The following is a 108050-nucleotide window of genomic DNA, read 5'->3' as shown; positions in this document are numbered from 1 at the left end:
GGTGTTGATTAGGGAGTGCGACGAAAAGGGGAAATTGGTTCAACCTATTGATCCAGTTGAGAAAAATCGTTTGAGGAAGGAATGCCTAAAACATGCCACTAGTCCTGATAGGATGATCAATTGGGATATTTATTATGACGGTTTATTCGGGGAGGAGCTGTTTAGCGATTTATCTAGTGAATCTAGCGCTAATTCGGGTAGTGATAGTGACTGTGTGTTCTTGTCTGCCACTTCAGGGGCGAATCGTAAGGAGGACGAGTGCCAGGAGATTCGTCCATTTCAGATTCCTTTAGGGTTGGTTGGAGACGAACACTCTTCTAGGTTAGCAGAAATGGCCCTATTCGCCGAGGAAGTGCGGTTGGAAGAGTCACTGTATGTTGATGTCTCTGCCCTGGACTCCTTTCGGAGTAAGTTCGATATCTCGGCGACTGGGCGGGAGGAGGACGTAGTATTGTTGTTCTGCGACCCTCACGAACGTGCTTGTGACCAAGAGATGGCGGGCGAGGGCGACGAATCCTACTTTGTCTATACCGCGGTTTTGGAAGAGTTTGGCATGAAAATTCCTTTCACGCCCTTTGAGATGGATGTCTTGAGGCTCTTTAATGTGGCGCCCACTCAAATACGCCCTAACAGTTGGGCGTTTATTCGCGGTTTCGAGATTCTATGCAAGTCCCTGGGTCTCGAGCCTGCTGTTGGCGTGTTCTTCCATTTCTATGGGACCAAGGATGTTAACAATGGTACATGGATTTCTATTTCGGCCCATTCTGGGAAAAGGCTTTTTCCCACTTATGCATGCAACTTTAAGAAGGAATGGCGAGACACCTTTGTTAGGGTACAGGGGGCACCGGAATGTTCTACATCCTCTGTGTTGGTGAAAGGCGTACCAAAGTTTCCACTCAGATGGACAAGCACCCCTTTGGCGGTTAAATGTTATGATCGTGACGCAATGTCGCCTTATGAGCGTACGCTTGTGAACTTCTTGGAGGAGGCTCCATTAACCAATATTCATGAGCTGTTAAATAGGGAAGGCGATGTCGTTCGTCTGAATGCTTATTTACGTGAGTGTTCTCTTATTTGTTTGTGTTGAATTTCGTTTGAGAATTATCATACATTTTTACTAACTGGTTGCACTTGGCTTTTTTCAGAGGAGATGTTGCCCCTTACTGGAGCAGAGATGAGGAAGTATATCGCCGAGCTTGAGAAGAGCAAGAATCCTGACGGTTATGTGTCCAGCAGCTCGGCGGGTGTTTCCCTAAGGAAGCTAAAACGCAAAGAGCCTTCTGGAAAGGGCGAGGCTGGGGTTATTAAGCTGGAGGATCTAGAGGGGCGGGAGGGGGACACACCCTTGTTTCCGTCGATTCTCCGTCATCCAAAAAGTCGAGATCAGCCCGGGGGGCTAAGGGTGTTGGAGGTCGCCCCCCGTCAGGAAAAGAGGTTAGTGGACCGTCGCTGAATGATGAGGCTATGGAGTCTTTCTGGCACTCGGAGTTCGACTTTCTTCGGTAAGTGTTTTTGGTTGCCTTCCAGTTGATTTACTTTATTTGTTTTGAACGAGAGCTGATTCATTGTGACATTATGGTCTGGCATCTTGTAGGTACATGAAAGAACAGGTGCCATTTGCGAAGGTTGATGTCGAGGCTGGGGTGAAAGCCAAGTGTAGTGACTTGGTGGCTGACGCTGGTACTGCTGCTTTGAGGATCTTGTTGATGAGTCACTGTCTGGAGGTAAAACATGATCTAGTGGAGAAGAAGTATAATGACGCTGCGGAGGATGTTGAGAAGTGGAAACATAAGTCTACCGGGCTAGATGGTCGCCTGAAGGAGGCGTTGAAGGACAAAAAGGCTGCAGAAGATGCCCTAGAAGAGATGAAAAAAGCCAAAGAGGTGGCAGAGGCGGAGAGGGATGAGACTAAGTCTGCGTTGGAGAAGTCAGAGGCGGCGGTGGATGAGGGAAGGCGAGCTTTGGTGTTATATTTTGAGAACGGATTTAGGCGTGCTAAGGAGCAGGTGCTTTTGTTCAACCCTGACGCCAAGGTGGAGGAGCTTGATCCCTTTAAGGTGATCATTGATGGAGAGCTTGTTAACGATGAATGATTTATGTTTGTTCGATAATTTTATGGTCTGTAACTTAACTATGGCGACTTAATGAAGCGCCTTCGTGAACAATTTTATGTTTTTTGCTTTTCTCCTAATCTTTTTTGAACATGTATGGGAACTTTTCAGTTTTTAACTTATGATGCATTTTGATCGTATGATCGCTACTCGTATGAGCCTGTTGTTTGTTTTATTTTGTTGACTTTACGTTGCGTGGACGCCCTTTTGATGACGATTTATTCTAGGTCTTTCGAGGCTCGAGACTGTCAAGATTTATCAGAACCTTTCTAAGGTTAACGTAATTTCAGTCGAACCCCGCCAGAGCCCTTCCAGGGTTGGCGTTGCGGGCGAGCATCAGAGCCCTTCCAGGATTGATGTAATTTCAGTCGAACCCCGCCAGAGCCCTTACAGGGTTGGCGTTTTGGGCGAGCATCAGAGCCCTTCCAGGGTTGATGTAATTTCCAGTCGAACCCCGCCAGAGCCCTCACAGGGTTGGCGTTTTGGGCGAGCATCAGAGCCCTTCCAGGGTTGATGTAATTGTGACGCCTGCATTTACAAATTTGATAAAGATATTTGATGCAATGATAAAGACGAAAGTTTTTGACAAAAGGAGAGGGTGCCTCGTTAAAAACCCCTGCCCTTGCAGGGGAAAAGAGTGCTGCCCTTTCCTCGATATTATTTAATAATTCAAAGAAGTAACAATAGTCATAGTGGTCGTCCTATGCCATCCTTATTTGAAAATAATAAACTATGAAAGTAAATAACAAGCAGGGAATCAACTGTAGTAATGGCGCAAATTAGCTATGTTCCAGGTGCGGGGAACAGTTTCTCCGCTTAGTTCTTCCAACTTGTAAGCTCCATGCGAACACCTTTCTCGAATTGTATACGGGCTTTCCCAGTTAGGGAACAACTTTTCTATCCTTGTGGGGGAGACTACCTGCTTTAGTACTAGGTCGCCTTCCTTCATTTCCCTTGGAGTCACCTTAGAGTTGTAGCGGCGGACGGCTCTTTGTTTGGCGGAAAATTCTCTGATGTGAGCTTGTTCTCTCACCTCGTCAATCACATCCATGCTAACCGCAAATCCTACTTCATTTGCTTTGGAAAGAAATGACTTATGAATTTCGTGTTTCATAAATGAGTAAAAAATAAAGGAGTTTCCCTGCATGCATAAAGCGTTAGTTACAAATAACGAAAGGTGATACCTTCTTTAGAAAATGTATCTCGTCGCCAAGTGGGGGTATCTATTTCGACTGGGAGCATAGCGTCTGCGCCGTAGACCATAGTGAATGGTGTTTCCTTGGTGGTAGAGTGAAGAGTAGTGTGGTAGGACCATAGCACCTGTACTTACATTGACCGATACGGCGTTCATATAGAGTATAACAGTTTGATATTAATTTGGCGACTATTTAGTTTTGAAGCAATGGGGTTAATCTGAAACATATTTAATTTGGAGGAAAGGAATAAATTCGACAATCAAAACTTACCTCGTGGAGTTGTTCTGCCCATAAGCTTTTGGCGGCTTCTAGTTTCTTCTTGATTCCATTAAGAATAACCTTGTTGGCTGATTCGGCTTGCCCATTGGCTTGTGGATGTATTACGGAAACGAACGTTGTTTGTATCCCCAGGTGTTTGCAGAAATCTACCACTGCTGAGCTTGCAAATTGAGTTCCATTATCTGAGACTATACATTTCGGGAGACCAAAACGGCAGATGATTTTCTTCCAGTAAAACTTTTTAACCCTTTCAGCCATTATCTTGGCGACTGCCTCTGCTTCGATCCACTTGGTGAAGTAATCAACTCCTACTATGAGAAACTTCAATTGTCCTGGGGCGAGAGGGAAAGGTCCAACAATATCGACTGTCCATTTGTGGAAAGGCCAGGGAGAATACACAGAGGTCAATTCCTGGGCTGGGGCGTGCTTCTTATCGGAGAACCTTTGACACTTATCACACTTTTTGACGAAGTTTGAACTATCTTGGAGCATGGTGGGCCAGTAATACCCTGCACGAAGGAGCTTTGCAACCAGAGCCCGCTCTCCGATGTGGCTTCCGCACACGCCTTCGTGAACTTCAAGCAGTACCAGGTGAGTTTCATTCTCAGCTAAACAGCGCAACAGGGGACTTGTTCGACCTCGTTTATAGAGTTTACCCGAGATGATGACGAATTTTGAAGCTCTCTTTCTAACTATCTGTTCTTCGTCTTTGTTATTGGGGGTAAAGGAACCACTTAAGTATCTAAGTAAAGGCTCCATCCCTCCGGATTTTTCTTCGGCGATGTGGTGAACCGTTTCAATGGTGATACTGGGCGTCGAGATTACCTCTTCGATGACGGTTCTGTTGTTGCCCGGTCGTTTGGTGCTGGCGAGTTTTGCAAGTAAATCGGCTCTGGAATTCTGTTCTCGTGGTACGTATATTGCTTCAAAGAAAGAAAAAAAACCTCTTGGTGAGGGCGTCCACCTTTCCCAGGTATTTGACGAGTTGGGCGTCCTTTGTCTGGTACTCACCAGAGATCTGGCTTGTTACCAGCTGAGAGTCACTTTTTGCTCTTAAATTTTCAGCTCCCATTTCCTGTGCCAATGTCATACCGGCTATGAATGCCTCGTACTCTGCTTGATTGTTGCTTGCTTTGAATTCAAATCTGAGGGATTGTTCTATGAGGATATCATATGGCCCTTCCAAGATAATGCCTGCGCCACTTCCTTTTAGGTTGGAGGAGCCGTTGACGGACAAAAGCCACACGAAAGGAGTTGCTTCCTGGGCTGGAGAAGTGAGTTCCACGACGAAATCCGCTAGGACCTGGGATTTGATGCATCCCCTTGGTACAAATTGGACGTCGTATTCTGAAAGTTCTATGGACCAGGCGACCATCCTACCCGCCAAGTCAGGCTTTCCAAGGACTTGCCTGATGGGATAGTCACTTTTCACCACAATTTTGTGACTTTGAAAATACGGACGAAGCTTCCTTGTTGTTATGACTACGGCCAGCGCCAGGCGTTCTATCTTTTGGTATCGAAGTTCGGCGCCTTTGAATACTCTGCTGACAAAATAGATCGGTTTCTCTCCTCCCTCCGAATCTTCCACCAGTACAGTGCTCATGGCGTTCTCAGAAACCGCCAGGTACAAGAAGAGGATGGAAAGCGGGCTTGGTCGCTGGAGAACGGGCGGGCTAGATAAATTTTTTTCACCTGCTGGAAGGCGTCTTCACACTCCGGCGTCCATTCAAATTTTTCTTTTTTCCTGATGGAAGCAAAAAAGGAGAAGGCTTTGTCGCCAGCACAGGATAAGAAACGAGATAAGGCGGTCAATCTTCCCATCAGTTGCTGGACTTCCTTGATGCTGGAGGGGCTTCTCATGTTGATAATCGCCTGACATTTATCTGGATTTCCTTCAATACCCCGCCTTGTTAAGAGGAAACCTAAAAATTTTCTGGCCTGCACTCCGAAGGAACACTTTGTTCGGTTCAAACGAATTCTATACTTTCTTACTTGACCTAAGATTTCTTCTAGATCATCTGTATGGTGATGCCCTCCTTTGTTTTTGCTACCAGATCATCAATATATACCTCCAAGTTTCGTCCTATCTGACGGGCGAAGGCTGTGTCCATAGATCGTTGAAAACTGGCCCCGACGTTTTTGAGGCCAAAAGACATGACCTCATAGTGATAATTTTTGGTATTAGTCACAAAGGCCGTTTTGGGAGCATCTAAAGGGTCCATCCGTATTTGGTTGTAACTAGAATAGGCGTCCATGAAACTGAAAGTGTTGTATCCTGAGGCGCTATCAATTAGATGATCAATATTCGGGAGTGGATAAGGATCCTTTGGGCATGCCAAGTTCAGGTCCGTGTAATCCACCCACATCCTCCATTTTCCGTTTGCTTTCTTCACCAGAACAGTGTTGGCCAGCCATGTAAGGTATTTTATTTCACTAATGAAGTGGGCGTCGACCAATCTTTTCACTTCTTCATCCACGGCTTTCCTTCTTTCCTCGCCCATCTTCCTCTTTCGTTGTACTACCGGTTTTACTCCAGGTTTGATTGATAAGTGGTGGAAGGCAATGTCAGGATCCATTCCTGGCATTTCTGATGGATGCCAGGCGAAGAGATCCAAATTTCTTTGTAGTAGGTTCACTAGGGCGACCTCTTCTTCAGGAGATAGGGATGTACCGATCTTAGTCGTTTGATGGGCTTCTGGACCAATGGACACTTCTTTCAAGTCTTCAATAGGCTCGAGGCGTTCTTGCCGGAAGTCCTCCCTAGGATCAAGGTCTATCAGGTTGACTTCATGTGTTTTCTCGTCAATGGTTTTCTTCTTAGTTTTTTGCAATCTTAGGCTGTTGTGGTAGCATTCTCTGGCGAGTTTCTGGTCGCCTCGAATAGTTCCTATCCTTTCTTTGTCTAAGGGATACTTCATGATTACAAATTTAGTGGACAGGAAACCCCCCAAGAGGTTGGAGGCGGGGCGACCGATGATAATGTTGTATGAGCTTGGCAAGTTTACGACGAGATACCTCACCCTAATAGTTTTTGCGTGAGAGCCGCTCCCAAAAGTTGTTCTGAGCGTGATGTAGCCCCTCACATGTACCTGCTCGCCTGTGAATCCGGCCAGGGTTCCTTTGAAAGGTTGCAACTGTTCTGGATCCAGACCCATCCGATCGAACGTGTCGTAGTATAAGATGTCCGCCGAGCTTCCTGGATCGATCAGTACCCTCTTCACATCCCACTTGAATATTTGCAGAGTGATAACCATGGGGTCATCGTCGTGTGGTATGACGTCCCGGAAATCCTTAGCAGTGAAAGAAATATCGAGTTCATGCTCAGAAGCTGGTGTCTCATATTCTTGGCATAGCATTACCTGGCGGACGTATTTCTTTCGCGATGAATTGGACTCGCCTCCTCCTGAGAATCCACCTGAGATAGTGTTGAGTGTGTGTCTCTTTTCTTCGTTGCCCTCATCCTTCCTGATTTCTACCTTTTGTCCGCTCTCGCCTCTCCTGTCCTGAGCGTATCCTCTCAGTTTCCCACTCTGTATCAGCTTCTCAATTTATTGTCGTAAATGTATGCATGAGTCAGTGTCATGTCCCCGAATTCTGTGATACTTGTACCACTTGTTTTTGTCTTTTCCCATGATCTCGTATCGCGGCGCAGGTGGATCTGGGATTAATTTGGCTTCGTAGACTTCTTTCAAAATGCGCTCTGGTTTCGTGTTAAGAGGGGTGAACTCCTCTGGGCGCGAATAAGGCCTGTAATTTGTTTTCCTGTAGGGAGCTCGGTCTCTGTTCGCCGATGGTTGATAAGGTCGCCGATCCGTGTTATTAGACGTTCGCTCCTTAGCATCTATGGCCCTCTACCCGGCGTTGCTTTCTTCTCCTTTTATATAACAGTCCGCCCTGGCGATTATCTCCTCCATGGAATCGGCGGGTTTCTGAGCTAATGATTCGTTGAACTGTCCCGCCTTCAAACCGTTCTGGAAGGCGCCTACGAATACCTCCTGGTTGGGGTTGATTACCTTTATAGTTGTGTCGTTAAACCTTGCCAGATAGTCTCGCAGGGACTCATTGTGTCCCTGGCGAACGTTGAAAAGGCTGGTTGCAGGAACTTTGCGATGACGACTGGCGGAGAACTGTTGGATGAGTTTCCTTGTCATGTCTGGGTAGCTGACAATAGAGAAACGTGGAAGATTCATGTACCAACGCATGGCAGCTTCTGAAAGAGTGCCCGCCAATAGCTTGCACTTGAGGGAGTCTGGGGCTCCGACTACGGACATGCGAGTGTTGAAAGCTGTAACATGTTCCATGGGGTCGCTCTTTCCATCGAAGACGGAAAGATGAGGCGGTTTGAAGTTTTCTGGTACTGGCGCTCCCCAGATTTCGGCGGACAATGGTTGTGGTTCTGGGTCGTCCATCTCACTGTGGTTTGACCCCACTCTCTCTTCCTGTTGTTTCTGTTGCATAGTTTCCATCGAAGCGTGCAGGGCATCGTTGTGCTCCTTCAGCTGAGCGAGTTGGGTTCGCATAGACTCCAGCTCTTCTTGTGTTGCCATGATGGGAGGCTTTTCTCTAGATCGTACGTAAGGTGCGATCTAGGTTGGTGAAAAAGGGGTAGGGTTTCCAAATCGCAAAAGGCTTTTACGGTTTGGATGCTTTGCGGTTCAAGGTCTCAGAATCGCGATTTGCGATCCAGAGAGATCATGGTCAAGGTTAGTTTTACCTCTTCCCACAGACGGCGCCAACTGTACTTGCAAAAAGTATGGTAAGGATTCTAGGGTTAGGAATCGTATATTAGGGTTTAGACTAAGGATTAGATGCCTTGGGAATGCTCCCAAGAATGGTATTTATAGCCTACCATGGGCTTCGGTTACTTGGTTTCCAAGCAACAGGGGCATTTACGTATTTATGGTAGTTCTAGGCTGTTTCTAGATGCCCAATAAGTCGGTGCCTTTAGTAGGGCGCGCCAGGGGCTGGGGAACCCTTCTGGAGGCCTTAGACCTCTTAAGGAGATCTTGGAGCCCTTCTGGAGGTCGCCTAAGACTTTAGGAATATTATGACGGTCCATGACCATTGGTAACGAAAATTGTGTCATAAAAGGGAATCTAGATTCAATAGAGTTTATGTAACACCCTTGAACCCCACCATTAATATTTAATATAAATACAACAATTAATTCATATTAAGGTCAAGGTGCCACGTCATTAAAACTCAAAACATGCATATTACATTTTTCGTCAAAGTTTCACAACTGAATAAATAACAATCTCCAAAAATCATCTCAAGGTCTCAGCATCATAATTCAATCTCAGAATACATTAAACAAAAACAAGGTCTCCATATAAATCCAACATAGAATATAAATAAAATAACTCCCAAAAGATCCTAATTAGAGCATAGACTAGACTCCAAAAGCAAAGAAAATGAGGAAGCCTCAAGCTAATCCTCGGTACTCACACCGTCTCAAGCGTCCTCAACCTGCACGTCTACACTATTTTACAATGGCAAGGCGACAAAAGTCACTGGAGGATAATTTTACATGCAAAATTAAGAAACTACGAATTCAAGTATAGTATAATAGGATTTCAAATTTTACATATACATTTATCCATAAATCAACAACATTAATCAATAAAGAGTGATCATACTCAAATAAACATCAAGAGTTTCTTTCATCATTCTCCATCTATCATAAATCGTCAAATTGCACTAGCATCATCATTTGAAAGTATAATCATATACTCATCTCCACTTATATTCACATAAAGCACATAATCCACGTAATGCATATAATTCACATAGTAAACATAACCCACATACATCGCATTATTCACCAAAATCAAGTATGAGACATTATACATAGATTCATATGCATGAAATGCTCTAGACACAACTCTACATGCATGCAGTACCATTCTTTGGATGTCGTCGTTATTAAATATTAATGTATTGTTTTTATAGCATAGGAGGCTATAGTCAAATTTTATCGTTCCCTCTTTAGGTTTTAATTTTGTCTTTTAGTGCATGAAATTATATTTTTTTTCTAAGCGAAGTGAGAGCCTAGTCCCACACACTAGGACTGACAATAAGATCCACCAAATCCATATTCATCCAATCCATCCACCATAAAATTCATCTAATCATTCCACCAAACAAAGAGTTTGCTAATGTATTAGTTTGGATCCATCCATTTGAAAATATGGATGGATTAGATTCATCCATCTTATTTTAAAACTCCAATGGATCATATTTTTTAAATAAACAAATCCAATGGATCATTTCAAATAATAAAACACATTAAATTGATAAAAAAAATAATTATAAAAATAATTTATTAAAAAATTGAATGAAAAAAAAAAGCAAAAAAAATAATAATAAATTTTTATTTTTTAATTATTTAAGATTAATTTTTTTAGGGGATAATAATATTAAAATATTTTTAATATAATTTATTATTAAATTTAATAGTATTTTATTATTTACGGTGGTTAACGCCAGAGCTCCACAACCGACTACCGTGCGTCGCAACAAAAGTCACAAGAGATCCGCCTTCGACTATCGTGACTCGTCGGATCGTCGTTGTGGTCAACGCCTGTCAACAGTTTTCAACGGTGGTGGCCATAGTTCAGCACATATGCACCACCACCTATTAGTATGTATTTAATTTTGTAGTGTGTGTGTGTGTGTGTGTGTGTATATATATATATTTAATTTTAAAATATGTTTTGAGCTTGATAAAATTATCTATTTTGGGCTTATATTTGGTTGAATATTATAAATTTTTGCACTGATCTATTAACAAAATAATATGCAAAACAAATTATAAAAAAAAACACACATTTTATCAGATGGATCGGATGAATATCCATCTATTAAAATCTAATAATTGATGGATATTATACTTAATGGTTGGATTGGATAGTTTTTTTTTCTCAATAAAAAAATAATGGATTGTAATGGACTAATGAATTATTTTGATCCAAATTCATATTCATCTCATCCATCCATTTACCACCCCTACCACGCTACGTGGGACCATCTCTAAATTTGACACCATATGAAAATACATTGTTTATAAATATTGCTTGATTTTTGTTTTTTGTTACTGTTTATAAATATTGTTTGGCCAATGTATTTATAACATTTCTATTTTATTATAATAGATTTTTAATTATGATATTAACGTTATATTGAAATTGATAATCTATTGAAATTATTGAATAACTGGAGCAAATCCAGGCTCCAAATAAAGTGTTATCACCCACAAATAAAGAGGCGCAGGACCATATGCAAATATGTGCAGTTCTATTAGTAGAGTAAATCTCTTTATTTGTTAACGATACATAAAGTTCTTACATAACAATATCATACATATACCCACACACATTCATATATAATATATTGTTTTTCAAATCCAAACCTAAATGGAAAGGAAGACAGATGGAGCAAATTTATTTAAGTAGTAGATGCATGATCATGCATGGATGGTTTTTGTTGGACATATTAAGTGGAAACTTCTGAGGGCATCTTCAAAGATAGGTTTTGGAATTCAGAGTTAAGGGCATTCCTGAATGCAGCTTGTGCATGAGAGCCAGAGACAAAACACCAGCCATATTTAATATCTGCGTTTGGATTACGAGCGCAAAAGCTTCCACTTCCTTTCTTCTTGCAGTCGGCATGAGACTGGCATAAGTTAGGATCTTCCTCCATCTTCTTCATCATATCATGTTTAGATCCGTAATCTCTGCAAAATCCATTCAGAAATGTTGAGGGGTGGCAGTAACAATTCGGTTCAGGATCTGACCCACTGTAACATACATCATCCGATTGCCATGCCCAACAAATATGACTATCACAAGCTTCTACCTTCTTCATCGGAAACACCGCAACTATATGTGATGGAAAAATGTTAATTCAAACATATATACTTAATTCGAACATAAATAGATAAATTGTGAGGCATAGTTAGTCTTTAAAGAATTGTGGATAATTTATTCAATACCTTATGAAAATCAACCACATGAGTAAATTTGTAAGTGTTCCCATTAATTAATTTTTAATCCACTTGATATTTACCAACATGTACCCTAAAGATATAATTTCTCTTGAAATTGATTTCTATTTTTAGATAACTTAACATGTTTGCCAAAAACACATATTATAAGAATTATTAATATACATGTTTGCAATATTATACATACAGAATGTGGCAAGCAAGAAAAGGGCCAAAAGAGGGAGTTTAGCATAAGCCATATTGCTTGAATGAATAGAAAGAAGCAGCTACGAACAGTTATAAAGCTAGCTTGGTGTTTTGTTCTGATTGCATTAGTTCATTCTTGCATGAAGTTATTTATAGACAACCAAATGCTTTTGTATCTCCTATTCACATTCAGTTTGTCATGCCATATTTTCCACCACACATTCAATCGCCAATAATTAAGTTATCTTCTTTGTAATTATATGTTGGAGGTTTGTTGTTGGGACGAGGAATCTAGAATTGTATAATAGGGCTGGACGGCTGTTGTTTGGGTTGCTGCTACTTCTGGGCCTGCTGTTTTTGTTGTATCTTATGGTCTTATGTGCATTTCAATATAGTTTCATTTATATTTAGATAAAGAAAATAAAATAATTGTGGCTTGTTACATTTATAACACTACTAAAGCAAGGGACGCGAGCTTAATAAAATAATGAGAAATGCTAACAATTGATAGTTTTTAATAACCTTTAATAGTAAGTTTGTATGAAAATTTGCACTGTGTGATTTCTAATACTTGACATTATGAAGAAAAATTTCTAAATTTAAGTTCCTTAAAGAGTATTACAGGGCACTCATTAGCAACACCCTAAAACAAAATAGGCTTAAATGTGTCATTGGTCCCTGCACTTTCACCATTTTTTGGTTTTGGTCCCTGCACTTTTTTTTGTTTGGCTTCAGTCCTTGCAGTTTGTAAAAAATTTGTCATTGGTCCTTCCGTTAACTTTCAGTTAAAAAAATGTTAAAACTAACGGTGTGCCACGTGGACCAGTTATTTCTCGCCACGTGGCACACTAAAAGACAAATTTTTTATAATTAGAATAAATAAAATAATATAATTGATTTTTAACCGTTTTTATATTACTATTATTAATTAATTAGAAATAAAAAGTTAAAATGAAAAAAAGATATAAAGAAACAAAGAAGAAAAGAAACGCAGAAACGCAGAAGCTCTGATCAAATGGGGAAAACGGCTTTGTACGGTTTCAACCGGAACCAATTTGATCCGTTGCCTTGCCTTACCTTTCAATTTCGACCTCCATCATCATTTATCAGATAGATTTTGCATTCTCGTTTTAGTTTCTGTTCGCATTTTCATTGAATTTCTATTCACTATGAGCTGCGTTTTTTCGATGGAAGCCTTTGTTTTCGTTTTGAGGTGGTTCAAGTTGAAATTGTAAAAGCCATTTTTCCCTTTTCACGAAGCTTCAGCGTTTCATTTCTTTCCTTCTTTCTACGTCTCCCCCCCTTTAATTTCTTTCTTTCTCAAAGCCTTTCGCTTCATTTCTTTCTTTTCTTTCTATATAATAAAAACTATTTAAAAATCAATTATTTTATTTTATTTATTCTAATTATAAAATTTTTGTCTTTTAGTGTGCCACGTGGCGAGAAATAACTGGTCCACGTGGCACACCGTTAGTTTTAACATTTTTTTTAACTGAAAGTTAATGGAAGGACCAATGACAAATTGTTTACAAACTGCAAGGACTAAAGCCAAACAAAAAAAAGTGCAGGGACCAAAGCCAAAAATTGGTGAAAGTGCAGGGACCAATATCATATTTAAACCAACAAAATATAATAATACATGCATCAACTAGTGACTTCATAGCATGGTTGGTACTTAGATTAGGTGCATGCCATGGTAAAAAAAATGGTATCCTCTCTTGTCAAAAAAATAAGTAAATCATCTCTAGTAAAAAAAAAAAAGGAATAGTTTTCTTTTTTAGATTTTAGCATTACTATAGTTGTTATTCAATAATATTTTGTATTAAATAAAATATATGTGAACAATAACAATTTGTTCAAATTATGCTATGCTACAGTGCCTCTATAGTTGTTTCACCCCTCCGAATTGTTTTTCCTTCTATCTTAATTGAATAAGTGATTTCACATATTTTTTATTTTCTTTCGTTTGTTTTTGTGATTTCGTCGTCTCTGAACGACTCTGTTTGTTTTGATTTCCCGTCTTTGTGTGGTGACTTTTTGATTTCCCTTCTTAGTGTGGTGTTTATTTGATTCAGGTTGAAAGATTACCTTTGAGCAAGTACAGATCCGATCAATGACAATGACTTCGGCGTCGTCAACGTTGCAGATCCGGAGACATGAGTATTCCGGAGACTTGGATATAGTCATATTAGTCATATTTGTAGACATAGATACTTTGCCGTTTTATGCTATTAACATGGATGTTGTGAGTTTGTTCACAGATTTATCCTTTTTGTTTTTAGCGAATATGAATTTGTATTGTATCGATGTACTCTATCAATTTGAATGAATGAATACTGGTTACTTTTCTCAAAAAAAAAAGTTGTATCCCCCTCCCATGGGAAGATTTGTGTAAGGAACGGTGTGGCTATTGCCACTCCAAAATTTCCCCATTTTTTTTCTTCATGTTATACCTTATGGTTCATAGTTTAGAATTTACAGATATTTTAAGTGTAGCTCTACAAAAGAGTAAACAAGAAGGAGAAGAGAATGTTGTTGCTGATTTTGTGGAAACATCCTGATCTCATTGTTTGTGGATATGTCTCTAAAAGAGGAAAGAAGAAGAAGATGAATAGTGTTTGTTGGTGAAAGAGGCAAAGCAGCCAAGTATAAAATGAAGAATTCTGCTCTTTACCCAACACATTTTGCTTGCGCTCAGCTGAATTTCCAAATATACCCCAGTGTGAGTTAAGTCTCGCAGCGTGACTTAACTCACGCACCTTATAGCTCTACGTGCCTTAAGTCACGCACCACTGGCTTGTGCATGAGTTAACTCACCAGGTTGGCCGGTTGGTCAGAGCTCAAGAACACAAGTTTTTTGGACTTTGGTCAGCTTTTCAACCTTCAATCTACACGTTTTTTACAACTCTTGTAACACCCATACTAAACGTATCTAGAAAGTTTAGCATGTGTGTTATCATTAGTACTGGATATATTAAAATTTACATCATTAAAACTTCGAATGAATAACTTATACAACAATATGTGTTCGTACAAAGATAATGCAACTAAACTTTTCTAAAGTATAATAAGTACATCCTTGATTATCCATAACATCCGGCTACAGGTACGAACGATCACTTGTTGGAACATCCATTCAGCTACTAGCTTGCCATCCGTCCTGTTTATTTGAAACAAATAAGGATTGGGATGAGACATAATGTCTCGGTGTGTTCCCCTAAATCCTAGGCTATAGGGAACCTCAGGGGAAACCTATGGTCACCACGTGTCTACAATACAACCTGACGGTTGATTATATGTGTGTGGTCATGCTTCCTAGACGGTAGTGCATGCAGGACCCGTCATAGGTTCATCTTAACATGTTATAGGCTTTACTTCTTATACGTGTCATGGCGGTCAAGGGGAAACTAAAACCGCATTGCCAAGAATACGCTCTACGTATCGAGGCATAAGCATAACGTAATCATGACACGATTCTAGCCGGACGATTAGGAGAAACCTAAGATCGTCATCGGCATAACATTCTTTACTTGTTCTATTCATATCTTGCACTCGTCTAATAGCATCTCGTGCTCTTGTTCTTAAACATAATCGTACATGAGTTCATTCATGATCATAATCATAGTCATATCATACATAATCGCACATATGTTCATTCATTATGTTAGCGTTGAACAAACATTCATTATCTTGATTTATTTTACGAAAAGCCCCGGGTGGAGTAACCCCGAGTACAATCTAAACATGACCGATGAAAACCTAGCTAAGGCACATCGGACTCCCTCGGTGTCGTGCGGGTCCTTTACGGCTTGAATCGTTCTCCTTGGAGAACCTCTCGTATCCCTCTGATGTGGATAACAAGAGACACGAACACCTACATCTTGATTACTCAGTGATATGTGGGTCCCTTGCGGCTTGAATCGTTCTCATCATGAGAACCCCTTGTATCCCCCTGGCGTGGATAGCAAGAGACATGCCACCTACATTATATTAGTCATGGTCTTGTCGTTCATGAAGGTTAAACTTATTCATGCTTGCGTGTTTACCTCGGAACCTTGATCGATCCGATTAGCGGTAAATTTCATACTTTTTCATTCAGGTACATTCTTAAACATGGTGGAGAGAAATAACTTATCAATCCACGGCTTAACATACTTGCTTAGCCATTCTATCTCATGTGCGCAGAGATTGCACTTCGCGTCTTAATATACTTAACACCCTAGTACATTTACTAGTCATACTTAGGGATTCTTATTATCATTCTATTTCTCGACTAGCTATGTCAAGGCTCTATATTCTTTCCCTTGCTTAATAATCAACTTGCTACCTCAATTTATATGATAACATTTCTCATTTTTCATGCTTTACTAGCTTTGTCAAATACTTGCTTCATTCATAAGAAAGCAGTGCAAAAGATTATCATTTAGGACCTTGGTTTGAGGGGTTTATTTTATAAAAAGACTGCTCGAAGAAAACTTGAGCCGAACATGCCAACAACACGCGAAACGAGCCAACAGTGCACTGTGCACTGTCCACTCGCCTCGCGAGTAAGCTTGCTCGCCGTGGCGAGTAGCTGCTCGCTGTGGCGAGTTCAGGGGCGAGCAACACCCCAGTTTTGTGTTCCTGCTCGCCTCGCGAGCTACCTGCTCGCTGTGGCTAGTAATGACAGACCAGCACCTGCAAAATTGGTATTTTTGACCCAAAACCTCAAACCCAAGTGTCCTTAACCATTTTTAAACATATTTGATCATAGAATACTTGTAAAACACTCATATGGAAAGTATTAACAAGTTTAGCAAGCATGACAAAAGAAGGGGCAACTAGTTCAAGCATAAACCCTAGCATTCATTACTTTTCTTACATGTTAATTCACATGTGGGTAATCTATCAATGGAACTCACCTAAACAAGTTCTTGTGACAGCTCCAAGTTCCAAGCTCAAACAAGCCAAAACCCTAGCTCTTGGTCAAATTACTTCCTTTGCTCAAAACATTCAATCTTGATGTTTTCTTGCAATTTAAGACATCATGATCCCTTGTTGTTCAACAATCTTTAAGTTTATATCCCAACTCAAAGCTTCTTCACCAAAACCCTAATCTCAAGAGAATCTCTTTGTGAGGAAGAATAGTGATATCATTCCATTCCAAGCTTCATATTAGTTCTTTGATCAAGGTAAAACCATAACATATACAAGCTCTAGCTTCAAACATAACCTCCACTTTACACCCATCAAACCCTAACTTCTTGAATCCATTCTTGAGAGGAGGAATAGAGAAATCAAACAAAACCCAAGCTTCCTTAAGCTTAAAAGATCAAGAGGGAACAAGGTCTAAAAGCTAATCATGAAAAGATGAAGATTTAGGAAAGGATTAGTGGAGAAGAAGAGAGGGATTGGCCTGAATGAAGAAGAGAGAAGGAGGAGAAAAATCTTTGCCAAGTACTAGAGAGAGAAAGAATGAGTGAAATGAGATATTTTGGGACAAACATCAAATAAATATCATGTTTGCATGGAATTACCAATTTGCCCTTGCCTTAAACGTGTTTAATTCGACACTGATACTTTATCTGTGTTAGGCTGACATCACATAGTAAATATTTTCCATTACACTTACCTTCCATGAACTTTAATCCTCCGGCACGATCGACTGGTAATATTCCGATACTGACAGGCTGGATATTTCAACTCTACACGTTTTTTTGACTACATTTATGGTAGTTATAACCTATGTTACCATTCACACCTATAAATACCCCACCAAACTTCCTCATTTCCTCACACCATCTCACATTCTCACTATCCTCCTCACTATCTCCCCTTATGAATTTCTTTCTTTCCTTTCCTTTTTTTAGTCTTTATTTTGGTGTAAATTTCTTCTTTTTTTAGTCTTTATTTAGGTTATCTTGGGGTAAAGAATGATTGGTGAGCAGTCTTCTTGGGGTAAAATGAAGCAGATTTAGTTTTACCCCAAAGGTGAAACTAAATGTGCAGATTTAGTTTTATCCCAGGAAGACAGGTTTTCTTGTGGATTTCTTTTAGTTTTACCACAGGAAGCTAGGTTTTCTGGTGTTTTTTTTTTTTTTAGTTTTATCCTAGGTAGGTAGGTTTTCTGGTGTTTTTTTTCCGCAGATTTTGTTTTACCCCAATGTAAATGTAATAAGAATTATATTAATAAAATGATATTTTATATTATTATTTTTGTTAATTTTTTCATTTATTTTATGATTGCGTATTTAATAAATAAATTCGAATAAAGTGAATAAATAAATTAGAATAAAGTGAATAAATAAATTCGAATAAAGTAAATAAATTAATTTGAATAATGTGAATAAATAAATTAGAATAAAGTAAATAAATTAATTAGAATAACATAAATAAATAAATTAGAATAACATAAATAAATAAATAGGTTAAGTATGTGTTTGGTCCCTATAAAATTGGGAACTTATAAGTTTAGTCCTTACTTAATTTTAATAGGTTTTTTAGTCCTTACAAAAAAAATTACTTCTAATTTTATTCCCTGTTAAAACAAAGTTTGTTTAATTATCCATAAACTCTTAAATTTTTGAACAATTTTTTTAAGACAAGTTTAGAACACTATGAAAGGTTCATTTACAAAAAAATTAGATTTTTTTTAACATGAAAAAAATTAAATATGAATTTTTTAAAACAGCCAAAGTTAAAGATAAAATTTATAAAATCTGGACGTAGAAATCAAATTTTGCGACAATTTTTTGCAGAGGAACTTTTAGTAATGTTCTTAACACGTCTGCAAAAAACTGTTTAAAAACTCAAGAGTTTAAACATAAATTAAACAAATTTGAATTGAGGATGGATGAATACTGAGTGCAGAAATTTTATTTAAGGACTAAAAAAACTATTAAAATTAAGTAAGGACTAAACTTAAAAGGTCGCAATTTTATAGGGACCAAAAACATATTTAACCCTAAATAAATAAGAATAGAGTAAATAAATAAAGGGTTAAATATGTTTTTGGTCCCTATAAAATTGCGACCTTCTAAGTTTAGTCCTTACTTAATTTTAATAGCTTTTTTAATCCCTACAAAAAAAATTTACTTATAATTTTAGCCCTGCTAAAATAAATTTTGGTTAATTATCCTTAAACTCTTAAATTTTTTAACGATTCTTTTTATACAAGTTTAGAACACCATGAAAGGTTCATTTACTAAAATCTATAATTTTTTAACATGAAATAAATTAAATATGAATTTTTTAAAACGACAAAAGTTTAAGATATAAGTAACAAAAATATTGACGTAGAAATCAAATTTTTGCGATATTTTTTTCGGAGGACCTTTTAATAACGTTCTTAACACGCCTGTAAAAAATTGTTGAAAAACTTAAGAGTTTAAGCATAAATTAAACAAATTTGGATTGAGTAAGGACTAATATTGAGTGCAGAAATTTTTTGTAGGGATTGAAAAAGCTATTAAAATTAAGTAAGGACTAAACTTACAAGGTCGCAATTTTGTAGGGACCAAAAACATAATTAACCCATAAATAAATTGGAATAACGTAAATAAATAAATTTGAATAACGTAAATAAATTAATTTGAATAACGTGAATAAATAGATTAGAAAAACTCTGCGCAACTTAACTCACGCTACGTAAGTTAAAGTGCGCAGATTTTAACACTTGCGTTAGTTAAGTAATGCAGGGGTATTTTTGGCATTTCAGTTGGGCGTGAGCAAAATATATTGGGAGAAGAGCAGAATTCTAAAATGAATGTTAGGGCTTTGTGTATATTGAGCATGAAAATGGGCTATTTTATGCCCAATTTATTAGTTTGAGGGAAGTTTTACCCGATAACCCTACATTTATACCTTCACCCTAACGTTTCATATGAACTGCCTATTTTACCCTCATATATAAACCTATAAACCTAGAAACTATTTTTTTTCATTTGTCTAAAAAAATTCAAGTGTAAATGTGTTTTCCTGTGCTTTCTTTGCCATAAATCATCAAGAGTAAACGGATCTATTGTTGATTCAGATTTATTAACATGGTGCATTTTCTAGAAACAGTTTTTGAAATTTATGAGTGTTCTGCCGTGGTTCTCAATTCATATCTGTTGTTGGAAAATAGTAATTTTTGGAATGGTATGATTTTCGGTTTGTATTGTGCATTGGAAGTTTATGATTTTTCTGGAAATCAAACAAACCAAAATCGTTTTCAACCTCATGGATTATGGTTAACATGAATAATATGCGATTCAATAAAAAAAAAGACCATAATTGTATGAGATTCAATTCAACCGTTACAATATCATTTTGAATTTCTTATTATTGCAGGCAAGAGAACTTATTTGAAAGTTAACTGAGCTAAGGGATTCTCTTATTGAGCAAAATAAAAGGCGTCAAACCAAGTTGTTTGGGCTCCAGTGGCAAGGAGCTTCTTCCAAGTACGTACCCGGGAAATACCGGCTTCGATTCCTAGGGGTAACAACGTTTGACCAGTGTGCATGCTTCTACGCATGAGTCGGATTAGTCGCCCACCTTTGGTGGGTCAGAAACCGGTGCGAAAGCCAAAAAAAATAAAAATAAAATAAAAGGCTTCAACAAGAGCTGGTATGTCATTTATTCTGTAGATATCTTTTAAGCATACACCATCGTGTACATTTATAACCAATGGTTCTCTTATAAAATTATTGATCGATTGGATCTTGTTATTCATAGAATCTTTTGAGGCGTGAGGCCAAAGGCGACTGTGATGTACATTCGACATGTTGATGAAGGCTATATCATGGTCATGAGGAATGAGACATAGTATCACATGGAAGGAGTACCTGGATTTTACTCTTGAAGCTACCAACTATAACTAACTAGAGATCAAATTTCTGTGCTATTTTTTAGAAGGAAAAAAGTCATGTTTACTAATAGGATAAAGTTGTTTCATCTGAGTAGAATATTTCAAAGCCTAAATATGCCAAGTCTCTATAAAATTATGAATTATGAATTTTGGTTTCTAATTAAAGCTCATTTTACTGCTCCTAGCTGCTTTTTCTTGCTTATTTGCTATCAAAATCTTAGAACCAAACAGCAAAGAATTGGATCAACTATTAATCTCACAAAAACAAATAATTGATGTAGAAACAATAACATTAAGCTAACTATATTTTAAACATTATAAAAAGTACATATCAGAAAATTGTAAGGCAAAAAAAAAAAAAGAAACTTTGAACTACATTAAAATTAAAACTTAAAAGCTTGAATTATATATTAAAAAAAGCACATCAGAAATTTAACTTATCCACATTAATATAAACAGAATTATAGCTTGAACTGGAGGCACATTGAGCCAAATAATATTTGAAAGTTGCACTAGCATTGACGTGCCTTTACAATCAAAAGTTGGTATTATAATATAGAGACTAACTGATTACTTTGTAAACAAAAGATCATATCTTATGTTCTCCCTAAAAAAAAAGATCATATTTTATGTTTAGAACACGTTATTATAATTTGTAGGCTAATTAAGGCTTAATTGTGATTTTGACCCTCTAACTTTTTCTTTCTGGCAAATTCTATGTAACCCGTATACATCTCCAAATTGTGAAATTCAAACACAAAAATTTGACGTGTATAAACAACCCCATATGTTGAGTTATCTACTATTCTTTTTTTCTATTTTTTAAGGGCGTAATCCACTAGTGTTATCCATTATAATCCATACTTTTTTACAAAAAGACAATCACCCACTAAAGGCGAGTCACTTTTACTTTAATCAAGGTTCTCGTTCGAATCCAACCTTAGACATGCAGTAGCGTTAAAACTCTAGGTAGAGTTTGCCGCCTATTTGGATCCCATAAGGCTAGAGCGATTATTCTACGTACTTGCGCGGGCGGAGGACCAGGGGTGTTCCCCGTGCGGTTTGGATCGGTTGTATACCATAAAGAAATATGTGATATTTGAAATCCTATTATACCATACTTGAATTCGTAGTTTCTTTATGGATAAATGAATATGACCGCACTTTTACATTCAACATTAAGAAACTACGAATTCAAGTATGGTATAATAGGATTTCAAATCACATATACATTTATCCATAAATCAACAACATTAATCAATAAAGAGCGATCATACTCAAATAAACATCAAGAGTTTCTTTCATCATTTGTCCATCTATCATAAATCATCAAATTGCACTAGCATCATCATTTGGAAGTATAATCATATACTCATTTCCACTTATATTCACATAAAGCACATAATCCACATAATGCATATAATTCACATAGTAAACATAACTCACATACATCACATTATTACACATAGATTTTGCATGCAATGCTCTAGACACAACTCTACATGCATGTGGTACCATTTTTTAGATGTCGGAGTTATTTTACCGATTGATCTTATCACCACTTGGACTTTGAAATATCCTAAATCACCACATGGATAAAATTATCCTATCACCACTTGGATATAGAAATATCCTAACACCAACACTCATGAATGCAAACATATTACTCACCATTTTATATACATGTATTCATCACCATTATATACATATAAATATACACACACCATCACGAATTATCATCATCAATAAATCATCTTCACCAAAATCATCAACACCATAATCATCATCAAGATAATGCATTTTGCATTTAAAGAGGATTAAGCATAATTTGCATTTAAAGATGATTAAGCATTTTCACCTAGTTAATCAGTTCATCTTGTGCATATCAATCGCTAATTCAATCATAATTCATCATATTATCATGAGAAAAAAATCATTTGCAAGCTATCATGCCATAATTCATCATTTCACCAAAGTTCATCTATATTTACAAAGTTCTTCTATTTTTACATATTTCAACAAAAACCAAATTTCACAATCATATACATTCTTGTCCTCCCTACATACTTCTTCTATGTTTATTATCACAGTAGTTTAAGCCTAACATTATCATTTCATTCGATAAAACATTACTTCATTTTAACTCATGCTTATGTTCAAGTTCTTAATCAAAGTTCGTCTCAAAACCCAAAAATTCAGTCCATTTCAAGAAATCATGGTTACATAACTTTAATTCATCAAAACATCACATAAGGAGTACTCAAGGATGTCCAGAAACACCCCCGAAGGATCGAAACGCACAAAACAGCTAGTCTTGTTCTGCACAGCTCGCCATGGCGAGCCACAGGGTCGCCCATCGAGCCCTCTATTCCTGGGAACCTATAAAATGTGTTTCCCTCTCGGCATCCCTCCCAAAAATAACCAAAATCCCTTTTTTTTTATCCCATGCATCCCAAAATCGTTGTATAAACATTACCCATGGTTAATACAATTCAAATGAGCGCTTATAAAACATTAAAACACAGATTCCACTTATAAATTTATGATTCTTCACCCAATTTTCCAAAACTAAAAAACTTCACATAATCACTTTTAAACCATGAAATTATCACTTAATTTCCACACAAACAACACCCACACTTACCCAATCATTTGTCAAGAACATACATCATGAATTCAACAACATCTTACAATAACATCATGATTTTCACACATTTAATCTAAAATATCAATAACAACTTATTCTATATCATCAAAGATGAGTTTAAGCACATAAACAACTTAATTTCACAAAGTTCATCACACCCATAATTAGCATAATCAATTAGCACGAAAATCAACTTAACACAACACCAATTTCATGAAAGTCATCAAAACAAACATGACCAATAACCATTCTATCACTTATAATCTCTAAATGGTAAATATTAACTTTCTTTTTACCTTAACCTTTCAAAACTAAGTTTTAATCTTGAATCTACTCTCCCTCTTGAGTCCTCCAAGCTAGATCTTCTTTTCTCTTGAAATTCTTCTTTCTTTCTGTTTTTCTCTCTTCTCCCAACTTTGCCTCTTTTCTCTAAAATGTCACAAATGAGCTCTTGACCTAAGATTACAAAGACTACTTCTCTTATATACTATTGGGCTTAGTCACACTGACTAATTGACTTAGTAACTTTCTACCACTCACAAGATGTTACTACACAATTACTTCATTAAAATCTTCACTATTACTCATACACCGCTATTCTATTCATTACCCCAAGTTACTACTAATTTCCTTAAATGCTCTTCATACCCAAAATTGCTAAAATACCCTTCACACTAAAATGACTAAATTACCCTTATTCCTCAGATTACCAGAATACCCTTAATTACTCAAAAACTCAATTATCAACAAATATAACACACCAAACAATTAAATACTACCTCCGTCCCTAATTATAGGACCCTTTTGAAAAAATAACGGGAATTAAGATAGTGGATATTTGTATTAAATATGTTTGTAATTACTATTGTTTTTACAATTTTATCCTTTAAGAGAGAGGGTTGGTTTATGTTTTCAACATGTTATTTATTGTTGATTGAAGAAAAAGATGTATAATAAATAGGGGCATGTATGTAAAGAAATAATTAATGTAGTTGGAAATAGCAAAGGGGTCTTATAAAAAGGGACAAAAAAAATTCTCAAAAGGGTCTTATAATTAGGGACGGAGGTAGTAATTAATAAAGCAGTTAAATAAATAAAATCCTAAAATTGGGTTGTTACAGTTTCCATTAATGGGATTTGTAACCATAGGTGTTATTGGAAAACTCATTGGTGGTGGCATAGATGCCATATGGTTAGAATGTGCTGAGGCTGCCATTGTCGAAACGAATGTAGGAGCAGTTACCCCAATAATCGTCGAAACTGTCATAGGAGAAGTTACTCTCATAGCATTTGACACATTAGCGCCACTAACTGGCACTTGGGTTGATTGTTCTTGTGTTCTTTGAACGTTACTCTGTGTGTTGGATGTAAAAGCGTTATTGGTGTTTGAACGAGCCATTTCAGGAGGGTTTTACAACTTCTTAAGCGCATACACACGTGAATCTTTAAGAAAAACTTATGCAATGAACAAACACCAACAAATTGGAAAACTTTCTAAGAAATGAATTTACTTAAAATTTTGAACAAAAAGGGTCCCACTGGGCGTGCAAATTTGTTTACAGGTGTTTATGGTGAACAATTACTAGTTTTAAATTAATTACTTGCAGGTTCAAACTAGTAAATCCTAAGATATATTTGTGCAATATTTCTTAGAAAACGCTTGAATGTTCATCATGTTCATAGTTTTTAAATGTAAAAAGATGAACTTTACTAACTATTTCGACTAGGTCGAAATTTGTTCAGGATCAAAAGTAAAATTTAAAATTAAATGCAAACAACTTATTTCTTAAAAAGCATTTGATTAAATAAATGAAGAAAAACGAATCATACATACATTTGCCTAAGACTCATTTCTCGTTGTAACAACCCTTCGTTAACCGTTAATTTTCACTCATTCGACCCAACCCCTCGTTAACCGTGAATTTATCTTATTTAAATCTTTAATTAAAAATATGTATGGCAAATCATTATAATAGGAACAATGCCAATAAAATAGGATTCCTTAAAAAAAAGTCAATAAAATAGGTACAATATTTTATTTTTTAAATGGATTATAATATATGTTTAAATCTGTATCTAATTGTACTATATTTAAATATAAGAACCCAAAAGGAGGGAATCAAAAAACAAAAAATTACGTGTATACAAAATCCCATGTTTGAGTTGAGTTATCCACTTCTATTTTTGGAGGGGGTAATCCAATAGTCTTATCCACCGTAATCCATACTCTTTTGACAAAACCATAATCACCAAGGCTTACAATCATTGAATATAAATAACAACAAAGTGTTTTCTTTTCTTTTGTGAAAAAAATGGGACAAACGGTTTCAGCTGCTTCATCTGATTACTATGACCTTGAAAAATGTGAAATTACAGAACAGAGTGATCCAAGTCTTACCCCATTTTATGGAAATTATGAAAAAATGAAATCACAAGAAGAAGATAGTTTCTGTCTCCAGATAGATCCTCAAGAGATACACTTTCCATGTAATTAATTTATTAAGCCTCTTCATTTCCTAAAAAAAAAAAAAAAAGTTTCCTTTTCTAATTATTTGTTTTCTCTCTTTTGCTTTTGTGAAACAGTTGAATTGAAGAAGAACATATCTTGCTCTTTGCAGTTGTTTAACCGGTTAGATAATGATGTGTATTTCCAGGTAATGATGTTTCTTCTCTCACTCAGTTTTCTTTGAGTTTGTAAATTTATGTGTGTGTTCTGAATCTTATTTGGAGTGAAATTGATGGTGTTGGTTCAGGTTAAACCAAAAAGTACAGATCCAAAGAAGTATTATGTTTCGCCTGCTTTTGGAGTTGTGTTGCCTAGGTCTACTCGTCGTATCATAGGTTTTCTTCTCTCTCTCACACACACTTTCTACATACTTTACTCTCCCTCTTGCACACAAAAGCACAAACACAAAAACATGCAAAGAGGAATCAATACTAGAGAGAAACACTTTTTTTTTTTTACAAACCAGAGAGAAACACTTAGTTGGGCACAATCCCGAATCAAAAATCAATACTATTGTGCGAGTGAAATATTTTTAATATTTTGCAGTTATAGTCTCCCTATTTTGTCATTTTCTAGGTTTTAGTCACTTTATTTCTAAGATCACAATTTTACTCCTTTGACACAATGTAATTTTAGAAAATATAATTTTTAGAAAAAATAATTTACAACGAGATATTTATGAGAAATTCTACTATACACTCGTAAATTTAGGTGCACATGTGCTTTTATTTATAAAATCTATAAATTAGCAATAATTTTAATGAAATAAATAGCTATTTATCGGCTTTTATATTTGTAAAAATATCGTTTCATTGTTTATAAGAATCATACTAATTTTTTTTCAGTTTATTGTAAAAAATAATTAATATTCTCTCTTATGAATAATAAAATCTAAAAAAATATAATATTTCGCTGTTTATGAGTCTACTAAGATTTGGTGTTCTGATGCACTCGAATTTTTGAGTCTACCATATAATTTGCCGATATTCAATTATCACCCAACAAATAATTTAGCGCCTCATAACAATCAAAGAGACTTGGTGAGGACCACCTCATAACCAACATTGTCCGCCAACTAACCGCTTTTTGAGTGTCATTATTTTCACCAACACCATTCTGATGTGCAACATTGGCACGACAATTAGAATCATAATTGTAAAAATCGCGATCAAAATTGCAAAATCCTACGATGAACTGCCACATGCAAATAAGTGAAACCTCAACCGGAAACCCTAGCAAAAACAAAATGCACACATGCATGTTTCCTTATTCAACGTAAAGCAAACATTATACATTTTAGATAAGCAAAGTCTTTAAATATTGTACTTTCTTCAGCCTATGTACTAACTAGGATTTGGCTATCCATAAGTAAGCAATTCTCAACAATCTCTTTGTGATTCCTTATTTGACCCTCTAAAGTGGTTTGTTCGCTTTAGTAGAGCTAAATCCGTGCATAAGTGAGGATATGCAGTTTCTTTTCAAATATCATTACATGGTATTCGTTGTATAATTTCATTATGTTCTCTTATCCTCACTTTCTTCGGTTGTTTGTGTCATATTTACATTTTCACATTGTAGTTACAATGCGATCCCAAAATGAGGCACCTCATGACATGGAATGCAAAGATATCATTCTCCTTCAATGCATAAAAATGGTAACCACAAATAAATTGTTTCTTGCCAGAAATTAAAGAATCGCAATATCTTATACATAGATACCTTGCTTATTTTAATTGTTTCCTTTTCTCATTGTATGTAGGTTAATAAAGAGTACAGCAATGAGATTGAAGAGCATAAATTGAGAATTGTCTATGTTGCTCCTCCTCAACCACCATTGCTAATTCGAGAAGGTACTGATAAAGATTTGAAAGCTTCCAATGAACAGGTTGGAAAGCAGGATACTTCATTTCAGGTAACATATTTTATATACATATGTCACATATTTTCTGCCATAAAGAAAATATCTTCTGAGATATAAAAGATTGTGATCGTTCTATTTTAGTTTAAGGAGGTCGGAATCACCTTCCGATGGTATTTGAAAATTTAAATACACAATTTTTCAAGTTTTATGATTTCATGTACTGATTTATATTACTGAACTGGTCTGTGATTTTCTTTTCCATTCCGCAGCAGACCATATTCATGTCTAGATTGCTCTTAGTAAGATTTGAGTTCGAAAAAATTGGTGCTCATTTTGAGTTTCTTATTATGTCAGGCCAAAGCGCTTATTTCAAAGTTAACTGAGGAGAGGAATTCACTTATTGAGCAAAACAAACGGCTTCGACAAGAATTGGTATTGCATTTATTCCATCAACTTTCTTTTGAATTGGTATTGCTATCATATCATCCTATTTTCATTTTTTAAATAGTGACCTCCAAAGTGGATTTCATAATGAAGTTTTCTTTAATCACTTCTAATTTTTTCATTTGTTATGTTATTTTTTAATAACAAATATATGTTCATTCAACTATTTAAATGAACTGAATTTCATAACTGTCTTAATTTACGATTTAGGAAAGATAAGATCATCTTAGTCATCTGTTATCTTAAAAGTTTTTTCTGATTCCATCTTAGTCCTTGCTAGTGAAGTTTGTGTTGCTGTAAGGTCACTTGTTGTATAAGTCGTTGCATTTGCATCCTTTTCTCTTTAGTTATTTCATTCTCCCAAATTACCCATTAAGCCAATTTAAAACAATACAATGTAGCATACATCATTATTTCCTTCTCCCGTATTTCCTTTTTTGTATGGCGACTTCCATACTCGGCCATATTATTTACAGCTTTAACAGAAAAAGGAAATATTCTTCCATGTTTCTTTATTACGATGGACACTAAATCTCTTTCCTACAAAAACTTCAGTTGAAGCCTTGGTGATAGTTGTTGGCTTAGGAATATTGAGCCCTTGGTGACCCAAAATCACACTTCTTTTTATCCAAAGTGTTTTATTGCAGCATTTTAAAAACCCTCCTCAACTGATTTACATGGCTATTCTCGTCAAAGAATACTAGTACAGACTTTCTCATGTATGGTTTGAGTACCTCATTCATTAAGGCTTGGACGGGAATCGTATCCTCTCCTGTTGTGTCTGGTTGATGTAACGTACCAACGTTTTATGATTACATTAGTTCTTTGTGATTCATCTTTATCATTTTCCTTGTCAAAATTGTTAAACACTTAGATTAGAAGTTAATAATTGCGCCAATATGTACATTTTATAACCAATGATTCTCTTGGAAAATTATTGATTGGTTGAATCTTGTCATCCACAGAATCGTTTGACACGTTGAAGAAATTTATATCATGGTCGTGAGGCGTGAGACACTGAAGCCGCCAATTAACTACGGATCAGACTTTTATGTTATCTTTATTGGAGAAAACTAATGCTTACTAATAGAAGAAAGTACTTTTATCAGTTCTACTTTTAGTCACGTATCATCGGTAGAATGTTGCTTATTCCAACCGTACTAATGTTTAAATTGCTTTGTTTTCTAGATAATCTAGACAATAGTATATACCTCTATCATCAGTGTATATAAATTTTTATCTATATCTTATCTATATCTCTTTCATTGAACATTGTTGTGGCATTTGAATTCTTTGTTACCAAAACAAATTCAAAACATTTCCTTTGGTATTCGGCAAGTCCAGTATAGAAATATGCAAGCAAACAAGTAACATTCAAGCAAGAAACATTTGATGAAGGATACTGAGATGGAACCAAGCAACCACCAGAAGACATGAGCATTGAAAATGAGATTTGGAGATGACGAAGATCCCATGCAATTAGGTTATTAAAAGAAATTCACATCTGATTTCTATGCAACACAGACTATTGCTTAATTAGGTTATTGACCAGTTGATCTGTCACAACCACATCGATACGATTCATGATCAATCTAATTTAATTTTTAAAAGAAATTCACATCTGATTTTTATGCAACGCAGACTATTGCATAATTATGTTATTGACCCGTTGATCTGTCAAAACCACATCGTTATGATTCATGATGATTCTAATTTAGTTTTATGATTTCCGACTTAAGAAATATATTTGAAAATTGAAGTGCTTCATTTTCCAGGTTTTATGAGTTTATGTAATGATTTATATCACTGTACTAGACTTCGTTTTATGATTTTCTTTTCAATTTAGGCATGTTCTTTGGGAATGTGAATGTCCGCCAAATAAGTTGTTTGAAGTTTAGTAAGAAAAACTACTAATAGACTTGATTGCGAAGTATGGGTTGCTCTTGTTAAGATGTGAATTCTGAAAAATTGGTGCTCAATTTAGAATTTCTTATTATTTCAGGCAAGAGCGCTTATTTCAAAGTTAACCGAGGAGAGAAATTCTGTTATTGAGCAAAATATATGGCTTCAGCAAGAACTGGTATGTCATTCATTCCGTAAAATTCTTTTAAGGATACACCATAGTGTACATTTTATAAGCAATGCTTCTGCTAAAACATTATTGATCGATTGAATCTTGTCACGAGTAGAATCTTTTGAAGCGTGAGGCCAACGACGACTGTCATACACAGTAGACATGTTGATGAAAGCTATATCATGGTCATGAGCAATGAGACATAGTATCAGATGGAAGGAGTTCCTGGACAAAAAGTCATGTTTACTAATAGGATAAAGTTGTTTCATCTGTTTTATACTTTTAGGCACGTATGAGCTGAATATTTGTTTATTCCAACAGTACTTTCTTTAGTTTTGCAGCCTAAGTGCTGGTATCTCTCACCTTGCTCCTCATTGTTATTGGTTATCTTAATGTCTATTTGTGACATTATAAAAGTGTCTAGTAATACTATCCAGGAGCTATACAATTTATTTGTGGTGACAATATTATTTTTGCAATTAAAGCCTAAGTATGTTACTTCATTATAAAATTATGAATTATAAATTTTGATTTCGAAGTTAACATTAACTTTCATGCACTAAATGTGTAAATTTTTTTCGCACATGCATTCAGTCAAATCTCACTAAGTTTTAGTTTGTTATTAATTCATAATCATGTTTAGTAGAGTTAGTTGTGATTAGTTTTACATTTAGATAATTTTGTTAGTTAGTTACATGAAGACTTGTTCTCTAAGTCATGCATATAAATACCATGTAAACTCTCTATTCATCAATCAATGAAATCATAACAACTTTCCAATACTCTCTTCTCTCTCCATAACAAACTCTAATTACTCTCTTCTTCTTCCTCCATAATTCCTTCATAACCTAGCTTTGCTTACAATGCAAGAAACACAAGTTGCACTAATAATTAGCATCTAGAGACTTTGGTTCTGATTCTGGGAAACACGAGTGAAATTGTGAGGGGTGAATCTCTAGGAAACACGAGTGAAGTGTGTGAAAATGCAGACTTTCTCACGTATGGTTTGAGTACCTCGTTCATTAAGGCTTGGACGGGAATCGTATCCTCTCCTGTTGTGTCTGGTTGAAGCAACGTACCAATGTTTTATGATTACATTAGTTCTTTCGTGATTCATCTTTATCATTTTCCTTGTCAAAATTGTTAAACACTTGGATTAGAAGTTAATAATTGCGCCGTAATGTACATTTTATAACCAGTGGTTCTGTTGGAAAATTATTGATTGATTGAATCTTGTATTCCACAGAATCTTTTGACACGTTGATGAAATTTATATCTTGGTCGTGAGGCGTGAGACACTGAAGCCGCCAATTAACTACAAATCAGACTTTTATGTTATCTTTATTGGAGAAAACTAATGCTTACTAATAGAAGAAAGTACTTTTATCAGTTCTACTTTTAGTCACGTATCATCAGTAGAATGTTGCTTATTCCAACCGTACTAATGTTTAAATTGCTTTGTTTTCTAGATAATCTAGACAATAGTATACCTCTATCAGAAGTGTATATGTATTTTTATCTATATCTTATCTATATCTCTTTCATTGAACATTGTTGTGGCATTTGAATTCTTTGTTACCAAAACAAATTCAAAACATTTCCTTTGGTATTCGGCAAGGTCGAGTATAGAAATATGCAAGCAAACAAGTAACATTCAAGCAAGAAACATTTGATGAAGGATACTGAGATGGAACCAAGCAACCACCAGAAGACATGAGCATTGAAAATGGGATATGGAGATGACGAAGATCCCATGGACGACAACCAACAAAAAATTTAGGTTTATAATTAATAAATTTCTCAATAAAGCAAAAAAAATTCTAGAGTTTATTGCGAATTTAAAGATTTTGGTTTTTAAGTTTAGAAGAGTGAACATAGCACTAAGATTTGTACTATTTAAAGGTGTATTTTTATTTTTATTTTGTTACAAGAGCAAACAATAGAAAAACGGAGAAAAAAAGAAAGACGGAAAAACAAAGAAACTACTCTCTATGATAGAAAGTTCTAGCTTCGTCCATTCTAAGGAGATTCAAGAGATCAGCTGGAGGGGAGGCATGGTAGAGAAACTCATTATCCAACGAGGCTCCAAGATTGGCCAAAAAAATTCGCGCAATGATTACTCTCTCTAAGAGTGTGACTAACAATTACATTACTGTACTCAATCAAATCCTTCACATCTTGGATCAAAATTGCATAAACATGAAACCTCATTGCTTGACCTTTGAGGAGGTTGATACAATGCAAGGAGTCAGTGTAGCAAACAAGCTCAATGATATATAAGGTTTTTGCCAAGATAAGACCCTGGTAGATAGTGCAAAGCTCAGCATACAAGATGTCAGATGTATCATTTATAAAACCTGAAAAACTGGATAAATAAAGTCCTGCATTGTTTCGAATGATTCCACAAAAACCAGCTCTCGCGGGGTGCCCAAAAAACTACCATCACCATTGAGGATAGCACAAGAGTGGCTATCATTATTCCACTTAATGAATCTATCAAAATGCTCACATGTATATTATTTCCAAAGCAAGTGTTGAAAGAATCCGTCATTGTTAAAGGAGAGGCGACTAAGGGGCCAGATCTCGTTGCCTAAATACATAAGATTACGGTGACGCCAAGCCCACCAAACACTAGCTGCAAAAATGTATTTGAGTAGACATAGTTGATTTTGTTTAAGGAAAATATTAAAAAAATTATTGGTTTCTTTATTTTTAATAAAAAATTAAAAAAAAATTATCATGTGTCTTGCAAGCGTGGTTTTGAAATTATTTTAAAATAAACAAGAATTAGTGTACCCATTTTAAAAGATCAAAGACTTAAACGAAAGGAAAAAAAAAGTAATGAACTTTTCTTTACGGAAAAATAATATACTTTTTTTAATAAAGAAAAAATAATATACTTAAAATCTTACTTATAAATAAAACAAAAATTCATAAATTCCTTCAAAAAAAAACAAAAATTTATACAAACAATAAATGAATTTTTCCGGTCAAAAAATAAAAGAAAAAACAGCTACCCTTTGATTTACCCAGCTTTCATCAAAACTTTCAAAATAGCAGTTTTGACCTACAACTATAGTTCATTTTGTAAAAATGATGCCCACTTGATTTTGTCCGGTGTTAGGGGCCAAAATCGATGGTTTCTAGAAATTGAGAGGTCAAAAGTCCAATTTAGCTAAGTATTAAAATACACATGTGTTATCTAACTCATTAAATTTGATGTCCAAGTATGTGTTGCCTCAATTACAATCAATGGAAACAATACTTTTGCAAAAAAGGTTAAAGTTGAGGGCCAATAGTGTTATTTAGTTTTAGGCCAAACTCAGTTTTTGTAAAGTTTGTGATCAAAAGTGCAATTTAGTTTTAAACAAAAAAAAAAAAAAAACAGTGTTTGACACGTAGTTATGCCCTAACCCTATAAAGTAAGATTAACAGAGTTGTTGTACGGTGTACCGAGTAGTGAATACACAGCGTGAGCGTGATCATCATGTTTCCGGGCAACAAAGTGGAAGTGAGCATCAACCACGGCAGCGGCATATATGGCTCATGGTTCCCCGCCACCATCATCAGGTGGTTCTCCTCCGACTTATTACTGGTCCAATATGATGACATGGATGTGAAGCCAACAGTTGTCGGTCTTCATCAGCTCCGACCAGTTCCCACGCCAGAGAGCGATGATTGGGAAGTGAAGATCGGCGACAAGGTGGAGGCTTTCCAAAAACACCGGTGGTGGGAAGGCCGTATTAGTGCAGATTTAGGGAATGGAAGGTTTCGTGTGTGTCTTAACTCGGAAGAAATGGTGTTTCCAAAAGAGCTTCTTAGGGTTCATCGCCGGTGGATTAATCACAATTGGGTTCCCCCAATCACACACCATCAAATCAAAAACCATAAGGTAAGGTTGTTTATTTTTAAGATTATAATAACAGTAACAATAATTTGTTGGAAAAGGTTATTTAATTAATGGAACAAATATAATTCTCACTTAAATTTAGTCTCTAATTCTCATACATAAATACTTATATTATCAATGTTAAGGCTTTAAATATTTATACAAGTTGTTTATCCAACCAGGAACTTCATACGGAACTGAAGAGACAGTCACAGAAAAATAGAAGAAATAGGATTTGTGAGTTGCCGGACTGCATATTGCTCCACATATTGAGTTTTCTTGAAGCACGAGATGCTGTTCGGACATGCATCTTTTCTAAACGGTGGAAGGATCTTTGCAAATGCCTCACTACTCTCACATATACTCCGTCTCCTACATCTTTGACTGATAGTTTTAAGAAATTTATGTCTTGGGTTCTGTCCAGTAGAGATCACTCATGTTCACTACTTAATCTTACTATTGATGCTTGGATCGAGGGAGGGGAAGAAGACCTATATAAACTCATTAAAATAAACCCACTTCTCTCTTTGAAAATTTTTGGGTATGCAAAGTGTTCAAAATCTGAGTTACTCCCTTTAATCTTTGGCTCTCGCTCGTTGACATTTCTTGACCTTTCATATCGTAGCGATAACGGGTATGCAAAGTGTCCGAAATCTCTTCACTTACCTGCGTTAAGAACCTTGAATCTTCGATTTTTCAACTTTGTTGCAACTCACAATCACTGTGCTGACCCCTTTCCAAACTGTCACTTGTTGAATACTTTGGTTCTCCGTGGTTGTTCTGTGATTGAGGATGCACAAGTCCTCCGCATATCTAATCAGACACTATCCAATTTGACTATAAGAACCGTATCAGCTGACCAATATTCACTTTCTACTCCAAATCTGAGTTCTTTTACTGTCGATAATTGTCCTATTTTTCAGAAATCCTTATCCTCCACATGCAATCTTTCTTTTCTTCGACAAGTAGATATATATGGCTTTTCCAATAACGGGGAAGCTTCAATCTTCTTAAGATGGCTGCAAGTGCTTGCCAATGTCAAGATTTTGGAATTTGGTTATGCTATAATTGAGAAAATACTAAATGTAAGTGACTTTAGTGTATTTCACATCTATATTTCGATAACACAATCATTTGGGTCCTTGAATATGTTAGTCAGTGTCAGTTGTCGTTGAATGTATTAAAACATATCTGAACTTGTCATTTTCTTATCAACTTGGTCCTCTAATAATGTCCATTTAATAATGACTGCTATTCATTTGAATTGTGCAGGAATTCCGCTTAAATCCCATTTCGAAGAAAGTGCAACCTCCACGCTTTGTTAGATTGGAGTTGCTTATAGTGCACGCATATGAAGATACGGAACAAGAAATAATGGAAGTAGTGGAACACTTGCTTCAAAACACTGCTTCAATGCCTAGAGTTGTTCGAGTCGGACATAGGTTTTGTTTTTCATTATTTTGAGGTTGATGCCTCAACCTTTTTTCTGTTGTTGGTTTTGATCCCAAACAATTTGTTGATTTTGACGATCTCGTACAATTTGTGATCTCAGAACCATTCTCAGCTTTGCTTTGTTAATTTACTTCTATTTGTTAGTGTTTTTGATGCTATTTACTCTTTACTTACTGAAGTCATATCTCTCTCATCTCTATAACTAATTATGACTAATAGAAAATTGCAACATATATCTGTGAGAAAATTTACACCTACTTCGTTGTTTTAATTCTTTTCTTCTGTAGATTAATAATTTACAATCTCAATTTACATTGTGAGTGCATGGCATCGTGATGGCTCAATCCTAAACTATATAGTATGTGTGTGAGTATATTTTGGTTGAAACTCGAAAGAAATAGGAATATAGATTCTCTCATTTGGCTTGTTAAAGAAGTTCCTTCTCGATCAACAACCAAAGGATATTATTGTAAAATTTTCCCGAAGTTTTGATCAGAAAGCCGTAGGCAATGGCCTCGCAGGTCATTGGATGAACACCGCCATCAGCCCACAATATCTAACTCCGCATCTGGTGTAAGAAAGATCAGATTCCCAAATTGCATAGAAGATCAGATGCACTCAATCTATATTCTTGATTTTCATTGCTTCAGTTCTCCAAAGAATTAAGAAACAATGATTCAAATTCATGTGTCAGATCACACAGTGTCTTGAACAAGTCAAGGATTTTAAACATACGCCAGGATTAAGGGTTTCGATTTTCAAATGAATCAGAAAAATTCAGCAGTTGAATTATCGCACGGTCCACAAAAAACCTCTAAGAAGTAGAGATCAGATGATACAGAGGTGGATACTGAGAAGACACCAGTATTCTAAGAGCAACCTTGGAAGTTTTTATCAATCTTCCAATCAAATAATCCTGAAATCAAATCCTTCTCAATGCTAATAATTTATTTATTAACAAGTCTTCAAACCATTCCTTACGGTAACTGTTGTAAATCTAATAACACTCTTTCAAATCCAGAATCCACCATCAACTTCGCCGTTCGTTGTAGGTTATTGATTGTTGCAGGAAAAAACGCACCAATTATGAAATTGTGGTCAGCAACAACCAATTTATAGTTACCTTTTATCTTTTGCAATAGCATCTTACCAATATTCGGATTGTTTTTCTTAAGTTCATTCATACAAGGAATGAACTATTGCTTAATGTTGCAACCAAAATTTTACTGTGAGAAACCAATTTTGGCTTTGGATGAAAACCTATCTTCTTATTTCAGATGGAATTTCGTGCAAAGGACCAAAAAGTCTTTAGGCTATTTATTGGACCAGCTTCTGCAAAAATTTAGAGTACCTATTTCGAGAGATGATCGGATTGATAGGTCTCAAGGTCAACTGTCCCAATCTTATTTATGATCGATAAAACACTCACACAGACACGACACTGAATCGACGTCGACTTTGATATTAATTTAAGAAAAACAATTCATTAAATGTTTACATGGAATTAGTTGTATAATCAATAATGCCATTTTTTATGTTCTTTTGTACTCACTTTTATAACAATTCAAACTAAATAGCATCCTTGTGACATCAGTTGTTTATATTGCTCCACCTAAACGACCATCCCTAAATAGCATCCTTGTGACATCAGTTGTTTATATTGCTCAAGCATCTGTCTTTCCTGATGAGGTTTCTGTTTACTTAATTTATTAAAAGAAATTCACATCTGATTTCTATGCAACACAGACTATTGCTTAATTAGGTTATTGACCAGTTGATCTGTCACAACCACATCGATACGATTCATGATCATTCTAATTTAATTTTTAAAAGAAATTCACATCTGATTTTTATGCAACGCAGACTATTGCATAATTATGTTATTGACCCGTTGATCTGTCACAACCACATCGATACGATTCATGATGATTCTAATTTAGTTTTATGATTTCCGACTTAAGAAATAAATTTGAAAATTGAAGTGCTTCATTTTCCAGGTTTTATGAGTTTATGTAATGATTTATATCACTGTACTAGACTTCGTTTTATGATTTTCTTTTCAATTTAGGCATGTTCTTTGGGAATGTGAATGTCCGCCAAATAAGTTGTTTGAAGTTTAGTAAGAAAAACTACTAATACACTCAATTGCGAAGTATGGATTGCTCTTGTTAAGATGTGAATTCTGAAAAATTGGTGCTCAATTTAGAATTTCTTATTATTTCAGGCAAGAGCGCTTATTTCAAAGTTAACTGAGGAGAGAAATTCTGTTATTGAGCAAAATATATGGCTTCAGCAAGAACTGGTATGTCATTCATTCCGTAAAATTCTTTTAAGGATACACCATAGTGTACATTTTATAAGCAATGCTTCTGCTAAAACATTATTGATCGAATGAATCTTGTCACGAGTAGAATCTTTTGAAGCGTGAGGCCAACGACGACTGTCATACACAGTAGACATGTTGATGAAAGCTATATCATGTTCATGAGGAATGAGACATAGTATCAGATGGAAGGAGTTCCTGGACAAAAAGTCATGTTTACTAATAGGATAAAGTTGTTTCATCTGTTTTATACTTTTAGGCACGTATGAGCTGAATATTTGTTTATTCCAAGAGTACTTTCTTTAGTTTTGCAGTTGTTTCCTAAGTGCTCGTATCTCTCACCTTCCTCCTCATTGTTGTTGGTTATCTTAATGTCTATTTGTGACATTATAAAAGTGTCTAGTATATTATCCAGGAGCTATACAATTTATTTGTGGTGACAATATTAGTTCATTATAAAATTAAAGCCTAAGTATGTTAGTTCATTATAAAATTATGAATTATAAATTTTGATTTCTAAGTTAACATTAACTTTCATGCACTAAATGTGTAAACTTTTTTTTGCACATGCATTCGGTCAAATCTCACTAAGTATTAGTTTGTTATTAATTCATAATCATGTTTAGTAGAGTTAGTTGTGATTAGATTTACATTTAGATAAGTTTGTTAGTTAGTTACATGAAGACTTGTTCTCTAAGTCATGTATATAAATACCATGTAAACTCTCTATTCATCAATCAATGAAATCATAACAACTTTCCAATACTCTCTTCTCTCTCCATAACAAACTCTAATTACTCTCTAATTCTTCCTCCATAATTCCTTCATAACCTAGCTTTGCTTACAATGCAAGAAACACAAGTTGCGCTAATAATTAGCATCTACAGACTTTGGTTCTGATTCTGGGAAACATGAGTGAAATTGTGAGGGGTGAATCTCTAGGAAACACGAGTGAAGTGTGTGAAAATGCAGACTTTCTCACGTATGGTTTGAGTACCTCGTTCATTAAGGCTTGGACGGGAATCGTATCCTCTCCTGTTGTGTCTGGTTGAAGCAACGTACCAATGTTTTATGATTACATTAGTTCTTTCGTGATTCATCTTTATCATTTTCCTTGTCAAAATTGTTAAACACTTGGATTAGAAGTTAATAATTGCGCCGTAATGTACATTTTATAACCAGTGGTTCTGTTGGAAAATTATTGATTGATTGAATCTTGTATTCCACAGAATCTTTTGACACGTTGATGAAATCTATATCTTGGTCGTGAGGCGTGAGACACTGAAGCCGCCAATTAACTACAAATCAGACTTTTATGTTATCTTTATTGGAGAAAACTAATGCTTACTAATAGAAGAAAGTACTTTTATCAGTTCTACTTTTAGTCACGTATCATCAGTAGAATGTTGCTTATTCCAACCGTACTAATGTTTAAATTGCTTTGTTTTCTAGATAATCTAGACAATAGTATACCTCTATCAGAAGTGTATATGTATTTTTATCTATATCTTATCTATATCTCTTTCATTGAACATTGTTGTGGCATTTGAATTCTTTGTTACCAAAACAAATTCAAAACATTTCCTTTGGTATTCGGCAAGGTCGAGTATAGAAATATGCAAGCAAACAAGTAACATTCAAGCAAGAAACATTTGATGAAGGATACTGAGATGGAACCAAGCAACCACCAGAAGACATGAGCATTGAAAATGGGATATGGAGATGACGAAGATCCCATGGACGACAACCAACAAAAAATTTAGGTTTATAATTAATAAATTTCTCAATAAAGCAAAAAAAATTCTAGAGTTTATTGCGAATTTAAAGATTTTGGTTTTTAAGTTTAGAAGAGTGAACATAGCACTAAGATTTGTACTATTTAAAGGTGTATTTTTATTTTTATTTTGTTACAAGAGCAAACAATAGAAAAACGGAGAAAAAAAGAAAGACGGAAAAACAAAGAAACTACTCTCTATGATAGAAAGTTCTAGCTTCGTCCATTCTAAGGAGATTCAAGAGATCAGCTGGAGGGGAGGCATGGTAGAGAAACTCATTATCCAACGAGGCTCCAAGATTGGCCAAAAAAATTCGCGCAATGATTACTCTCTCTAAGAGTGTGACTAACAATTACATTACTGTACTCAATCAAATCCTTCACATCTTGGATCAAAATTGCATAAACATGAAACCTCATTGCTTGACCTTTGAGGAGGTTGATACAATGCAAGGAGTCAGTGTAGCAAACAAGCTCAATGATATATAAGGTTTTTGCCAAGATAAGACCCTGGTAGATAGTGCAAAGCTCAGCATACAAGATGTCAGATGTATCATTTATAAAACCTGAAAAACTGGATAAATAAAGTCCTGCATTGTTTCGAATGATTCCACAAAAACCAGCTCTCGCGGGGTGCCCAAAAAACTACCATCACCATTGAGGATAGCACAAGAGTGGCTATCATTATTCCACTTAATGAATCTATCAAAATGCTCACATGTATATTATTTCCAAAGCAAGTGTTGAAAGAATCCGTCATTGTTAAAGGAGAGGCGACTAAGGGGCCAGATCTCGTTGCCTAAATACATAAGATTACGGTGACGCCAAGCCCACCAAACACTAGCTGCAAAAATGTATTTGAGTAGACATAGTTGATTTTGTTTAAGGAAAATATTAAAAAAATTATTGGTTTCTTTATTTTTAATAAAAAATTAAAAAAAATTATCATGTGTCTTGCAAGCGTGGTTTTGAAATTATTTTAAAATAAACAAGAATTAGTGTATCCATTTTAAAAGATCAAAGACTTAAACGAAAGGAAAAAAAAAAGTAATGAACTTTTCTTTACGGAAAAATAATATACTTTTTTTAATAAAGAAAAAATAATATACTTAAAATCTTACTTATAAATAAAACAAAAATTCATGAATTCCTTCAAAAAAAAACAAAAATTTATACAAACAATAAATGAATTTTTCCGGTCAAAAAATAAAAGAAAAAAACAGTTACCCTTTGATTTACCCAGCTTTCATCAAAACTTTCAAAATAGCAGTTTTGACCTACAACTATAGTTCATTTTGTAAAAATGATGCCCACTTGATTTTGTCCGGTGTTAGGGGCCAAAATCGATGGTTTCTAGAAATTGAGAGGTCAAAAGTCCAATTTAGCTAAGTATTAAAATACACACGTGTTATCTAACTCATTAAATTTGATGTCCAAGTATGTGTTGCCTCAATTACAATCAATGGAAACAATACTTTTGCAAAAAAGGTTAAAGTTGAGGGCCAATAGTGTTATTTAGTTTTAGGCCAAACTCAGTTTTTGTAAAGTTTGTGATCAAAAGTGCAATTTAGTTTTAAACAAAAAAAAAAAAAAAAACAGTGTTTGACACGTAGTTATGCCCTAACCCTAAAAAAAAAACAGTGTTTGACACGTAGTTATGCCCTAACCCTATAAAGTAAGATTAACAGAGTTGTTGTACGGTGTACCGAGTAGTGAATACACAGCGTGAGCGTGATCATCATGTTTCCGGGCAACAAAGTGGAAGTGAGCATCAACCACGGCAGCGGCATATATGGCTCATGGTTCCCCGCCACCATCATCAGGTGGTTCTCCTCCGACTTATTACTGGTCCAATATGATGACATGGATGTGAAGCCAACAGTTGTCGGTCTTCATCAGCTCCGACCAGTTCCCACGCCAGAGAGCGATGATTGGGAAGTGAAGATCGGCGACAAGGTGGAGGCTTTCCAAAAACACCGGTGGTGGGAAGGCCGTATTAGTGCAGATTTAGGGAATGGAAGGTTTCGTGTGTGTTTTAACTCGGAAGAAATGGTGTTTCCAAAAGAGCTTCTTAGGGTTCATCGCCGGTGGATTAATCACAATTGGGTTCCCCCAATCACACACCATCAAATCAAAAACCATAAGGTAAGGTTGTTTATTTTTAAGATTATAATCAAGGTTTTAAATAACGGTAACGGTTGCGGTCACGGTCGCGTAAAGGTTTTCACGGTTTCGGACTGTCACGGACGTTGCGTACATATTGCGGTCGTCGCGGTGTGAATTAATCACAATGTTGCACAAAACCACAGATCTTGTTAAAAGTCAATAAGTTAGTGACATTCATTAGTTTGGGATTCCCTCACCTAACCCAACTACGCCCAATTCCTCTCACCTCACCTTCTTCTTTCTAGGTTCTTCTTCTTTCTCACTTCTTTCTCACAAAACAGAAGAAAGCAGCCACATATTGACACAGAATGAATATTTTATCTGTAAGGTCCAAACTCTCATACACAGATTCCACACAAAGACACAATCAACTCAACTTAAAGTCCCATTTTTTCCCCTCTAAAATCTCATCTCATCTCTGATACAAATTTACAGAACAACACCCAAATTAAGAGTGAGAGTGAAATTAGTTAGAGGAGGCCATGAAGATTGAAGAGGCGGCAATGAAAATTGAATAATGAAGCTAAAGAAAAGAAACAGATGAAGTTTTTGCATCCGTAACTATGTTTCGCTGTTGTAACGGTGGGTTTCGCGGCTGTAACGGCGAGTTTTGCGGTCGTAACGGTGTTTCGAGGCTGTAACGGCGTTACGTAACGGCGTTTCAGTGTGATTTTTCTTCTCAGCGTTAAAACGGCAAATAACGGTAACGGTGATGGCCTATACCGTTTTGTAACGGCCGATATCGCGGTAACGTTCCCGTATTTAAAACCTTGATTATAATAACAGTAACAATAATTTGTTGGAAAAGGTTATTTAATTAATGGAACAAATATAATTCTCACTTAAATTTAGTCTCTAATTCTCATACATAAATACTTATATTATCAATGTTAAGGCTTTAAATATTTATACAAGTTGTTTATCCAACCAGGAACTTCATACGGAACTGAAGAGACAGTCACAGAAAAATAGAAGAAATAGGATTTGTGAGTTGCCGGACTGCATATTGCTCCACATATTGAGTTTTCTTGAAGCACGAGATGCTGTTCGGACATGCATCTTTTCTAAACGGTGGAAGGATCTTTGCAAATGCCTCACTACTCTCACATATACTCCGTCTCCTACATCTTTGACTGATAGTTTTAAGAAATTTATGTCTTGGGTTCTGTCCAGTAGAGATCACTCATGTTCACTACTTAATCTTACTATTGATGCTTGGATCGAGGGAGGGGAAGAAGACCTATATAAACTCATTAAAATAAACCCACTTCTCTCTTTGAAAATTTTTGGGTATGCAAAGTGTTCAAAATCTGAGTTACTCCCTTTAATCTTTGGCTCTCGCTCGTTGACATTTCTTGACCTTTCATATCGTAGCGATAACGGGTATGCAAAGTGTCCGAAATCTCTTCACTTACCTGCGTTAAGAACCTTGAATCTTCGATTTTTCAACTTTGTTGCAACTCACAATCACTGTGCTGACCCCTTTCCAAACTGTCACTTGTTGAATACTTTGGTTCTCCGTGGTTGTTCTGTGATTGAGGATGCACAAGTCCTCCGCATATCTAATCAGACACTATCCAATTTGACTATAAGAACCGTATCAGCTGACCAATATTCACTTTCTACTCCAAATCTGAGTTCTTTTACTGTCGATAATTGTCCTATTTTTCAGAAATCCTTATCCTCCACATGCAATCTTTCTTTTCTTCGACAAGTAGATATATATGGCTTTTCCAATAACGGGGAAGCTTCAATCTTCTTAAGATGGCTGCAAGTGCTTGCCAATGTCAAGATTTTGGAATTTGGTTATGCTATAATTGAGAAAATACTAAATGTAAGTGACTTTAGTGTATTTCACATCTATATTTCGATAACACAATCATTTGGGTCCTTGAATATGTTAGTCAGTGTCAGTTGTCGTTGAATGTATTAAAACATATTTGAACTTGTCATTTTCTTATCAACTTGGTCCTCTAATAATGTCCATTTAATAATGACTGCTATTCATTTGAATTGTGCAGGAATTCCGCTTAAATCCCATTTCGAAGAAAGTGCAACCTCCACGCTTTGTTAGATTGGAGTTGCTTATAGTGCACGCATATGAAGATACGGAACAAGAAATAATGGAAGTAGTGGAACACTTGCTTCAAAACACTGCTTCAATGCCTAGAGTTGTTCGAGTCGGACATAGGTTTTGTTTTTCATTATTTTGAGGTTGATGCCTCAACCTTTTTTCTGTTGTTGGTTTTGATCCCAAACAATTTGTTGATTTTGACGATCTCGTACAATTTGTGATCTCAGAACCATTCTCAGCTTTGCTTTGTTAATTTACTTCTATTTGTTAGTGTTTTTGATGCTATTTACTCTTTACTTACTTAAGTCATATCTCTCTCATCTCTATAACTAATTATGACTAATAGAAAATTGCAACATATATCTGTGAGAAAATTTACACCTACTTCGTTGTTTTAATTCTTTTCTTCTGTAGATTAATAATTTACAATCTCAATTTACATTGTGAGTGCATGGCATCGTGATGGCTCAATCCTAAACTATATAGTATGTGTGTGAGTATATTTTGGTTGAAACTCGAAAGAAATAGGAATATAGATTCTCTCATTTGGCTTGTTAAAGAAGTTCCTTCTCGATCAACAACCAAAGGATATTATTGTAAAATTTTCCCGAAGTTTTGATCAGAAAGCCGTAGGCAATGGCCTCGCAGGTCATTGGATGAACACCACCATATCTAACTCCGCATCTGGTGTAAGAAAGATCAGATTCCCTAATTGCATGGAAGATCAGATGCACACTCAACCTATTCTTGATTTTTATTGATTCAGTTCTCCAAAGAATTAAGAAACTATGATTCAAATTCATGTGTCAGATCACACAGTGTCTTGAACAAGTCAAGGATTTTAAACATACGCCAGGATTAAGGGTTTCGATTTTCAAATGAATCAGAAAAATTCAGCAGTTGAATTATCGCACGCTCCACAAAAAACCTCTAAGAAGTAGAGATCAGATGATACAGAGGTGGATACTGAGAAGACACCAGTATTCTAAGAGCAACCTTGGAAGTTTTTATCAATCTTCCAATCAAATAATCCTGAAATCAAATCCTTCTCAATGCTAATAATTTATTTATTAACAAGTCTTCAAACCATTCCTTACGGTAACTGTTGTAAATCTAATAACACTCTTTCAAATCCAGAATCCACCATCAACTTCGCCGTTCGTTGTAGGTTATTGATTGTTGCAGGAAAAAACGCACCAATTATGAAATTGTGGTCAGCAACAACCAATTTATAGTTACCTTTTATCTTTTGCAATAGCATCTTACCAATATTCGGATTGTTTTTCTTAAGTTCATTCATACAAGGAATGAACTATTGCTTAATGTTGCAACCAAAATTTTAACTATTGCTTAATGTTGCAACCAAAATTTTACTGTGAGAAACCAATTTTGGCTTTGGATGAAAACCTATCTTCTTATTTCAGATGGAATTTCGTGCAAAGGACCAAAAAGTCTTTAGGCTATTTATTGTATCAGCTTCTGCAATAATTTAGAGTACCTATTTCGGAAGATGATTGGATTGATAGGTCTCAAGGTCAACTGTCCCAATCTTATTTATGATCCATAAAACACTTACATAGACATGACACTGAATCGTCAATTTTGATATTAATTTAAGAAAAACAATTCATTATAACCACATCGTTATTGCTTAATTTGATTATTCTCCCGTTGATCTGTCAAAACCACATCGTTATGATTCATGATGATTCTAATTTAGTTTTATGATTTCCGACCCAAGAAATATATTTGAAAATTGAAGTGCTTCATTTTCCAGGTTTTATGAGTTTATGTAATGATTTATATCACTGTACTAGACTTCGTTTTATGATTTTCTTTTCAATTTAGGCATGTTCTTTGGGAATGTGAATGTCCGCCAAATAAGTTGTTTGAAGTTTAGTAAGAAAAACTACTAATAGACTCGATTGCTTGCGAAGTAAGCCTTATTCATGTATGGATTGCTCTTGTTAAGATGTGAATTCTGAAAAATTGAGCAAAATGAAAGGCTTCAGGAAGAACTGGTATGTCATTCATTCTGTAAATATTCTTTTAAAGATACGCCATAGTGTACATTTTATAACCAATGGTTCTCTTCAAAAAGTGTCATGCACAATAGACATGTTTGTGAAAGCTATATCATGATTTTACTCTTGAAGCTAGGGGTGGGGAAGTCATGTAGTTGTTTGTATCCCAATTTGAATAGTTTGATGTAGTTGAATCATAACTCCAAGACCCCAGTTTGATATTTTAAAAGTAACTTTTATTTTTTGAATGTGTCAGGATGTGTGAAAAATATGAAGAAATTGAGGTAAACTATTTAATTATCCATCTCTAAATTGTAAAATTCAAAAACAGAAATTTGACGTGTATAAAAAGTCATCCCATAATATTGAGTTATCGACTATTCTTTGTTTCTATTTTTGGAGGGGGTAATCCACTCATGTTATCCAATGTAATCCATACTATTTTGATAAAATAACAAGCACCCCCCAAAAGGCTTGTGAACCCACTTATAATCTCTCAATATAAATAACTTTTCTTTTTTTTTCCTTTTTGAGGGGCGTTTTCTTTTCTTTTCTTCACTAGCTAATCTTTTACTAAAAATTATTTTTAACATAAATGGACAATAGATTAATGAAGCTAGTTTAAACTCTCTATTAGTGAGATCCTCTTATTGAAATGAGTCATGGGTTGAGATCATCTTTATATAATAGATAGATAGACATTTTAGTTTGTAAAGAGATAAATTTATGAAATAAATTAATATTTTTTTAAAACAATATTATAGGTTAAATATATTTTGGTCTCTATAAATATTTTCATTTTTCATTTCACTCTTTTTAAAAAAATTCTTCAACTCTTAGTCTCCCAAAAGTTTTGTGTCTCTTCTTTAAGTTAGATCTTTTTTTTTTTTTTGAAGGGTTCTTTAAGTTAGATCTTGTGTATCCTTCAAATTTTTCAATGGATTTTTACAGGAATATTTAGAATAATCTTGTGTACCCTTCAAATTTTTTAATGGATTTTTACAGGAATATTTAGAATAATTTTGAGAATATCTCTTTTGAAAAGATCTTGTGTACCCTTCAAATTTTTCAATTTTTCAATGGATTTTTACAGGAATAATAATTTTGAGAATATCTCTTTTGAAAAGATCTTGTGTACCCTTCAAATTTTTCAATTTTTCAATGGATTTTTACAGGAATATTTAGAATAATTATGATTATGAGTTCAATGGATTTTTACAGATATTTAGAATAATTATGATTATGAGTTCAATGGATTTTTACAGGATTATGATTATGAGTTCAATGGATTTTTACAGGAATATTTAGATGGATTTTTACAGGAATATTTAGAAGTTCAATGGATTTTTACAGGAATATTTAGAATAATTATGATTATGAGAATATCTCTTTTGTTGAAATGCTGAATAATACACAACAGTTGACTTTGTTAAATAAGCTTGGATCTCTTGTTGAAGAAATGCTGAATTGTTGAAATGCTGAATAATACACATCAGTTGACTTTGTTAAATAAGCTTGGATCTCATCCCAAAAGCTAGCTCAAATGAGCAGGGAACTCAAGCATATTTATACAATCGACAGCCCGGGAACCTGAGCGATGTGGGACTAACAACATACTACAAACAACTTCATAACCAACTTCAACACCCACCCTCACGCCTAGCGTGGGCCTGTGTCCAATTCCCACATCGCAATCCTTAACCCGGCTCTGATACCATGTTAAATAAGCTTGGATCTCATCCCAAAAGCTAGCTCAAAGGAGGAGGGAACTCAAGCATATTTATACAATCGACAGCCCGGGAACCTGAGCAATGTGGGACTAACAACATACTACAAACAACTTCATAACCAACTTCAACAGACTTAAAATCAATGATCAGAAGTGGTGATGAAAAACTTTTCGAAGACAAGTCAAATAAAAATTTTAAGATGACTAAATCAGAAAATTAAAATATTATAATCTATTCCATGTGTTTATGATATCTTTCACAAATAGACAATAAATGATTAGTAGATAAATGGGACAAACTCAGACTCATTAAAGGATCTCATTAATCTTCAATTTTCATTTGTGTTTACATGGAAATGAATAACTTAAGAGCGCTTATATGAAACGTCACATGTCTCTTCTAGTTTAACTAGGGTCTTAGGTTCGAATCCTCTTAGACGTGCAGTAACGTTAAAACTTTTAGAGCGTTCGTCACCTATTTAAATTTTACAAGGCTCGAGGAATTAGTCTGCACAATTGCACGTGCGGAGGACACTCCCTTTACACCTTAAAAAAAATTATGTAAATGAAATTTGGTAATAGGATATATCCTTGTTGAGCAAGTAACGTTCATTTATATCCTTGTCTCACTCTCACTCTTCTTTCTCTGTTCAGTCACAACTCTTTCAACGCTTCTTCTTCTTCTTCTTCTTCTTCTTCTTCTTCTTCTTCTTCTTCTTCTTCTTCTTCTTCTTCTTCTTCTTCTTCTTCTTCTTCTTCTTCTTCTTCTTCTTCTTCTTCTTCTTCTTCTCTCTTCTTCTTCTTCTTCTTCTTCTTCTTCTTCTTCTTCTTCTTCTTCTTCTTCTTCTTCTTCTTCTTCTTCTTCTTCTTCTTCTTCTTCTTCTTCTTCTTCTTCTTCTTCTTCTTCTTCTTCTTCTCTTCTTCTTCTTCTTCTTCTTCTCTTCTTCTTCTTCTTCTTCTTCTTCTTCTTCTTCTTCTTCTTCTTCTTCTTCTTCTTCTTCTTCTTCTTCTTCTTCTTCTTCTTCTTCTTCTTCTTCTTCTTCTTCTTCTTCTTCTCTTCTTCTTCTTCTTCTTCTTCTTCTTCTTCTTCTTCTCTTCTTCTTCTTCTTCTTCTTCTTCTTCTTCTTCTTCTTCTTCTTCTTCTTCTTCTTCTTCTTCTTCTTCTTCTTCTTCTTCTCTTCTTCTTCTTCTTCTTCTTCTTCTTCTTCTTCTTCTTCTTCTTCTTCTTCTTCTTCTTCTTCTTCTTCTTCTTCTTCTTCTTCTTCTTCTTCTTCTTCTTCTTCTTCTTCTTCTTCTTCTTCTTCTTCTTCTTCTTCTTCTCTCTTCTTCTTCTTCTTCTTCTTCTTCTTCTTCTTCTTCTTCTTCTTCTTCTTCTTCTTCTTCTTCTTCTTCTTCTTCTTCTTCTTCTTCTTCTTCTTCTTCTTCTTCTTCTTCTTCTTCTTCTTCTTCTCTTCTTCTTCTTCTTCTTCTTCTTCTTCTTCTTCTTCTTCTTCTTCTTCTTCTTCTTCTTCTTCTTCTTCTTCTTCTTCTTCTTCTTCTTCTTCTTCTTCTTCTTCTTCTTCTTCTTCTCTTCTTCTTCTTCTTCTTCTTCTTCTTCTTCTTCTTCTTCTTCTTCTTCTTCTTCTACTCATTCAAACCCTAAAAAACAAACCCTTTTCCAAAACATGGGCCAAAGGATTTCTTCTTGCGTTCACCCACAAGCTGTTGTTTCTCCATTTTATGGTGATTGTCAAAAATTGAAACTACTGCGAAGGTGTCTATTAGAATATAGTGAGAAGGTAACTTGGAGTACAAGCAATCTAGATAACTTGGAGAGCAAGTAATCTAGTAGAAAGTTAGTTAGGGAGTTAGTTACTCCAAATCACTATAAATAAGCTACACCTATGTACTATTTCACTATCTTTTATACAATTGTTTCTTGGTAATGACTCCTAGAGAGAACTATACAATCTATCTCTCCATTGCATTTGATCTAGAACCATGGAATCCTCTAATTCATAACAGTGTCCTTTCCCAATTATTTAGGTTGTTCACCAAAAATTTGGGCTGTGTTAGTTGTTTAGGTAGTAGTGATAGTTAAGAGTGTAGTTGGATAGTGAAGAAGACTTTAGTTGATAGTTGAAATATAGTAGTAAGTAGTGTGAGGACTTGGAGCAAGAATATATTGTATTGCTCTCCAAATTAGATTGATTGGATTGATTACAAATGAGTACATGCTTGCCTATTTATGGGTGTGAATGTCATGTTCTAGATAGTTCTTTCTAGACTCTTCATGACATTTCATACTACATGTGTAGTATTAATTAATTCTAAAACATACTAAACTATTCTAGAGAAATCTAGGCATGTACATCATTCTATAACATTCTATAGGTTACTAATGCATTCTAGAGAATTCTAGAAATATGCATCACATTTTAACACTCCTCCTTGATGCATATTTCGGTAACTCCAAGTATAGTTCGTAGTAGCTCAAATCTTGATCTTGGTAAAGCCTTTGTGAATATGTCTGCAATTTGGTCTTCTGTAGTGCAATACTCGAGCTGGATCTGTTTAGTCGCTTCTGCTTCTCTGATAAAGTGATATTTGATTGCTATGTGTTTTGTTCTACTGTGATGCACTGGATTCTTTGTGATTGCAATTGTAGATTTGTTATCACACAGTAGATTATGGAAGACTCATCTTGTATTTCACCCATTTCTTCAAGTATTCTTCGAAGCCATATAGCTTGACTTGTAGCTTCAGCTGCTGCAATGTACTCAGCCTCTGCTGTGGATTGTGCAACTGTAGCTTGCTTCTTTGACGCCCATGAGAAAAAACCTGATCCTAGTTACAATATGCTCATCACTAATGTGTGTCCCTACCACTAGCTCCCTCACGCTCTATATTTTCCAACAGGCTGGAATAAGGGCCGCCACTCAAACTGATTGTCCCTGTCATCAACATGTCTGCTACCAACTTTGCAATTTCAATTTTTTTGGGATATTTGGGTACCTGAATGACCGCAGTTTAGGGATGGAGTCCTGTCCTTTTTAACACGGTCATGACTCCTCTCATGATGCTGGAATCTCATTCCCTCTTATTGTTTCTAGTTGATGCAGAGATTATTTTGAAATTTTATTAACTTCAGTGACCAAATTAATCTATTACAATCTGAGGGATTAAATTTTTGGATTCGCACGTATCATTTTCCTTGCATATAAGTAGCATAGTAAAAATGTATTATTGCTAAATAGGTTAGTTTTAGAGACTAAATTCATGATTCATCTATATCATTTTCCTGGTGTATAAGTTAAAAATTGCGCCATAATGTACATTTTATAACCAATGGTTCTCTTTGAAATTTATTGATTGATTGAATCTTGTCATCTGCAGAATCTTTTGAGGCGTGAGGCATGAGACACTGAAGCTGTCAACTAACTACAGATCAAATTTCTATGCTCTTTCTTGTGAGGAAAAGTAATGTTTACTACTAGGATAAAGTTGTTTTTATCTGTTCTACTTTTATCAGTAGAATGTTGGTTATTCCAACAGTACTTTCTTTAGTTTTCTAGTTGTTTAAATTGCTTTGTTTTCTAGATAATCATAGACAATAGTACCTCTATCAGCAGTGTGTGTATCTATTTATATTGTTTGAAATGAAATAGGGATATAAGATAATCTTAGACAAGTTGATGAAATCTCTATCATGGGATCTGTGTTGTTATTTGATGTGGCACAATGCCTAGTTATTGATACCATGAAAGTGACTATATATTAATCAATAATCTATAGATTATCCAGGAGCCGGTGAGAGTCTTGGCAATTTAAAATTCATAATTACTTTACTCTAAAGCCTAAATATGCTTAGTCCTTATAAATTTATGAATTTTTGTTTCTAAGGTGAGATTAATTTTCATGCAATGATGGCTGGTATATTTAACACTTTTTACATGCATATCCTTTCAAATCACATTAAGTATTTGTCGAAGCATTTTAGAAACGAACCTAAAATAGTGACATCGCGGTGTGATTTGATTGAATATATGTGTACAAAGATTTTACGTTATGGATGTATATAAATTAAATCCTTCTAGATATTTGTCCAAGTTTTGTAAATCCTAAAATAGTGACATTTTGTATTTTGGAGTATATATCAATGTTTTAAAAATCACATTAAATTAAATGGTTCAACCAGTTAAACCATGGATTGACAATGAGATTTTTACTAAAGTTTGATTATTTGGGTAGTTAAACTGTGTTTTGTCTCAATTGGAGTGATTTAAGGCGGTTGAATTTCAGAAGTAAGTGTATAAGCCTTGGGCCATTAGATTGTCCAAGGGACTCCTCTCTTAATCATTGTAACAAAAATCCTTGGGTTTTGAGTTTGATGCCTTGGGATTGAACTTAGGGATTTCTTTCCAACAGCGGTGGCGATATTATTTTTTATGTGCAGACCTTCCTGTGGATTTCCATTGACGGAATCGATTGGAGTGTGGTCAATGTCAATTTTACCGGCCCCACGGTAGGTGCCAAATGTACTTGCAATGAGTACAATCTATAAAACTAGGGTTTAATCAGTTTAGGTCATGTCTTGAGAACAATCTTAAGGTGGGTATTTACATTCCTTCTTGGGCTTGTATTTCCGTGATTTGGCCCCTAAGTAGCTTAGGCCCCAAGTCACACCTTATAAGTTACCGCACGTTCTAGATGTTTCTAGAAGCCATTTAAGGTGGAGATGAGGGAAGGGCACTCCCTAGGGTCAATTGGCTCCTATGGGAGGATGTTGAGCCCTTAATATAATGCGGAGGTCCACAACCCCCCCCCCCCCCAAGAGTCTTGGGACAAGGCGAAGTGATTTGATATAAAGCTTGCGGTCCACCTTTAAATTTAACACTTATATGCAAATATCCACTCAAATTTAAAACTTATATGCAAATACATCTCTCAAATTTAAAGTTTATGTGCAAATAACCCCTTCCAATATTACACCACCAAAAAAAATAACCCCTTCCATTTTTCATTATTAACTATTGAATTTTGCTCTTCACCCAGCACTTTTCACTCGCGCCCTGCAGCCATCACGAAAATGCCCCTGCGTTACATAAGTAATGCTGCGTGAGTTAACTCACGCTGCGTGAGTTAACTCACGCTAGTTTTCAAATTGCAAAAGTGGATATATAATTGTGGATCACATTTTAGTGTGCTGTGTGGGATCTTCCAAAAGTTTAAGGGTGGTTTGTTCATTAATGGCTTCACTGTTCATGGGAATCATGATTGAAGACTTGGTGGTTGTGAATCATACCAACAAAATCATGACTGTGTGCAGCTCAAGACAATACTTTGACTTAGAATGTTGTCCGTCCAAACTTGGGTTCCATATTCACTGTGGGTCCCACATTAATAACACACCAAATAGTCCGTGCAGAATACATGCCCACAAAATACAAGAAAAAAAAATAGCACTACAGTCAAGCAAAACAAATCTAGGGTGAGTTAACTCACGTAGGGTGCGTGAGTTAACTCACGCAAGTGTAAAAAAGAGGTTTTTACATGTGCGTGACTTAAGTCACGCTGCGTTAGTTAAGTAACGCATAATTTTACACTTGCGTTAGTTAACTAGCGCAGGGATATTTTTGGAATGGCTGCAGGGCGCGAGCGAAAAGTGTAGGGCAGAGAGCAAAATTCTTAACTATTTACATATAGAAGTGGTGGTGATGAAGAGAAAGGAAACTTGAGACAGGTAGCGAAATAGACGATTTGATGGAAAATTTATTATTTTATTTTATTTATTTAATATTTTTTATAAATTTAAAACAAAATAGTCATGTATTTTTTGTCATTTCAAAATATTTTCATTTTTATAAATTTTGTTTTTATTTTCAGCTACAAATTATTAGTTATCAACTTTCTATTATAAGTTAGTTTTTCAACTATCACCTAACTTTTAAATTATCAATTTGCTTATAGCTTAACTTTACCGATCAATGTCTTACTTGGTATACTACCAACCTAAACGTGTCTGAATGTGTGAAAAATATGAAGAATTTGAAGTAAACAATTTAAATCTCCAAATTGTGAAATTCAAAAACAATAATTTGACGTGTATAAAAAAGCATCCCATGTGTCGGCACAGCCGTGTGGCTGGTGACATGGGCTGTGCCAAGCTTCTGACTTGGGGGCTTTATATTTTTGCACCAAATCTTCGTATTTTTAGTCTGAATCAGCTCCGAATCCCCTTTCTTTTGCTCCAAGACTCAATCTTTAGAATATTTGTTCCTGAAATTAAATAATTTGCAATTGAAGTAAAATAGCTTTAAAAAAGAAAATAAAAGCAAATAAAATCTAAATAAAATAGACTCAAATAATATATTAAAAACACTAATTACTCATCACTTGCGGGGAGGACATTGGGTTTACTCCTTAATTTATTTTTAATTTTTTTTATGTAAATGGATATTTGGTAATAGGATCCTTGTTAAGCAAGTAACGTCCATTTATAACCTTCTTCTTCTTCTCATTCAAACCCTAAAATACAAACCCTTTTCGAAAACATGGGACAAAGAATTTCTTCATGCATTCACCCAAGTTCTGTTTCTCCAATTTATGCTGATTGTCAAAAATTGAAACCACAAGAACAAGATCCATTCTTTATTCGGACACATCATGAGGAGATTAGGGTTCCATGTAATCCTTTTTCTTAGCTTTCTTAAAAACTATAAAAAGTTTACTTTTTAATACAAATTTCACTTTTTTGGTTCTTTGATTTTTGTGAAAACAGTTGAGTTGGGGAAGCAGCAGATCTTATTCTCTTACAAGTTGCTTAACAAGTCAGATTGTTATGCGGCTATCAAGGTTTACTCATTCACTTATTGCAGGTTAATACTCAAAATCCAAAGAAGTTTTGTGTAACCCCTAACCCTCTACTTGTGTTGCCTCCTGGGTCTACTTGTGATATTAAAGGTTTTATTCTCTTATTTTTTCCTATCATATTAACTTTTTTAAATCAATAGTTGATTGTGCGATGAGGAGAGTTGATTTTGATAGAATTGATTTTGGTTAGAAGTGATTTTGACTAAAAGTGAATTGTGTTTGGATACATTATGTAAAAGTAAATTAGGCTATAAACTTGTGTCTGAAAATCAATTCTAGAATCAAAAGCTAAAAATTCTAGGTTCAAGTAGAATCAATTGTACTCGACAACAACTAAACATGTCAAAATCAATTTTACCCCTCCAGAATTAAATTTGGTCTCTCTAGAAGTGGAACCAAACATACACTTAATAGTTTATTTGAATAGGGGTAATTTAGGTATACTATATTAGCAAGTTACTTGGTATTATCATTTAATTATGAGTAATGATATTTTGACATCCATTTGATGACAACTTTGTTTTTCTCACTTCTTATCGGTCAAAAACAATGGAGAGAGGAAAAGGAAGAGAGATGATAACAACATCACGTGAGTATGAGAGAGAAAGTTGTCCAAAAGTTGTCAAAAAGTGTGGTTGTCAAAATATCATTTCTCTTTAATTATTGATTACCTTATTATGTGTATGTGCTAGTATATATAAGTATTGTATTGTCTCGCGAAAAAATATAAACAATGTCTTCTTCTTTTGTCTCTAGTTTCTTCCTCTTAGTTTTGGAGTCTGACCTTACTCGAATAATTGAATCGTATTACATTAATTACTTAGTTACTTTTCATTTTATACGAGCCAAACATTCAACTGTTGATGAATAAATCAATGGTTGGTGTTACATGTATATACATATCAAAGCATGGATACTCAGTTTTCTAAAAATTCAAACTAAATAGCTTCCTTGTTTACTTATTGAATGTTTGTGACATATTTACATTTTCACATTGTAGTTACAATGCAAGCCCAAGACAAGGCACCTTCTGACATGCAACGCAAAGATACTTTTGTCATTCAAAGCGTGTTTGCAAGGCCTGGAAAAGTCATGAAAGATATCACTCCAGAAATGGTAACCTCAAATAACAAATTGTTTCTTGATATAGTTTAGAGAATCACAATACTGTATGTGTCAAATGACATCTTTAAGTGTTTTCTGCCGATCTCGCATAATTTAATCCTTTTCTTTTCTCGTGTCATTTAGTTTGAAAAAGACTCCGGCTATGAGGTTAAAGAGTGCAAATTGACAGTTGTTTACGTTGCTCCTCCTAAACCACCATCCCCAGTTCAAGAAGGATCTGCTGAAGATTTGTCTCCTCAAGCATCTGTCTTTCCTGATAAGGTTTTTTATTTAATATTTTTAAAGCAGTTCACATATAATTTCTATGCATCATATGTCACAACCACATCGTTAAAAACCTCGACCAAAACACGCTTACAATAACATATAATTTTGACCTTAACCTAAAAGGACAAGTTTTCATGTCAATGTAAAGACCTAGTGATGATTCTAATTTAGTTTAAGGAAGTCGTAATCACCTTCCAAAGGTATATTAAAATTGAAATGCACAATTTTTCAAGTTTTATGAGTTTATGTACTGATTTATATTACTAAACTGGTCTTTGATAATGATCTTGATGCATTGATTTTCTTTTGGTTCATGTTATTTCATAACCCTGATACTGAAAATAAATATGCTAATAGTCTCAATTGCCAAGTAGACCCTATTCATATCTGGATTGCTTTTAGTAAAAGCTTTGAATTCAGAAAGACTGGTTCTCATTTTGAATTTCTTATTATGTCAGGCAAGAGAGCTTATTTCAAAGTTAACTGAGGAAAATCAAAGACTTCAGGAAGAATTGGTATTGCATTTATTCCTTAAATTTTCCTCCAAAGTGGATTTCGTAATGAAGTTTTCTTTCATCACTTCTAATATGTTCATTTGTTATGTTTATTCAACTATTTAATTGATAGTTTGGGAAAGCTAAGAACATCTTAGTCATCTATTCATCAATACCTTAAAAGATTTTTATGATTCCAAGAATAAAAAGATCACATGGTAAAATAAGTGTGTGAATATATCCTACCATGTGAACTCTTGAAAGCTATTGGTTCAGCTGAGTGTTATCCATAGTCTTAGTTCTATTATAGACTGAACTGTGAAAAACTCTGGATTGTGGCCACAGTTTAATTGAGTCGGATTTTGGTTGCAATTAACCAAGTCTACAATGAGGCATTTGAGACTGAGAGACCTTTACTCTCCTATTGCCAGATTCTTTTGTAACCAATCTAAGACATTATCCTTGTAATGAAGGTTTCTGCCACCACCTTGTTAGTAAAAGGGTGACTTAACTTAACACCAAAGTGTACATACTTAGTGAACCGGTCTACTACTACTATGATGGTGTCCTTTCCCAGTTATTTAGGCTGTCCGCCAAAAATTGAGCTGGAAGAAAGGCTGCCACTCAAACTGATTGTCCCTGTCATTGACGTGTCTGCTACCAACTTCGCAATTTCAATTTTTTTTGGAAATTTGGATACCTGAATGACCCCAGGTCATGACTCCTCTCTCGTGATGCTGGAATCTCATTCCCTCTTATTGATTCTGGTTGATGTAGAAATTATTTTAAAATTTTATTAACTTCAATGACCAAATTAACTACTACAATCTGAGGGATTAAATTTTTGGATTCACTCGTATCATTTTCCTTGAACATAAGTAGCATAGTAAAAATGTATTATTGCTAAATAGTATATTTTTAGATACTAAATTGGTGATTCATCTATATCAGTTTCCTTGTCAAAATTGTTAAAAGTTTGGTGTAGAAGTTAATAATTGTGCCATAGTATACATTTTATAACCAATGATTTTCTTGGAAAATTATTGATTGATTGAATCTTGTCATCCACAGAATCTTTTGAGGCGTGAGGCATGAGACACTGAAGCTGCCAACTAACTACAGATGAAATTTCTATGCTCTTTCTTGTGAGGAAAAGTAATGTTTACTACTAGGATAAAGTTGTTTTATCTGTTCTACTTTTACTCATTTATCACTAGAATGTTGGTTATTCCAACAGTACTTTCTTTAGTTTTCTAGTTGTTTGAACTGCTTTGTTTTCCAGAAAATTATAGACAATAGTACCTCTATCAGCAGTGTGTGTATCTATTTATATGCTTTGAAATGAAATCTATATCATGAGATCTGTGTTGTTATCTGATGTGGCACATGTGATTATTTTTTTAAGTGCTCCTCATGGTTGTTGCTTGTCTCAATGCCTAGTTATTGGTACCATGAAAGTGACTTTGGGTCTGTTTGGTTAGGCCAACAAGCTACCATATAGCTTATAGTTTATAAGTTCGTAAGTTCGAAAAAACTCCGTTTGGTAATAGTCATCTTGTCAGTTATTAATCAATAATCTACGTATCATAGGAGCCATACAATTTATTTGTGGTGAGAGTAATGGCAATTAAAATTCATAATTACTTTACATTTTTTTAGAGAACATAATTACTTTACTTAAAAGCCTAGACATGCTTAGTCTTTATAAAATTATTAATTTTGGTTTTTAAGGTGAGATTAATTTTCATGCAATAACGATATAAGACTTTTTACATATGTATCTAATCAAATCACATCAAGTATTTGTAGAAATATTTTAGAAACCAACTTAAAGTAGTGACATTGAGGTGTGATTTGACTCAATATATGTGTAAAAAGATTTTATATTATGGATGTATACAAATTAAATCCTAAATATTTGTCCATGTTTTGTAAACATTAAGCCGAAAATCTCTTTAAAACTCACTGTCCAACATTTTGTATGTTGGAGTATATATCAATGTTTTAAAAACCACATTAAATCAAATGGTTCAACCGGTTAAACCATGGATTGACATTGAGATTTACTAAAGTTTGATTATTTTGGTGGTTAAACTGTGTTTTGTCCCATTAGATTGTCCTATATAAAGGACTCCTCTCTTAATCATTGTAACAAAAATCAAAATCAATGAAAATACAGTTAGATCTCTTTCTCTCTCGATGATTGTAAACTTGGAATTATAGAAACTTAACATGCTATTATAGTCTATCCATTCAGGGACATCCATAATTTATACCTACATATCAAATTCAATAGTGTTGACGTGACGAGACATAGTGGATATCAAATTCAATAGTGTTGACATGACGAGGCGTAGTGGAAAAAACTCAAACCTACATAAAATAGTGATAAGGTTTAAAATGAGTTTATAAAAAGTGGCTATCTCCACCTTACAAGTCGTTTTTTTGAGAATAAATTATGTTGAATGTAAAAACATAATATGATATCAGTTTGATTTTTTAGAAGTGACATTGTTTACTCTAACAAATCTTGTATAGTCTCACCCAACAGTAGAATGTTGGTTATTCCAACAGTTCTTCGGTATTGTAGTTGTTTAAATTGCTTTGTTTTCAAGATGATCATACACCATAGTACATCTATCAGCAGTGTGTGTGTGTGTGTATATATATATATATATATATGGGATTTGCTAGAACACACCCACTAGTTTTTATGTGGGAGTGTTTTAGCAAGCTACACCTTAAGGTGTATTTAACTACTTTTTAGTTATAACTTGCTAAAACACACCTTCTAAAAAATAAGTGGGTGTATCCTAGCAAATGCCTATAGGAGTTGCTAACATACACCCACTTATTTTTTAGAAGGTGTGTTTTAGCAACATTCACCTTAAGGTGTATTTAACAACTTTTTAGTTATATCTTTGCTAAAACACACCTTAATAAAAACTAGTGGGTGTATCCTAGCAAACCCCTATATATATATATATATATATATATATATATATATATATATATATATATATATATATATATATATATATATATGGGTTTGCTAGAACACACCCACTGGTTTTTATGTGGGAGTGTTTTAGCAAAGCTACACCTTAGGGTGTAATTAACCACTTTTTAGTTATTTACTTGCTAAAACACTCCCACATAAAAACTAGTGGGTGTGTTCTAGCAAATGCCTATAGGATTTGCTAGAACACACCCACTTGTTTTTGTTAGAAGGTGTGTTATAGCAACATACACCTTAGGGTGTATTTAACCACTTTTTAGTTATTTACTTGCTAAAACACTCCCACATAAAAACTAGTGGGTGTGTTCTAGCAAACCCCATATATGTGTATATATATATATATATATATATATATATATATATATATATATATATATATATATATATATATATATATGCATTGAAATGAAATACTATAGAAAGGTTGATGAAATTGAAATTTATATCATGGGATCTATGAGACTGTGAGAACTTATTAAAACAGTTTATGATATGTCCATAAGTTGTTTTCAACTTATTTTCATAAACTCTTTAAGATAGGTTATAAAAACAATTTATAGCTTATATGAAAATAATTGGACTTTATATTGTCTCTTGTTATAGAAATATCTTATAAAATAAGCGCTTAATTAATATGTTTCTCCAAACAGATGATTGAGCTATCATGCACATGGATTCAATTCTTGCTAAACATTTCTCTAATCTATAGAACTGTTAAACCCAAGATTATATGCAGCTTAATTATTTCTTTATCGAATTGTTGTAAGGTTTGATGGTAAAATAAGAAGTATATTATTTTAATTTAGACTCACTGCTAGACCAATTGCAAAGCCAAATGAGAACCAGATTATGAAATAAAAGCTTTAACTAACTCAATCAATTTCTTAGCTTTCAACATATCAGAATACTCTATTGAATGAAAACCATCATCATCAAAATCCTTCACGACATGAATACCGTTTTCCTTCATCAATTGAGCTAACTATTTTAAGACCAACCATTGGATTGCTATACTCATGATCACGGTCAACTTCTCAGGAGATTGACCGTGATCACGGGTACTCAAACCTAAGGGTTACTTAGTGGTTCTGATCAAGTGGAGTCACAAGCTTGATATCATTGAATTGATCAAGAAGAAACCCATTGTCCCATTTTATTTTTGTTTAGTGTGTTGATTTTTTAGAAAAGAAAACGCGTTAGTTCTTATTTATATTCAATGATTATTAGCCTATGTGAATGTCATTTTGTCAAAATAGTATGGATTACAATGGATAACATCAGTGGATTACCTCCTAACAAAATAGAATAAAGAATAGTGGATAACTCAACATATGGGATGATTTTTTATACACGTCAAATCTTTTGTTTTTTAATTTCACAAGTTGGAGATGTACAGTTAATCACACATCCAGACACATTTAGGTTGACGAGATTAAGACGTTGATTGATAAAGATAAGCTTAATTAGTTGATAATACATACTTCATCCGTTTCTTTTTTAAGTGTCGTTTTAGTGTGGATTTAGCGTTCCTATAATTTACAAATGTTTAAAATAAGAAGATGGTAATTGTTATAAGGTTCCATGAATAATTAAAATTCTATAAATAAGATGAGTAGTAATTGTTAAAAATTGGTTGAGAAAAAGATAGTAACTAACAAATGTTTGTTACGAGAGAACGATAACATCAGTGGATTATGATAGGGCCAAACCGCAAGTGCACGGCCTATCGAAGTAATAGTAGTAAGTAGAGTATCGTTCCGCTAGGGAGTTGTTCAACTTAATTAACTTTTAATGAATGATTAGAGGAGAGAAAGTTGATAAGAAAGAGTTTGATTGCTGAAGGTAAAAACAATGATAATAAAGGGCCTTAGGATCATTGGTTCATCTTAATAACTAATCCTTCACTAGACAAAACCTAAACATCTAATTTCATGATTTACACACTAATTTCTAAAGACCGGTTTCCCTTAGCCCCTCACCTTTCCGATGAAAGTCCGGTGAGAGTTTACTTCTAGCAACCAAGCCTATTTCGCTGACATGATTACTAGAAGATGCATAGAGGATTGAAACTACTCTTTGTCTCAATAATTGCAAAGACTATTTCACTGTTTTGCAATTATTTTCTAGATTCACTTGTTCCAACATCAAGACTCCGCTCTCGCTTTATGAATTGATGTTTGGGATGATGGATTAACGATTATCAAACCCTCCGCTTTCGCTTCCACAGTTTGATAATTGTTAATCCACGTTAAGATGGTGAATCTAGATTAGAAATTAGGGTTACATAGAAATTAGGGTTTAGACATGTTTTGTTTAGGATTGAGTCATTAGACTTCCCAATAATCCTAAGACTAAGAAGTCTACTCACTCATGTTCATCGTAGACATGGAGGAAGAAGAGAGAAATACGGTAAAGTAAATTGCAAAGAAAGTAAAAGGGAAAATAAAGACTTTTATTAAAATAGCAATTGAAATAAACAAAGTAAAGCATAAGTAAAGCATGATTGTTTATGGTGGAGAGCTACTCTATTTATAGCTTTACATCTGACTTAGAAACTAAGCAACTAGAAGGATAAAACAGTAAAGCTGCAACAGGGTAACTTGGGCTTGAAGAAAAGCAGCAAAACAGGTCCTGGAGACGGGCACGGCCGTGCCACATGTTGGCACGGGCCGTGCCAAGCTTCTGAGTTTGGGGGAACTTATTTTTGTCCCGTATCTTCGTATTCTTGCGCTGTATTTGCTCCAGTCCTCTTTCTTTTGCTCCAAGGCACCTTCCACCATATATTTATTCCTAAAAAAAAATAAAAGACAATTTGAAGTAAAATATTCTAAACTAAAATAAAATGCAATAAAATAAAATCAAATCTAAAATAAAACTAAACTAAATAAGGCAATAAATAATACTATCTATGACTCATCAGATTACCATCTCCAAAAATAGAAACAAAGAATAGTGGATAACTCAACATATGGGATGACTTTTTATACACGTCAAATATTTTATTTATGAATTTCACAATTTGGAGATGTAAATTGTTTACTTCAAATTCTTCATATTTTTAACACATCCAGACCCATTTGGTTCATGTTCTTGCTAAGACATGTGAGCAGGGCCGTCTGAATTAAAGTGGAGGTCCGACTTTTATAGTAAAATTAGACTTCTAATAAAATAAAAACGTACAATTTTTTAAAAGAGTAATCATCTTTAAATTGTGAAATACATTCATACATAAAAAATAGTCATCATTGTAACTAACACAATAAAAAAAATATTCATATTCTATTAAAAAAAGTTGATTGTTGTCCTTGTGAGCTTAGCTTAGTTGGTAAGTGTAACGCCCTATTTCTATTAAAGCGATAAAACACGTGAATATAACAAATATTCAAGAAATAGACACTACGTCTCATCAAAACATTCACAGTCATGCATATAATATTTCATCAGACACAGCGGATATAATCATACCAAAAATCTCCAACATATATCTCCATCAATACATATACCATGGTCAAATATATCAACATAAAATTCTCCAATCTCAACAACAAGTACATCTCGATAAACAGAACAAGTCCAACATAACTAAAAGACACTGACTCGACCTAATCAGAGCCCTAGACTAAAACTCCAAACGATAGTGGGGACTAAATCCAGCTATCCAAGTACTCACCGCAAGCGGATTACTCCTGCACAGCGTCTACCCATCCATACATACAGGTAGGCGATTAAAAACCACTGGAGGTTAGTATTACATCAATCATAATCAAAAATAATAATTTGAAATGAATAAGACAATTAACCTCCAAATAATCATTCATTCGACCAATCCAAATATCACAAGCTAGCATCAACATATCACTAACAAACAACATTCACATATCACATCAAGATTTCATTTCAATATGCAATGCGCCTATACTCGACACATACATGCATGTGGTTCCATACAACAACAATAGTCCGGAATGCGCCTATCCTCAATTGCAATGCGCCTATCCTCAATTGCAAACTTCGGTAATGTCGTCCGGAAAAACTTCTGGAAACTCTTGCACTACCGGCAAATCACCAACTCCTTTCTCACCACCTTCCTTCAAGGAAGCAAACATCATGAACACACTAGCTTCACCGTCCAAAGACTTCTTCACTTGTTCCGCGGTTAAGAACTTCCCACCTTCCTCAGCTACCGGCTTAGAAAACGTCACACTCTTGGTCAAAGAATTAATGTTAACACCAAAAGTCAACATCCAATCCATACCAAAAATCACATCCATATGCTTCAACGGGAGACACACAAGATCCAACTCAAAATCCACGTTACCAAAACTAACATGACACTTAGCACACACTAAAGAAGTAGTCACCGAACCACTAGCCGGGGTATCGATAAACATCCCTCGAGACAACGGAGTCACAACTAAACCCAAACGTTCAACACAACTAACCGCGATAAAAGAATGAGTAGCACCAGTATCAATAATTGCAATCAAATGAGTACTATTGATAAAACACATACCTCGGATGAGATTATCCGGATGCTCCACCTCTTCCGCATTCAATGCAAACACCTTGCCTGCCGCCTTCTTCGGTTTGGTACACTTAGTGCTAATATGCCCCTTCTCACCACAATTGTAGCAAGTGATCTCCTTCTCCATATAAGTACACTCATAAGCCTTGTGACCCGCCTTCCCACACTTGTAGCAACTATCACCCTTCTTGCAATCATTAGCAAAGTGAGCTAATGTGCCACACTTGAAGCATCTCACCTCAGCAACATTCACTTTAGAGCCTCCACCAGATTCTTTCTTCTTTTGCTTGTCCTTGTTGTACGGTTTCCCAAATCCGTGACTCTTCCCTTTCTTATCATGTTGAGCCTTGTAATGATTAGCTTTAGCCCTTCCGGCATCATCAAACATACGACACTTATGCACCAAAGTATCGAAGTCTCGGATCTCATGAATGCACATGTACTGATAGATGTCTGGCCTCAAACCGCTTTCAAACTTCACACACTTGGAAACCATAGCATCCTCCGCATTGATATACGGACAAAACCTCGAAAGCTCTTCAAACTTTGCAGCATACTCAGCCACTGAACGGTTCTCTTGCTTCAAGTTCAAGAATTCCACTTCCTTCTTAGTCCTCAAATCCTCAGGAAAGTACTTCCCCAAAAACTCAGTCTTGAACCTAGCCCAAGTCACAACTCCACCACCGGCCTCAATCCTTCCCTTAGCATTGGTCCACCAATACTCAGCCTCCTCAGCAAGCATATGAGTAGCCAATCTGACCTTCTGATCCTCACTAGTCACCATAGCACGAAAGATCCTCTCCATGGCATGCATCCATGTCTGAGCTCCATCCGGGTCATACCTACCCTTGAACGTCGGCGGAATGTAGCATCCTCCGCTCCTCAGCCATAGCATCCTCCGCTCCTTAGCCTCTCCAGGATCACGATGACCAACCGCCGCCTGCTCGTTAGCCTGAGCCGACACCTGAGCCATCGAAGCCAAAGCATGCGCAATCGCTGCATCATCTCTACCACCAGCCATCTCACTTCTACACAAAACCAACCAACAGATAAGGACAACAGCACATCAAACAAGTATCGAAGGTAACTCATTACCGTTCGTATACCAACAGGAAAAAAATCAACAGATACTAGTCTACTAGTCCATTAGTTCGGACAAGGCTAACCAGGCTCTGATACCAACTTGTAACGCCCTATTTCTATTAAAGCGATAAAAAACACGAATATAACAAATATTCAAGAAATAGACACTACGTCTCATCAAAACATTCACAGTCATGCATATAATATTTCATCAGACACAGCAGATATAATCATACCAAAAATCTCCAACATATATCTCCATCAATACATATACCATGGTCAAATATATCAACATAAAATTCTCCAATCTCAACAACAAGTACATCTTGATAAAGAGAACAAGTCCAACATAACTAAAAGACACTGACTCGACCTAATCAGAGCCCTAGACTAAAACTCCAAACGATAGCAGGGACTAAATCCAGCTATCCAAGTACTCACCGCAAGCGGACTACTCCTGCACAGCGTCTACCCATCCATACAGACAGGTAGGCGGTTAAAAACCACTGGAGGTTAGTATTACATCAATCATAATCAAAAATAATAATTTGAAATGAATAAGACAATTAACCTCCAAATAATCATTCATTCGAACAATCCAAATATCACAAGCAAGCATCAACATATCACCAACAAACAACATTCACATATCACATCAAGATTTCATTTCAATATGCAATGCGCCTATACTCGACACATACATGCATGTGGTACCATACAACAACAATAGATGCCAACCGCACATCTAAGTAAGAGTACACCTCCTCTTACTATGTAAAAGTACACCTCCTTTTACATTTCACAACTAACTTCATATGATATGATGCATGGACATACAACAAGACCCGATAATGCACAACCTCAACATACAACTACCAACGACAATGTAAATGTACACCTCCAATTACATCGACTAGCTCAACAACATTGCATTATCAAGTATTCATGTCCACACATTCAACCAATCACAATTCACATATGAGTCATCATCAATTACACAATATCTCACAACAATCCACATACTTCTCATAACTCAAGCGAAGTGGAATAACACAACATTTATGACAAGCATCATATTCAACCTTCAACAACCATTCATATATCCTCAATTAACCACATAAAGTCATTCACAAAAGATTTACAAGGTAATTGGTTCAAAGGAACCATTTTCAACAAAGTTCGTCTATCGGTATCTCATTTTCAAAATAAATGGAGTTATTGAACCAAACCAAGTAAACAAGATTCAATGCCTCAACTAAGTATACCTCTAGGCCACATGTGAGTGCAATAAAGGATACCTTGGCGTTTCACCGGCCAAATGAGACGAAATCATGAAAAACTCAAAGTTCGTCTCTCTTTGTTCTTTTTACATAAGCAACCCATTTTCAAAAACAAAACATGTTAAACTTGATGGAACCAATCACAATTACTTTTTAAAAATCATATGAACATGAGCCTAGGCCACTTACAAACAATTAAGCTTTAGTTCAAAGATTAGCCTAAGTTCGTTTGAGAAAATCCCAAGTTCACATATTCCACAATTCCACCCAAAAATCAAGTAAAACATGATTAAGACATTGCACCAACTTTACAAGCCTTGCCTAGGTCTATATGATTTGTAGACTAAGCTTGCAATCCTTTATGTTCACAACAGGTCACTTTTCAACATTTCCTAAAAACCAAAACGACACAAATCCAAGTTTCAAACCATTTGAAAACTCAAACATTCAACAAAGCCAAGTATGTTCCAGTTGAAAAGTAAGTGAAAACAGTACAAGAACACCTTCAAACGGTCGCTACGGTCCCCTACACGAATGCCCCCGACCCCCCGAACACGGAACAACGGGCACGTTGCCCTGTGCAGGGCGCCTGGCGCCAGGAGTGTAGCGCCTAGCGCTAGCTCTCTGAGTGTGGGCGCCTAGCGCCCTAGCTCAGGCGCAGCGCTCTGTAACGTGCATTTTCGCGCATTTCGGCCGCGGGTTTATGCCATTTTCACCCCAAAATCGGGTGTTTAAAACCCTTCAATGTCAAAAGTGATCCGAGGCATAACCCGAGGCTCCAACACATCAAACTCACACGTTTTCGTGGCATTTGAATAAGTGATACGAATCTTTTAAAAATTCATTTTCTCAACAATAACAAGTTTTCAACCTATAATCAAAACCAATATTCACAACAACTATTTTCACCACAACACAACAAATCTCATCACCAATTCATAATTAATGATACCCAATGTATCAATTCAACAACAACATGATTCAAATCATCAACAATAACAATTGAACATGAATCCGTTCATAATTCAACAACCACAACTTCACAATTCATCAATTTCATACAAAAACATACTATGTTCATACATACCCATTTTGACATACAAATTCAACAACAACAACACAATTATCAATCAACTCATGTACATAATCATACCATTATAATTAAGCACGAATTTCTACAACAAAATCTCAATTAACAACTTAAGCAAGAATTAGGGATGAACTACAACTATTGATTATGCTTGAATTCTAACCTCCTTACCTTAATTCTCCACAATCTCTAGCTAGTGCTTCACTTTAGCTCCAACTCTTGATTCTCTAGCCTCTTCTAGCTCTCTCTAGATCCTTCTCTTCAAAACCCTTTTTCTCCTCTTGCTTTCTCTCCTTATCTCTCTCTATTTGTGAAAATGAAATGAAATGTTGGTAAAACCCCAATTTCACTACCAACTAGTGTTTATACAAACTCTACTTAATTGGGCTCAACTCACAATGTTTTAATGGGCCTTACCCATTTCTATTCTAACCCAAAATGTTACTACTCACTTAACGGTTAAATACAACACTAACGGTCACTTAACGGTAAACTAAATAATTACCCAACTCTCCAACACTTAGTAAAATAATAACCCTCACTAAGCACTAAAAATAACCTTCAGCAAAAATTACAAAATTACCCCTGCTCTCAAAATGACTAAAATGCCCCTAAGTCCCAAAATGACTAAAATACCCTTCTAACACCGAATTCTGCGAATCCCAGCCAAAAATACACACAGAGGCAAATAATCACGCAAGAGCACATATAACACAATTAAGAATAATAAAAATAAATCTAATCGAAAAATCGGGTTGTTACAGTAAGACAATGCATAATATATGCAAGGTCGGGGTTTGAACCCCGGCCACCACCAAAAAAAAATTGACTGTTGTTTTTGCTCAATTTCGTAACGTTGAAGTTGAACCACAATGTTGAAGCTGAATCGGTGATTTCAGGTGTCTATGAACAATTAATAGGTGGTAAAAGAGCAATTCTCAAAAAATGATTCGGTGAGGGTCATTAAACCTACAAAAAAAAAAAATTGCTCTTTAAACTTCAAGAATTGGTCTCTGACACCCCAAAATTCGAATGAAAAAATTTTAAAATAAACATCCAGTAGTTATCTACATGACGTGTTATTAAGAGAAATTTCGTAATTTTAAAAAGTTCAAAGAGATATGAGGGGGCCTAAAAAGAAATCTTAAAACTTCCTTAAGTCGCGATAGATATTGGGCCTCACAAAAAGCCCACAACCGTGTAACTTGCTCATATCTGCTCTTTAGCCAAATGGATTTGCTCATTCTCAAAGTATATTACGGATATACCCCTACGCATGTTAACTCACGCTAGTACAAATGGCAATGTATGTTTTTTTTTTTTTTGAAGAAATCAAAATGAAATATATTACTACCAGGTGGCAATTAATCTAGCACAAGGCGTGCCAGAAAAACGCCACAAAAAGTACAAGATACATCAAAGAGTCATTAGTTCAGAAACAAAACATTAGCCAATGCCCACACAAACAAAGGGATTTTGGCAATGTATGTTAACTCATGTTGCGTGACTTAACATGCGCTAGTGTTAGTTGCAGCATGTTGTAGCATGAGTTAACTCACATTGTCCTTTGTACTAGCGTGAGGTAATCACGTTCATAGCAGACAGCAGAATCTGCATTAAATGCAACCAGTTACTGAACAGACTTAGAAAAAGTCTAGAATGACCCGTAATCACGCCACATTCATAACTTAACCAAATTACGCCCGTTTAACAAGATTATCGGATAATACGATATAATCGATCAAAATTACTCAAAAACATCGTTTTTCTCACAATCATGTAATCACACATAACGATCCAAACGATCCAAATTTCACAAATTTGCTGGTAATGACCCGTAATCACTTAATGACACGTAAACGACCCAAATTACACAAATTTGTCCATAAATTTCTAAAATGACATAATCTCACATAAACGGTCAAAATTACCCAAATTCATCGTTAAATTACGTAATGCGAGCAATAATTGATGTGACATAACAGGCCACCAAAAAAATAATTCATTTCATATATTTATATAATATATAATATTAGTTACATATCGGCCATAAATATCCAAATTACACAATCGGCCACCAAAAAATATGTCGGGGTGTAATGCCACCAAAAAATAGGACTAACACCGACCGACCCAAAAGTGTCATAACCTATCTAACTAGACTAGTGATAATGCATAATCTTCGTCTTCATCCATGACTTCGAACTCTTGCTTTGGCTTTTCCGGAGTGTCCAAAGTAATAGGATTATGCTCATTTGTTGGTTTCTTTGGCGGCTTCGGCTCCTTAGACATGAGCTCATCGAAAGCGGCTTGTCTATCCAAAAACTCAAAAAGTCATTGCTCCGCCTCACCAATCTTGTGAGTCATCCACTCCGTAGAAGGAGGTGGTATCGGAAAATTTTATTTCAACTTCACATGAAGAAAGTGGTCGGGAATCAAGCAAAGACACATTATGTTGGAATGTGGCTTAAGTGGTGGAGCACTCCGGATTGGAAAATATGACTCACATGAACCACCCAAATTGGGCAAAGTCAATAGAACAACCGCTCTATTGTAGCAACTAGCAATAATGTGACCCATTTCCGGAGTGGTCAACCACTTCTCTGGAGGCGCAGTACCACTTTTCCTTGTTGGAGGGTGTAAACCATCGAAGATAAGTTTGTAACGGCTCTCGGTAGCATATATCGACAAGTAGTCACTCTTGTGAGTTTTCAACTCATTAATAAGTGCATGACGAACCAAAACATGATCTTCCTCATTCAATCCCATGTGCCTAGCTACGACTCGGAAACTACAATTACCATCCCCTCTAACATTCGCAATATCTCCAACGTAAGGTCTCATGAGATTTGAAATTTGTGAAATGTATGGTATTTTCAAATAAGGTTTTGGTTTTGAAGTAGGAGTCGAAGCTTGTGAGCGGGACCACTTGCCAAGACGTGAACCTTTACTCTTTGGAACATTACTCTTGTCATGTGAGCATTGACTATTGGGATTTTGAGCATCAATAGTCTCCCACTTAGAGGGGATTCGACCTGTGGACCTCGTTTTCAGTGTAGACTTCACCCTTTTAGGTGCCCCCTTGGTGGCCACTTTTCTCGGAGGTGGCTTCAACATTGTTTCCTCCGAAAATCCTAGTTCACGCAACTTGTATTTGATGAAGAGTTTCATCTTGTAATGGGACCTCTTGATACGTTCTTGAATGGCGTCCCATTCCTCCGTAACGTAAAAATGTGTGTCAGCCTCTTGTCCAATTACACTTAATCTTCGCCAATGAGGGTGTATTTCATCCAAAAGAATAGGCAATTTTTTCTTTCTCTTCTCGGCAAGAATACAAGCACAAGGTAACCCGAACGTTGCCATTTGCACACAACCACAATCTTCTTTAGCAAAGCCGAATCTCCTAGAGCGTTCAAATTCGTCATCGATGAAACCCAAAGCGGCCTTAGAGACATACCCCTCCAACTCAGAGAATAACTTGTTTTTTTTTTGTATTTGTGTACCATGACGGTTATGCTCTTCCCAAAACTCCCTTGTATCTCACCAAATTGGTTTTTCAACATTTTGTCAATTTCATCCCAACATGATGCCAAATCTCCCACACTACTCCTCAAGTATCTTCAATTGTGCATGAGCCAATTCAACAATGTTGGTGCTTCTACACCCTAGACGCAAGTATTTATTCGTCCATGCCCTCACAAAATGCTTCTTAATGGGCAAAACGGTTTCCTCAACATATTTAACAAACAATGAAAACGGTCCGCATACCTCATCTTTGAATGTCAACCATGCAATTGCAAATGAATCCTTCGTAGGAGAGTTAACCACATCTCTCCAAGCCCTCACTATTTTCTTAACAAGCTCACATTGCTTGTCATCATCCGCTTCCTTTGCATCTTTGCCAACAACTTTTACTTTCGAAGGCTTGGCATTGACTTTACAATCCGTGATGCACCTAGATTTGACATTCTTCTCAATACAAAAATAGCAAAGTACATGGTCCGTTTTAGGGAGAACTTCGGCAACGGCTTTCATCAAAGTGGGGTCCCTATCGGTGACAATCAGCTTAGGCATGTTGTGTTTTGAGGTCAAAAGACCAACCAACATCGCAAGTGTCCAAATGAAGTTATTAACTCACGCTCAGCACTATCACATACTGGAAAAAAAATGACGCAAGTTGCAGAAAAACTAGGAAAAAAGGATGAGATTTGACGGTACATTACATGTTCTTTGATGATTGATGAGCGTAGAAACTTGTTTCCTGACGATTTGCAATGATTTGGAATGAAGATTTTGACCCAAAAATTCCCACTTTTTGGGTTTTTGGAAGTGGAGGGAAAGAAAAAATGGAGCTTTATGGTTGTCTGCTTGGTTTTAAACGAAAATAGTACCCAGTGTGAGTTAACTCACGTAGCGCATGTTAACTTACGCATTGGCAATTCGGACATTTACTTTGGGAATGAGCATAACCATTTGGGTAAAGAGCAGCACTCAACCGCGCAGTCGTACGAAGCAAGAAATTTATAAACTGGCCATTTCATTTCACTCTCCTCACTCACTCACAACTCACACATTCTTCTTTCGTTCCAACAAACTCTTTCTTCTAAACCCTAATAACAACGCTTTCTCTGTGATACAATCACAATGGGACAAACAATTTCTTCTTGTTCGGATTCTGTTTCTTCAAACTATGGTGATTATGCAGAATTGAAATCACAACCATATACTACTAGTTTCTATCTTCACATTCATCCTCGGAAGCTTAAGTTTCCATGTAATTAAGCCTCTTCGATTATTTTGTTTCTTCGATCACGTTTTTTTTTCTAATTTCTTTCATATTTTTGTGAAAACAGTTGAATTGGGGAAGAAGATTTCATGTTCTTTGAAGTTGTCTAACAAGTCAGATTATTACGTGGCTTTCAAGGTTCTCATGCTCTTCAATCATGTTTTCTTTGAGTTTGATTAACTATGAAGCATGGACACTGACACGACACTGATAAGATTTTGAGAATATTACATAATTCAATATAATCACAAGTGTTGGCGTCGTGTCAGTGTCGGACACTGGGACACTCCTTCAATTAGAAGTGTCCGTGCAACATGATGATAAATTTGTGTTTGTGTCTGCTTTTTTGGGTAAACAACCATTTATGTCGTGTGAGACACCGTCAATATAAACCCTAAATGTATCGAAATTGCAAACACATCCTTGATGCCTATTTTGTTAATAATTATATGGACTAAATTGACCAGCGAAAAACGTATTCGAATACTAAAATGGGAACCAAAACGAGACAGTTGAGGATGTGTTTGTAATTTCGATACATTCAGGGACCAGCAAGTTATACTTCTAGGGACCAAAATGGTGGTTTGCCTTTTTTTTTTTTTTAATTATGTGTTATGGGGAGTTGTAATTGATTTGGAGTGAAATTTATGGTATTGTTGCAGATTACATGTCCAAAGAAGTATTCTGTTGAGCCTAAGATTGGAGTTGTGTTGCCTAGGTCTACTTGTGATGTTACAGGTTTTTTCTCTCTCCCAAATGCAAACAGGAATACTCAAATTTGTTTGAAGTAGTAATTTTTCAGGTGTTTATCAGTAGCGGCAAAAATCAAATTCTGTTACAGTGATATAGCATACATATCAATTTTTACCTATTTATCAATGATTGATGATGTTAGATGTACATACATATCAAATCATGGATGTTTTGGCATATCAATTGCCTATTTATTTTCATCAATGACTGTGATAGCTTATTTTACCCTTTAAAGTGAATCATTCGCATTTGAAATACTGTTTACATTGGATTGGTTATATAAATCGGATGTGTTATGAACTGTTACAGTTTTCAAACAATTCAAACTAAATAGCATCCTTGTTTACTTATTGACTGTTTGTGGCATATTTACATTTTCACTATGCAGCTACAATGCAACCCCAAGAGGAGGCACCTTCTGACATGAAATGCAAAGATAAGTTTCTCATTCAAAGCATAATTGCAACGCCTGGAGCTACCACAAAAGATATCACTTCGGAAATGGTAACCACAAATAACAAATTGTCTCTTTATAAAGATTAGATAATCACAGTATTGTATCTGTGACGTGAGATATACGGAGTTTTTCGTCCACCATATATAATTTAATCATTTCTTTTCTCATTGAATTTAGTTTGAAAAAGAGTCCGGCTATGAGGTTGAAGAGCGCAAATTGAGGGTTGTTTATGTTGCTCCTACCGCTATGGATAAGGTTTTTTTTTTCCTGATATTTTTAAAAGCAGTTCACATATAATTTTATGCCGCACAAAATATTGTTTAATTTGGTTATTGACCCTGTTCATCTTTCACAACCACATCGTTACAAGCTTCAACCAGGACACACCTGCAATAATATATACTTTTGAACTTAACCCAAAACGACAAGTTTTCATGTCATTGTAAAGACATAGAGATATAACAGATCTTGATGATTATAATTTAGTTTAAGGAGGCCGCAATCACTTTCCAAATGTATTTGAATATTTAAATGAACAATTTTTCAAGTTTTATAATTTATGTATCGATTTATATTACTATACTGGTCTTTGACAATGATCTTGCTGTAATAAATTGAATTTCTTTTCAATTTAAGCACCTTTTTGGGAATGTCCCTCCATATAGTCGTATTGAAGTTGATCAGTTCATAACCCTGATAATGAAAACAATATGCAAATAGATTCCATTGCCTATAGACCCTATTCATTTCATTGCTCTTAGTAAGATTTGAATTTGGAAAAATCGGTGCTCATTTTGAATTTCTTTATTATGTCAGGCAATGGCGCTTATTTCAAAGTTACTCGAGGAGAGGAAATCCCTTATTGAGCAAAATAAAAGGCTTCAGCAAGAATTGGTATTGCATTAAATCCGTAAATTTTCTTTTAAGAATGCTTATGCACATTTTATCTTGAATGTTTAGCTTGGTCATATTGATTGTTATCATATGATTCTGTTTTGATTTTTTTTTCTAATTAGCGACCTCCAAAGTAGATTTTATATTGAAGTTTTCTTTCATCACTTCTAATTTGTTCATTTGTTATGTTAATCAATTATTTACATGAACTGAATTACATATCTGTCTCTTTATGTCTGAATTTATAGTTTGGAAAAGATAAGATCATCGTAATCATCTGTTCACGAATACCTTAAAAGATTTCTCTGATTCCAAGAAGTAAAAATATCACATGATAAAGAAAGTGTGTGAGCATATCCTACCATTTGAACTCTTGAAGATTTTGGTTCAGCTCGATGTTATCCATAGGCTTAGTTCTGTTGTCGATTTTGCAAAATGTATAGTAATTGGGTTGGTGGGTTGCTTGATGATAGGCTGAGCTGTGAAAGAATTCTAGATCGTGGCCACTGTTTAATTGAGCAGAGTTTGGTTATAATTAACTAACTAAAAACTTTTGAGTACTTCATAACCAACTAACTAACTAACACTGTCTACTTCATTCGTTGTTGAACAATTGCCATACTCCGCCTGATTCTTAACGGCTTCTATAAATGAAGGAAATGTAGCACCCTTTACTATAAGCTTGTTTTATTGCAGAATTTTAATAACAATCCTCAACTGATTCACATGGCTTTTCTCATCCCTACTACAGATTAGTATATTGTCAAAGAAAAATAGTACAAACTTTCTCAAGCACTAATAGTCAAAATGATCATTCCTGTGCTCGAAAAGTCGTCTTATGTATGTATTCCTTCATCCATATTTGATAGTACCCCAATTTGAGGACTAGCTTTGAAAAAATTGTTATTTCCGCTAACTCATCCAACAGTCCACACAGAGATGCGAACTGCTATATATGTTTTCACTAAGATAATTGGATTGTAATCTCATTCCCTCCTGTCAAAATAGTCCCAAAAATTATCCTAGAAACACCAATGTGATTGTCGATTTTCAATTTCAGAGATTATTATGAAATTTTACTAACTTCAGTGGTATCATTTTCCTGGAATATGAGTAGCATAGTAAAAATGTATCATTATTGCTAAATAGTATGTTTTAGAAACTAAATTGGTGATTCGTCCATATCATTTTCCTTGTCAAAATTTGTTAGGTATCCGGTGGTATTGATAGGGTAACTGCTGATGCAGTCAGTTATTTTAATATATAGTTATTTAGGAGCAGTTAGCATTTTGTATAATATGCAGTATTTGTGTTGATTAGAAGCAGTTAGGCAGTTTATGCAGTAATTTGTATTGATTAGGAGCGGTTACAGGCAGTTTATGCCCTTAGTTTGTATAAATAAGGCCATTTGGCCACAACAGTAGAAAAAAATTCAAAATAATTCAATTAGGAACCTTATTGGTTTTGGGCAGAGAGAGAGATGTCTCTTCTCTGAGGAGCTTTTGCTTTGGGATTACAGAGGGATAATCTTCTGTAATATTTTCTTTTCAATCAATAATACCATTTCTTTTGTTTCTCTTAATTTGGGTTCCTATCAATTTGGCGCCGTCTGTGGGAATCGAACCCACGACCACGTGGTTAAGTATTGAATAATTGCGCCATAGTTTAAATTTTATAACCAATGGTTCTCTTGGAAAACTATTGATTGATTGAATCTTGTCATATGCAGAATGTTTTGAGGCGCGAGGCCAACGACGACAGTCATATGATGTAGTCGTGAGGCGTGAGACACTGAAGCTGCCAAGTAATGTTCACTAATGGATGAAGTTGTTTAGTCACGTATCAGTAGAATGTTGGTTATTCCAACAGTACTTTTCTTTAGTTTTGTAGTTGTTTAAATTGCATCGTTTTCTAGATAATCATATACCATAGTACCTCTTTATATATATACATTGAATGGAATATGGATGTTAGATAATATAGAAAGGTTGATGAAATTGAAACAGAATATGGACACTAGTATCTAGTTCCTCTTTTTGTGATTTTCTCAATTTTTCACAATCATCATCACCATAAAATGGAGAAACAGAATTGGAACAAAGGAATGCAAGAAGAAACCGTTTGTCCCATTTTTTTCACAAAGAAAAGAAATAGTGTGTTATTTACATTGAAATATTATAACCCTTGGTGATTACATTAATTAGTGGATAACTCATCTCAAACGAGAGGTGTTTTATCAATCTTCCAACAAATAAGATTTTGAACGGTGATTTACCTCATTGACTTCACCGAGTTGATTTCTTCATTTATGCTTGCCAAACAAGTCAGTTTGTCTTAACGAATTATGTCCACTTTTTGTCCACTTTACATCTATCTTTTATATACCGATACAAATTTTGATGTAACACTTTAACATAAAGTAGAAGTCAGAGAAACGATATTCTCGCTGTTTCACGAAGGACTATTTCTCTGACATCTACTTTATGCTAAAAATGTCACTGTTCGGATGATCCTTAAGGCTCGACTCTCTGTTAACAAAGTTTGCTGGAGCACTTGAGCAGTGGTTGTTTTGACTTTGATATTCTCGCCGCATCAACAACGACGTCATGGACGTGGTTTAGTTGTTCCATACCATCTTGTTGTCATTGCTATCGGTGCTCTTGGAGCTTCTGATGATGGATAGGAAATGATTTAAATTCATTTGTTTAAAGTATAAGTAAATTCTGGCATCTGAGGTTTAGGTTGCTGGAGATTATCCAATAGAGAGAGGAGAACTTTACATAAATTCCGACATCTTGATGGCAAAATTTGATTTTAACATTAACCACAAGTCCTACATTTTGACTGGCAAAAATACAGAAATTGTTATGTTGGACACCATAACAGGTTCAAACCCAGTTTTTCTACTTGTGTGTGTGAGAGATTTCGATGGTTGTTGTCATTTCATCTCTCCAATGATCTTTATACTATTGTGGTCATGCTCTCCAGCCCTCAAAGTGATGCCAAAATAGCCACAAAGAATTACAGATAAATATTACCATCATATCCTATCCTATATTATATGCCTAAAACTTTAACCTTGACCTTGTCAAGAGTTTTCAGGGCCTTTTATCATGTTGCAACGAACAACAATCTTCCGAAAATCGTCAAGGCTTAGCTGCAACAAAAACCATTATACTTAATTAGTTAATAATAAATTTAAATATAGAACACAATACACAAAAGTCAAAGATTAAAAATTATTGATTTTCATAGTTGTAAAATGCGAAAAAGATCTATTTGAGTGAATCACTAATTTAGTCTTTCAATTAGTGAGGTCAGACAATATGGTCCCTCAAAATAAACAAATCTAAAATTAAAAATCATCAATCACCTTAATCAACCTGAATAGATTAATATCATTGAAGATTTTCTACTTTAAAACTATGAATTTCATAGACCTTAAAAAGTGAACAAGGTTTTCTAAGTAAAAATGGGAAAAAAAGACTTGTCATAAACTAAAGTGACATAGTGGTCATTTTACAACCATTCTCGAAGAGATTTGAACTATCCCTTGAGGTTACACGGTCAAACTATTACCACTATGGACAAGCTTAACTACATAGTACACTAAATAACCATAGTATAATTTGACAGTATACAGATTCTGAAGGAGAAATAGTATACAGTCCATGTATATGCAATATTTCAGAAAGTTTTAGCAATTACCCATCTAAGTTAAAACTGAAGGTTATGCAACCTACAAGTTATTCTATGTTCTCAAACAAAATTATTGAGAAAGTAGTTAATAATACTTACCCTTCCATCTCCATCACTATCAAAGCAACGGATCATATCAACTAACTCTTTGTCTGACCATGAAAAATCATGAGTTATAGCTGCTTTCTCTAAATCCCTTATTGTTACAGTTCCTTCTCCTGCTTCTGCATGTCAGAACTAGCCTTGTCAATAATCAACAGTCTCTCCATGAATTTAAATATCAACAGGAAAACAGGGGAAACAAAACCTCCTATCTTCATTTACATATTCAATGTTGACAACAATATCGAATCTCTATAACTTCTCCTTTTTTTATCAGTAGGAATCGAACTCGGTACCCTGAAGTTTACAACATTCACACACTGCGCACCAACCACTTGCACTAGACCCCGGTTCTATAACATTCCTCTTATTCATAATTTTATTTTGGATTGGAGATACTAGGAGAAAGACAAGCTTTATTTTGTGTTCTTTTGCATCATTCAACGTCTTAGATAAGCTCTAGTTAGTGCCATAACGGATTTGAAAACCCTAAAGTAAGTAAAGGCAAAAAAATATTCCATACAAATTGTTTTCAGTTTAATTTTAAAAATAATTTGACATTATGAAAACAATATGTTTGGTCCATTTAAACCATTTTTTATAAACAAAAAAAAAAAGTAGAGATTTTTTCCTCAAAAAATAAAAATAAAAAACAAAAGTAGAGATTTATAAGATCATGTAAAGAAATGACTAATCTCTCATACTTTTCACCAATTCACGTGTAAGTTGAAATAAGACTGCATCAATATACGCCAATTAATAAATAGATGCTCACGAGAGTAATACCAATTGATTATATTATAACAAAACAGTCAATTATATATCACTGTATGGGCTAAAAATGTGGATTTTCAAAAACTGCTAATAGATCTTTCTTTACCATTTTAAATGAATAGATCAACAAGATGGTTGGCTTCTAGTTTCTCACATCATGCCAACAAGTTTTAATTTTATGTGGGCATGATATACTGACAAACACTTTCCCTCAGCAATCAAAAAGTAGCATCAACAGAAATTATCAAATTACCATCAAGCTGGAAGAAGTGTACAATGAGTTCATCCTCAGTCATTTGCAGCCGACTAGCAAACTGTTGGCAAAATTAGATATTAAAAAGCAACTTTGGATACAAATTGAAAGAACTACAAAGACGGAAAGATCATTATGTGAATAGGAAAATCAATACAAACCGATTTTTTGTTCTTCTTTCTTCCCTTATCTTCTTGAATCTGAATGCTTCCCTTTTTCTCAGCCTTGCTGATGTTCCCTACAGTCTTGTTAGAGCAAACTGAAGCCTCTGCTGAATCTTGCAGGGAAAGAGCAATAGCCTGTCCATAGATTTCATACAGTACAGTTAAGATGCTTTCTATATTCACAACAATATTCTTATCAGTAGCATGGCAAAATGTTTAGGATTTATTCTCAAACAACTATAACCAACAAGATCTAAAAAACAAGACTACCTGCATCAAAGCTTCATCTTCATCATCAACATTCTCTAAATTACCACCATGCTTCTTTCCAGTTACTCTACTTTTCACCTTCAAACTTTTGTTCTTCGCCTGCAATTAGTATCGAGGTAAAGAACAGTAAAGGTCAACATAATTTTCAAAGCGTAACTGTTAGGATTATGCAGAATAGTTTTTCAAAAAGTGCACAATTCAAGCATCCTAGCATTCATTTCAAATCAAACAAAAATCAAATAAGACCATTCTACCATGAAAATAAGTTGGCTTTAAAATTATGTAAAAACAGATAAAATGCTTGCATGAAAGCACTCAATTAAAATAACTTCAAATGCAAACTTTGTAGTACTTTCTTTTTAACATTCTTTTAATATATCTTAAATTTTTTTAACCAACTTCACCTATATTTATATTTTAAGTATCCTAAAGTTCAAGCTCGATTCCTGTTTTTGTATCCACATACTTCACATTGGGACCTCTGTGAAAATACATTTCCTTATTTACAAGACTCAAAATCATGTCTATATACATGAAAACCATGGCACATTTGGGTAACTTGCTCAATTGAGTGTTTATCGATCAAATACTTATCAGATAAGATCTATGGCATAAACAATATCTGGCTAATCAAATAAGTAATATGTTAAACTGTTCTAAAATAATGCCATAAACTAATTTCATAGACTTTCCTAAACACTTAAAAAATGGTAAGAAATAAGATAAGCAAACATATCAGTAAATGCTGGAGTCATAACAAGATACGCATAAGCTTTTTCAAATGTCTGCCTACATTATCAGATAATTGCATTCATACAGTTTATACAGACTATTCACCTAATCAACCATATTCCTGACTACTATCTGCATTTATATTTTTTTTTTTCTTTCTACTATCCTATAGATCAAGTTGGGAGTCTAATTTCATCTGCATACTTGAAATATATTTCTTCATTTACATGACTTAAATCCAACTCTTTAGTTGAGCAAACTAGGATGTGTTTGGATAAACAGCAATTGAACAAGTACTTGTCAAAAAAGACTACGAACAACTTATTGACATATCATAAGCTATTTCGTAAACTTTTCTCGCACTTACAAAGAGCTTATGTCATACAGTAAACCTGCATAAATTGTAAAATAGATTTTCCAAACCAATACCAATCCCTAACTGGTTAGTGACCTTTTCTATTGGAAACTCGCTATTTGGCCGAAGGACCAACTAATGAGAGACCAATCTCACTGTCCACTATCAGGGGACCCAATTGAAGTTAGAGCAAAGCTCTCTATGGACTGGCCCAACAAAGCACTTGTTGGCACCAAAGGGATTTGAACTTGATTATACTTAATTGTACTAGACTACTGGTTAATGACTTAATTGTACTTACACGCATTATTTACACAATTATTCATCTCAAAAAACAAATTTCATCAAAACTAAAACATTTAACAAAATAAATCAATATTTATAGTAATTATGTAAGTTCCAAGGGTTCACCAATCAATAATATTTCTACTAACAAATTGATTGAACTAAAAAAAAACAAAACTTCATGAAAAATGTGGCATTTTGATTGAAAAAATGTAAACTACATTACATTACAAACAAACCTTTCTTTTGCGTGACCCAGAAGCATTTTCAAAGTCAGAATCATGCTCATGCTGTTCACTAGAAGAATCAGATTCATCATTTTCTTGTTCTTCCTCATTTTGGGGTATATACTCTTCATCTTCTTCAACCTTCTCTTTCCCTTTCTTCTTCTTAATTGGAGTTGAAGTTTTCAATGAAGAAACCATTTGGGGTAAACCCATAGCCTTTAACCTCGCTTTGTTTTCAGCAATTCTATCTAGTCTTTGTTTCTCGTAATCCGACATCATGGTACTCCTACTAACATTCCGTACGGTTTCTTCTCCTTCTGATTCCGATGATGATGATGATGATGTTCTTTCTTCCGATTGTGAATTGGATTCGGATGTTTTGCGTTTTGCCATTTTGGATTAGATTGATTCAGGTAGGTTTGTGTTCTTTCAATTCTCGTTCTGGGTTCTCTAATTTTTTTTTTATTTTTACTATTCAATTAGGATTCTAAAGGTTTTAAAAAATCTTTTTTATTATGAAAAATATTTTATCCTATTCAATCAAAAAAATTGTAACTTACAAAAAGTTTTTGTGGTTTTTTTTTTTGACAATAAGAAATTTATCGCATTTCATCTATACTATATATAAAGAAAACTACCCCTTTCAGCACACTTTTGGGTTGGAATTTTCTTTCCAAAAATAACCTTAATTTTAAATACAAATAGCCAATTATAAAATAACACGTGGATTAATAATCAGTGTCACTAATCGTCACCGTTAACTTTCTTTTACCACCGTTAACAACAGATCAAACTCACAAAAAGTTTAAAAATTATATTTGTATTTTTTATGTCGCTTCTCATGAATTCAAATCGATCTAGAATTCATCATAGTACCCTCTGATCACATCTCATCACCTCTAAAAAATTAGAAAGTTCCAAGGCTCACGAACTTGATTAATACTTCTGAAGCACCATTGAATGGAATATCTTTAAGGTCCACTTCATGAATTGAATATCTTTCTGTTTTATCCTTCGAACAATTTACTTTCCGCCAACATTACAATTCAAGCTTTATTTTTACTTTTTTTATTAGAAGAATGAATGAATCAGAATTTGAGAAAATCAAAGTTGAGCAATAATCACTTATGAAAAAAAATCCAAAGTGTATGTTTTTTCCTGCTTTATTTCTCACGAGTCTATGAGTTTTTTTAATTTTTTTTTAAACAAAAATAATAGCTGATGAGGATTGGACTATAAATCCTCTAAAAAAAATTAGTAACAAACGCGAGCAAAAAATATTGTTAAAGATTGGACTTTAAATCCTCTATAAAAAAGATTAGTAACAAACATGAGCAATAAATAATGTTAAAGATTAGACTTTATATCCTCTAATAAAAGATTAGTAACAAACATGAGCAAAAAAATAAGATTAGTAACAAACTAAGCAAAAAATAATGTTAAAGATTGGACTTTAAATCCTCTAATAAAAGTTAGTAACAAACGTGAGCAAAAAAAAAAAGATTAGTAACAAACATGAGAAAAAAATAATGTTAAAAATTGGACTTTAAATCCTCTAAAAAAATATTAGTAATAAACGTGAGCAAAAAATAATGTTAAATATTAGACTTTAAATCCTCTAATAAAAGATTAGTAAGAAACGTGAGAAAAAAAAAGATTAGTAACAAACATGAGAAAAAAATAATGTTAAAAATAAGACTTTAAACCCTCTGATAAAAATATTAGTAATAAACGTGAGCAAAATATTATGATTCAAAATCTTTTAGAAAAAGATTTGTTAGAACTATATTAAAAATATTAATAAGTAGGGTTTCGTTCCCGCATTGTTTAGTTTCTCTCAACCTCTCTCCACCCTCTGCATCAGAATTCAGAATTAACCTGTAAGTTTTTTTTTCTTCATGTTACAACTAATCAAAGTTGATTAATTTTATGGATTATTTGACTTTGCTGGTTTATAAGTGATTATGATTCAAATTATTTACGATTAATTTTAAGAATTATTTGACTTTGCTGGTTTATAATTGCTTATACAAACTATGATAGTGTGCTTTTTTTTTTTTTATATCTATAAGCACACCTTTGGGTTGGACTTTTCTTTCCAAAAATACCCTTAATTTTAAATACAAATAGCCAATTATAAAATAATACGTGGATTAGTAATCCATGTCACTAATCGTCACCGTTAACCCTCTTTTACCTCTGTTAACGAAAGATCAAACTCACAAAAAAACTAGCACAAAACAACAACTCATGTTACTTTTTTATCAGCCGCTTTTATGTTGTACATCTGTGTTGTTCCCCTCAATACAACCGACAAAGATTGTCAAGTATTTTCATATCCCTTCCACAAAAAACAATATTCCATATTATTTTATTGATATAAATTACTCATCCTTAGTCTTTGATCGATTGTAACAAACGTGAGTAAAAAATAATGGAAAAGATTGGACTTCAAATCCTCTAAAAAAAAGATTAGTAACAAACCTGAGCAATAATGTTAAATATTGGAATTTAAATCCTCTAAAAAAAATTAATAACAAATGTGCGCAAAAAATATTGTTAAAGATTGGACTTTAAATCCTTTAAAAAAAAGATTATTAATAGACGTGAGCAAAAAATATTGTTGAAGATTGGACTATAAATTCTCTAAAAAAAGATTAGTAACAAATGTGAGCAAAAAATAATGTTAAAGATTGGAATTTAAATCCTCTAAAAAAAAAGATTAGTAACAAACGTGAGAAAAAAATAATGTTAAAGATTGAACTTTAAATACTCTAAAAAAAAATATTAGTAACAAACGTGAGCAAAAAATAATGTTAAAGATTGAACTTTAAATCCTTTAGAAAAAAATATTAGTAACAAACGTGAGCAAAATATTATGTTAAAGATTGAACTTTAAATCCTCTAAAAAAATATTAGTAACAAATGTGAGCAAAAATTAATGTTAAAGGGCAGACCATTCCCAATGTCGGAATCTATCTTCCACGACATGTTTTCAGTCATGGTCAATTATATGTATCTTTATCGAGAGGAGTTTCTCAAAATTCAACAAAGGTTCTCATTAATGAAGGGAAAATAGAAGGAGAAGATGGAGACTTTACGAAAAATGTAGTTTTTAAAGATATTCTTTTATCGCAATCATAACAATGTTTCTTTTACATAAAATGTCATTTATACATTTATGTTATGATGTTACTAATTACTATTAGAATAAACAATAAAAGATCATTATTTTATCTTTATTTTATATGCAGGCAAACTAAAATACGTTGAGTTCATAAATAATTGTTATATAACTTGACAATATTTTGTTTATAAATCAATACATCAATAATTTCCATTAATATTTAAAAATTTAAAAAATTTAATCAAAATTATACAAACAAACATAATAAAATAATCACATGCGTTAGCGCAGTAGAAAGAGCGGACAGACGGGCACGATAGTGCCCGTCTTTCCGCTAGTTCATAATAATAATAGTAGAGATACAAGATGGAATCCTAATATAAATATGGAAACTAGAATGCCGCGAAGCCACTCTAACAAAGCTATGAGCGACTTCGTTGACTTGTCTCCAAATAAACCTAATATCAGATGTTACTAAATCAAAAGCTAACAGACGTCTACAGTTATTGATCACTGCGCTAAAATTAGAGACGCCACATTTACTATCATAAAGACTATGTCAAGACTTTGTCATTTAAAAAATCTTATGATATTTAATCAAGTCCAAGTTCGATTTTTTGTCGGAAGGCGTGAAAATATGAACCACCTCACTTCTCCTGGTTTTTCATGGATGGACCTCGTAACACTAAGTACTCTTCAATTCCATAATTTCCTCTAAATTTATTCATGCCATATTTAATTAAAATTGTTATTGTTCAAGTATCATTGAGAGGAGAACAAGTGTGAAGGAGATCATGCGAGACAAGAATGTCATGGATTTCAACGTTGATCAAGTTTTACTTATCTTCCAACAAACTTCAGATTATCAATGCTTGTTTTTAGGGTTGACAATGAACCGAGTCAACTCAAACATAGTTCGGAACACGACTCGAGAATTAAATCGTTGAACTTGGTTTATGAATCAAATAAGTTAAACTTGAGCTAAAAATTAAGTTTGTAACTAAATGACCTAAACTTGAATTATATATAATTCGGCTCGTTTAATTCATAAGTTGACTCGATTATACAATGAGTTTGGAAATAAAAGTTTTTTTTTTAGGATATTCTCAATTTCAAACAAACAAATAGGATCATCCATCCTCCATAGTCCATCCTTATCACCACTCTACCTCTCCATCACCTTTTAGTAGTTAAATCAAGATATTCAACATTCAACTTCAATAAAAACTCTTCTCACACTTACAAAAAAACACACAACTAACGGAGTGCCACGTGGCCCAATCATTTCATGTCACGTGGCACCAATACCAATATTTTTACAAAGTGCATGGACCAATACCAATAGTTTTGTGTTTTTTTAACAGAAAGTTAACAGAGGGACCAATACCAATATTTTTACAAAGTGTAGGGACCAATTCCAAACAAAAAAAAAGTGCAAGGACCAATGTCAAAATCTGATGAAAGTGCAGGGACTAAATAGTTACTTACTTGTGTAATAAATAGTTATTATAATATTGATATATTAAAAAAAAAGTAAATTACACTCGCTTTTTCTTTTTCTGAGATATGTTTAGATTACATTGTAAGAACTTTTTATGTTAAAATATACATTTTCATAACCTCTTATATAATACATATTAGAGAAAATTATACTCAATTTCTCTAAGAGATTATTAAATTATATCTCCCTTCCTCGTTTGTTTAAAATATTTAGTCCATTTTAATTGTTATGCAATGACATGGTGTAAAACTTTTTTATACATGTATCCATTCTAATCATACTATATAGATATTTGTGGAGATATTTTAGCGACTATCCTATGAAAGTGGCGATATAAAGTGAATTGATTGGATGCATGTGTAAAAACGTTTTATAAATTTTATACCATCAGTGCATATAAATTAAATTTAAATAAAATATTCAAAATATTTTTTATGGTGATTGGAAGTTAAAAACATGAATTTTTATTATCTTAAATTGTATACTCCTATTGGTCACTATTATAAGAAGGAAAATAAATCACATTTTAGGTTTATTGAATAAGTGATGTATCTTGTCTATAATGATGTATATGATTTATATTATAATATAGATCATATATATCAATTATTTGATAAACTTAAAAAATTCTTTTTTTGTTTATAATAGTGATCGGATGGAGCAGTTGACATTTGTTTATTTAGCATGGACTCAAATTCGTTTTATTTCCCTTTTGTTCTACTTTTTTTCTGTGCGCTCCTATAAAAATATAGTGTTTTTTTTAATCCTCCTATAAAACTATAAAAATAGGGTTTTTTTAATCCTCCTATTTTTGTTTTGTGCGCTCCTATAAGAATATTGTTTTTTTTAATCCTCCTCCTATAAAAATAGTGTTAACATGTTAATTGAACAAGAGATGTATAATTTCATTTTAAAATGATATTTTATTGGATTGACAAACAAAGATTGACTTAAGTTTTGTATGTAGAGGAAATGGTAATAGTGGGAGGCACCATCGTTATTTTCGGGCAAGGCTACAATAACATGCTTAACTAGCCTATGTTGATGAAAAATCTATTTGAAAATGAACTTTAACTAATAACCAATTAAGATAACATTATCATTATCATGCTAAAGACGTAATAATTTAGATGAAATGACTCAGATATCTTTCTTATACCTTTATCAAGGATCTTATACTCGGATTTTACCGGCTATTGTAGTGTTATCTAACTTAAGAGATTAGTATAAGGAGGTAGTTGCGCGCAAAGAATACACCTTTACATACTAAACCAAAAGGATAATAACCAAAATCCCATATAAACTTGAATGGCATGCGTGATAATGTCATTTGTCTTTTTTTTTTTAATAGAATCATTCATCACAATTGATAAATAAATTGAACATTGTCCTTTAAAAAAATAAAAAATAAACTGAGCATTGTAATAATTCCATTGATGTCTTAAAAATATATAATGTAGTATAAGTATAATGTTCACGTCACTAGTACTTCAATCATTCACCAACCAAGTTTTCTTCTTCATTGTACCTACCTCATATGTTATCATATATAAAAGGGAAGGAAAAAAGACTTTTTTTTTTTTTTTCTTTTTCACATGTGCAAAATATAAGGTCAGTTCAATCTTTTTTGTCAATTTATTGGAAGAATTTGGATGAAATATCCCTTTCTTACAAACATATTGTAAGATAAAAAAAAACAGTGTATTTACAAGACAAATTAGGAAGCTGGTCATATTTAAAATTGACATAATTGCTCATCTGACATTACTTCAAATTTTCTTGCGTACACGATAATAAATCTAATGTTTTTTTATTCTTAAATTCATGCCTTCATATATACTCTATTCGTCTCAATTTATATGATGTTTTGGACGTTTTATACGTGTTAAGAAATGTAATTAATTATATGTACAAAAGAGATATTATGAGTTGTTTTACAAAATTGTCCTTAATAAAATATGAAAAAGATAAATGGAAGAATTGAAAGAAGAGAGGGTAATAAATAATTAAAGATACAATATAAAAAGTAACATTAATGTTTTATTAATATTGTAAAACGACATTCTTTCAAAAAGAAAATTGTAAAGCGACATATAATTTGAGACAATTTTTTTTCAAAGTGACGTATAATTTGAGAAAGAGGGGGTAACAAATTTAAAAAGGTCAAAGTAATGATTAAGATAAAATGATTCTTTAATTGTATTTTGGGGACAACTTAACATAACGTTTCTTTCTGGAGCACAATACATTTGAAAAAGTACATGAATACATTGCATTTGGAATTGTATGTAGACAAGACCCCAATAAAAAATAGTACATTGGTTTTCATATATGTCAACATTTAGAACATTAGAAAAAACTTGACCAATCATTACCTAGTTTTATATTTAGGTCAAACCCTACTTCTAAAAAATGTACTATGCATTAAATTTCTTTAGATGTAATAATGTAATGTTGACTAAAAAATGATCACATATTTGCATTTCCTATTTATTTCATTTGCCTTCTATAAACATTACATTAAGACAGACACCAAAATTCAATAAAAATATCATGTATCAGGAAATGATTCAGTAAAAAATCATGTGTGATGAAATGATTCAGATTTGCTAAGGTCGTATCAGTAGACGTTGGATCGAAATTAGACGGTCCAATTTCATATTCAGTAGTTAGATTTTTAAACAAAAATCTGCATTAAAATTTAAACCGTCCAATCTCGACACAACTGCTACAATATGTGGATGCGGATTTAATAATGTATTCAAATCATCCAACTATATTACCTGCTAATTATTGCTCCAACAGAACACAGTCACATCAAATCAATTGAATGCAACAAATCTATTAAATTTCAACAAGATTTAATACAATGCCTTCTAACATCATAATTGCATTGGATTCCAACAAAAATTAATACATCATAATTGCATATACACAAATTTAATTGGCACAATATTTTCATGCTACGTACTAAAATCATACCAAATCCAGCTCAATAAATGGTTATCATACAAGAGCATATGTATTTTAACTATTTCAACAATCAAAGAGCAAGTGCAGGTAAATTCTGCATAAGCTCGAAACAACTTGCGACAATAAGCTTGACTGGATTCTCAACAGCCGGCTTTTGGTGCAGCAGATTGCGAAAAAGAGAGGTTTCTCTCTTAATCTAACACCCTGCAGCCGACATCAGAGGATCCATTTTGCTGATGGACAACACACCACAAGCTACATCATAAGCTATTCCAAACACAAATTACAGCTAATTAACTCACAACGATGTTCAATAAGCTCTTCCAAACACTCGATCGAGTGTTTACTTGACATAAGATAAGCTCAGATGAACTCTTCCAAACACAACCTTAGATCAAGAAAGACAGGACTAAACCATAAAGAGAGGATTCTTAATTTTTTGCCTAAACTGTTCATTTCTTACTAAGCAATTAACATTGTGTTCAAGATAACAGAGAAACAGTGAAAGGCTTACATAATTACTACTACCAATGTTCAAAGAGACATCATACTAATAATAGAGTTTTGAAATCATAGATTCCAACCCATTTAGTTAACAAACATTAGGGTATGGATCTCATAAATAAGCCTAAAAAAATTACACAAACAATTACATAAACTTCAACATAAAAGTTACCACCTTAAGAAATTTCAACCTTTAATAATTAGCCACTTATCAACATCTCCAAGTTGAAATTGAGATGAGTTCTTTCCTCTGCCAACATAGCACAAGAGATGAAGGCTTTCTTTCCACTTGAAATCCTCTCACAGGTGGCCTTTGAACCAAACACTCGGCTTGAGCTTCCGTGAATTTGCTGAATGTGAAGGGAGAGAAACCGGACTGAAGAAACATGTTCCTCCATGGAGGTAATTTGTCACGCTGGTTGTGGTGACCGAGGATGATTTTGTTGATGGTTGGTTGGATGTAATGCCTTTCAATCTTTTGGAGTACATCGAGGTTCACGTTCACAGCATCAAGTGATTCAAGTAAAGCTGAGTAACATTGAAGAACATGAACGACATTGGTGGGAAGAGGAACATCCATTCGGTCGCAGTTTTTGTCCAAAGTTACGACCACTTTCGGCCTTAGCTGCTTTAAAAAATGAAGAGCCACAGGGAAGCATGATGGATTACTTATGAAACTGGAAACAGGAAAGTTCACACCAATGGCTTCATTACTATCAAAGAAATGACCCGGTAGAGGACATGATGGCAAGTTCAACGATTCAATGTTCAAAACGTTGAACTCAAACGACATGTTGAGGTCTTTTGCATACTGACTCAAATTGTCTTGGGTGAAATTGAGCTCAATCTCGTTGCAAGACGAGGGAGATACAACAACAGTAATCTTAAGTGAAGGCTTACCGTTACTTCTTAGTACAATCTCTTGCATAAAAGACGACCATTGTACTCCAAACCCAATATCGAAATCAATAACATGAATTCGATCGAACCTCTCCAAGGCTTCAATGAGGGCTTGATTACAAGTAAAGTTGGCAAACTGAAGAACAGGTGATATCTCGGAAAAAGACTTATAAGCTCCAATTTTAAAAATGAAACTAATCGGCGAAAAAGCCGTGAGATTGTTACCGTTTGAATGAAGCATTAACTGTAAGGCTTCTTTCATGTAGAAAGAAGCCCTTTGAAAAGGCTTACCAATTGGTGAGAGCTGGTGATTGAGCCGCGCCAATATCCCTTGCGCTTGAACCGGATTACCAGCTTCTATCAGCTCAGCAGTTTTGAATAGCTGATCAAATATACTCTGCTGAAGCTGGATGCTTGCATCATCTCCGGTAGTACTAGAACTCACCTTTTGCTGCTTCGCAATTGGAACAACCGACGACTGCTGTTGTTGGTAATGCTGCTGCAGATCATGATGATGAGGAAACAATGGAAGCTGTGTTTCCTGCTGCTGATGTCTCCTAGCAAACACTTCTTGACCAGAATCCAAAAGCGGTAACGCATTGTAATTCTCAGGAATGAATGGAAAAACATTGTAATTCCCTTGTTGAACCGAAGAGTCCATGTTCAACCCTTGTTGTTGTTGATGATCCAAAACACCAAAACCACCATGAAAATCAACATTTTGAGAACCACAACCACCACTTTGCAAGATTTTGTTCAATCCAGCATAAGGGTCTTCAACATCTCCCATAATTAACCTCAAAAGTGACTGATCTTGACCTTCCCAATCCTCCATTCTCATACCACCACCACCACCACATTTTTCTTCACTATTCTCATCATTTGAAAGATGAGCAAGGTTCTCAAAAACTACCATTGAAGTATTGCTATTTGAACCATTACCATTACTACCACTACCATGAGAAGATGACAATGTTGAAGATGAAAATGGAGAACTAGGGCTTCTTCTTGAATCAAGAACTGAAGTGGGCTCCACATAGCAATAATCTTCTTTATCTAATGACCAATTTTGTTGTTGAGGTTGATTCAAAAGCAATGAAAATGAATCTGAAACTGAATTTGAAGTTGAAGAGAAATTATCCAACATTCCCTTCACTTGAAATTCCTCAAAAGTTAAGGGAAAAGCCTTCATCTAAAAACAAAAACAAAGAAAAAGTTACCAATTTGAACAAGAACAAAGAACAAAAAATTGTGACCACAAAACCAATAACCCAAATGACCCAAAAGTCTCAAAAGACCATAAAGTTTACACCTTTGTTCTTTTCTTACCCTCTTCCCCACAAAATCCACTACCCCAGAAAACAGATTTAATTTCAAACAAAACAAAAAAAAAATGATTTTTTTTTCTTTTAGCCAAATGGGTCTTGAATCTTGATTTTTTCTAACAAAGCTTAGAAATTAAGCAAATTTAGATGCTTAATGAAAACCCTTATGAAAAAAAAGATGATTTTTTTTTATTGGGGTATTAGGGTAATGATTTTGATATTTATTGAAAAACAAAACTAAAAACATATATTAACAAAAAAACATAAAATAAAATAAAATAAAAAAACAGGTACAAGTTGAGCAAGCACCTTAAAGTGTATTGTTGTGTAACATGTTGAAGTTGAAGAAGTGAATGAAGAAGAAAGACATGAACATGAATGTGAAACTCACTTTGCTTGTATTTGAACAACAAACACAACACTCTTTGTTTGTACTTTGTAGCTTCTTGTGTTGTGTTTTTGTTAAGATGGATGCGTGCATACGTAGGTCATATAATTGCGTGCTGAGATATTTTGGTTTGTTTTTTAAATTTTTTAATGGGTGAACAATAATAGAAACTAATTATGGTTATGATAAGGGACTTAAAAATAAAGATTGAGTATTTTGGTTATGTTATTGACAAAACTGAAAATGCTCAGATATCAATGTGGCAGGAAAGAACAAGGACAAAGCTTAGGTTTGATGTGAATTGTTTACAGAAACTGATTTGGACATGTCAGAGACAAGGCATAGTAATTTACTATATCTTAGTTCCCCCATGTGAAGCCTAACAATAATAACAACTCCAATATGAATTATGAAGTGTAAAGTTACTTATATATAAATGAAAACTTTGAAATCGTTTACTTGCATCCCTTTCTTTGCTTGAATTTTAAATTGTTTACCTTGACATTGAAATTTCCTTCTCTTTCAATCTATGGTTTTATTTTTTTTCTTTCTTTGTTTGTTGCCTAAAGTGTAGGATAACACTTGTATACCATTGGACTACCAATGTTATATAACATTGACCAATTAGGGTGTGTCACGTAGTCAATGTAAGGAAAGACTAAAGAGGAAAGAGAAAAGATATGCATATGTGGCACACTCTAATTGGTCAATGTTATATAACATTGGTAGCTCAATGGTACACAAGTATTATCCCTAAAGTGTGGGTGTATGTTCTTTTCTCTCTTCTTAAGACACCTCATACCTCAAGGAAGCAATACTCATGAAAGAGCCTATTCTAGGTCCTAATACAATAGTAAATGGGTAAAGTTATAAATGTCGTTGATTTTGTAAGAAACATGATATTTGTATAATCAACTTTTAAACAGATCTATCTCTACTTACATTTTGTTCTTACTCTCTCGTTCTCTTCGTTTTCTCTTTCTATATTTTATGGCCAATAAAAATAAAGAACATAAAATTATCACAAAAGTTGTCACTAAATGATTATCTAAATATCATTACTCTTACTCATTTTGTAAATGATTTTTCAAACTTGATTGTTCTTTAATAAAAATTATTTAGCATTAAAAGTATTCACATATTTAGTTTAGAATTTTAGGCAAAAAAGTGAAGATATAAGAATGGGTTAATTAGTATATAGTCTCTATAAATATCTTTAATTTCATTTTTAATTCTTACAAAAAGAAATCTCACGTTTTAGTTCTTGTCAACTATTCCGTCCATATTTTTAGTCTTTATAAAAACTTCATGAGCGATTTTAGTCCCTATAAAATTTTCCGTCAACACCTTTGGTTGCTAAAAATGCAAAGGAAAATGTTACAGACACTAACAAGTGCGGATTTTATTTGGAAAGACTAAAAAAAAAAATTATGAATATTTATAAAATGAGTCAAATGCAACAGTGCAAATATGTGTGTGTGGGTCAGTTTTGTTTAAGGATGTGTATGTATGTCATTATTAATCTTAAATGATGACAAGTATATATGACATGTCCTTAAAAAAAAAGTATTCCCTCCGTTTCAAAATAAGTGTCGTTTTAGGTGTTTACACACATATTAAGAAATATAATGATTAAAAGAAAGAGAATGATTATTTTACCAAATTATCCTTATTAACTATTGGTTAGTTTTAAAAGTAATACTTTGGAAGTAATGTGCAGAGTATTAATTGGAGGGTACAACTGAAAAGAAAAAGTTATTATTGCATTGGAAACTGAAAGTGACATTCATTTTAAAACAATTTTTTTTGGCTAAAGCGACATTCATTTTGAAACGGAGGGAGTATATATGACATATATTATTTATTGTTTTGGAACGAAGAATGACATGTATTGTATCAGTCGCATCAAAATCACACACACACACACACACACACACACACACACACACACACACACACACACATATATATATATATATATATATATATATATATATATTATATTGATTGATTGACACTTGAAAGTAGCAGCAATTATTTGTACAATGTCTCCGATAACTAGCAATTTTTTTTTATAAAAACTATATGTTAAAATTTGATCAAATCTTAATTACTCAATTCGATCACTATTATAAATAAAATTATACTTTTTTAAATATATTAAATAATTAATGTATATATTATTTATTATAAATTGGATACAATAATTATTCAATGCATCTAATAAATGAAATTTTATTTATAATAATGATTGGAAAGAGCATCCTTTGAGATAATCAATGCCTTTCTCTACAAATACAATATAGATACATTGGAGCCACATGGGAAGGTAAAACTGAAAGTGGGATTGGATTAGAAAATGGACTAATATTACAATGGCTCCGTGACACAAAGACAACCACTTTTAAATCACGAGATAGAACTGAAAGTGTATTCTAATGCAATGCAATAAAACGTCCTCTATGACAATACACCAAAAGGAATGAAGCAAAATTAACGACCAAAATTAACGACCAAATTGCCACTATAGGAACTGAACTGAAAGTGTATTCTAACGGATTCCTTTAATCAGTTCAGCTTTGTTGGTGGTAATTGTTCTAAGGTGTGGCAATCTATTTTGCATTTGATTTACTGTGTGGGAAATATGGAAAGAAAGAAATAGCAGGTTATTCAATGCTAAAGAATGCTCGACATATCAGATAGTTGATAAGATTAAGTCATTACCTTTTTGTGGTTGAAGGCGAAATATGCTACTCTCACTTTCAATTATCATGGCTGGTGGCTTAGTCATTTCACTATGTTGAGCATCGGCTAATGTTATTTCCTTTTCTGTGTTTTGTTTCGGTTTTATGTTCCCATTTTTTGTACATACTCTTGTGACTATTGTTCCTTCTTGGTACACCTTGTGCTAGGAATGACGTTTTAATTGGGTAATATATTTCTTTTTAGCCTCATAAAAAAAATTAATTGATAATTTAAATGATTTAATAAAAATGATAAAATAGTTTAAATGAAGGGTAAAAATGGAAGAAAAGGTCCAACCGAAAAAAAAAGAAGTAATGCCTTTATATATTAGTATAAATGTAGTGGCTCAATGAAAATATTCTGTAAACAAATTTGAGCTTCATATTGTATATAGACCGTTTGTCTCAATGCAGTATTTGAGCTTGAATTGTTATTGAGCATAAGCAATTGGGCCCAGGTCTTTGACCGATCCAGAACAAATACTATATTTTTTTTAGAGGAACATCAACACTTTTTTTTTTTTTTTGACAGTAGAGGAACATCAACACTATATATACTTTTGTCAACAAAAAAAAAAATCAACACTATATGTGACCTCCACATACAAAAACAGTCGGCCCTAATATTTTTAGTGAGAGAAACTCTGCCTTCTCTCTAAGTTTTCTTCCTCTTTCACACATCGAGGAGGGGTGATTTTAGGTCAATTTTTGACCTAGAATCACCCCTCTGCATCTCTTTTCCCATTTCTTTCAATCTAAATAAGTGATCTCCACATACATCAAGTTTTTCTTTTGTGTTTTTTCGTGATTTCGTCGTCTTAGTGCGACGTTGTGTTGTTCGTCGTCTTATGCGGCGTTGTTTGATTTCACATCTTCTGTTGTGTGGTGTTCGTTTGCTTCGTATTGAAAGATCAGCTTCAGACAATCACAAAGTCAATCAATGATTTGGGCGTCAACGTTGCAGATCCAGAAGCATGAGTATTCTGGTGATTTAGATTTTATCATATTATTTGTAGACATTTTGCCGTTGAATGCTATTAACTTGGGTGTTGTGAGTTTGTTCGCAGATTCACCCCTTACGTTTTTAGCGATATTGATCATGTTATTGGCTCTGATGTATTCTATCAGTATGAATGAATGAATATCTTTTGTTTTTGTCAAAAAAAAAATTAACACTATATATTTACCGGTCTAACCGTATTTTTTTTTTTTTAGGGAAAATAACACAAAAAAATCAACACTATATACTTACCGGTCTAACCGCTTTTTTTTTTTTTTTTTAGGGAAAATAACACATTTTGTCAATCAATTAATTATATAGGCATTTAAAATACGGTCTAATTTTTTCAGTAAAATTTCATTTAAAATGATTCTATTATGTTATTGGAAATAAAATGTCAATCAATTATTATGTCATTGGCGTCAACATAAGACTACTTTTCAAATTTAAAAACATCAAGATTTTAATAATTTAAGTTAATTTATCATTTGTCTAATGATTGTGTCTTTGACATTATTGCTTGTCTTGTACTCCCTCCGTCCCATATTACTTGACATAGTTGACTCTGTCACGTATGTCAATGCACAATTTTAAACTTAAATTTCTTTAATAATCTAGTAGAAAAAATTACGAAAATTTGATATTTTGAAAATATTAATCGAGACGAATCTAACAATATCTTATATGCTATATTTTGTTTTTAGGGTTAATAGACTTTTACCCCCCTGTAATATAGGTGACTTTTGGTTTTGCCCCCTAGGAAATTTTTTTTTTAGATTCCGTCCTCGTAAAATGAAGATTCTTTGGTTTTGCCCCCTGACCCCAATGAGTCAGCAGAATCTCCTATGTGGCACGCTGCGTCAGCAGATTCTGCTGACGTGGCGCGCTGACTGTATAATTATTTTTATTTTTTATTTTTTTATTGGGGTACACGTGGCATTTTTTATTTTTTTTTAAAAAAAATATTTAAAAAATTGAAAAACTAATAAAAAAATTGAAAAATTAATAAAAAAATTTAAAAATTCTGGAAAAATGAAAAATTAATAAAAAATTGAAAAAAAAATTAAAAAATTCTGGAAAAATGAAAAATTAATAAAAAAATTGAAAAAAATATTAAAAAATTCTGGAAAATTGAAAAATTAATAAAAAAATTGAAAAAAATATTAAAAAATTCTGGAAAAATGAAAAATTAATAAAAAAATTGAAAAAAATATTAAAAAATTCTGGAAAATTGAAAAATTAATAAAAAAATTTAAAAATTCTTGAAAATCGAAAAATTAATAAAAAATCTGGAAAAATGAAAAATTAATAAAAAAACTGTAAAAAATATTAAAAAATTCTGGATTTTTTTTTTAAAGAAATTAAAGAAATCTGGAAAAATTAATCAAAATAAAAAAGTATCTGAAAAAATTTAAAAATTCTGGAAAAATTAATAATAATAAAAAATGATTAAAAAAATAAAATAATCTAATAAAATGAAAAATAATGAAAAAATTTTGGAAAATAAAAAATTTCTGGAAAATATTTAAAAAAATTCGAAATTTTCAAAAAAAATTAAAAAGATTAATCATTTTTAAAAAAATGAAATTTTTGAAATTTTCATTCGTATTTTTCGAAATTTTGATTAGTATATATGCATTCATGACTTTAAAATTTAGTTTTGTATGGTTGTATTAGGTCCAGTTTAAATTTGAAGACATGCAATTGAAATAAAATGAACCAACATGTCATAACATTAGTGAATGAGAAAGCTAGATTAATAGAGTTCGATATTGCACCCGATAGAAGAACAACCGGCAAAATTCCAGGAAATACTAATTAGTTGTAATTTTTAAATGGTCGAGAAAAGGGGAAATAATGGGCGATAATAGAACACATGAATCAACGAATGTAGTAGACATTGTTGAAAACAAAATTTCGAAAAATACGAATGAAAAATTCAAAAATTTCATTTTTTTAAAAATGATTAATCTTTTTAATTTTTTTTGAAAATTTCGAATTTTTTTAAATATTTTCAAGAATTTTTTCCAGAAATTTTTTATTTTCCAGAATTTTTTCATTATTTTTCATTTTTTAATATTTTTTACAGTTTTTTTATTAATTTTTCATTTTTTCCAGATTTTTTATTAATTTTTCGATTTTCAAGAATTTTTAATTTTTTAAATTTTTTATTAATTTTTCAATTTTCCAGATTTTTTTAATATTTTTTTCAATTTTTTTATTAATTTTTCAATTTTCCAGAATTTTTTAATATTTTTTTCAATTTTTTTATTAATTTTTCATTTTTCCAGAATTTTTTAATTTTTTTTCTATTTTTTATTAATTTTTCATTTTTCCAGAATTTTTTAATTTTTTTATTAATTTTTCAATTTTTTTATATTTTTTTTAAATTTTTTTATTAATTTTTCAATTTTTTAAATATTTTTTTTTAAAAAAAATAAAAAATGCCACGTGTACCCCAATAAAAAAATAAAAAATAAAAATAATTATACAGTCAGCGCGCCACGTCAGCAGAATCTGCTGACGCAGCGTGCCACATAGGAGATTCTGCTGACTCATTGGGGTCAGGGGGCAAAACCAAAGAATCTTCATTTTACGAGGACGGAATCTAAAAAAAAAATTTCCTAGGGGGCAAAACCAAAAGTCACCTATATTACAGGGGGGTAAAAGCCTATTAACCCTTGTTTTTATATACTAGTAGAAAAATAGAGTCAAAGCATGGTACATGAATAGTGTAAATATTCTAAATAGGTCAAGTAATATGGGACGGAGGGAGTAATTTTTTATGGGGTTTCCTTATTTTGTTAGCATGTTTTATATTACAATATATATTCATATAGATAAGTGCCACACTTGTCTTTGACATACAAGGGGTGATTTTTTTGTTTGTTTTGAGAGGACATACAAGGGATGTTACTCACACATAATATATAATAGACGACACATCGGTTGATAAAATAAAATTTAAGTGATTTTTTTATTGAAAAACAGTAGAGATTATAGAATGCATATGCATACCTAAAAGTGGGTGTTTATTGCTTTATTAATCAATAATGTACTAATAATGTATATGTTTATATCTTTAGGCTCAAGTTGTGCTGATCAAAGATTTCAATAATGACTTGGGAGGTGGTTTAAAATATTGTATACGCAAAGTCATAACATGTGCCATAAGTTATTATTTTTCTTTTACTATAGTCGGCCATAAGTTAACGCATTTCCGATTAAGTTAAATTGTCATAATCTATTTCGTCGTGAGATAATTCATGTCTTAGAACGATTACTTGTGACACAAGTAAATTGTGAGTTGATTGGTTATTCAATCTGTTGTGTGATAACTGTTTTAGTTAGTGACTAGTTGAACAAGTTAGAGGAGATAGTATGCATAGTTGAGTTAGTTAAGTTGGTTACTTGGTTGATAATCAACTAATGAGTAGTTAGTTAGAATATTGCATTGTATATAAGATATCATATCATGAACTTTGAGTTGTAATCCATTATACTCCCTCCGGTCCTTATTATAAGAAAAAGTTGACTTTTTAGGTTCATAGAATAATTAATGTATCTTATTGTAAATATAGACTAGATACATCACTTGCACAATGAACCAAAAAAATTAATTGTTTCTTATAATAAGGACCGGAGGGAGTATTCCCTTCGTTGTTAATAAATTTGTCTAGTTTTCCTCATTATTTAGTACTTCATTACAATCAATCTCTCAATCTTTCTTTCCCTTTCTTTGATCTTTTCTTCAACTAGAACTGCAATTGTTCCAACAATTTGGGATAACATAGCCCGGTTCGATGCATTCATTAATCTGATCAAGGTCAATGCCAAATTCAAAATAAATATGGAATCAATTCCTTGCTAATCTGGTTGTGTTCAAAGACGACAATTATAATTGATGGTGTGCGCAAATGAATACGATTGATATTCGTATTTTAAGATGTTATTGAAATTGTAAATGATGGTGTTCGTCCATTAGTAGATAATGCAACATAAGTGCAAAAGATTGTGCGTCGTGACCCGAAGAAGAAAAATGTTGAGAGATTGTTTTTGATCGATAAGTGTGTAGACTAAAGTATATTTGAGAAGATAATTGAAGAAGAAACATCAAATGGAGCATGGGATACACTTAAGAAAGTGTATGGTGGTGATGAAAAGCTCAATAAAGTGAAGCTTCAAGCCTTGTGTCGTCAATATGAGATGCTCTAGATGATTGAGCAAGAGTCTATTGCATAGTTCATCAAAAGATTGGGAAAATTGCTTTTCTGACATAGAGAACTTCACAATGACACAAGAAAATTATGTAAATGCCTCCAGCGGTAGTTAACTACCATTTTGGGCTAAGCGGCGGCTGTTAATATTCGCTGGCACCAGCGGCTGTTAACAACCGCTGGCACCAACGGCAGATAACTGTCATTCACACCAGTAAACAGAACCAGTGCATTTTGCACTGGTTTTTCCAGGAACTTTGGCATGTTTTTGCCTCTAATTGGAAATTAATGAATATAAAACGTACGAAATAATAATATTTAACAGGATAAAATTAGAACACAAGAAATAATATAAAAGGTATGTCGGAAAATGTCATAGAAATACAAAAATGTACGGAACATGTCATAATTATACATCACCATGATCATCGTCAAAAAGTACATAAAAAAAGCCTAATCATAATCAACCCTGCTGCCTACTCTGCCTCTGCCCCCTGCGCCGCCTGACAATCTGATACGTAAGGGCAGGGCGACCAGTACCGGCTATCCGCATCACCTCCTGGACAATCTCCTCTTTAGTCATCTCGGCTTGCCTGGCCACAATATCATCAGCTATATGCACCACATCCCGGATGATCGTTAGTGTGTCAGACATCTCCCTGGCATGCTCCTCCTCTATCATCTGCTCCACGTTCGCCGGCCTGGGAGGAGATCCTTCATCAGGTAGGAGAATACGAGGGTGAGATACTTTGGCATACCAAGCCATGTAGCCAGGCTCATGATGCCATGGTTTCTCACACCCATTTCCCCAATCAGTGCAGAACCACGCCTGAGCGTCTAGCAACACAGTGGTCAGCAACTGCGTAGGCACATAAGCGACATCTGACGGATGTCTGGGAACATCCTGTACAAAGAAAAACTGCCTCTTCACCCGCTCAGGTAAATGACGGTACACCTTCTCCCTCCCGCACATCAGTCATCCCGAGTAAGTGCACAGAAGCTGAAATGGGCGCACTTCTCTGTGATCACCATAAGTACAAAATCGGACATCATCCACCTCTAAGCGATCAAGCATTAAGCGGTAATGGTTCACATCTTTATGCCCTTTGCTAGTAAGTCATCTCCCAGCACATGGTCTATCCGCGCGTCCCGCTCTTGTTTTTCCTCCTTGGGTGCGGACCTGGCAAATGCTCCAAAAGCATAAATAAAATACATTATAAAAGCTTCACAGAAATATTTAAATTAAATCTTAAATAAATGTAGTCTAACTTAGGAAAAAATAATCTAACATAATAATAAAAATTATAAAATAAATTCATAAAGAAATGAAGGTAAATATTTAATTATCCAGAAGTCCTAGCTCAACTGGCAAAAATGCCGAAATTGTTAGGCCGGATGCCATGACCGGGGTTCGAACCCCGGTACCTCCACTTGTGTGTGTGAGTTTATAATGGCTTTGCCATTTCGTCTATCTTACCAAAAAAAAAATATTTAATTATTACCATAAGAAGAGTCGTACTTCCAGCCATCGTTCTGTTATTCAGAATAACAAAATCATCCAGATAATCGTACAGGTAAGCTAAGGTCATCCCTCCCCATGACCACTTCCCAATCGCCTGCAAGTCAGCCATACAATCAAGATATATCAGGTCGATGTGTCTGTTCGTTTTGTTAGTGAACAACGCACAACCGACGAAATATAGAAGGAAACTCCTCACACACCACACCCTCCTCCTGCAGCTCCTCCCTGGTCTGAGGTTCCTCCAGCCGTCTAGCCTCTGTCAGGTGGTCTTCATAAACCTACTTCAGTGAGGGATAACTAATATGACCAGCAGATTCATTCCTAACCTCATCCCTAGCATCAGCATCTGACATGCCCAATAACCTAGTCATCAAATCAATCGCACGGTCCCGACGCATTGTCTCGTCGTGGTCCAGCATGCGGCCGTGAATAGGAATGTGTAGGAGATTATGCACATCGTCCAAAGTGATCGTCATCTCCCCCACAGGTAGATGAAAATTACTGGTCTCCGTGTGCCACCTCTCACAGAGAGCACGTATCATGGCATGGGTCACAGTCGAATACCCGTATATATCAAATGATGTAGGCCAGACCCCTCCACAGGCTCCCAAAACCACCTCATACCCTCCTCCGGCTTACCAAGCTCTTTCAACTTTTTCCCTGCATTTATACACTTGTACTCCGCTTCATCATACCACATCTGAAATTCAAATTAATTAAGACATTGTCACTATAAATAATTAAAACACTTACGCTAAATTCTGTTAAATAGAAGTAAAACACTTACGCTACATTATTTTAAATATAATTAAAACACTTACGCTACATAATAATAAATATAATTAAAACACTTACGCTACATAATATTAAACAATTAAAACATTTACGCTACATTCTTTTAAATAAGTAAAACATTTACGCTACGTTCTTTTAAATAATCAATTTAAAGCATAATCCGCCACCCTCAGGATATGGCGATATCAATGGAACACGACGACGTCGTCGCTGAGTCTGAGGCTCAGGCTCACCCTCAGGAACAACATTCCCTGCCTCAAGATAATCCGCCATAACATCCTCTGGCACCCCCTCATCATCTGCCACCTCCTCATCCTCAGCCTCGTCCTACGGCTGAAAAAACATCCTCTCCTCCTCCATCCAATCATATCCAGCAAAACCCTCATCCGCATACCTGGCATAATCATGCGCTGGTGTCGGATCAACCACCTGGGAGGAGTAATTCATATGTGCCTGTGAGCCCTCTCCAACTATCCTCGGGTCCTTGCGCTTCCGAGTCTTATGGACATACGGGTTTTGATCCACCTTCTCCTTCCGAGCGCTAGCTATACTCGCCGGTTTACCTTTGCGCATCCTATCCTCTCTAATAAGCCGTTGCTGTTCATCCTCATCCCTAGCCATATCTGTACAAAACAAATTAAACTTAGGCATTCATACAAATCCACGCTTAGAATCATTCAACAACTTAGGCATTTATGTAACATACCACATTATGTCATTCTTCAAACTTGGCAAAGAATGTAAAAATCCAAGCTTATAATCATTATAACATATATACATTATAAAATTGAACATATTTGCAAAAAAATTACACAAAAAAGCAAGATTTTCTCACTTAGGCATTTCATCAAACACCTTAAGTGCATTTCAAAATACTAGCACAATTAGTGTTAATTCAACATCAAATTCAACTACATTGTACCTAAACCTACTCTAAACAACAATGCCAGCAAAAACCCTACATTATAACATCAAATTCTAACATAATTTGCAATTTCAAAAACCTAACCTAAACACTAAAGTTTTGCTAAAATTATGAAAACTAACACCCTAAACAACCTACATTGCATGTAAATAGGAAGAAAATAACTTACTTGTTAATTACTTGAAGAAATTTGGCTCAAATCCGTGCAATTGAAGTTGGGGTGAAGTTAGGGTGAAGTTGAGTTTGTGTTGTTTTGAACTTGTAACCAGAAACTGGAAGTTTTCTGCGTTCTTAAGATACAGAATGCAGCAGTAGTTAACTACCACTGGGACCAGCGACTGTTAACTGCCGGCGGTTTTCTCAACGGTAATTAACTACCGCCAGGGGCCCTAACATAATTTACTTGTGACAATGTGAAGTTTCTTATGTCAAAAAAGCAATTTTCAAAAGATTGATGATGCTAACTAATCAATTGACTGCCCAAGGCATAGTCCCAGGGTGCGCCGGTTTAGGGCCAATGCCTATAGGGGCCCCAATTTTTTTTGTTGTTTGTTGAGAGGGATGTATCTAGCAAGTATTGTTTTATAGGGGTGCGTATATCAAAAACCACTATGAAGTCCCAAACATTTATCAGCCCAGCAACCCTTCGCTCTTTCTTTTTACAACTTAGCATAATTTCCTTTTCACGGCCCCAACACTTTCATTTTCATACCCCTAGCATTTCATTTGCCAAAACACAAAATTACGCAGGAAAAAATAAGATTGATAAAATCAAATTAATAGTGTTAAAACCATTATATTTAAATGTCCCCAACGAATATTGACTTTATTGAAATTATATGAATGTAGTGATAATGATGCAAACTGTGGCGGATCTTGCCTAAAATATCACGGGGAACGAAAAATACTAGCATAAAAGTCATAGACAATTTTACACAATTGGGGGGAGATAAGTGAGTAAGAGTCTAATAATTTTCTCCAAATGTGAGATGTATTTTGGTATCTTTCTATGATTATTATTTTTTATATGGGGTATGGTGAACATTTTAATTTGATGTAGGAAATGGTTTACAATGCTTTCGAGATATGTCATACGAGGAGCCTCAACGTGCTAACAAATATCAAATTCAAAATGAGAACGGACAAAGATTTTATGTTTAGGAGACAAGTAAATTGTTGTTTGAACTTTTTCAAAATTGAAATGTGTGTGAGGTTTTAGGTGTCACTTAAAATTGAAATGTTTATAATCGATAATTGGATTTATTTTCAAAACGATGTTGGATGAACTCATTTTGGTTGGTATGGTAGTGTTATCTTGAACTTTAGAGTATGCTTCTCTCAAAGTATGTGGTTCAATTTTTTAGTGTCAATTTAGGTGGGCTAGTTTGTCTTCTTAAAAAAAAGATATTAATTAACATCCAAGCTAAGATTGGAATCTACAATGATCAAATCTTGCGTGAACGGGTTGATGTTGTATTAATGACACCAATTAGTTTGATACAAACGACAACACAATAGTTGAATGTAGATTTTGTCAAGAGCTAAGGTATTGTGTACGCAACTAGAAAAAGTAAGCGTAAATCAATCCCATTGAATCGCAATCTTCTACTTCCACGAGAAGAAGTTCAAGCATGTTGATCAAGTACTTTCTAACTTTTATACTTAACAAAGTAGAACCTGCACACAAAAGATTCTATTTTCTAGACGCAACCCCCAACTCATCACATATTCATAAACTCGTTCTTTTTGAACTTATTACCAATATTATTATTTTAGAATTATTGCTTATTTTGTTATATATGATTATGTTATATGCATACTAAAGGTACAACCCAAAATTTTAATCGCATTGGTTTATCCTTAATTTCAAAAGGGTTACCATGGAAATTGTCTTTGGAAAAATGAGATATTTAAACAAACCGAAAATAGGAGTATTGTTTCAAATACAACTCGATATAACTTGAATCAAAAGTTTTGAGATCGAATCCAGTTCTAAAAACACGCAAAGTAAAATCTCTTGCGATCTTATCCAATTTGAATGATAATCTATAAAGTTACATAAATGATATCCGATTCACACGAAGATGAAAAATAACAAAACAAAAGTTACAAAACCATCCCCAAACCGAACTAGAAGTCTAGAAGTAGTTGTGCACTTGTCACAAGATATTTCATTCAACACTTTCAGTTTCAGACATGAACCTAAGTCCTTTTGATTTTCCTTTGTGTCACAAAAACTCTGAATAAACAAGGTTGTCTAAATTTTTTTTTATTTCATTAATTTTTTTTTTCTATTGAAAATTTCCAATTATCTCAATTTTATGATTTTTTTTCTTCTTTGAAGGAACCAACTATTCATGCTACAATGGTAACTATGTTACCTTCTTCCACCATAACTCAACAACCCATTTCTCCATGGATTCATGGCTCAATTCCCATTTCAAATCTCACCTCATCACTCTCTTTCAAATCAAGAAAATTAACCTTATTGAATTCACAGTTTCGTGCTGCTTTGGTTGAAGCAAAACCATCACCACAGAGTTCAGTTTCTTTATCAACATCACCTAAAGATGGTTCCCTTAAGGCTCTTGCTCTTCCAATGGACCGTGCTGATGATATTCATGCTGAGGCAAAAGCTTTGGCTCGTGCTGTTAATGCTTCTGTTTATAGTCCTCAACTTGTTGCTTCAAGATATGGTTCTAAACCCTTCAAGGTTTTGTGATATTTCTTCTAAAGTTTTAATCTTTTTGTGATTATTTTTTGTGGGTTTGGTTTGTTTTTGTGAATTGATTTGACCCTTTTTTGTGAATATATTTTGTGGGTTTGCTTTGTTTTTTGTGAATTGTTTTGAACTATGAAGCACTGACATAGACACTAGATACGATGTTCACACACTGACACAGTAATTGAATATAATCACATGTGTTGGACACTGACACGGATAGGTCTTGCTACACGTTGTTGATCATAAGTGTCTGTGCTACAGAGGCTTTGACTGTTTTTGCTAATATCTTTTGCGGATTTGCTTTGTTTTTTGTGAATTGTTTTGAACTATGAAGCACTGACATAGACATGACATAGACACCAGATACGATGTTCACACACCAACACTGTAATTGAATATAATCACATGTGTTGGACACTAGCATGGATGGACGTGCTACACGTCTTCAATCACGTCTTTGATCATAAGTGTCTGTGCTACAAAGGTTTTGACTGTTTTTGTGAATATCTTTTGTGGGTTTGTTTTTCTTTTTTTGTGAATTAATTTGACCCTTTTTTGTGATTATCTTTTGTGGGTTTGATTTGTTTTTGAGAATTGTGTTGATCCGTTTTTGGTTTTGTTGTGTAGGTTGCGGGAAGGGCATTTCAGATTGTGTTTAATTTGGGTTCATTTGGGTTGAAGCTTTTGTGGGAGCAGAGAAATGGAGTTGCTGATCAGAATAAAAGGATTCGTGCTATTGAGCTTAGGAATATATTCACTAAGCTTGGACCAACTTTTGTCAAATTGGGTCAAGGGCTGTCTACTAGGCCTGATATTTGTCCATCTGAGTATCTTGAGGAGCTTTCTGAACTTCAAGTATTGAATTCTTACCTTTTGGTTTTCTTTTCATTTGATTGTGTAGTGTTCTTTTTAGATTCTGATGTAACGTATAGCATGATCTAGAGATTGATTGATGTTTGGTTCCACTTTTGGAGGAAGCAAATTTGATTTCAGATGCATATAATTGATTCTGACATGTTTGGATGTTCTTAAGTAGAACTGATTTTGTCCCTGAATTGGTTCTAACTTGAACTTAGAATTTGGAGTTTTTTCCTCGAATTTACTATTCAACCTACTTTTACTTGAACATATCCAAACATAAATCACTTTACATTCAACTCACTCTAGTCAGAATTATTTCATTCAAAATCAATTTTTGTTACTATAGAACCAAACACACACTTAGCTTTGAGTAGAACTTTTGTTCGTTCAGTTACTGTGTTTAGATATGCAGCTTAAGATTAATGAACTCTTGACTATTTGACTATTTCATTTTGGGTGTTTGGTTTCATGTTGAACTTGAACAGAGTTCATACTTGATGCTATGCTTTGAAAATTTATATCGATTTAATGCGGTCAATTCTGATTACTTTTATAGGATTAAGATTACAGACCTGTTGACTATTTCGTGCATGTGATTTTCTTGCCTCAAGGAGAGTTTGACCAAATTACAGTGGCACTATGATTTTCTTGAAGCACCAAAGTGTAACTTTTGCAAAAATTATGGTGTCACACCGTGGTTCAGCCAAGCTCACCTTGAATCCAAACATTCACAAATTTGAAGCATGGTTTTAAATTGCGGTTACGGTTATGCTGTGACCTTTATATTGCGGCAAAATGCAGAAAAATGCAGCTGATATGGTCTAAATTGCGGCTGTGATGCCGTTGCGGAGACCTCATCTCCTGTATTGCGGTCATAGTTGTAGTTGCACAGAGTAATTTAAAAACATGGATTGAAGTGTTTCTTTTCTTTGATGTAGTGTTGTCAATTATGGCCTTTATTATGTTTGTTTTCATCATTTGTGTGCTTCAACTTTACCATTGAAATTTTTGTCACTGATGTAGTGTTCTTGATAATTAAGCTGCCATGATCATTTGTGTGCTTTACCTTTACCAGGATGGTTTGCCAACATTTCCTGACGAGGACGCCTTTGAATGCATTGAGAGGGAATTAGGTTTATCTCTCGACTCTATTTTCTCCACAATATCTCCATCGCCGATAGCTGCTGCTAGTTTAGGTCAGGTTTATAAAGCTCGGTTGAAGCGGTCGGGCAAAGTTGTTGCGGTCAAGGTCCAACGCCCTGGCATTGAAGAAGCTATAGGATTGGACTTCTACCTCATTAGAGGTTTAGGGTTTCTAATAAATAAATATGTGGATCGAATCACAACTGATGTTGTTGCACTTATTGATGAGTTCGCATGTAGAGTCTTTCAAGAGCTTAATTATGTGCAGGTTAGTTCTGGCAAACACCGAAATCTGTATTTGATAATGACTTGATAGTAGTTTGATACAAAAGGCTCAATACTGATCA

General features: G+C 34.3%; 10 protein-coding genes and 1 pseudogene across 16 annotated transcripts in view; 6 read left to right on the top strand and 5 right to left on the bottom strand.

Annotated features, from left to right (window-relative positions):
• Nucleotides 1-5595: 5595 nt before the first annotated feature.
• On the bottom strand, nt 5596-8133 carry LOC146927235 (uncharacterized). Its single transcript, XM_085707040.1, has 3 exons — nt 7442-8133; nt 7196-7333; nt 5596-7084 (listed from the first exon to the last, which is right to left on the bottom strand). Exons 1-3 carry the CDS (start codon nt 8131-8133, stop codon nt 5596-5598), a joined length of 2319 nt encoding a protein of 772 aa, XP_085563166.1.
• Nucleotides 8134-10863: 2730 nt separating this feature from the next.
• On the bottom strand, nt 10864-11901 carry LOC146927234 (albumin-1-like). The gene is made up of 2 exons (XM_085700582.1): nt 11779-11901; nt 10864-11466 (listed from the first exon to the last, which is right to left on the bottom strand). Exons 1-2 carry the CDS (start codon nt 11828-11830, stop codon nt 11081-11083), a joined length of 438 nt encoding a protein of 145 aa, XP_085556708.1. The 5' UTR covers nt 11831-11901; the 3' UTR covers nt 10864-11080.
• A 13564-nt stretch (nt 11902-25465) lies between these two features.
• Nucleotides 25466-30601, top strand: LOC146927233 (vesicle-associated protein 1-2-like). Of its 2 annotated transcripts, XM_085700577.1 has the most exons (8): nt 25466-25738; nt 25835-25905; nt 26005-26092; nt 27336-27412; nt 27517-27669; nt 27973-28050; nt 30065-30142; nt 30252-30601. In XM_085700577.1, exons 1-8 carry the CDS (start codon nt 25564-25566, stop codon nt 30294-30296), a joined length of 765 nt encoding a protein of 254 aa, XP_085556703.1. In that variant the 5' UTR covers nt 25466-25563; the 3' UTR covers nt 30297-30601. The 2 variants fall into 2 exon arrangements, with proteins under 2 accessions (XP_085556703.1, XP_085556704.1); XM_085700578.1 differs by lacking the exons at nt 30065-30142; nt 30252-30601 and adding an exon at nt 29028-29351 and having other exon boundaries at nt 25519-25738.
• A 2787-nt stretch (nt 30602-33388) lies between these two features.
• On the top strand, nt 33389-35635 carry LOC146927232 (uncharacterized). Its single transcript, XM_085708137.1, has 3 exons — nt 33389-34028; nt 34208-35110; nt 35298-35635. The coding sequence occupies exons 1-3, from the start codon at nt 33624-33626 to the stop codon at nt 35487-35489; spliced, it is 1500 nt and encodes a 499-aa protein (XP_085564263.1). The 5' UTR covers nt 33389-33623; the 3' UTR covers nt 35490-35635.
• Nucleotides 35636-41007: 5372 nt separating this feature from the next.
• LOC146927231 (uncharacterized) lies at nt 41008-44099 on the top strand. Its single transcript, XM_085708136.1, has 3 exons — nt 41008-41719; nt 42672-43574; nt 43762-44099. The coding sequence occupies exons 1-3, from the start codon at nt 41315-41317 to the stop codon at nt 43951-43953; spliced, it is 1500 nt and encodes a 499-aa protein (XP_085564262.1). The 5' UTR covers nt 41008-41314; the 3' UTR covers nt 43954-44099.
• Nucleotides 44100-54057: 9958 nt separating this feature from the next.
• LOC146927230 (vesicle-associated protein 1-1-like) lies at nt 54058-57712 on the top strand (annotated as a pseudogene). Its single transcript, XR_015005612.1, has 6 exons — nt 54058-54233; nt 54328-54509; nt 55420-55535; nt 55668-55805; nt 56270-56326; nt 57377-57712. The product of XR_015005612.1 is annotated as a vesicle-associated protein 1-1-like (transcript).
• A 5278-nt stretch (nt 57713-62990) lies between these two features.
• LOC146927229 (uncharacterized) lies at nt 62991-64633 on the bottom strand. Its single transcript, XM_085707039.1, has 2 exons — nt 63890-64633; nt 62991-63059 (listed from the first exon to the last, which is right to left on the bottom strand). The coding sequence occupies exons 1-2, from the start codon at nt 64631-64633 to the stop codon at nt 62991-62993; spliced, it is 813 nt and encodes a 270-aa protein (XP_085563165.1).
• A 7222-nt stretch (nt 64634-71855) lies between these two features.
• On the top strand, nt 71856-76200 carry LOC146927228 (vesicle-associated protein 3-1-like). 3 transcript variants are annotated; one of them, XM_085700579.1, is made up of 7 exons: nt 71856-72076; nt 72156-72226; nt 72751-72826; nt 73230-73345; nt 73476-73553; nt 74115-74192; nt 75922-76200. In XM_085700579.1, exons 1-7 carry the CDS (start codon nt 71947-71949, stop codon nt 75964-75966), a joined length of 594 nt encoding a protein of 197 aa, XP_085556705.1. In that variant the 5' UTR covers nt 71856-71946; the 3' UTR covers nt 75967-76200. The 3 variants fall into 3 exon arrangements, with proteins under 3 accessions (XP_085556705.1, XP_085556706.1, XP_085556707.1); XM_085700580.1 differs by lacking the exon at nt 73476-73553 and having other exon boundaries at nt 71892-72076; XM_085700581.1 differs by lacking the exons at nt 73476-73553; nt 75922-76200 and having other exon boundaries at nt 71892-72076; nt 74115-74380.
• A 767-nt stretch (nt 76201-76967) lies between these two features.
• LOC146927227 (uncharacterized) lies at nt 76968-81537 on the bottom strand. The gene is made up of 6 exons (XM_085700575.1): nt 81066-81537; nt 79455-79553; nt 79182-79319; nt 79021-79081; nt 77991-78115; nt 76968-77349 (listed from the first exon to the last, which is right to left on the bottom strand). Exons 1-6 carry the CDS (start codon nt 81444-81446, stop codon nt 77281-77283), a joined length of 873 nt encoding a protein of 290 aa, XP_085556701.1. The 5' UTR covers nt 81447-81537; the 3' UTR covers nt 76968-77280.
• Nucleotides 81538-88498: 6961 nt separating this feature from the next.
• LOC146927226 (scarecrow-like protein 6) lies at nt 88499-91847 on the bottom strand. The gene is made up of 2 exons (XM_085700572.1): nt 91693-91847; nt 88499-91250 (listed from the first exon to the last, which is right to left on the bottom strand). The coding sequence occupies exon 2, from the start codon at nt 91248-91250 to the stop codon at nt 89370-89372; it is 1881 nt and encodes a 626-aa protein (XP_085556698.1). The 5' UTR covers nt 91693-91847; the 3' UTR covers nt 88499-89369.
• A 13300-nt stretch (nt 91848-105147) lies between these two features.
• The window catches only part of LOC146927225 (protein ACTIVITY OF BC1 COMPLEX KINASE 3, chloroplastic-like), a 6988-nt gene continuing 4085 nt past the window's right edge, over nt 105148-108050 (top strand). For 2 of the 3 annotated variants that reach the window (XR_015005611.1, XR_015005610.1), the window contains exons 1-4: nt 105148-105226; nt 105319-105687; nt 106327-106554; nt 107636-107971. Coding sequence is in view for 1 of the 3 variants with exons in the window: in XM_085700571.1 (XP_085556697.1) it covers nt 105340-105687; nt 106327-106554; nt 107636-107971 (912 nt within the window). In the remaining 2 variants the exon portion in view is untranslated. Of the gene's footprint in view, nt 105688-106326; nt 106555-107635; nt 107972-108050 lie in introns of all 3 variants that reach the window. The other variant, XM_085700571.1, reaches the window with a different exon arrangement.

This window comes from Medicago sativa, chromosome 4, assembly GCF_051527215.1.
Source record: "Medicago sativa cultivar Bolivia chromosome 4, Bolivia_mono, whole genome shotgun sequence".
NCBI lineage: Eukaryota > Viridiplantae > Streptophyta > Magnoliopsida > Fabales > Fabaceae > Medicago > Medicago sativa.
The sequence above is the reverse complement of the archived record's forward strand: the minus strand, read 5'-3'. Positions and strand labels throughout refer to the sequence as shown.

Excerpts from the sequence above, each read along its gene's own strand:
- LOC146927235 (XM_085707040.1), bottom strand. The coding sequence starts at position 8,133 with ATGGCAACACAAGAAGAGCTGGAGTCTATGCGAACCCAACTCGCTCAG. Across the intron at positions 7,334-7,441 it reads GGAGAAGAAAGCAACGCCGG|GCCTTATTCGCGCCCAGAGG; the intron begins GTAGAGGGCCAT and ends AACAAATTACAG. Across the intron at positions 7,085-7,195 it reads GGAAAAGACAAAAACAAGTG|GAGAGGCGAGAGCGGACAAA; the intron begins GTACAAGTATCA and ends CGCTCAGGACAG.
- LOC146927234 (XM_085700582.1), bottom strand. The coding sequence starts at position 11,830 with ATGGCTTATGCTAAACTCCCTCTTTTGGCCCTTTTCTTGCTTGCCACA. Across the intron at positions 11,467-11,778 it reads TTTCTTGCTTGCCACATTCT|TTGCGGTGTTTCCGATGAAG; the intron begins GTATGTATAATA and ends CATCACATATAG.
- LOC146927233 (XM_085700577.1), top strand. The coding sequence starts at position 25,564 with ATGGGACAAACGGTTTCAGCTGCTTCATCTGATTACTATGACCTTGAA. Across the intron at positions 27,670-27,972 it reads AGCAGGATACTTCATTTCAG|GCCAAAGCGCTTATTTCAAA; the intron begins GTAACATATTTT and ends TTATTATGTCAG. Across the intron at positions 30,143-30,251 it reads TATGGCTTCAGCAAGAACTG|AATCTTTTGAAGCGTGAGGC; the intron begins GTATGTCATTCA and ends TGTCACGAGTAG.
- LOC146927232 (XM_085708137.1), top strand. The coding sequence starts at position 33,624 with ATGTTTCCGGGCAACAAAGTGGAAGTGAGCATCAACCACGGCAGCGGC. Across the intron at positions 34,029-34,207 it reads ATCAAATCAAAAACCATAAG|GAACTTCATACGGAACTGAA; the intron begins GTAAGGTTGTTT and ends TTATCCAACCAG. Across the intron at positions 35,111-35,297 it reads TAATTGAGAAAATACTAAAT|GAATTCCGCTTAAATCCCAT; the intron begins GTAAGTGACTTT and ends TGAATTGTGCAG.
- LOC146927231 (XM_085708136.1), top strand. The coding sequence starts at position 41,315 with ATGTTTCCGGGCAACAAAGTGGAAGTGAGCATCAACCACGGCAGCGGC. Across the intron at positions 41,720-42,671 it reads ATCAAATCAAAAACCATAAG|GAACTTCATACGGAACTGAA; the intron begins GTAAGGTTGTTT and ends TTATCCAACCAG. Across the intron at positions 43,575-43,761 it reads TAATTGAGAAAATACTAAAT|GAATTCCGCTTAAATCCCAT; the intron begins GTAAGTGACTTT and ends TGAATTGTGCAG.
- LOC146927229 (XM_085707039.1), bottom strand. The coding sequence starts at position 64,633 with ATGGTGACTAGTGAGGATCAGAAGGTCAGATTGGCTACTCATATGCTT. Across the intron at positions 63,060-63,889 it reads CGAAGAAGGCGGCAGGCAAG|TGGTTTTTAATCGCCTACCT; the intron begins GTGTTTGCATTG and ends ACTAACCTCCAG.
- LOC146927228 (XM_085700579.1), top strand. The coding sequence starts at position 71,947 with ATGGGACAAACAATTTCTTCTTGTTCGGATTCTGTTTCTTCAAACTAT. Across the intron at positions 73,554-74,114 it reads CTCCTACCGCTATGGATAAG|GCAATGGCGCTTATTTCAAA; the intron begins GTTTTTTTTTTC and ends TTATTATGTCAG. Across the intron at positions 74,193-75,921 it reads AAAGGCTTCAGCAAGAATTG|AATGTTTTGAGGCGCGAGGC; the intron begins GTATTGCATTAA and ends TGTCATATGCAG.
- LOC146927227 (XM_085700575.1), bottom strand. The coding sequence starts at position 81,446 with ATGGCAAAACGCAAAACATCCGAATCCAATTCACAATCGGAAGAAAGA. Across the intron at positions 79,082-79,181 it reads GAAAGAAGAACAAAAAATCG|TTTGCTAGTCGGCTGCAAAT; the intron begins GTTTGTATTGAT and ends TTTTGCCAACAG. Across the intron at positions 78,116-79,020 it reads ACACTTCTTCCAGCTTGATG|AAGCAGGAGAAGGAACTGTA; the intron begins GTAATTTGATAA and ends TCTGACATGCAG.
- LOC146927226 (XM_085700572.1), bottom strand. The coding sequence starts at position 91,250 with ATGAAGGCTTTTCCCTTAACTTTTGAGGAATTTCAAGTGAAGGGAATG.